This window comes from Hippoglossus stenolepis, chromosome 17 (genome assembly GCF_022539355.2).
Source record: "Hippoglossus stenolepis isolate QCI-W04-F060 chromosome 17, HSTE1.2, whole genome shotgun sequence".
NCBI lineage: Eukaryota > Metazoa > Chordata > Actinopteri > Pleuronectiformes > Pleuronectidae > Hippoglossus > Hippoglossus stenolepis.
In genome coordinates, this window is record NC_061499.1 from 19922970 (window position 1) to 20044865 (window position 121896).

General features: G+C 41.1%; 5 protein-coding genes across 6 annotated transcripts in view; 2 read left to right on the forward strand and 3 right to left on the reverse strand.

The window, feature by feature from the left end:
* The window catches only part of pdik1l (PDLIM1 interacting kinase 1 like), a 9824-nt gene extending 1041 nt beyond the window's left edge, over positions 1-8783 (reverse strand). The window contains exons 1-2 of one of the 2 annotated variants that reach the window (XM_035183112.2): positions 8654-8783; positions 6129-6424 (exon numbers count right to left, since the gene is read on the reverse strand). In XM_035183112.2, the coding sequence (XP_035039003.1) occupies positions 6129-6413 (285 nt within the window). In that variant the 5' untranslated portion in view covers positions 6414-6424; positions 8654-8783. Of the gene's footprint in view, positions 1-6128; positions 6425-8550 lie in introns of both variants that reach the window. The other variant, XM_035183113.2, reaches the window with a different exon arrangement.
* A 6934-nt stretch (positions 8784-15717) lies between these two features.
* On the reverse strand, positions 15718-26760 carry LOC118125145 (protein lin-28 homolog A). Its single transcript, XM_035183521.2, has 4 exons — positions 26751-26760; positions 25570-25712; positions 22644-22822; positions 15718-15961 (listed from the first exon to the last, which is right to left on the reverse strand). The coding sequence occupies exons 1-4, from the start codon at positions 26758-26760 to the stop codon at positions 15718-15720; spliced, it is 576 nt and encodes a 191-aa protein (XP_035039412.2).
* Positions 26761-33629: 6869 nt separating this feature from the next.
* Positions 33630-44720, forward strand: maneal (mannosidase endo-alpha like). The gene is made up of 4 exons (XM_035181953.2): positions 33630-34773; positions 35495-35604; positions 42159-42235; positions 43664-44720. Exons 1-4 carry the CDS (start codon positions 34269-34271, stop codon positions 44298-44300), a joined length of 1329 nt encoding a protein of 442 aa, XP_035037844.1. The 5' UTR covers positions 33630-34268; the 3' UTR covers positions 44301-44720.
* Positions 44721-53453: 8733 nt separating this feature from the next.
* sf3a3 (splicing factor 3a, subunit 3) lies at positions 53454-60168 on the reverse strand. The gene is made up of 17 exons (XM_035182799.2): positions 59897-60168; positions 59735-59782; positions 59093-59145; positions 58802-58907; positions 58642-58714; positions 57757-57848; positions 57576-57658; positions 56865-57003; positions 56689-56757; positions 56515-56582; positions 55500-55607; positions 55335-55404; positions 55055-55219; positions 54180-54290; positions 53958-54048; positions 53813-53868; positions 53454-53717 (listed from the first exon to the last, which is right to left on the reverse strand). Exons 1-17 carry the CDS (start codon positions 59990-59992, stop codon positions 53640-53642), a joined length of 1506 nt encoding a protein of 501 aa, XP_035038690.1. The 5' UTR covers positions 59993-60168; the 3' UTR covers positions 53454-53639.
* A 1557-nt stretch (positions 60169-61725) lies between these two features.
* Positions 61726-120958, forward strand: LOC118124728 (ubiquitin-conjugating enzyme E2 E2). The gene is made up of 6 exons (XM_035182800.2): positions 61726-61877; positions 64648-64845; positions 70750-70800; positions 107205-107337; positions 114385-114532; positions 120175-120958. Exons 2-6 carry the CDS (start codon positions 64655-64657, stop codon positions 120270-120272), a joined length of 621 nt encoding a protein of 206 aa, XP_035038691.1. The 5' UTR covers positions 61726-61877; positions 64648-64654; the 3' UTR covers positions 120273-120958.
* The last annotated feature ends 938 nt before the right edge of the window (positions 120959-121896 follow it).

The window sequence follows — 121896 nt, forward strand, 5'->3', positions numbered from 1 at the left end:
TGAATCCTCTACTGCAGCATTGTACTATGCAATGGAATTGACAGAAAATTAACTTGAAAGCACGTTGGTTGTAAAAGTTGATAAGAGATTATTTTGAATGCTTTATTTCTCAATTGATTTCCTTCAGATGTTAATGCTGATAAACAAACAAAATTAAAACTGTCCACATACACACAGAAATGAACTGTGATGGACCAGGGTTCACTTACACCAGCCAGTCACCACATGATCACAAGGGTTGATCAAAAACGTGGAAATTAAACTTTTGCTACCAGTGAAACCGAAACTGCAGAGACGTAAAGTGTAAGAATGTTGGTAGACAGAAGAAGACTGACAAGGAGCATGGTTTGCTATCCCCTCCGAGTATGATCTGCCTCCATTTGACGAGGAGTAAGGTGCTCCCCAAAAAATCCCAGTAGCATCACCAGCACATTAACAGAAAATGTATTCAATGCACACGTGTCTCTAGCAAAAATAAAAGCGGATATGATCCTGCTGAACACATGAGAAAAAGGATCTATACAGCCAAGAGTAAGCTGACAGCTTGTATTAACTCAACAGAAAGGGCTGAAACAAGCACAACCTAAAAAATGGTATCATGTTAGGTCTGTAATAACTTACACGTTCACTGATGCAGTGGAAAGCTCTACAGTACGAACAGAACAACTCACACCTGGAAAAGGCAGACTGCTGTGGCTTTGTATTCCTAACATGTCGTCTACCACCTTTCATTGTGGGCCATTTTTTAAGCTGCGTGAGAGGCCTCTCATCTTTTATCCCCTCCGCAGGAAGTGAGTTCATTTAATCTCCCTCTTTCACAGTGGACCACAAATCTGTGACGCGTCATCCATCTCACATTAAATTAAGATTAAATGGGATGTGATTGTGGAATTTGATCGATGGTGTTTTGGATGCAACACAGAAAAGCTACAGGTCTGTAAAACAATAAATTAAACTTGAAAATAAATATCTGGGAAAAGTTAGATTTTGCTCACAGCAAAAATCTGAAAATTGAAATAGCTGAAAAAATATATGAAGTTAACGTGACTTGTGAAATAAGTGAAAAGTTGAAGTTGAGGTAAAGTGTAAGTGCAGAGTGAAGTTGCTGAACAATAAAGAGTGGAAACATAATAGTGTGTGTAAACATTTAACAATTGGGAACACAGAACATACATGTAGGGGTGTGCGTTATATATCGAATATACTCAATGTTTCGTGGCTTTTTCCACGTGAGATGTATTGAATGACTATATCTCAACCATTGAGTATAAATGTACTTGTCAGATCAAAGAAGCGTTATCGTAAAGCCGGTAAGTGACTTTGTTGAAGAACAGTGGAAACAAACAGTGAAAATACAGAGTTTCTCTCTAGTTCACAGCTGCTCAATGATCAGAAGGTTGGTTTGTACCGAGCTGGAGTTATCGTGTCCTCCTCCACTCTCCTGCTGACCTGCTCTCACTCTAACTAATTAACAATCATCAGTTATTAGGACCTGATCAGTACAGGAAGTAACTTAGTGTTTGTTTGAATCACTCCCACTCTGTTCAGTGAGGTTTGCACACAATGCTATTTTTAAAAAATTGAATGACCTGTTGTTACAAACATGATCAAACAGAAAAAGGCACTTTAACTCATATGGTTTTGAAATATCTTTCTCAAGGATTCTTGTTGAATGCACTTTTTTGTTGCTTTGAGCTCAGTTTTTTTAAGGGTCTTTGAGAACTAGGCCACAGTAGGAAGGCCTACCTTAATTATTTGAGTATTTTAAAAGTGTGTGCAGCTGCCTGGTTCAAAATAAAACGTTTGCTAAATGTAACTTGATTGTGAATTTCCCCTTTTTGCATGCACATTAAAAAAATGAAATAATGAAAAGAGAAAGCGAGTCCAATCTGTCGTTCCCTTCTCACTTATAATTTACAGACTAAACTAATGCTCTGAATAAGTAGAGGACACCTGACCTGAGCCCAGGCTTGGTTCAGATAATAATTTGGAAATTATGTTTGGATTCCGGTCAGATGGTCACATCGGCCATAGAACATTAGATGTTTGTGTTAAAACAATCCACCTGTAGCTGAGAAAACACTGCCTTTTGACAGTCATGTACAAGGTGCCACAAGCTTGTGACCAGGGAAAAAACAAAGTGACAGAGTAACAATAACTGCATCAGGCTTGGGTCAGGGTCGGACATAAAAAAACAACAGTTGGGTTCAGGTCAGGCTTGGACAGAATTATGCAGCACTGTTAAGCAATTCCTTGTGGAAACTCTGCTGTGAAAAATGACTGCAGAGTGTTTGATAAGCCATTGGCAAAGGAATCCTCTACCCAGAAAGAATAGGTGCAAATTATCCCACAGTTTGTGCGGTCAGATAATTCTGCCCCATTATCATTTGCTCCTCTGTGAGCATGCACTGGAACGTTACAGAGCAATTACAAAAAAAGAGCTGGAATAAAGGGATTCTGGGAAAGTGTCCAATGCTAGCGCTGCAGAAAACGGAATGAATGGTTTGACAATAGCACCGCGTGTTGCTGAGAGACTATAATCAGGCACTGGCTGAGTGCCTGTGAGGCTGCAGGCAGGTTGGAGGGGGAGGGGTGCCTCTCCCACCTATCTGCACCCCCAACTCAAACCTGACAGTACATTTGTGAGACAGTGGGGAACATGGAGGCCATAGATAACACTAATCAACAAGAAACGTCTAGCTCTTCTCCTGATGCAAATCAGACAAGACACAAGTCTTTATCTCCAAATACTAATATTTGTGTTGATATTTAACCTTTCCAGTGTGTCTTCTACCTTTGGACTTGTTTGACTGAATCAAAATAACGGGCTTGAAAGGTGCCTCAGACCAGAGTCCGTGCCAACAGTCCGACCAAAAGAGTTGGTCAAAATGAGCCATGGGTTGATTGTCGTGTGAAAACACTTATAGTTCGGACTTTCGGCCCAATTGCAGGAAAGTTGTGACAGCATTAAACTATAGAAGAAGGGAAAAGATGCAGGATCACAGGATTGCTTGCAGTCTTCTCCTCAGACGATATAATGTCTGAACCACAAGGACATTCATTTTGCTGGTAGTAATGCCATGCTCATGTGTGGCAAGGAAATGAAATAAACTGGTTCATGTGTTTTCTCCATTCAAATCGTCTACAAACCGGTCAGTCAAGTACAGGTAGATGCAGCCCAATTAGATGATGATGACAGGACATACGTATTCATCAATAGTCTTTGGTCCGCTCCTTAAATTACAACGTAAAACCAAATCTAACCTCATGTAAACAAGGTAACAAAGACATGAACCTGTTCCAGACTTTCAGGTGTGAAAACACCCTCATAGTTTGCTGCGGAAGAGTCACTGCATTACAGGAAAAAAAAGATCATTGATCTCATTGCAGTATATCAAACTAACGATAATATTTCAGCAGTAAACGAAAAAACAAACAATAATTTGATAATCGAGACACAATAAGTGCATCATGATACACTGGGTAATCAAAGCAGACTTCCAATTCATTACATGAATTACAGTGTTAGGTCTTTACACACAATGGGCATTTTGATCATTTTATGAAAGTCAATATATTTTTTAAGGAAATGTTTTTGTCACGAGTGCTTTCATGACAACAAGATCATTATCACTGGATGATACTGAAGGTTGGTGATTGTTTTTTTCTGAGCTGGCACGAATCGATTCAAAACTTTTGAGTGTTGTAACTGTTGCAAATTCACATCTCTGCCAGTATTGAATGTGTTGATGTGAAATATTTGCAATTAGAGTATTTTTCTATTTGATGTGGTTTATTTGAGGTGTGTAAAGGCATTTAGTCTACTTTAAGACAGGGCAACATGTTACCAACCAACAAGTACCGTCTCCTCCCACTGAAACCTGTGACTTGAGGACAGGAATGTTTGTGGACACGCTGGCAGCAAACAATCATTTCACAGATGTTTACAAGATCTGACTTTGGGACGACTGTAATGTAAACAATGCCCTAATGTGGTACATTTAGGGACAGATCACCATCAGGACATCAGATTATCTGAAATTAAGGCTTACAGAACATTTTTGAGGGTTGGAGGGTTATTTTAATGTCTTGTTGAGCCACAGTTACTAGTGTCAGTGATGTCGGACATCAACTCACTGTTTCGTTTTTCTTTCAGTTCGGATGGTGTTAAACTTTTATCTGATATCATATCCTGGCATTCTGCTTGCGGTTTCTCTCCTGGCCTCGACAGACTGGTTGTCCCTCCTGAACCATTATGGCACCACACCTGCTCTGAATGTGTGTGTCACATGTTTTCTATTTGAAAATACATGACTGGCAGTGTGTCCAAGTATAAATTTATCAGCTAAAGAAGTAACCTATAGGCAAATGAGGTGTCAAGTACTAAGAACTTAAAAACGTCAAACTTATCTTGATAGAATGACACACAACAAACAATAGATCCATTAACAGTAAAGTAGCACAACGCAGAGGAAACACCCTCCTTATAGCTTTTGGTTAAACAATATGAAAAAAACATTTGTAACCTCAATTAGAATAAGCTCTTATCGACACAAACTCTTGGCATCTTCGTCTGCATTTCTGCATTCTTTGACTGGTGCTAGATTAGAAGCATTATACTTCCGAGTTTACATCACCCCAAATTATTGGAATTGTAGTTCTAAAACTTAGAGTGGGGCAGGGGAATGTCAAGCCCCGAGGCCAATTGTGAGATAGTTCATGAATGAAAAAAATATATTAAAAAAATTCTAATGACAGCAAGCCATTTTTTTCTCTGACAAAGAAAGGAACATCAAATAGTGAACATGTCCTTCAGGCTGATCCCTTCCAGCTGTAAACCTGTCTGCCTGGCTATGATCTGGGTTAACTCAACCAACACTGTATCTAGTTTGGTTCAACTTGGTTGCAGGAATGAAAAGGATCGGCCTTATCTTTACAGCTGGAAACATAATAAACTGGATGAATTGCAAGAACAAATGCTCTTGGATAAAGAGAACGCTCTTTTGCAGAGTTTATTGGTCAACACACAGCTTGCACAATACCACTTCTGACAATGTTACACAGGCAAGTTTTGTGGTGAGCAAGCTAATAGCTATGCTGGTGAAACCTCAACCAGAAGGAGAATTTGTGAAAGAGCCTTGTTGCTGCTGTGGCACTTCTAAAACCAGACAAAGTGAACTTGTTTCCAAAGTGTCAGTTTGTGTCAAAGAATCTTTGCTGAGTGGATATTTGATGTGGTACGAGACATTGAAAAAGAAACTGCAAGAAATTTCCAGATTTTGTCTCTGGCCCATGAGATGAAAAAACAGACATACCTAAGTTTTGTGCGTGCGAGAATTTCGAGGGAGGAACTACCGTTTCTTGTGAGCAAGACTGTGCATCAAGACTAACTGGCCCAAACTTTACAAAACATGCTGCAAGTATCATCATCATCATCACCATCATTACTACCATCAGACGCCAAAGAGAAGCAGTGCCAGCCCTTACATTAGACAGGTTAGTGTGATACATGTGTTTGGTCATTTCCCCCTCGAGGATGCCATTAAAACTGAACTGACCCTTGACTGGAAAAAGGTTTCCAACCGTAATTTGTAACATGATTATGGCCCAAATTGATTTTTTTACAAATATAAGAGTAAACATGACCATTAACATTAACTTTTTTCACAATGTAGTATAAACTATCATATAAGGCTCAGAATATCTCATCAAAATTGTGTTTATAGTCCTAAACACTTACACTCTCCTCTATCCATTAGAAAGGCAACGCAGCTGTTCCAGTGTTGTCAACTGACAATCAGCACAAAAATATTTTATATACTATTGACTTTTTTTCTTGGTCAATCAGATTAAAAAGAACCAAACAGAAAGAGACTTCCTTTTAAAATCCATGTGGAGATAATGAAATCCATTTATCATACATTCACAGGTAATTACCAAACCTATGCAAAACAAAGCTAACTGCAGCATCCACACACTCCGTCACTTGAGATGGGGGAAGGGGTGCAGATACCATTGCATGAATCAAGGTATCTTTGTTAGGCTTTCATAGGCACCTACATTCAACCATTCACCTTTAAGAACATCGAACAATACACTCGAACATATACACATATCTTTGTTCTCACCTCCAGGTAGAGCGGGGAGCTGGAACCATGGTTCATCCTCTGGGCCAGCTGGTCCCGCTGCAGGATACACTCCTCCAGGTGGATGACATTGGGGTGCTGGCTTTGGATGCTGCTTAGGGCCCAAAACTCCCGCAGAGCCAGCTCCACATTCTCTGGAGAGTGACAGCGGATCTTCTTCACCGCTACACGGGCCCCTGTGCGCTTCACTACTGCCTCATAGACCACGCCGTAACTGCCACGCCCCACCTCCTGGATCAGCTCGTACTTCGGCTGGCTGCTTACCATCCTAGTCCTCACTGTGGAGAGACAACATGGCTGTTAGTTTTTGCATTGTTTCGACTTCGGTTTGGTGGACTTTAAATCAAAGGATGATTTTACAAGACTCAGCAAGGCTTATTGTATTGTTTCATAGTTAGGATGCAGGAGGAACAATAACAGCGACACAAACAAGTGACAGAGAATTGCATTTAAAAAATTAAAAAATTCACACATCCTTTAACATAAAGAAAGCCTCTCGCCATTTGCTGGCATCAAACTCTTGTGACACCTCAAATCACTCTTATTGCCGTTATTTAGGCATCACTTCATTAGCAATCAGCCTCATGCCTTAAGTGGAATATGTCAGTGAGTTTATTTTCTCAGGGTCGATAATTGCCAATAATGATCTACTGGAGATTATCCAACATGATCTTGTTATTGCTCCCTCTTGTGGACTAGTAGATCATTATGTCATTATTCAAAATATATCCAAATATAAAGGCAGAGAAACAGCAGCTGTTGGGATCCCTCATCCACCTTTTCAGTATCGTTTGTCCAAGGTGACCACAACTATTAATACCGCTGGTAAATAAACATGAACTTACACATGCATACCTTTACCATGTATTTGAGTCACAATAATGACCACAATTTGACGCCAAGTTTCACAAACTGGTATCTGTGTCTAGGTCGTTATGTTGTTAATGTGTTTATGAATGTGTGTCCCTGTGTGTGTACATGTCAAACCAACACGCAATGCTTCCCTCATCTTCACAAAGGTTCACATTATTACATTCATCCCTATCCTTGATGTGTAGATAATGGGAAGCAATTTGCTGATAATTCAGGACAGCGATCGGTCAAACATGGTCATATAATTTAACGGTAAGCCGAGTACTGACATATTTATATCTATTCCTCCTTCTTTAATGATGTAGGGTTCTTGATTAAGTGTCAAAATTACAGGATATGGCGACATCCATCACTGCCAACCTTACAATAACCTCTTGAGCAACCTCTTTTTGTTACTTGAATTACTTGGAACGTGTGAATCACGGTAAACACTGGCTTATATGCAGGTTCCTCTTATGAACTTTGATATAAAATGAGTAAGTATTTTAAAATGTAGTAAATTGCACTATAATGTACACGGTAAGGTGTGAATTATTATCAAAGCTTTCTTTAACCAGTGTGATAGTGTAATGGATTACTACATGCACCTCTAGTAGCCTTTAGTTACAGGAGGGTTACAGGAGAGAGCACACCTGTCATACTGCAGTGACTGTCATTTAAACAATATACACAATGATGTTAAGATACACAACAGAGTTAAAATCTAATTTAAAAAAAATAAGATTATTACCAGGATATTTTGTTGTTTTAATCAATTTCTAGGTTATTTTCTCTAGTTAAGATTTTCGGTATTCGTGGAAAATGTGGAAGTATTGCTGACATTTTTTTTATTGATAAATTAGTTTTTATTGTCAATTGCCATTATTATTTTCTTTATGTTAATTAGTGAAGGGAGTTTTATTTCGAATCTACCATAAATAAAGTGACTTCTTTGCCATTTCTCATTAAGTATTTACAAGTGGAATAAATAGCTACAGCAGCAGAGTTTGTTATGAAACACAAGTTAACACAACAAAATCTGAATTGCGAATCTGCCATTGAACAAAGTGACAGTGTGAACTACCTGTGCCTGACTGATGATTAACTTCATTGTGAAGTGAAGACACTGGCAGGGCTGCAGGTGACAAACACACGCACACACGCGCAAACACACACACACACACACACACCGACGGTGAGCGTGCTAACAGGATAATTAGTCATCACTGGGCTGATTGGCTAACAGGCTAACAGCTAAGTGGCCTGGCCCCGTCAGCTCGCGGTGGAGTTGCTTCGCTAACGTTAGCTGCTGTTAACGTGATTAGCTAACGTTGGCTAATCACGTTAACAGCAGCTAACAAAGAGTCCAGCACGAGCCACACGCACGTCCGCCTCAAGCTAATATCATTCAAACCTGAGACACTTCACCTCGGTGGCCCTGCCGCTGGTGCGCGGAGCAGACACGCGTGTGTTAGGTAATGACAGTTTATTGTCCCGTGTGTGAGTGTGTGTGTGCGTGTGTGTCACCAAGAAATCCAAGCAAAACACCCACCTGCCAGCCCAGTGGACCAGCGGCCCCAGCGGCACACACAATGGTGTGACCGTGTGAGAGGCCGCGGGTCCGCCGCTGGAAGTTGACATGTTCTCAGTCTCACCTTAGGCTCGCTTGTCGGGGCTTCGTTTGTGTTCTCCCTCCCTCTCCCTGGCAGCCATTACCGCCGCACACGTCCTGCTCGCTCAGCCCGGGCAGGTTCACTCTCTCACTGGGAGGCTGCAGCGGCGGCCGGAGGACGAGGCTTCCGCTTCCACGTTTCAAAATAAGGTGCCTCTACCGCCAACTGGGACTGACTGTGGTGGACAGGTATCTGTCATGTGTCATATTCCAGTCATAATGTTTTCTGAACCTGTCAGTATCTGAGGATATGGACCTGATGTTTACATTAGACATTAGACAACAAGGCAATTCAAGGTGCTTTACATAAAAAATAAAGAGCATCATAGCAAATGGTAAAGGCAACTCAGACAATACAAAATGAAATTAAAAAGAGTTAAGTACAGAATACAAATATAAAAAGTGAAATCAACAGAATATACAAAATACATATATACTATGTATATACCTATAAACTATATCTAAACAAATCAACATGCCAATATATTGAATATCAAACATTCTTCACAAATGGCCTTTTAAAAGCTTTTAGGTCTTAATCATCCATTTAAGCTTAGTTAAGCCTAAACTGGTACGGTGACATATCTTAATATTTCAGTAATGTCGATAATGAATCAAAGTAATCACATTACTGCTTTTTACTTTGCTTCACTTTATTTCGCTTTACTGTCACTTACTTTACTGTAATGTTTTTTTCATTTGATCATTTCATCCCATTTATAGTTTTACTAAATGATGACAGGTCATTTGCTGTTGGTTGGCAATATCCAGTCAAACTCAACATCATTTCACACATGCCTTTTTTTCCCACTGATAACTTCTCACCAAATGTGACAGACTTATATTTTGAAGGACAATTACCCAACTTCCGGCCCTGCTCCAGGCTTAGTGTGAGTAGCTTCACATTGATCGTTCAGCTCTCCTCCCTCTCGAGCCGATCTGACACTCACAGGGACACAGGACACAATAACACCAACACCTGTACTAATCTTTGCTCTACAATAAAATGGCGCTGCAGTTATTCCAGGAACTTGAAATTAAAAAAAATATTGGTTGAGATAACAAAATAGAAGTGTGTTCTGTTTGGCCAGATAAACACAACTAAAAGAAATGTTGGTAAATCTCTTTTCTACATCTTCTGTGGTATTACTGTCTTTCTCTGGTATTTTGAAAGAGTTCAAATGAGGTGGTAATAACTCAAGGCTGAGAAGGTTTATTTTGATCATTTCTTATAACTGTGAAATATGTGTATTTATATATGTATTATTTCAGGTTTTTGCACATTTGCAACAGCTTATGTGCTTTTAGATAAAGATCATTGGAACAGTTTGATGGGATCCCCCCCATTTTTGTTGTTTATTTTAACGTAAATTTGATTATTTTAATCTAAAGTATTTCTTGAGGGGTCATACAAAGAACAATAGTCACAAACCTCCAATCAAATGTTGAGACTGAGCATGAAAGTAAAATATATAAATAAACTTAACTCAAGGTCCTCAGAAATTTCTAATTTGTATAATGTTCTTTACCAGTGGAGTTTGCCAACTTGTCATGGAGATAGCGTGAATGATCTAATGATAAGAATCTGAGTCTTTTTAGTGCCCATCTCTAATTTAATTGATTGAAGATTTCGTCAAATAAATTATCAATACGACACCACACTGGTTGCCAGAAGAAGACGTACACACATGTATGCTTCCAAAAATTATCTATATACTGAATACTACTTTTGCAGTTACTGGATAAAATAAGACTCAAAAGCCATCAGCATGAAGTGGAGGTACAAGAGACAAACACAAATCTTCTCGAGTGTTGATCATTTATTTGCAATTGTTTTGCAGCACAAATCATTCCGGTCGCAGGCATTCAGCAAAGTGAAACAATCGTCCATATGTAGTCATATTCTAAAGTACTTTCTGAGTGACATAAGGCTGCAGTGTGTTCAGTGCAACCCTGAGAACAGAGTAAAGATTCAACCTACTCCAACATTCTTTGTCTGCAATAACATCACCGGATTGACAAAAGGTAGAATATGCCTCCTGTTAAGTAAAATATGGGTGTTTGTTTGAAAGATGCTCTTTTGTAGCATCTACATGTCTCTTTTTCTTGGAAGGAAGCCCAGGCTTCATTCAAAAGTACCACTTTGGTCTTAAGTATGATGTCTCTTATTATTTTGGCTGTGACAATAGGCATAAAGATATCAAAAGCTTTTGGATGTGGCACATATCACGCTTAAAATAAACCGTTTTAACAAAGTAATAAATATTTTTAACAGAACACTAAGTTGAAAAAAATGTACAATACTTACAAAACTGTTTTTTTGGACATGCTGTTCTCAAATTGACCGTATTAAAACCAAACTCACACCTGAGGTAGACTGGTACACAGGAGAGACAGAAGACCACTTCTCACACATAAGAATCAATACAGCCAACACAAAACACGACTAATCACAGGAACTCCACTTGGATTGAAGCCTTATAAATGGTAGATTAGACCCCATTGTGCTGCAGCATAGGGAGCATTACGGTGAACTCAAGTACATAATAGATACTTAATGATGATCAATGCTGATGCTTTGAAACCTCCATTGTGCTCTGCTTTCAGCTGTCCCAGTTCCCTTTTCACATGAATATAACTAATCTATCACTCTACTTATTATCATGCAGACTCATCATGAACATTATATTAATACTGTGAAAAAGACAGTGAATATATACAATAAAAACAACATCATGATCACATTTAAAATATATTGCTATGTTCACTTTGACTTATAAATGAGGTGAATGGATAGTTGCAGTGTGTAGTCTGACTGACCAGTTATTGTGGTCTTACCATCGGAGTGAGGCTGTTCAAACATGTCAGCACAAATGTGTTTAGAAATCTCCAGATGACTTAAGGCTCTCCCAGAGAATTCCCAGAGTTCTCTTGGCTGTTTGCACACCTTCATGTATATAATCAACACAGTATTTGGTGCATTTCAGGGATTATTTTGCAATGAGTTGGTGTAAATAATTTCTGAGGGTGAAAAAAATTTCCCTCAACAGATTTAAAAAGGAATTAACATTGTCTGTATTATTTGTCCTCATATGAAATATTGAAAAGCACAAACTCTACCCTGAAATACAATGCGCATCATGCTGACAGATGTTTAGAGTGGATGGTTCCTTTTATATGAGGTCGCCCCAGCACTTGCACCTGCATTTGTTCTGATAACAACATAAAGATAGTACCTGGTTCATTTGGCAAACAGTGCCCTGGGTCTTCTAACTACCCAAGAAAGTACATTTCAAGTAATTGTCAGAAAACTTCTCCCTGAGTTCACAATGAAAACGCTAAATGAACTGAATGTAGGTTGATATCACTGTGAACATTATTTTACACACACAGATTTTACTTTACATTGGAATGTCAGCAAACAATTACACAGTAATAGAAATGTCAGAGTTTCCTGAAATCTATGTGACATGCCCGTGCTGAATCACAGCACGGGCCGAAACAAAACAATTTCAGCTCTGACATTATCACTCTGCTCTTGAGCTTAAACCAAACACAGAGAGACAGGTTTTTAACAGGTACAGGTACAGTTCTGATTAAATAGTTGATATAAAACAGATCGTATCGATGTACATTTAGCCCCTTCACCAAGACTAGTAGAGGCAAATCCAAAACAAAATCTATGCCTCAACTCATTCCTTCTCCTTTACCTGCAGCTTTCAAGTAAAAGAACTGAGAACGTCTGGTTTATGTGGAGAAATCCCTGATATATATATATGTGTTTAAAAACATTCTGTTTGGATTCAAACTGTTTTGCAGACAAAGCCTGTCTTTACAATCAACACTGGTCTTGCATATAAGTTTAAATTCTGAAATTGCAACTTGGTATTAAGACATATATTTCACCACTAGTTGAAAAACATAATTATTTTTCACGTGTGAGTGTGTAGTGAGAGAATGTTGTTTCTGAAACCTGGCATTTGAAAGCAGCTTGTAGCAACCCCATTGGAAAGTAGAGGTTATGGCACTTGTGTTGTTGTAACATTCATTTTTCACAATAAAACCTGATAACATTTCATAGTATTTGGAAGCTCAGGGCTTATTTTTCTCTTTACATTCACATGTAGGATTGTGTACCTGGGTTAGATATTTCTAGTTTCATCTCAAATCCCAATGAGGCCAAAGTAACTAAAGTTGATCTATAATAGTGTAACTATTGGAGCTATAGAGTCCATATGAGGGATCCTCTGTTTTACTCAGCATTTGTAAACAGAGATTTTATTACAGCTCTGAGTTCTTGAATTCTGATATAAGCTACACTCAATATCCACTTTATTAGGTATAATTACATACAATCCAATACAATCCCCTGCCATAAAGTCTAATTTCATAATGCCTATGATGGTCAGTTTGTGTTGACACTGTCATTAAGGTGTTAATTCCAGTATGTTGTAGCAATAATTATTGGTGGGGTTGTATGAAACTACTTTATAATCAGAGGTGTTTCTAGAATTCTAACACCCACACACATTTGAAAACTACATTAATTTCTTAGTGGGATTAATTCATTTAAATGAAGCAAATACAGTACAATTAATGATGGCTGTGTTCCAATGGAGCGTCCCATTAAGGCATGCCAACATCCAACCATGCACAACACCAGAGCCAAACACTTAAAGGGGCCATATGTACGTTTGCTGGCGATGGTTTTCTGAGAGCTTCAGCCATCATTTCATGTAATAGTAAAACAGGTTATAGAATAAACCTTTTTTGATGCTGTCCCATCCTGTCGTGCCAGGGCTAGCTGGTTAGCTAACTCCAGTAGCACAAAGAAGTGATAGAGACAGCTACCTTGCAAGTTCAGGAATGAAGCTGCAATGTTGCGGCTTGATTGGCAAGTAAGCAGCTGCCAATGCTAACTTAACCAGCAATAGCAAAACGGCCATATAGCTGCAAACCCATGTATAAGTCAAACCCATTGAACTTTAAACCACTCAGAACAACTTCCCTCACACCCTGTACGTATAATGTTTTGGAGGGTTGTCAACCAGTAAGACTTTTGTGTTGGCATTTTTGTGTAGAGGCTCAGTCAGCAGAGGCACGTATCATGTCCGATCAGTCCAAACATGGATGATGTGGCCGCTACACGACTGAATCAACAGCAGGTCTGATTGTTTCATTCCAAAGCTAAGACACTTATCTAAGTCAGAAAAAAAATGTAAAAACAACCACATCACATCGATACTCATGTGATGCCTCTTTTTGTTCCACTCAATAAATAAAACCTGAGGTAACAAGTGTTCCAGTGAAAAATCCCCCATATTCCCTGAATGACCGAGGTTTCATAGGCCGGCCTGGCTGTGCTCCTCCTCCTCCTCATGCCTCGGTGAGGTAGCTGATCCCTGAGAGCCTGGAGACGAGTGATGCTGCTGCTGCTGCTGCTGCTGCTGCTGCTGTGCTTTGACTGGACAGCTGGCCACCATGTGGGACACACTCTGGCAAAAGTGACACTTTTTGGGCTGAGGGGGCAACTGGCATTCTTTGGCATGATGGCCGGGTCCTCCACAGTTGTAGCATCTAAATTGACAGGAGAAGATGCAATTATTGCAATGTGGCGGTAGCGTTAGGTAAGTAAGCAAGCCGGTAATGTACTTTTCAAATGATCATTCACCAAAATGTGCCCAGCCCACATGCGCTAGAAGACACTACAAAAACAATTGTACGGGCAGAATCCTGGTAAAAACAGATACATCTTCATACATGTCAGAGTGTCACAACTATGTGACTGATTATTATTATTATTATTATTATTATTATTATTATTTATAATAATAAGATATTTGACATGTAGTTGATGTTGTTTTATTTAAACAGCCCATCTGCAGTGAAGTAGTTTCTACCACCAGGGGGCAGCAGACTCTGAGCTTTGAGTCAGTTCACTGACCATATCTGTCACCATTCATCCACATGTAGGGACCAAGTGGTTGGCAGCTGTGAGAGGCTTCAGCCAAATTGATCTCCCTCCCTCCAGGGACAGTGTAGGAGTTGCAATGACAACCATCTCCCTTTCCTGCCATTCAGGATACAAAGGTGAACCTTTGCTTTCAAGTTTTTTAGATTATTGACCATCTTGGAGAAAAACCTTATCAGAGGTAATTTAACTTTTTATTCAAAGCACAGTATTTTGTGTATTAAAACATGTCCTGGGGGGGATCATCAAATACGTGGGCAACATATGATACATTAACTCTGTAATACTAATTAAAATGTGTTTTTGTATGTTTCTGCCAACTTTTGAGTTTTGGATCTTTCACTCTTTTTTCATGTTTAGCATTCACACTGATGGTTTTTCAAAAAGACAGCTCTGTACATGATTTTGCGAATGAGAAAAATAAAATAGATATTTGTCTTACTGCACGTAAGAGGTTTATTTACTAGTTCTTTTGAAATCTAAGTCACAATGACAATTTTATGTATAACAACCTGCAATTTGTCTTTTTTTTTTCATAGCATTATCACTTTATGGAATTTGCAAAAGTGTGTTTACCCTTTTCTTTGCCACATACATTTTATTCCTTGTATTCCTTCAACGTGCCATGAGTCTAAAACACCAGTGTTTGTGGTCTTGTGTCAATGATATAATAATACATTATATTTTTTTATATTATGCTCTTTCTACCTTGCTTTTTATCTTAATTTAATTCTTGCATTGCTGATGTGACCTGTTTCATCTCGTCCAACACCCTTCCTTGTACTGTTAAAATTATGTTAACTTGCACATTACAAATAAATACTTGATACAAGCCTTTTACATTGAATGAGGTCTGTGTACACGCATGTGTTCTTGCATTCTGTTTGCTTTGTTTGAAGAACGTCTGACTGAAAGCTCGCAAATGATCAGATTTAGCAAAATATTGTGAGAAGACAATAATTATTATCACATCTTAAATGTTTAAATAAATATTTAAACTACGACAACAATAAATAAAACCTGAGGTAACAAGTGTTCCAGTGAAAAATCCCCATATTCCCTGAATGACCGAGGTTTCATAGGCCGGCCTGGCTGTGCTCCTCCTCCTCCTCATGCCTCGGTGAGGTAGCTGATCCCTGAGAGCCTGGAGACGAGTGATGCTGCTGCTGCTGCTGCTGCTGCTGCTGCTGCTGCTGCTGTGCTTTGACTGGACAGCTGGCCACCATGTGGGACACACTCTGGCAAAAGTGACACTTTTTGGGCTGAGGGGGCAACTGGCATTCTTTGGCATGATGGCCGGGTCCTCCACAGTTGTAGCATCTAAATTGACAGGAGAAGATGCAATTATTGCAATGTGGCGGTAGCGTTAGGTAAGTAAGCAAGCCGGTAATGTACTTTTCAAATGATCATTCACCAAAATGTGCCCAGCCCACATGCGCTTAGAAGACACTACAAAAACAAGTGTACGGGCAGAATCCTGGTAAAAAACAGATACATCTTCATACATGTCAGAGTGTCACAACTATGTGACTGATTATTATTATTATTATTATTATTTATAATAATAAGATATTTGACATGTAGTTGATGTTGTTTTATTTAAACAGCCCATCTGCAGTGAAGTAGGTTCTACCACCAGGGGGCAGCAGACTCTGAGCTTTGAGTCAGTTCACTGACCATATCTGTCACCATTCATCCACATGTAGGGACCAAGTGGTTGGCAGCTGTGAGAGGCTTCAGCCAAATTGATCTCCCTCCTCCAGGGACAGTGTAGGAGTTGCAATGACAACCATCTCCCTTTCCTGCCATTCAGGATACAAAGGTGAACCTTTGCTTTCAAGTTTTTTAGATTATTGACCATCTTGGAGAAAAACCTTATCAGAGGTAATTTAACTTTTTATTCAAAGCACAGTATTTTGTGTATTAAAACATGTCCTGGGGGGGATCGTCAAATGCTTGGGCGACATAGGATACATTAACTCTATAATACTAATTAAAATGTGTTTTTGTATGTTTCTGCCAACTTTTGAGTTTTGGATCTTTCACTCTTTTTTCATGTTTAGCATTCACACTGATGGTTTTTCAAAAAGACAGCTCTGTACATGATTTTGCGAATGAGAAAAATAAAATAGATATTTGTCTTACTGCACGTAAGAGGTTTATTTACTAGTTCTTTTGAAATCTAAGTCACAATGACAATTTTATGTATAACAACCTGCAATTTGTCTTTTTTTTTTCATAGCATTATCACTTTATGGAATTTGCAAAAGTGTGTTTACCCTTTTCTTTGCCACATACATTTTATTCCTTGTATTCCTTCAACGTGCCATGAGTCTAAAACACCAGTGTTTGTGGTCTTGTGTCAATGATATAATAATACATTATATTTTTTTATATTATGCTCTTTCTACCTTGCTTTTTATCTTAATTTAATTCTTGCATTGCTGATGTGACCTGTTTCATCTCGTCCAACACCCTTCCTTGTACTGTTAAAATTATGTTAACTTGCACATTACAAATAAATACTTGATACAAGCCTTTTACATTGAATGAGGTCTGTGTACACGCATGTGTTCTTGCATTCTGTTTGCTTTGTTTGAAGAACGTCTGACTGAAAGCTCGCAAATGATCAGATTTAGCAAAATATTGTGAGAAGACAATAATTATTATCACATCTTAAATGTTTAAATAAATATTTAAACTACGACAACAAGTATGAGGGCTACAATCGAATGTAAAATCATTAAACTGATGAGATTCAATGCAATGAATTGTGATCCATTGTTTCATGATGGCTGCATTCCATATGCCAGCTATGGCTGACGTCCACGTGACTGAGACATTTAATGAAACACAAACATATTAAACATGATTCATTTCTCACAACTGCTTTTTTAGCCATGACAAGTCAAAACCTTAAATTGCCATTCAGGTGGAATCTGTCATTTAAACAGAACAGCTTAACACTTTTAAAGAGGAATAAAAATAAAAATCAATAATAACTCAATGTGACCATATTGATATATGAACATACTACATACCTCCACTGAAAATCAGTAGACGATAACAGTGAATCCAACCCCAAATTTATGCATAAAGCATGAATTCTAAATTTCACAGAACAGTTGAGGCTCAAGTGTCTATGATTACAAACGCAGCAACTCCCCCTCCAGGCTGCTGTTTGTTGGTCTTTCAGGTTAATGGGTATTTCATCAGTAAATCTATGCACAGAAAGCTAACGATCAGCGAAATCCTGTGGGTGAATTCATTAGTGCAGGATTAATAAGGCAGGTGAGACTCCAGGACTGCTCTGTGTGACACAAAGAGACACCGGCCACTTAAACAGTGAGGCGAAAACCATTGATTTCATTGTTTACGGTCAATCTGGTTTTCTCCTGGCTCCGGCTTTTCCCCTTTGCTCTCCATCTGTGGTTGAACAAGTGAACAAGTGAAGGGAGCAGTGTAGTCAGCCCTGCCTGTCCACTCATATACAACACTTTTGCGAGACTTCTGGAGGATTCAATAATTCCATACTGAGACCTGCAGTATTGAGGGAGAGATGTTTGCAGCAATGCCAATCGCTCAATTAAAATATTTTCTTGTTTTTACTTAAATGGGAATATTATGAACAATGTGTCTGTGGTTTAAATAAATCGGATGGAGCCTGTTTTCGCAGCAAAGTGACTAGATGTTCTAAAAAAAAAAGATGTGGACCGTACATCACTGGCACAACTGAAAGAAGCCACTCCCTTCTTTCGAATCTCACTGGAGCCTGATCCTTACATCTGCATGGCTGATATGTATTTGCACTGCAGAGGTTAAGATTTGTTCAATCAGGTTCAATTTTTTTACTATGACCAATTACTTATCTATCTTCTTACTTATCAAGCAAGATTTGCCTTTTCCAGATTCAATAAATAGTTTTTTGAAATGAATTGGGGATTATGAATGATGAATTCAAAATGACAAAATGCAGAAAATTGCTTAAGTGTACATGGACTGAAGTATAAATACAATTTTCCAGGAAAACAACTGGCTGATATTAAATCAACAAATCCAGTGAAAAGACATGATCTCAAAACACACCTCACAAATATGAAGTAATTAAAAAGTACAGGTCAGAACTGTAGGTTTGAGCAAATGTTACACAAAGGTTTTGGGTAATAATACATTTTTAGTGTATTATTTCCAGGTTGGTGGGTCATTTGGTGCATCTACGACAGCAGTGTGTGTGTGTTTGAGTCAAACTACATGTTTATGTGAGTTTATGGTAAGGAAGGTTTGTGCAACAGTGGGACTCTTTCTAGTTTTTGGATGACTAGTGCCGTGTCCATTCTAAACCTGCCTGTTTGAAATGAGCTGTTCTCTTGTCCTGGGTTAAAGCTCCGGAGTGACATCACAATCATTCCTTTGTCATTAGTGAGTCCTCCTCAAACTGTTCTACAATATGCCGTCACTTTTTATTGTTTGTGTGCTGGACGTTGTGCGCAGAGCTTTTTGTAAACAGTCTATGGTGCAGAGTGAAGTTAGAGAACTTTGTGCTTATCCTACCTGGTTTATCTGCAATGGAGATTTTCAAGTCAATGTATGAATGGAATATAATAAGACACGTTCAACTCAGTCCTCAGGCTGAAGGCACACTGCCCCGCCCCCACTGACTGCTACAGAGCGCTGGTCGCCTGTTTAGTCAATTCACTTTAATATTAAATATATCACATTTCCAAATCACAAGAAATTCCATCCTGCATTTCCTTGGGCCATTTACAACACACATACCAAGTGTGAAGCCAATACGATGAACGGTTTCCCAGCTAACTACAGATACCAAATACAGACGTTTGTGTAATTAGTAGGTGGATGGAGCTTTCTCTGATGCAGGGTAAAACAATATATCAGGTGATGGTTGTTACTAGAATTTTTTGTTTGGGTCTTTTCATTAGTTATAAAAATGAAAAATGTAGAATATCATTATCTTCATTCTTTGAAGCAGTAGAATGGAAATCCAGGCTGAGTCCTGGATCATCTCACCACTAACCACCACTTCCTTCCTCTTGTTCTCCCAGCGCCCCCCCATCAGCGCTCAGTATTGATCAGCGTGGCCATGAGGGTGGCAGAGGGAGCTCCTTTGTTTCAGTACTCCTGTGACCTTTGAACCATGACCCCCGCTCGCTTACCGCCCTTCCTCCCACCCTTCCACTCTACCTCATTTGCACACCACATCCCATTGTTGCCATGGCAGGGGTGACCTCTGACCTCTCTCGGGCACCTACATCTGTCATCAATTAAACGGATAGGATCCTTTTCCTCCTCTAAAATACAGCATGTATGTTTGAGGGAAACAGGGGAACATGTGAATGCAATCAAATCCGCGGCGAGTATTTTAGGACAGGAAGCTCTGGGATTATTTTTATCATTGCTTAATTCCCATCATGATTAATGAAGCTGAACCTAATAAAAATGCTGTCAGCGATAATTACTTTGTCGGATCTTAATGGACTTCAACCAACAAATCCAACGCTTTTATTCTCTTGACTGCAACAATTCACGTTTGGAAAGCAGCGAGAGGAAGAAAGTCTGAACATCTGAATGCAATCAGATCCAGACAGGAAGATGTGGGACTACTTTTATCCCTGCCATCCATGATTCATATGGTCAAACCTAAGAGATGCTATCAAATTAATAGCCTCACAGGAACTTCCTAAACAAGCATCAAAGACAAAAAAAGAGTGATTGCAAATAAGTTGTATTTATTGCTTGTGATTTTTGTTTTGTAATCAAGAGACTAACGGATGAAGCTGCAGTGTGGGCTGCACGGAAGGCAAGAAATGAGCACTGGGGGTCGGAGAAGCCTGAAGCCTGAGATCAAACAGTCTATTGATCCAGATCAGCCTGCTTCTCCACAAAGAGCCAACACGTATAAAACTATATCTTCTGTTTGAGTGTCTTATTAGCTCCACAGCTAACTTTTATCCATGAGATGATGAACTGGCATCACCTGGAAACATTCATATTGGAACGCTGTAAAAACTTCTTATCACAAGTCCTGAAAGTTGGAGGTTTTCTCAAACTATGGAAAAAATCTTGTGTTACACAAAAACAAGCAAACATCAGTATTATTCTTCTCTTAGAAAGATGTTAAAAATGTCTTCAGTTCACTGCAGTTGTTTTTTTTTCACATTTAAGGTTTAACCCTGATCATATATTCAAATTATTGTTTCCCATAAAATTGATATGAGATATTTATCTGTTCAGTTTATTACATTAAATGATGCTACCTTCCCTGTATTTTCAATGGAAAATACTTAACATTTATTTTGGTAATTTAATGAACAGGATTTAAACTTTACCATTAAAGAGAACGGACTAACTTGTATCCTACAGCTACAGACAGTTAATAACACACCGTTGTGTTTTAAAGTGCAGGCAATGAGAATATTCATCTTTTGGATCAAAAAGTGTGTGAAACTCCATATCACGAAATCTGAAGCATAATGAGACATCCTTTGCTTTGTCCTGCCCCAACATCCTGCAGCACACTGCTTGTACGTCATATAAATAATGCAGAATGTCTCTGATTGCTATAAGGAATACTTAATGGAATGGTTGAGAAATAAGCTCATTCACTTTCTCCCAGATGGTGAGTAGAGAGGATTGCATGAAGTTGGGAGGTGGAGTCAGGACATGGTCAGTCTAGATTATCATTTAGACCACAAGCAGGGAGAAACTGTTTGCCTGTCTCATTCCAAAATTAAAATATAATTTTCTGATAGAGAAAACAGAAATGTAACAAAGGATCCTTTATGGCCTGAGACAAAGAAACATGCTGGATGTATTTCTTGTTGAACAAAGGCCTGGTGCTGTGGCTGTGTGCAGCCTCTGTAAAGGCCACACACGGTTTGATCCAGGGCTGCCCCGGGCAAAAGATGACCAACGTGAAAGAAACAAGGCCATATCTGTGATCGTGACTCTGAAACAGTGGTGGTATATTGTATTGTGAGAGAGGGTCCTTGTTGGGATCTTGTGACCAGTAATAGCCTGCAGCAAAATGATAGTGACAGTGTCAGAAACCAACCAATAGGAATGCAGCATGAAGAGATGGACTGAGCACCACATGTTTACTATAGTAGTGGCGCAGATGGATGACGCACGCTGATGACCTTTTTCTCGTAGGTTGATTTGCGTCATAGCATTAGTAGGTGTTGTCATTGTGTGTCTACATAAATCAGACATGATGTCGTACCCAAGTTTATTAGATCTATGGCGCACAATGGGCCTGGAGTAAACTTATACAATTGCTGAAAATGCACCTTAAATCTTATCACTAAGGTTTCCAGGTTTCGTACTTTCATGACTGTGCAGAAAATGAATTCTGTGCATATAGCTGAGTAGTGTCAGAAATATTTATTGTTTGTCAAGAAATAGTTCCAGCGCTCAGCTCTCCATTAAACTACAAATGATAATTTAGACGTTTCTGGTTTTAAACCAACTACTGGATTTTAATTATTGAGCATTGGATGTGATGGTGTATTTTTGAACTTAGGACAGAGCTTCACTGACTGTTCAGGTTCAGGTCAACTGCACAGAGGCCTTTCACAGAAGTGCTACACGGATGGACAGATGTTCACCAATAAATCATTCCAGCACAATTCCAACTGACCCAAATGAGCTGCTTCATATGACATTTTTCCAAGGACCATTCAGAGTGTTGACACAGCAGGTCCCATTCACCACTTCATACATCACTTCTATCCACGTCAAATCTCTATCACACATCCCATTCACACACTGCTAGCACAGACACCAGGGGTGAGTTGGAGTTCAGTCTCTTGCCCGAGGACCGTTGGACATGTGAGCTGAATGAGGCGCGGATCAAACCACTGACACTCTGATTAGTGGACGACACGCTCAGTCTCATAGGCCACAACTGCCTGAGAAGTGATTAAGTGCAAAAATGATGACCTGTCCCTTAAGTCCTATGTGGATGTGCTCAAACTGGACTTACCTGTCCCCTTTGGAGCGTCGTTTCTGGGCACTCTTTGGTCTTCTCTCACTGCCCAGGCATGGTGCCCCGTTGGGCCCAGTTACCCTGACAGACTCCAGTCCTTTAGATGATTTCTTAAAGGTGAACTCCACAGCCTCGCCCTCTCTGAGGCTGCGGAAGCCCTCCATGTGCAGTTTACTCTGTCAAGTAAAAAGAGGGATGGTTATTGGGAGGTTAGCGCAGAATGCCAGGATGGTGATATCAGAGACAAAGTGTACAGTTCGCTCTAATAAAGAAAATCAGCAAACCAGCAGGTTATTGGTTAGTTACAAAACATTGTGGGATTCGTGATGAAATTGTGTTCCAGTTTGACATGTTTTCACTTTTCCCTCTCAATCAAGCATGAAAACCTTTTTCTTGCATTTTCACTTATTGCCTTGAACAGCAGCTCGTTTGTTCTTTGCTTTCACTAAACTCACACTGATTTAAAGATTGAGAGTAAGCACACTTATATTTGGGGAGAACATTTAAATGATTTCTGCAGTTTAAAAAATCTGGAATTAACATTGAAAATTATTAATCAGCTGTTGTCCGGCTTTAGACTTCGCAACTAACACACATTTATGGAAGGATACACCATCACATAAGAAACAGAAAAGTCACTGCCAGTAGGACATTTTTGTGGGAATGAAAATAAAAATTTCCTGGAGAGAATTCTACAGCACATGATGAATGACATTTTCTTGCTTGGCGAGTCTGTTAAAAAGAAAAGAACTGGGCGCATGAGTGACGTTAAGTGACATGAACTTTCCACATCTGGCATTCTCGTAATCAAAACCACTTTATCTATCTATCTATCTATCTATCTATCTATCTATCTATCTATCTATCTATCTACTTTAACCCTAATAAGGTCAGTTAGCTATAATCTAATTACGATGTGCAGTATTCTGACCTCAACCACATTATGTAGACATGTATACATCTTTAATACATAATAACGTCCTTTTGAAGTTTTCACAGCCTTTTACGACATCAACATACGACAGTTACCAAACTACTTGACGGTGCATGCCCCGGGTTTAAGCGTGAACAAGATAACTGGAGCTATGACAAAGTCACATTTTGGGGGTGAGGGAGAAACCGTAGATATGCTACCATCGTTATGTCTTAAGAGAAATAGATATGATGACGTTTTTGAACGCGAAGGTAATATTGTTGGACATATGGTGTATTGGATGTAATGTTGATGTGTATGATAATCAGACTGTACTCTGTAACATGTAAACAGGAATATGAATGGAATATTCTATTGATATTATTGGTGTAAACATAGTCGATGACAACACAGCTCACCGTGTCACGTTTCATTAAACGCCTGCTGCCGGACCGACACCCACATCTCTCTGAAGCTCATATCATGCGAGGCATGCAGCCATTATTCTCTCTATTTCTTCACATGATTTACAGCTTCACCGGGGCAGAGAAACCTGAGGGAAGGTCTCTCCCACAAGGATCCACATGTGAGGTGGGACTGAGAGTCGGGGCTGGGTGGGCTCCCTGATGCTTTAATGACTTTATAACAGGAAGCAGGGCTGGATAGGGAGAGGAATGAGCCTTGTTATCTCTGCTTTAGCCTCTAACCCCTTTTCAAAAGAAACGTTTGAGCCCTGACCCCCGCTCCTCCATTCTGCACCTTTTAAGTTGCGTCTGTGAGTTGAACTGAGCGGACGAGTGGCAGCAGTGGTTTGGTGACGGTTGACATGAAAATGAAACACATCAATTGTCTTACATTCCTCTACCTTAGACAGATTATACCTAACTTAACCCCAGAGAGATTTTCCATTCAACCCTCACTCATGTGAGCTGTGACTTTCTTAAACAGTTTTGGTCACTTCTTTAACACACTGACTGAAAAAAACTTTACATAATGTTGTCAAATGTCAAGATTTAATTCTGCACTCTGAATTCTGAAAAGGAAGATCACATAAGGCAAATAGACATATTTTGTCTATACAAACTTTTTATCATGATGTTATTACAATTGTATGGATTTTTTTCTGTTCACACTTGAAGAGATCAATGTTTCTCTTCAATTGAAATTTGACTTTACATTGTATATAGACCTGCACATAAAATAGAATTCGAAATGAAATCCCTCATATTTACATGTTATAACTTTGTATTGCAACAGCAAATACCACGGAATACATCAAAAGCTAGAGATAAAACTTATAAATATATATGTTATGTTGTCAAAAACATTTATTCCTTGGGGGTGCATCAGTTTAGCAGTGACAACCATTAACAGTTTTCCTCCAATGTCATGAATTCATTTATAAATTTTCTGCAACACAAAAGATGATCCTGCACATACAGGACTGTGTGTTGAGTACAATATTAACAGGGTAAACCTGATGTGTAATGTGTAAATAGGAAGATGCTGCTGCCTGACAGTGGTACTTTGTCTCAGTCTTGTAGCTGATATGGGTCTGGAAAGGTTAAAGCATCCGTGTGATGTGAGGTTGTATGTAAGTGTCCGTGTGTGATGAACATACAAACGTGTGTCATGTCAAACCTCACCTTACTCAGCAAAACAGCTCGAGAAATTAAGTTGCGTAAAAGTGATCAACATTTTGTTAAAGAATATGCATTATTGGCTTTGTAAGAATGTACTGCATTTAGGATTCATCATGAAGCTGAAGCATCTCTAAACACTTCATCATGATCAAAAATCTGTAGAATAATAATCTAGAATCATCTGCTTGATGAGTTTTCCATGCTTTTACCTGTGTTCCACTCAGCTGGATTTGAAATCAAACTGATAAACTGTCAAATTGTAACTCAACACTCATTCAGATCCATCTTAGCAACTGCATCACATTCATTCCCTCCACATGTTTCCAAGCAGTGGGCGTCAAACATAAGAGCAGCAGCTTGGTCTCACCTGATGGACGAACACATCCAGCGGCTGCTCCAGAGCTGCTCCGTCCCTGCTCTCCATGGACAAGAAGCCGAAACCCATCCGCACGTTGAACCACTTACACACCCCGCTGCCCCGGGTCAGAGCCGCCTCCTCCTCCTCACACCCTCCTGCACAACACACACATGATATGATATGATATGATATGATATGATATGATATGATATGATATGAACACACAGATGCATCTGACTTACTGCGTAAAATATAATTTTAAAAATAAAAGCATGACAGGCCAGTACTGGAATATTGTTAATATCTAACATTAAATTATCAGATAGTTACCCTGTAGATACAGAGGAATTTGGTAGATGATATAGTAATATGGCGATTATTTTACTATGAATTAATCTACAGTTCTCTCGATAAATCAATGAACTGTGAAAATGTCCACAACCTACAAGTATTCCATCTATTACGAAGTAAAATGAAGAAACGAGCAAATATTATATAATGAGAATATGCTAAAACAGTCCAATGTGTGGCTTTTTTTTTATTAAAATAATTTAATTGATAGTTTTATTGGATAGTTTCTATTTTCTATTCATCAGAAGAGCACGCAGCATGTTATTGCTTCTACAGATGGAATATACGAACAATAAGAACATTCATCAATTAATAGTTTCAACACAAACAAATGTCAACAATGTGATACATTGGATTTATTTCATTAATGCATAAAGAGTAACTATTATACTATCCCCCTAAATATGTACGATGATAGAACATATCAACTAAGCTTCTTTTTTACGCATGGGAGCAGTTTGTTTCGTTTTGTTTCAGTGAAAAAAACAAGAGAGAGAGTTTGATTTTCTGACGACACTCAAAGTTTGACCTGTCACTATAAGTGATGGTTTAAAAGTCTCTACGCTCCTCTGACACCTCCGACACCTCCGGCATCTCCTGCATCTCCTGCAGCTCTACTCCATTGTCCCCTCAGCTAAAAGCAAAAGCTCTGCACACACTTTTTCTGAATAGACAACCACACATCAGCCCTTCAGAAAGAGAAAGAAAAGACAAAAGAAGAGGAAGAAGAGCCAATCCTTATCTCTCCTTCTCTCCTTCTCTCCTTCTCTCCTTCTCTCTCTCTTCCTATCCTTCTCCCTTCAGAGCATCTCCCCTGCAGCTCCCTCCTCTCCTCCTACCTTCTGCCATGGTCACCGGTCCCCTCCCGCACACACTGCTCCGGACCACAGGCGGTTACATGGACTCAGTTAACTTCATGCTGGTCAACCGTGCACGTTCTCTCCGTGTGTTTGCGTGCATGCGTGTGTGTGCAATCCTCCAGGAGAAAATGTGTTCCCCTGCCTCCTGCTCTCTCCTTCCACAATATTCACAAGCCCTCTGACCCTCCCACCTCCAGCAACCCCCACCCCAAACACACACACACACACACACACACACACACACACACACACACACACACACACACACACACACACACAGATCTCCACCTTTTCGGTCAAGTCCACGTGATTTCCAGTCTCAGATACGTCACACATGTCCAATAAGAAGGAACCAAAACAATGGACAAACTGACCAATCAGTAATTTGCATCCAATTGGCCTATGAGGAATAACACAGCGCCTTAAATTGTATTTTTAACAAATACATTTGAATGAATAAGAACATTTTAGAGCCCAAAATAAATCAAATACTAATAATTTGCACCATGACTGAATTATACATGGTCCTTTCATGTACAAATTCATAGTAACACAGTCATATTTAATATTTACTATTTAAAAATAAGACATGATCTGCAGAAAACTCATAAATCCTTATACTGGACTTACTTTCCATGAATGTATTCACAGTTTATTCCACATCTGGGCTGAATCCATGTACCTGAATAGTAATCTCTCAAAATGTCAGGATATTTATGTTGTAGATTTAGTTTCCGCAGGGTATTTTGTGTCAACCCTTTAACCCTTAATAAAACGTTAAAGGACATTTAAAAGGCTATGTTTCAGATTAATAGAGGGGATTTTCAAATTAAAATTGGATTTACCCATAGTTTTTCACAGGATTTAGTTTTTGCCTTTTCAAGTTAAGGGTAAAACCAACGTGTCAGTGGCCAACAAACTAAGAAATACTAAGTGTTTGGTTTAATTCTCAGTGTGTTGGTGGATTGCTGTCTTATAGTGACTGCTTCAATCTATCCCAAAATTCTGGATGATAACTTAAAATCTATCATTAGACAAATAATCAGTGATCGATGCTGCTGTATTGCGAACTAAGAGATTAAGTTTGGAGAGCAGCTGGTATCTCCCTCTTCTTTCAGACCCACATGGTGAATCATATCAGATCATGACGTTGAGGCCAACCTGGGCGCTTTGTCTGTACCGAGGTGAATGGTCTCATTAATGGATAATTAGTTGCTTTAAAGTTTGTTGCAGTTGCAGTTTATACTGCATTTTGCGTGTGTGTGTGTGTGTGTGTGTGTGTGTGTGTGTGTGTGTGTGTGTGTGTGTGTGTGTGTGTGTGTGTGTGGTGCTGCCTGATTAAGACCAAATGACTTGCTCCATTCATGCATTAGTCTTACAGCTTCCAGCCACATGCCCTGCTAAAGTCGCCATGGAAATCGAAAGGCCACCCTGAGGCGACCCGGGCCGCTCAAAGGAACAAAGCTTTGGCACGAGCGAGTTCAGCTGCATTCAACACACTCACACAGGCTGCTGCCTCACACTGACTGAAAAGATGCAGCTCAGAGAAAGACACACAGTGAGTCGTTAAACACTAAGTACTCTGTGTGTGTGTGTGTGTGTGTGTGTGTGTGTGTGTGTGTGTGTGTGTGTGTGTGTGTGTGTGTGTGTGTGTGTGTGTGTGTGTGTGTGTGTGTGTACGACAGTGTAGGATTTAAAAACACACTTTGGGAGTGCCTGGGCCCTTGTGTATTAATGCAGGACAAAATCAGCAGCGGCCGCACTGGGAGGCCTGTCAGCTCACCTTTCACCCCGCCTTTAGAGGGACATCAATCAATAAACCTGATCAATAACAAATCTATAATGGGCTGCCATGTTGTGACAGATATGCCTCCCACAACAAGCCCCTAGGTAGCACAGCCTGCTGCCGGCCACCTCAGGCCCGAACAGGCAACAATGACAGGTGGGAGTCTTCACTTTTACAGGAATATAACTAGATTTATTGGTATTTGCTCTTTGATTGGCTTTAGTATTAAGAGAAAATGAAAACAGATACATTTTTACCAGATGTTAACATGCAGGACTTTTTTTTAAAGCAGCAATGTCTCTGATGGCATATTCTTACAGAAAGCAGATTTAGATTTAGCCAATGAATCTTGAGGTTGTTTGTTTTGTCCCAGAGCAGCTGATCTGAACTAGATCAGTCATCTCTGAATGTGTTCACTCAGAGTTTTGAGCGTACCTGGTGAAAACAAATCCTAAATGATGCTATTCACCAAGTCCTTTATTAGTCCCCCAATGGGGAAATTTGCAATATTAAATAGTTTGAATCCAGTGGAAATAGAAATATTAATAAAAGAGTCACTACGTTATTAATTTTTATTCAACATGGTTCACTAGACCCATAGACTGTATATAAAGATGGACGACATCACAGCTCCCACTCAAATTAAGTTAATCTATCTTGATCGCCCCCTGTTGGCTAGCTGTATAAACCAACCTCCACCATTGTTTTCAAATGAGATCAAACTAATGTGAGAGCACATGTTAATTAGCCTAAATTTTTTCCAAAGATGGTTTCTGTCATTTTAGTTAGTCCTGATTATGATGTATGTTCCAGTGTTCATGTTTCTGGTTTGGTTTTAAGTAGTTTTTTGATTCTATGTAAACAGGAGGAAATATCATGATTGACAGCTGAGACTGACTCATGATTGGTCGGGTGTGTGTAGGACCTTGATACTGCAGCTCTACACCACCATCACTACTGCGCCGACTCTGGCTCCAAATTAGGTCACCAGCGTAAGATGGCAGCTCCTATATCTTCGATGTTTTGGATTCATGTTAGTACAGTGGAGGAAGTGGAGACATCCATCTTTATTTACAGTCTACGGCTTTAGCTTTGGTGGATGCGTGCGTTCCATTGAGTGACTTCTAGTTTGTTGTGTTATATGACTTCTCGTGTATACATATGTGGTGTATATGCATCCCTGTATACATGTGTGTATGTGTGTTAATATATCCTGTTTGAAATGTTTATGTTTGAAAAGTATAAGGTCAAAGGGTCGTGCATATAAACACATGAATGAGAGGTTGTTGCTGTCTAACTAGCACAATCAAAAATGACGGGAAGAAGCAAACAAACAGTTTCAGCACCAAGAACAGCTCCTGTAACACAAGGCGTCCCTCTGAGCAGCTCTCAGCAGAGCACGTATCTCCACCAAGGTCCAACAGTCCGCTTCAGTTCAATCAAACTGCTAATTGCACACACTCATAAATATCCGTCGCCCACATATGTCCGATTCTTTTCATCAAGGTCCATGAATTATCTTTGGCCACTGAGTGTAAATGTAAAAAAAAAACACTGTCTCACAATAATAAAGTTTTTTTTTTTTTCTTCTTTGGTCTATGTCCCGTCCTTCAGCCATTTCGTGGAAACCTGAACGGTAGTTTTTGGGTTATCCTGCTGACAAACAACCAAACAAACAGTACAGTGGACAGGGGCAAGGATTACACTGTGCCGCAGTTTGAGACAGTTTATAAATACCCATTGGGTTGAAATATTTAATAATAAAATCAGTGAGTTCATGTCGTATATACAAAAAACGGTATAAATATATATATGTTTATGTATATGTATAACAAAATGTAGTCTATTATTATAAAATTTCCCTCAAACCTTCACATAATACATGTTTAGTCATTTAAATATTTGATATATTTCTATATCCTCTTTTACAATATGTTAGTTGTAGAAATGTTTATATATCCAGTAAATGTTATGTTTGTTATGTTGTGTTTATGATGAGGCAATGTCTCTGGATGAAACAGTCACCTATGTGGGTGATACAATTGTTTTTTTGGGGATTTTTTTTTTCTACATTTTTCCAAATATCATATTCTTAACTTTCATTTTTATCTTAATTTGTTGTTAAAACACACGCTATGCTTGTACTGTTTTGCCTCTCAACATGTTACCTTGGGTTGTCACTCGATAAAAACTGAATCTAAAGCTGGAAATGACCTATTTACCAAACTATTTATATTTATGCAAAAACATCCAAAACAAAACAATGTCTGCTGTCCTGTGTAATTTATTCCATTGGAGATACACAGACTCCATCTTCAGGCGACACATGGTCGTGCAGTGTTCACACTCACAAAAACGACTCTACTCTTTACATTCAGAGTACAGGGACAAACATTCATGCTCATAATAAATGCACCATAAAGAGAGGAAAGGATGGACATTGATGATAGGTTACCCTGGAAACTTGATTCAGGATTTATAGGCTGTGTCATGGCTGAGTCAAGACAGAGGAATAACACCGCTGAGTCATAGAGGATATAACCTTAACGGGCTCTTTCTCCTACAGAGTATCCAGGAAGTCAAGCAGAACCGATACCTGAACTGTCCACATCCACCAGCACAGGGTTAGAGTTAGGGAAACCATGTAGAGATCCACAGTGACATAAAGTGGAAGTTAAATATTAAAAATATTATTTCAGTCACTGAGTCAGCATGTAACCATGAAAATGTATTATTAATTTGTTAAGAGTATTATCTAAGTGATTGTTGTTACACTGATTAGACTGATGATTATATATATGTAGGAATAAATCCAAATGATGTTTGAAATAAAAAGTTAAAAAAAAGTTTTAAAAATCATTTCAATTCAGCTGTTTACTGGTAAAAGAGGAAGTGAAAGCACTTTGGACACTGAGGAAAAGTGAAGTACCTGAATTAAAATGGAGTGTTTTGATTGGTTCATACGATCCCTGCCCAATTTGTGACTGGAAATGATCTGATGTATATGTTACGTCTCTTCCCCTGTTAATAGGATTTTTTGGATAGTCTCTCCTGACTCTTGTTGAGGGTGAAGGGCAGAGGATGTTGACTTTGTTAAGCCCTTTGAGACAAATTGTGATTTTTGAATATGGGCTATACAAATACAATTTGATTGATTGATATTTCCTAATAAAGAGGTAAAATTAACATAAAATGATCTAATGTAGGATATCCATGAAGGGCTGGCAAAAAAAACCCATCAGAAGTGATTCTCGCTGCATGGGGACACTACATCACTTCAATTACGAACCCTAACAAGAGCAACTCTACTGGAAACAAATCGACATGCCGGCAGTGCAGCTTTAAGCCCCAACTGAAGACAGCGGCACAGCTTTGAGCCCAGCTGTATGACAGAGGGAACAGATGGAGACTCCCTGATAGGCCAGAGGGTCTCAGTGAAGTTATCCATCCTCTTTGACTTCCTACAACATCTGGAGCGGTTGATGATCATGATTTTTGGACTTTTCCTGCCTTTAATCTTATCTCTCAAACTCCAAGTAGCTTATAGGTTGTAAGTACAATGATGACCATCTATGAAATGGACAGATTATATTGATTATTGAAATAACCGTTGTATTCTTTCATGTATAACATTTTAAACTTTATTACTGCTTTTGTTTTCTTCCGATACGACTCAATAAGGCACATTAGTTGTATTTAAGGTGACGATTTCCTATTTGTTTGTGTGTGTGTCCAGTCTTATTGTGTCAAAAGGTTTCATTAAACTGCCTCAGTGATATAAAATTAAAGATAAGAAGGAAACAGTTTTAAGCTGGATAGATCTCCTTCACCTCAGCCTATTAGTTATATGATTATAGCCTTGTTCAGGTGTTCAGTTGGCAGGGTAAAGGCATGAGGGCTGAGCACTGGAGTAACACTCCGGTGACTCCCACTAGTGACTCCAGTGACTCCCACTAGGTGTCACCTCAAGCATGCATTCTGTGAGACCACCCACGAGTCAAAGAACAATAGGATGATTGGTGAATATTGCAAAGAGGCATCATATACAAAAACAAATATTGTAGCAAATGGACGTTTTTGGTATCGCACACAAACACCAATTTCAGATAAATCACACTCTAATTCATTTTTTATTTTAAGAATGGTTGTGTGGAGCAGAAACTCTGACACATTAGGGGTTTAGCGCTTACTAGACCCGTCTAAAACAATACAAAAAACAAGGTTTCAGGTATTTTATGGTAATTTTAAGACTTTTGCACAAGAGAATCTTGAGTTTCCTTTCCATTGAGTCCCGTTGTTTACGACTTCAAGTAGCCATACTACACCCAATTCATTTCCTCATTAGTCTGGTTAAATATAGATAAGGTTAAATAAACGGGTTACTGCAAACTGCATCATCCTTTAAGCAATAACATGTTTAGAGCAGAGGGGAAATGACGAAACATCCAAAAAGCGACAGTTTAAAAAGTCCCTGAATGTCACAGAGGAGATGGAAGCAATAAAACAGACATCAAGTTCTCAGTCTTTATCAAATGACAGTTAGGTGTACTATCTGTGTCTTAATGTGGCAGCAAACTACAGCTAACCCTAACCCTAACTAACTACAGTTAACTAAATAACTAAAATACAGCTGAGTTATATTTTCAAAAAAAAGGTGAAGGCTGTATGAGAGGTGATTAGTGCCACATTGAATGGGAGGGAAGAGATACATATTTAAAGAAAAACCTTTAGGCAAAGAAAGATTTATTTGTATAGAACATTTTATATTTTAATCAATAAGAAATTCAAATTACTTTACATAAAAATCAACACATAAAAAATATATTCGTATATACATCACCCATCTTCCTGCATTGACGCTGATGAAAATACTGAGAATATTTGCTTTTGAGCGCTGTCATCAAATTGTGTGAATATTCATAGGTTTAATCATGATTATGAATTACTTATATTCGTCGACAGTAGACTAATATTCCTCCAAATTCTTAATAATGATTGAATTCCCACAGACAGACATCGAGGGTCCACCTCTCGCTTCTCTGTGGCTTTAATCGCCCCTCATACATCTCTTTCCGGTGGACGGGGTTAATCCCACCTCCCTCCTGCCATCGGCACAGACACAAATGTTTCATTCTTTGCTCTGGTCTGAACATCCAGAAAAAAACTGTGTCTCTCTAATCCACCACTGTGTCTGGCGACAGATCCAGAGACAGGTGTGATGAGGTTCGGGTGAGAGGAGGAGAAAGAGGAGGAGGAGGAGAAGGAGAGGAGAGGAGAACAGGCGCTGATTGGATGGGAAACAAAGGTAACCACACTTGGTTTGTTCCAGCTTTGACAGAAACCTCTGAGCAGCTGACAGAGACATGGGGGAACTGTTGAGCGACGTGTCACTTCCCCTCTGAAGACAAGCGATGGAGAGGAAATCTAATCCGACATGAGCGTCATGGCTGCGCGCGGGCGACCAGGGGGAGATTTCGCGTGGCAGCGACACGGAGCAGGAAGCCCTCGGGTCGTGGGGATGGAAGTGATGTGAGATCCCTTTAGTTGTCGTGTGTCTCACGCAGACTCCATTACGCACCAGCGCTTTCCTCTCTTCTACCTGCTCGATGCTGAAAGACGATCCGTGCGCTCGTGGGCTGTAATTAGGACGAAGCCGCATCACTCCTCCCGCCGGCTGCTGTCGCGGCTCCGCAGCACCACGGACAGCGACCATGACGCGCCTCCGCAGGAAGGCTCTCGTCGCGCTCTTCCTCTTCACGCTCTTCATCTTCGGCACCATGATGGGGCTCCGGACGCTCAAACCCAGCGACGGCTTCTCGGACATGGCCCCCGGCATGGACCTCATCGTGGAGCGGTCCGACAGGCGGCGGCTGGACGTGAAAGACGTGGCTGCCTCGCCGGGCCAGTTCCACATGGGCAGCAGCGACACGAAGGTGGTCTTCAGCAAGTCCGACCGAGACTACAGCATATTCTACGATGTGCACATATTCTACTACCTGTGGTACGGCTCCCCCAGCATGGACAACAAGTACATCCACTGGGATCATGTGCTGGTGCCACACTGGGACCCCAAGATCGCAGCCAGTCACGCTCAGGGAAGGCACACGCCACCAGAGGACGTCGCCTCAAGTTTCTACCCTGAGCTGGGACCCTACAGCTCCAGGGACCCGACGGTGCTGGAGTCACACATGGCCCAGATAGAAGCGGCTGCAGCAGGTAACAGTTTTGGCAACGCTGGCTCTGCATGTTTGGCTTGTTGTGGTGTGTGTTGACACCACAGGGTTGACATCCTCCCATGGCTGTAAGCAAAACTTTTGAGATCCTGGACTAGAATGTTGATATTGCACTAAAATGCAAAACCTTTACTGACATCATCTCTGCGGGGACTGAGATTGAGGGAAATGACATATTATTTTATAACTATCTTCAAACATCACAATTATGCACCAAAGAGTTTGGTAGTAATTACTACAGCCTAATATGTACAGTGTCATTTGATTGAATGAATCAGATACGGATGGCGTTTATTTAGTCTCAAACTGCTGTCTCACCCATAACACAAATGAATATTGCATTAACAACATGTAACAGCTTTTTGTGTTAACAGCAGTGGTAAATATGATATGACGTTTGGGAGAATGGGTGTTAACAACCTTGGTCTTCCAGTATCTGTAATAAACAGTAATTGTATGCTTAGAAAGAACGGGATAACTTCACTTGTCATTTTTAAGTTGGAGTACAACTACATTTTGTAGAATTAATACGTAAATATAAAGTAAACATAACTTAACTCTGACAGTTGTATTTGATTACCTCGTGGTTTGAGACAATGTTCTAAGTTCTACCAGGTTGGGATGGAAAGAAAGGGTCAATGGCGATATGTGAAAATAAATATGCCTCTGGATGTCCTCCCCTCCTCTCCATGCCGGTGTTGTAGGGGTGTTGGTGTTGTCCTGGTATCCTCCTGGGGTGGCAGACGACCACGGGGAGCCCACGGAGGACCTGGTTCCCGCTGTCATGGACGCTGCCCACAGGCACAGCATCAAGGTAACTGGTGAGACAACCGGTATGTTTTTTTCCTTTCTGATGATTTACTGAATGAGTGAATGGCTTGCCGGTGACAATGAATTGTGTGGTAGAACAAGACAAAGCTGAAAATGTTCATATATTCAGCACAGAAATAAGAAAGCTACTATGATATAATTCATGTTGGTTGTAATATAATATAAATATGTGTCTAAAAGTCCTAATCTGACATACAACTAACATGTCATTGGTAGGTCACATGCTCATTTTGAACAGTGCCAATAAAAAAATGAAAATATCAATGTTTATTTGACAAAAAGTCAAGCTTAATTGTGCCCAGACTGGGCCAGTGTACGCTTTGAGGACAGCCTGATACAACCAGTAAAGTGAGTATAATGAAGATAAAACGACAAATAAGTGAATCTAGAATGAATTGAAACAACTATGAATCCATGTTATTACAGATTAATATTGGATATTAGTTCCATCCTCGAAGAGATACAAAGAGTAACTTGAAACATCGTGTTGAATCAAATATAATCATAATATAAAAATCACAGCTTTTTATAAAATTCACCAATATACATTTATAATAAATCCATTTTATTTTTACCTTCCTAGTGAAGTACACATTACTAAAGACCTTTGAACAAATTATATTTGTATTGTTCTTCATATTAAACTGAAGCTTTTCTAAAGGAATTCTCAGACACGTACTGTAGGTGAGAGCAATAGCAAGAACATAGAAGCCTTGTTACATAGTGATGAATGCTGTGTTTGTTAATGTTGCCCCAATGCGTTTCTTGTCTTTAATATCTCTCTGTTTAAGAGGTGCTTCTCGCCTTGCCCACTAGTTAATAGTTAGTTGGCTGGTCAATAAACTACTGCAGCTGGAAGCTATTCGCCAATAAGTCACAACAAGCTAGCAGGCTTACAAATTTACTGTCAGTTACCAGTAGGGGTCGTAATATACTTGTGTACTTGTACTTGTACATGTACTTGTGTACATGTACACAAAATGGCTGCTTCGCGTATCCTGCGTCCGTTTGGTGCGTAGGTTGTGCATGTCCTCAGAAATTACTGCAACACATACACAAGATGCAATACCCACATAGAGGTCGGGGCAGTGTGGAGTCCCACGTCCCACGTCGTCAGGGGCACGTCATCAGAGACAGAAATGGTGGAGCCGGATTGGCAGAGAAAGAGAAGTAAACCTTTTCACAATGTGTCTGATTCAGGGTTCTGACATATCACCCTTCGCTTTTTCTGTCTTGATCTTATCATTAGCCAAATGTTGATCTCTTCAAGTGTCGCCATCTTTGTGTTTACCGCTTGCACGTCCGGAAGTAGCAGAAAGATCGGTCAAAGATCAGTCAAAGATCATAAGGCACATTGCTCTACAATCTTGAGTCTGACTTCTGTGGTCTGCCCTCTACAGGAATTCTACAGTAACACGTGAAGTACCCAAGCAAGTACGTGAACACTAATGTTCATGATGCAGCCGGTTGCTGAAGCGTACACTTGGTTAAACAACAAGTATATCGTGGGCCTAAGCTAACTGTTAGCCCACTGTCAGTTAGCAAACTACAAAGTTAATTAAAGAAACATATCTGTTCAATATTAAGGGGCATGTAGCCCCATCTGTCTTAAGAAACAGTTTAGAATTTAAGATTGTTGGAGCCTCTGTACCATTGATATTCCATAACTGTGAGAAACCCAGCGCCTCTTTTATGGAGCAGTTTGTATTCAATCAAAGCAGAGTGGGTGTCCTTCCTTTTAACTTCAACCGATTTTTGAGAAATTTGATAAAAGAAAATAGTAATTCATATATTTCTCTCCACTACTCATGAAAATCAAGGACTTTCTTTGTCAAGATAAACAGCTGGTGGCACAAAATCCCCAGTTACATGCCATCAAAATATTGCAGAAGTGGACACAGTCCTGCAGAGAAAACAGATCTGCTAGTGCACAACCACACCTTATTTTAAGACACACGAGTAAATATGCAATTTAAACATCATGAGTGCTCTTTCTGGAACTAGAAAAGAGACTCGGATCATGCACTGCCTTGCACCAGGTCTAAGATAAGGCCTAGATGTGTGTCAAGCCCTTAATTCAAAACACAAAGTCGTGCAGCTGCATTGCCTTCTGGTCGACTGAGACTACTGACGATCAAGAAATGCGTCCCTGTTTCAATGTTGATGCTCTGACCTGAAAACCTGACATTTAAAGTTGTATGGGCATTGCAGAGAGATGCAAATGTTGTGCTATCAGACTCATTCTAACTGAGCCAAAGACTTAGAGTGCTTTAGGGTAGATTTTCCCTTTCAGTGCACAATTCCATCTCACAAAGTCGTTTGTCCTTAAACACTGAGGGGTTTCAGATACCACGGAGCCATAAGATGCTGAAGGTGCTCCAGACAGGGGCAGCAAAACAAGCTGAGCACAGGCCGTAGATTCAGCATCGACAGGACAGAGGAGCTTTCCGTCACTCTACTTTCACGCTCCTTATAAGGAAGTCTTAAACTGAGAACTGGGTCTCTCTGTGTGTCTCAGTCAGACTTACACAACAGTGTGTATCTCACAGCTGACCTGAGGGCTAATGCTCCAGTGTTTCAGTGCACCAGAGCCACCGCTGACAAAATGCAGGCTGAAGTCTGTGTGTATGAGCAGTCATGTGTGTGTCTACCCTTTCTCTGCAAGTGTCATACATGTATACCTTCAGACATCACATCATTGGGTATCGGGATTTTGACACAGGAGGAGTTCCTCTGTCAAGATTCAAAAGTGGGTTGAGGTGTAAGGATTGAACATCCTTGTGAACTGCATCTAAAGCAGGCCACTGGTGTCAGAGAAATCGGTCAGCACATCACAGATGACAGACAGGAGGACACGGGCTGATCTATAATCCCCTCCAGCCCCCCCACCCTCACTAATTAAACATGGATTGACCCCGTTTGCTCAGTGAAAAGCAAACAAACTTTAAACTTTAGTAGAGCAGAGAAGATCTACGTTCTAATGACAAAATCCATCATTGTGACAACAGAAAGCCTCTCACTATAACAAGGTAACAAGGAATCTCTTTGGTTTTAATGATGTTACGCCTTTAATAAAACCTATTCGCCCATAGATGAGATTTCAACATATACAAAGTAATGGGCCTTTCTAGCTTTGTCAATCCACTAGATGTGCTTTTACTGAAAACACGTGTCTGTCATTACCACCAAGTCCTGTGATAATTACCTTATTTACCATGTTCTGACCTCACCCACCATGTCTCTTACAACCATCTGGAGTTGTCCCAGTGTGATCTATATCCACCATCAATCCTAAATGAGCAATGGTTGGATCCTTTAGCACAACAGATATCAATGGAAAAAGCATCAGTGCTACAAAGAAACCAGTTCCAAGAGTTCAATAAAGTCTACTCAACAATCCTCAAATCTCTCCTATTGCCGGTGAGTTAATGCTACAACATTTATGTGAAAAGTAAAGTAATGTAAGCATTTAACTGGGGAGGAAGGAAGAGAAAAAAAAAGCAAAGCAGAGAAGAAAAAGAGAAAAAAAGAACGAAATGGAAAAATGTATGCAAGTGGAGGTATGTATATAAATGAATGAACAGAACAAAATACCACACCCATCCTGTAAAGCCCCATGAATGCATACAAACAGATTCTACTTATTTTTACCTCTTTTAATTTTTTCATTTGTCTTGTTTGTTTGTCTTTATATTATATTTTATATTATTTGTTTTCTGTTTATTTTATTATTATCATTTTTATTACTCTGAGATTGTGTCATAGTCTGGATGGACAGAAACAGGCACCATTGCTTCCTTATGGGTCTCATCAGTCACAATGTTTTCTCTCCTGATTCGTCATGCTCTCTTTTTTTCCCCAAAGATGGTTTCTATCATTTTATGTGGTTCTCATCACACTGATGTAAGTTCAGGGTTTGATTTTTTTCTCTTAGATGTTTGGTTTCAAAGTTATTTGATGCTATAAAAACAGGGTCATGATTGACAGCTGAGAGTGACTCACAATTGGTTGGGCGGTTGTACTGGTGCGGGGGGGGGGTCTGACCAAAAAAACACTTTTCATCTGCATCCATCTCCGGCTTATTCGGCCAAACGGGAACAGATTGAACCGCATCTTACCTCACTGGTGTTTCATAATTTCCAACAAGTAGTCGAGGCGGCTGACAAGCCCGAGCCCTGGCGCCAAATGCTGCCACGTCGTCATGGAAACTGTTTATGAAGACCTTGCAGCCTCTTTTGAAAGATAGAGTGGGCGTTGAGCTTTCAGTGTTTGTGGCTCTACAGCTCTGTCGATGCTTTACTGTGCTGCAGGAGACCTTTCCTCTCTCTGTGACTGAAGAAAACAAGCATACAATATTTTCCTACAGCTTTTTCATGGATGACAATGGCCATCCATCCCCCAACTCTCCAGTCCTGTGAGAGAACATAACGCTGTTCTCGATGAAGTCTTTGTCACACCACCAGTTTTATTGACTTTGTCATGGATAGGAACTAAAATTCCCTCTGGATCACTCAGCATATGTTCTTTTAATTTTTCTGTTCTGCTGAGAGTCGGCTAAAACCGGATTTCTGAGACACTCTGAGTCAGTGGAAAAGATCCCAACTCCTCTGAAAGTGTTGACAGATGAGATAAGAATACGGGACACGGCTGCAGGGATGGTGAGCATCTGCTTCACTTGCTCCCTGCTCCACCGCCCTCTCACCTACATTCTCCAGAAATCCTCAGTATCCTGCAGGCTGCACTTGGCCCCTCACTGCCCTTCTGTCTCTTTGCATTATACCACAGGAGAAAGACACAGTTTGCCTGCCTGTCTGTGTGCATGCAAGAATCTAAGGCACACTCCGTCTGTCTTTATCAAATTCACAATTTAAATACTCCCCATGCAATATTCTCAATTTAAAATAATATATCTAACTGTGTAATTCCAACCTTGCACAATGTTAAAACAATTTTGCTTTTTGTGCAGTGCAGTTGGAGAAATACTTCCCCCCCTTAGATCTTACTGTGGTGCACAGCTCTTACTATAGGTACTGTATATGAACTCGACCAGTCAGGGCCACACTCTCATATGCTTGACTCAGCCTGACGTGACTCAGATGATACCATCTCTCATACATTCTCTGTACCTGCTGCACTTCTTGTACAAACCTAACTGCTGCCTGTGTGTTGAAGAATAACAACAAGTCGAACAGCAGACTCAGCGTATGTTAGCCTTTATGAATTTCATCTCACTGTCATGTCTTATTTATGTTACAATATAAATATGATGTAGATTTTGTTTATTTCTAGTAAAAAAAAGAATACACACAAAGCAACAACACAATTATCACAATGTAACTTACAACTTAATATTTTGTAGAATAATGGAGTGTTTTACTAACATCCATATTTTCTGTTATTAAGCCGTGTACTCAAGGTCCAAATGGTGCACAATAGGGATTAACATTTTTCACATATTCACTCTATCCTGGGAATTTGACTTATTTTTAATGTTTAGCTTTATATACTGTTAAAAATCCATTGTTAAGCCTACAGTTTAAACAACACTTAATACAACAAGTAGAAATATGTATAGCCTATGGGGTCCCAGCCTGTGCAATTTAGTGTATTATTTGATCATATTATTGAAAAAAGAAGGCAAAAAAAGGCCATTCATGTTAATAGACTGAATGAACGTAACAAACTCCACATTCAGATTGAACTTGGCCAAAGTCGCGAGAATGACGATGGAGATTATGACCACCTTCCTCCAGTACTGCTCAGGGATAGATGCATTTCACCACAGTGTAATGAAAATCCATCATATGCTGCCGTCCCTGCCAGTATTGCATGTAGGGACTAATTTGGATTAAATAGGAATTCAGTGTTCTCGCATGCTGAGATTCCAAATGTGGCAGCAAAGCACCTAAAGGACCTAAATAGCATTTGCTATTTAAAAACAGTGTGGGCCCTGGATGGGAAAAAGACAACTGTGCCGGTCTGAATCTACGTCTTCTTAGCTTGCACCGCTTTGGGCTGGGTGTAAAATAAGGTCCTGTGTGTCGGCGGAGGATTTGTATTGGCTTCTTTTTAAACTAGTATAGACTGGTCCTGAATGGGAGCAGATCTGTCCTCTGTCTTATATCTTGATCTCAATGCTTTTTGGATCTGGTTCCAGCCAAAGATAACTCCTCACTCAAACCTGTGACGGCACACTGGTGTTTACAATGAGCACGACACTGTCACAATGTGGAGCAGTTTGACGTTTGAGAACAAAAACATGGATCCACTGCGGAACAAGTACCTCCAGAATCAACACTTCACTCAACACTGATCCACAAACAGCGTGGTGAATTTACTAGAGTTGTTCACAGACTAATTAAATATTCCCTTCATACTGGCTGTCCATCAAAACAAATAATATTCTAGGATAATGAGGAGCAAGATTTGAATTTAAAATTCAATGCATAACCTATTTATTTTTCAGCTCTTTGTGTATTAATGTTCTGCTTTATGGCCTTTAACTCAATATCCATGTTTGAATGTATCTTTTTCCAGGTGGCCTTTCACATACAGCCATACAAAGGACGGACGGACCAGAGCATGCATGACAACATCAAATACATCACTGACAAGTAAGCTGTGTTTTTCTGTATCCACTGTCCTCTGTGCTCGATTTGATGCCTTTCCTTCACCAGAGGGTCGAAGCTCTGCCTGCTGTCTCAGTGGCCACTCACATCAAAAGTGTAGTGATGTGGTGAAACATGACGCCTGATAAGGGAAGAGGAGGAACAGGTAGTTAAATATAGATGTCTCCCTTGTGATCCTGCTGTAATGGATCGGCGGATATCTTCTGCTCTGACTTCAAGCAGCCTGGTTGTGTGTCAAAGGGAACTTGTCTCTTTGTCCATCGATATAAATAATTTCAAAGTTCTCTTTTTTTTTTTTTTACTGTAACCCAACTGATGTATAAAAGATAACGGCTTTAAGAGAGAGGCGTGGAGATCAGTTTGGAGGTTAACCATGAAACATTTCATCTAATACCATATTCGTCAGTGGACTGAAGAAGAACAAAGCGTCTCTGATGCCGTGTTTACAATGACACAGGACAGTTAAATCAGAGCTTGAGTTCTGATGTCTGGGCTTTATATTGCCGCCAGTATGTTGGGAAACCTGCTGTGTTGACTGTCCATATGATGTTAAGCAAACATTGGAGAAAGAGAAAGACACAATAATTTAAGTAAAGCGTGAAATTTCTGAATTTATGACACAAAGTCAACCTGTGACATTTTAGGTGTATCAAACGTGTTGCGGCCTCAATAGACCAGAGTCAATATGATCAATGGCTTCTATAGACCTCTTATCTGGTTGTAGCACTGACCCTTGATTCGAGGTTTTCCATTACGAGCATGTGAACCACACTACATGACTGACTGGCGCAGGGTCACCGGGAGAAACTGATGAGTCATCCTACAACAGGATGACACATGATGGAGGAGAGGTCAAAGTATACAGAGATCGGCTCGGGCAATATTTCTCTGTCCAAACCCATCCGAGCTAGAGAGAAAACCGAACCTGATGCAGTGAACATAAGCTGCACTGAGTTTGTGTTTCAATGTCCCCCGCATGCAGAGTAATTGGTTGATTTCCCTGGTCACAGACATGTGCTGTAAAAATCGGAATCTGCAACATGTCTGTGAGTCTCTTTAATCGCACATAGTTCAAACATAGAAATTGCAAAACTCGTCATCAGCGATTGGCAAATCAGGCTGAAAATCGTGTAGTGTGAACTAGGCTTAACTTGCAGTCTTGTATTGCAGTTGGTATCTGTGTAGTCAAACAGATTCAGACCTTAAAGCCGCACTAATCAATATATTTATCTGAACATTCAAATAACTGACTAATGCGAAAGGTGCGGCTCAAAATTACAAATTTGCAGAGTCCTAGTGTTGTACTATGTGTTGGTTTTCTAATCTCATCAACTTTTCCTATATGATCTGCACAGTATCAAAATGTATGCAGAGAAAGCTGGAACATTAAGTCCTCTCTTGTTTTTCCTGCAGGTATGGACAACATGGCGCCTTCTACAGATTCCGGTCCAGCACAGGTCGGGTCCTGCCTCTGTTTTATGTCTACGACTCCTACCTGACGCCGCCAGAGTCCTGGGCAGAGCTCCTGACAGCCAAGGGCTCCCACAGCATCAGGGGCACACCTTACGATGGCATTTTCGTGGCCCTCATCGTCGAGGAGCGCCACAAACATGACATCCTGGCCAGTGGCTTCGATGGCATATACACCTACTTTGCCTCCAACGGCTTCTCCTTTGGTTCGTCCCACCAGAACTGGAAAGCCATCAAGGCCTTCTGCGATGGAAACAATCTGCTGTTCATCCCCAGTGTCGGCCCAGGGTACGTAGACACCGCTGTTCGGCCATGGAACAACCATAACACCAGGAACCGGGTGAATGGGCGATACTACGAGACATCCCTGCAAGCAGCTCTGTCTGTCAGACCAGAAATTGTCACCATTACTTCCTTCAATCAATGGCATGAAGGAACGCAGATAGAGAAGGCTGTGCCCAAGAAAACAGTGACCCGTTTGTACCTAGACTACCAACCCAACCAGTCTGACCACTACTTGGAGCTTACACGTCAGTGGGCCGAGAACTTTAACAAGGAGAAAGACAAGTGGTTGATGTGAACGTGGTTTTATTTCCCTGGTAGATGTGCCGGGGGGGGATCGGAAATGACAAGACGTCAGCTCTCACTGTAGAAAAACAACTTTACATTGGTACATCTTCCTGTTTTTCTCCACTTCAGAACACCACTGATGAGCTTTCCCCCAAATATCCACTCTGCCCACATTGTTTTTAATCACTAACATTTTTGTAAAGGTAAATAAGTTCACTGGTTTGTTGAATCGACAAGGTCACAGCGAAAGGGAATCATCCTTTTGAGGATAACAAATCAGTATGTGTTGTGACATCAAGAAAGTGTGGCTATGTACAGTAACTCTGCTCTTTTGGGTTTTGGTTTTTATTTTCTTATGATAGGAGACTGTTCTTGTCCTATGAATTCCTGTATTTCCTTGAGGACAAATTAAAATGTGTCTGTTTACCAATGGAGAATCATTGTTTGATGTAAAGTGGTAGCAAATGTAATTGATGCAATAGAAGCTACTGAGTTGTAAGCAAAAATGTATGTGGTTTTAACAGTGGTACTTTAGTCAATTCCCTATAGGGGCCTGTGGCTCATTGTGGTTGAGCTGCTGTCTCCTGGGTGGAAACCCTGATTGTGTCAGAGATTTCCCCAGAGTACAACATATGTCAAATTAAATACGTGGAAGGAGATCCAACAAACCAACCTCTGATGGGAGCAGCTGAAAGACAAAAACAGTTCTAGTCAATTCCCTCTGACACTACTGATAAAATAATACACTTAATAGGTACCTAAAATGGGCTGTGCAGAAAAGATGGGATGACAGAGCTGTGCCTGACCAAGAAGCTTACAAGTTTACATCAGCATTTATTTGTCTGTTAGTTAACAGGTGGTATGAGTCAGGAAAGAACCAATTTAATGTTGGTGCTGATCTGGATCAGGGGGCAGATCCAGTAATTTTTTTAATTCTTTAATATTATGAGATTTTTCAAAATTGTCGTTGATTTTTTTCTCTCTCTCTCTCTCTCTCTCTATATATATATATATATATATATATATACACATATAAATATAAAATTCAAGGTTAGAGTGCACACCTCCGCCAAGCAATTGCACACACTATATATCAGTCCGCTGGTGACTTTATCACATTAAGTTGCTGAGAGCTTTAAATTCAACACTTCTAAGCACAAGGCAGAAAATAAGGTTATTTTAGAGCCTGACCCAGGAAGCTGCCTCCATCTCACTGGGACTCCCCCTGTGTCTGTGGGTCCACAACAGCCTGTACCTGTCGGAGACATCTTCACCAAGCAAAAAGGATTGAGTTGAGGTAGTGGAATGATTTTACCGCTGAGATTGGAAGCACTAAAAGAGAAGAAATAAACGGCTCAGTGACTAACAAGGAATAAAAATCACCACTGGAAGAATCTCCTTCTCATTTCAGAGGGTAGCTCTAAATGAGACAAAGGTAGAAGCGCCTCCAAGTGGCTCCCTGTGTTAAATAACGTGCGCACTAGGGATCCCAGTGCATTTCTTCTTTTCTTATACTTTTTGGTTTATTTTACGTGACACAGTGCAGTTATTGACCGACCAACTTCTGAAAACAAAAGTTACAGAGGTCATCAGTGAACATGTCTGACTTATGCCCGGGCCACACCGCAGAACAGCTGCGGAACGGTTTGCTTTTCATTTCCATGTTAACAGATTAGAGCAGCCACACCGGATGAGGTTCAGCTGAGGTTCAGGTGCAGAAGCCACGCTGCTCTTCTGGAGAACAACTTATCCAGATGGACTAAACCTAAGAGTTCACCTAAGATACCCATGATGATCTCATAAAGGTAGGATAAGCCATATTAATTCAATACACCTTTTGTCAAATTCTGCTAATATCTCCTCCCAGTCAGCTGTATGTTCTGAATGTGCGCTGGGAAAAAATCTGATTTAAATACAAGCGCTGACTCTGTATTTGCAGATGCTGCACTACCCAAACATCACAACGCCTGTTCCAGCCAGTCGGCAACATGGGTATTCATGCTCATGCACAGACTGGGAGCAGAGAGGGGGCAGTGGGTGATAAACAATAAATGCTAATGGTGCACTAATCCTCTTTCTTTCTTTTATTAAAACAAGGAAACATCCACCTGTTACATCTCAAACAAGATCATGAAATTATTCCTCTGTCTTCTACTATCAAGGGATGGGAGGAGGAGGAGCTGAAAATAGAACGGAACAACTACTGTTATCAGGTGGCTAGATCCAATATGTTGAAATCAGTGGAGCTTCTGAAGGAGCAATGAAGGGACGGGTGTATTTGTTTTCATTCCCCAGAATCAATAAGTCCACCTTTAATGACTGTGTACATACAAGTAAACTATGGTTAGTGCAGCTGGTCCAAGTTGGAAGTAAACCTGTGATATGTGACAGGGAGATTGGGTGTAAATTTGTTTTTTAGAGAGCTCATTCCCGAACAAAGATGAATGCAGTTTAGTTTATTGGAATGACCAAGTAAAGTTGAGTGGAGGATGATGGTCAGGCTGGAGGGATGAGACAGTTTGGTGGCCTGTAATGAGGGTTGAGCATGAATGGACAAATAAAAGGTCAAATGGGGATTAATGGTGAGCCAGGTGGTGCAGGTGGTGTCGCTGCGAGAAAGCCAGGTGCTGAGGCTCAGGGTGGGGGCACATTTTAATGAGGCTTCACACAGCTTTATCGTTCCTCATGTAGTTCCTGTAATTAGAAAGAATGAAGACCAGAGGCAGAAAGTGGGTTTGGAAAGGAGCTTTGCAGCAACTGAGACAAAGGGAAAGAGGTTTGACACATGCACAGAAAATCAGCTTCCTAAAGCTGCTTTCAGACGTGCACTGAACTCTGCTGCTCCTTCGTATATTTTCTCCGGAGGAGGTGCATGTGTGAACGTAAATGTCAGAGTGAGGCGTTCAGCAGTTTCTTCAGACTTTCTCCACCTGGCCCCCGAGTATAATGTCCATAGAAATCCAAGAGAAATCCATGTGTGAACACAGCAGGGGATCCCCTGACGCAAAAAAGAAAAGAAAAATCTCCCGGTGAAAATGTGGCGACTCACACGTAGAAGACACAGATGAATGTGTCAAGAGAGTTTGAGGTGATAAGAGCTGGCGACGATGTCAGTGTGTTATCAAGAAAATCATGTGATCTCTGCAGCTGAGTTAATACGTCAGTTCCTGCCTTTGCCTGCCGCACCCCCGGCTTCTCCACCTCTCGCCTGAGAAATGCAGAGGATTTGTTGCTGTTGTGAAGGCGTCTGTGCAGAGAACCTCCCGCTGTGTTGTGCATTCATGAAAGGCAAACTCTGTGTCAGCTCCACAGCCAATTCTCCGGATTTTACCCGCAGGCCATGTCTGAAAACGGCTTACTGTAAACATAGGCGGTTTTCAGACATGCACTGAACTCCGGATAATCTCCTGGCATTACCATTCATGTCTGAAATTTGCTACACAGTAATAGTGTGTCGACTGTGTTGGTTTCCCAGTTTAGAGGTGGTGCTGTTCATATGAAGCAAAAACACATACCTGTCAATCTCTATTAAGACTGATTTGTTGTTTCTCGGTTTAGTTAGATTCTCAAGTATTCGTGTTACTAATAAAACCTTGTATTTTGGGGTATTGTTCCCAGGACTGCGTTAGCTGTAATTTCAAGCATCTCATGCAAGTATTTTGCTGAAATTAAATAAATGATAAGGCGAATTTCAAGAGATTACATAAACTTTCCCAAGCTTGTTTGGTGGTTGACACTGCCATAACACTTGCACATTTCAAGCAGTGCTCGTCAGAACTTGCCATTTTAAATCCATAAACCCACGGAGCAGCTTTCAGTGTGCAGACTTGACTTTGGTTATCTTACAAGGGCCAGCATGTGGCTGTGTAATTTACCAGTGAGACCTGGGTAAGTGCATGTATGTCAGGAGCTTGGAAGTGGAACACATCAAGCATGGTGACCCAACCAGCGGCAGAGTGGTCCGAGTGGTCCGGCTGGTCCTCATGTGAATGAGAAATCACTGGAGCCAAGCAGATCCCCCAAGACACTCTAATACCACACTTTGCTGGCTCTGCCCCCGTAAAGCCTGTGCCCATGGGAGTCACGTTAGTACCAGGCTACCGGCAGCTCTTTTACAAATGTCAGGCCTCGGAGCACCTAATAACTGTTGGTTTCTTCAACAGCAAAGCACAGAGAAGTTCTCTCAGAATATTCCTTTCAGCCTCTGCAATAGAATTCAGACTTCTTCACAGGATAATATATTTTGATCACTTCTACAAGTACTACTGATAATTTGTGGTTGATCAGTCAGTCAAACAATCAATCAAGACAAAAATATCACAGACGACTTGATGGATTACCACGGAGTTTGATATAGACATTCATGGTCCCCAGAGGATGATAAGTACTGACTTTGAATGAATGTTAACTTCTGTTTTGCGCCACCATCAGGTCAAACTGTTCACTACTTTGGTTTATGCCTATGGTTTATACCCAGCTTCAGATGTAAGCAAACATTAGCGTGCTTTTACATTTAAACCACAGACTGTATATAAAGACTGACAATGCTTCTCCACTTCCTCCCACGATCCAGAAATGAAGATGAAATATCCTGCATACAGGTGCTGCCATCTTGCACTGATGATATCATTTGGACCCAGAGTCAGTGCAGTAGTGATCGGGGGGGTGGAGATGTGGTGTTGAGGTCCCACCAATGGGTCCCACCAATACATGCGCACATCCAATCCTGAGTCAGTTTTAGCTGTCAATCATGTTTCATCAAACAACAATTTAAAATCAAACTTAGATAACAGAAGACAAATTTGAGAAAAATGTGTATTTAGACTTTTTATTTTGGCCAGCACATCTGCTAACATGGAGTAGGCCGGGTTTATAACCTATGGGGCAACCAGCCAAAAGAGGGAAATCAAAATACTTCACTTTTGAGGAGCTGCTGTGCCGTATATATCTTTATATACAGTCATATGAACTTTAAGCTTGTTTCTAACTACAGCCCAACAGTATCACTTGTGTAACTGTACATTCTAGACATGTTTTAATCTTCCACTGTTACATTTACTGACCTGTTACACATACCAACAAAATTGTGCAATGGGCATATTATCAGAATGAAGAAGGTAAGTGAAGAGCAAAGACTGTGAGGAGGCTGGATTTTTGCCTAAATATAAAAGTAACAGTATCACATTAAAATATAATCTGTGTCTGGGTCAGAATCACAAAAAAATAAGATAAGTTAACATAGGTTATGTTATGGACGTTTTCTAGAAGCTGGTGAAAGGAGAACTCAGGCAGCAGATGATGTCTTATGCAGAAGATTTCAATGTAGACTTGATGCATCAAGGAGACCAGAAGGTGCAACAATATACAAACGTCAACAGAGTAACATGAGAAATATTCCCCCCCGGACTCTGAAGATGTCTCCCACAGCATCCCCATATATCTCCCTCTACTTGCGTCACCCATTCTAACAGCACATCCATGAAAGGCTAGAATTGCTGTCACTCTCTATGTTACATGTAGGTGTTCGCATCCTATTGGATAGTTAAGACTAAAGTGTTCATTCCTAAATCACATTGTGTCCTTACGTCTTGTCACTGGTGAAATACGCAAAAGAGTTAAAGTTGGTGAGAGTTGAAGTTGGTGCCTCTCTGTCTGGAGCATCTGAGTTAGATATGAAAGTCCCTGAGCGTAGACACTACAATGAACTGTTGGTTGGCGTTTTATCTATAACCTGACCTTGGGCACTGCTCGGAGAGACAAGGGAGTATCTGTGGAACTAAACAGGCACTATTCTCCTGTACAGATATAATATACATAATATATAGTGGCATATGTGTGAGGATGGTCAAAAAATCCTCAACAGGTTACAAATCTTTTGTTTATGTCAAAACTGCCATATTTTAAAGGTATAGAATTAACTTTCATGCTTAGGTTGAGATCAGTATTTGTCCAGCTGCAGCAGTAACAAAGGGAGAACTGCTCAGACTGTGGCGAGCTGCAGAGTGAAGGAAATGCTGCTCACGTCGACAACAGGATCAATATCTGTCAGACACATTGTGAACAAGAAAATCACCGACAGGCGAGGGAGGAGTGGTTTTACCATTAGATAGTGATGTAGGGACAAGATAATGATTGGTATGACAACTGAATTCATAACAAGTATGTTAATCTCATCACAACTTTAGTAAGGCGAGATTGATAGAGCATTATTTCCTCTGTAACTTCCATGCCAGGGTTTTAAAATGAGTAACAATAGCCTAAGTAGTTTGTTTCTCTGACTGCTACTGACATGGGATGTATGAGATACTTATTGTCATCACCATATTAATACTAAACACATTTATGAGGCTGTTTTCTCTTCAGATGTGAAAAAATGTGATTTGAGCCCCTTTTTATATGATACCGTGTGTGTGTGTGTGTGTTTGTGTAAAGGATATTATGATAATTTCAAAAATAATATTGTTACTTTTTTATTACAGCATTAAAAGTTGTAAAACATAGGCTTCATAGTAAATGACAAATCATTTTTCTACACTAAATTATATTTGCAATCTGGTCTTTCCTCCTGACCCAGAGCCATTGGCTGCAGCGTTCTGCTGTCCATCATGTTTCTTTTACTGTCAAGTGCAGGGCTTCTTTGAGCAGCCGGATGGTGGCTGTTGCATAGAAAACCCTGCAGCATCCTCCACTGGGGAACTACTGCTTTCCAGCCATGTTTTTCTGCCTAAGATGCCATCTCTGTATACCGCTGCCTCTTCCTCTTAATTAACAGCATCTTCCCAGGGTACAGTCAGACTACACGCAGGATGTTGGACCCGAGTGGAAGGTCTGGATTCAGTGTGGTGGTGACAAGTCAGATCCTTTATTATACTTCATTCACCAGAGCTCTAATGTAGTTTTATAATTTCACCGCAGACACCTTGACTTGTGATAGTAAGAAGAACACAGAGGTTACTAATTACATTACCAATGGTTTACAAATATTTTCTGCTGAGTTGTAGTGCAGTAGAAATCAAATTGAAATTGCCAACTAAAATAAAGTTGAATAAACCTAAAACCTAATTCAAGTGTAGTACTTGAGTACACGTACATAGTTACCTTCCACCACTGAAATTGATCAAATTTCAATATTTTCATGTTGAAATTCAGCCAACAGGCTAATGATTGGATACTGTTTATTTTTATTAATCATGGAAAGAGCAAACATGCAAATAAGTGTATTGGAAAGGATTTTTATGATGGTTGTCATTACACTGATATTGATACACTGATGGTGGAAAATGCTAATAAGAGCATCTGCGATCACAATGGGTTGCACATATAATTACAGCAGAGCAGTTGTTTGATTAAAAGTATATGAGGGTCATAATCCATCAGGAAGTTTATCACCAGGGCCTTGTCGTCTGTTTTCTCATAACCTCATAGTTCATGTTAGAACTGTACCTACACTGCAGAGTCTCTCCACCTGAGCACAGTCGAGTCCATCCCACAGGTTTTCACCAGAGAATCGTGGTGTGGCAGCACCATCTGCAGGCCTGGATTGGTCGTAAAGAACTAAGGATTCAGCGTGACCACAGGTATAGATTTTGAGCAGATACAGTATTCTGTATTTCCTCAGGATTTGTTGCACCTCATTCTAAGGGACTAGTGCAGCGCCCGTTGTAATCCTGCCTGTTTGGAATGAGCTGTTTGTTTGGCCTGTGGTAATGCCCTGAATTATTCTGTAGCATTGGTAATGCATAATTTATAACATAACAGGCCTTAAATATACTATAATAACTTTCAACGCTCAACATGGGCTGGCTCCTACTTACATTTCACAGCTCTTGACTCCCTACAAACCCAAACTCAACCTGAGATCTGCCACCTGTCCCTGTTAGTTGCCCCTAGGTCAAGGCTGGCTACTCAAGATGACTGTGGTTTCTCTGTCAGGGCCCCGAGGCTCTGGAGCTCCCTGCCTGCCTAGACTCGCCAACTCACAACCTGTCTTTAAACCACTGCTCAAAACATGTTTTTACAGGAAAGCATTTTTAACATGCGATTTGTAATTCAGGTTGTTTTAACTCCTTTATTCCCTTTTTCTTACTTGTTTTAAACCAATTTTATGTAGTTTCTTAAATATCACAGCTTTTGACTCTGCTGCCTATGAGTATTTAGCTTAGTTTCAAAAAGGCATAGAGGTAATGACGTCTGATCCACTGAGCGGGCCACATGGCTTTCATAGCACTGCCATACAAACCAGAAACCAGTCAGATGTAGCCTCAGCGAACCCTCAGGTTCGGCTTTTAACGCTATTGGGATTAAAAGGCTGAAACTCCTGATGACGCCAAAGTACAATTAAAGAGTATTATTATTATTTTCATTATATGCAGTTGTATGTGTTGGTATTTCAATGGGCCTCTTGTTCACTACGAAGCCATCAAGTGTGTGTAGTTATAAATCATAATTATTATGAAATATAAGTTGGAAAATTCTAAGACAAAAGTATGTGTGTAGGACAAACAGAGTCCTTACCCAGACATTTCTTAAGTAAAAGGGTCGCATGTAGTCTGTATGATTACATACACCAATATGGTATGTGTCCATACAAACTGTTTATGATTTGGAATACGTCTCCTACAGTTAAGGTGAATAGAATTAAATGTGTGGTGCTCACAGTGCAAAACAACAGAATGCAACAAAACAAAATCAGAGAGGAAATGTGGTTCCTCGTTTTTTTCTGAGAATCTCCATCCGTCTTTCTTTGTCAGTCCTTTGATTACCTCAATAACCTCTCAATAAATCTACTGCGGTAAGCAAGGAATCAAAGAGGAGAGGGAGGGGTGGGTATTTCTTCTGGAACCTCCTCTTTAGTTATCTGATTGTTCTCTCACAGCAAGGTTCTTGTCTCCCAGAGAGGGTCATGAATGTGTGCGTCCGGTCTATTTTACATGATGAAAGCTGTGAACTAGTCTGGCACCTCAGCTTTGTTTTCTTATAGTATCATCTTACTGCATCTTAACACTATTTAACTCAGAATGGTCCGAGATCCAAAGTGTTCTCAGTAGATAATGAGTCAACGGCAACAATAAATCAGGTGCACTCTCTGCTCGGTCACTGTAACGTCTGAGCAACACTGATAAAATACCTGATTCAGTAGCAAAGTAAACACTGACAAACAGTATGTGATAAAGTACTGAGTTTATTATAATAGTCAACGGTTGCCACATTACAAAGTTATCAAATGGAGGAATGAAGGATGGGACACAAGTCTGTAAAACAACATTAGTACTTACAAATAAAAACAAATCCATGGTAAAAAGTCACGCACATTATAGAGGATGCTCCCTTTGATTCCCTCTGTGCTTCTCTACAACAAGCCTTGTCTCTTCAGATCCTCGTAGGTCTTCTTGTTCACCACATTTCCAATTGAGTCCTCGTACTCTTCCTGAAGGCAGAGAATAAAAACACAAATAAAGGAATATTAAAAGGTCACCGTCACTGAGAGACATTACTTCTCAATCAGCTGTGCAGACTCCTCACCTCTGTGTCTGGCTGCCACCGCTCCAATGCCTTCTGGGACTTCAGTTTCGCCCACACTGTTGAAGAAACAAAACATGAAATGCTTATTTAAAGAAACTACCAAATTACTGCAAACAGCCAGATGTTGTTGATTCTGCATTCTTACGAGAGACGGCGTCCTCGATCTGAGTGACGTTGGCGAAGTGAGCGGTGTTGGGGATCCCGAGACAGCGCATACCATGAGCGTGCCTCCACTCCTACAGAACGCAACACAAAATATACTTCAGTTTCACACTCTAACGTCTGATACCACACACTCTGTACCATGTCTCCTTTTGTTTTTACTGAATCTTATCACACTCCGTAACATCGAGACAAAACAACGTACCGCAAAGTGTCTCTGGAAGGCTTTGGGTCCTCTGTAGGTGTAGTTTCCACAGATCTCACAGTTGTAGTTGATGTTCAGCCCGTGGAGTTTATAGAGCCAGTATGGAATTGGCTGGAGAGAAGAAAACAGTCAGCACTCATATACAGTAGCTTAAGTTAAGACATGGAAGTCATGACTGAATTTCAAGATTTAGCAGTGAAAGTTCAACTGACGTTGGGAACCATCCAGCCAGCATGGGACAGTCAACTCAAAATAAACTGATTTAAACATGAACAACAAGAATGATTACTAATAATATGACTAAATCTGGATTTTACTTCCTAGTAATGACAACTTTAGAGCCCGACCCATTTATCAGTTAGCTGATGAATAGCCTCAATTGGATTTCTATTTAAAGGGGTAACGACATCTTAGAAATGCCCAATTAATTAGCGTTTCAGATAATGGAGCGACATTGAATCAGCGTTTCACTGATAAAAATAATGAAAAAGATTCAGAGGCTCAGTGGGAGGGAAACATATTTGAGGTTGAGGAATCGTGGTGAGACATTTCTTTTTTATAAACATCTTTCAGCTTTTCAGAAACCCTCTAGTTTTAGGTTGTTGTTTTCAAACAACGGTTAGCTTTTAGAGTGCGTTTTTTTCAGGTCCTTAGATCTTAATGGGTTATATTAGTTTATTCTCACAGCTTATTAGCTGTCTTATTCCATAAAACTTTATCTTGGAGATCTTGTCATATTAGATTAAGAGACTAGGAGAAGCAGGAATGTCAGTTCAGCTTCTACAGTCCACCAGCTCCACTCATGAGGCTTCATGTTTGTTTAAAGACGTGATCAAGGATGTTGGACTTGTTATTTAGTGCAATCAAAATCTCACCTTGCCGTCCCAGCCCAGCGGCAGGTTCTTAGGGTTGTAGATGATTTCATTGTCATCGTCTTCGCTCTCGCTCTCACTGAGCTGCTCTTCCTCCTCTTCCTCTCGCTCCTCGCCGGTCCTGGCCTGCTTCCTCTGCACGTTCTCGTGAGTCAGCTGCCTCTGCTCCTGTAACCACACACACGACATATGTCACATCTGAGTCCATACTGTCTAAGATTAGCTCTGCAACACTTTCGAATGAATTCCAGAGCAGAGTTGATCTGAGGATATATTCACTCACCCCGAGGATCTCCACATATTCGTATACTTGAGCCTCCAGGAAGGCGATCTCCTTGTTTCGCTCTGTGTCTCTGCAGAAGTGATGGATGCAAATTGTGATGGATTATATAATAAACTGCATCATGAGTCAGTGTCAGCGCTTCACTGAGTCTCTGCGCCTACTTACTTTTTGGGCCCTTTGGCTTTGGGATTCTTAGCGAACAGTGATGGGTCCAGTGATTCCAGGGATTTGCCTTTAGTGCTGAACAGTCTCTGAGCTCTCTCCTCCAGAGTTCTGCACAACACACACATTGACACATCAAGCAAGTTACACTGTCCTGCGTGTTCTCTGTGCCGCCTCCACCTGTTACCAGTGAGGATGATGAAGTGATAGATGTGTTATCAACAGTTATTGCGGGGGTGTAAGGACCGGGAGGGGAGATGCACCAGAGCCAGTGGGCCGTTTGGCAGCTTCCAGGCTGTGTGTTGGTGTCGGCTCGTACCTGGACTATCCCTTTTTGGAGGGAGACTGGTTATCGTGTTGGTTTTTACCAATAAGTATCTCTCCCCCTCTCTCTCTATCTCTCATATTCTGCAGGTATCTCTGCCTGCAGAGATGCAGGATCCAGATATGATACTACTCAACAACAAATATTATATTTTTTGACGATACATTTCACACTTATTATTTTCATTATAACAACCAGTGTGTCAGAAATTAAAATGACGGCAAGGTTACACTGTTTCTGAATGTAGCTTCGCCAGTTGCAGATTTAGACAGGTGGTGCTGTATATAGCTGTAACAACTACTGGCTGCCATGTTAAAGACTCAATGATCATGTGATAAAGAGCTTTAGATTTAAAAATCAGTTTAGAGATCTTTTATAATGAATTTCTTAGGCACAAACGGGGGAATAAATAATGTCAAAAACAAACAAAAAAAACCACAGCATCGGCCTTGTATTTCAGTTGGAGTGCACCACTACAAGAACCAGACAGAGAGCATGGGGGACAATGCAGAACACGTCACAGTGGCTTCATGTTTTGTTATGTTCCTACAGTGAAAATTGCCTCCAGTAAAGCTACCATGTCAGAACTGTGGCTATTTGCTAAGTTAATTCTACATGGACTCATAGTGTGCAGGTTTTTCATTACTGATGCTTTAATGTTACAGTGTTTCTAAATGTAAACTACATGCTCACCCTCCACACTTCAGTCCCAGCGCCATGAGAGCAGACTTCAATCTGTCCAGACCCAAAGAGGCTAACTCCTGTGGGACGGAATATGACAAATATACATCAGCAGAGGCAGGAGAGACCAAACTTTGTAATAATATCCGGTGATAAATCATCTTAAGTGTCATTAGTTTTTCTTACCTCCCAAGAAGAAAAGGCTGAAAGGTCCAGATGAGCTCCAGCGTGTGTCATGGCACTACTTGTCTCTTTCTATCATCCAGAGAAGCAGATGAAGAAACAAACATCAGGTCAGACAAGGTGAATAAATAAAAACCTGAGCCGTCCTCACAAACGAAGAAGCAGTCAGTGGAACTTACAGGCCAGCCTGGGAAGGTCCCATTCTCCCACTTCTTCTCAAAGTCCAACAGCACTTTGCCGTACAGCTCGTTCTGGTCCAGCAAGGGTTTGACCCTGTCTGTGTAGTCCTGCAGGTATTCCAGCAGCATCTCTAGATACCTGCACACAAAAATTAAATGTTTAAATTTGATAAAATTTTCCCAAAGTTGGTTTGTGTCAGTTAAGGTAGTTCTTATCACACTGATGTATGTTCAACTGTCCATGTTTCTGAGGAGTTTGGTTTCAATTAGAAATGGAAATGTCATGATTGACAGCTGAGTCTGACTCGTGATTGGTTGAGAGCATGAATCGACTCCAGGATCACTAATGCGCTGATTCTGGCTCCAAGACATCAAATGTGCAACATGACAGCGCCTGGATCAGAGATACCCTGGTTTAATTTTTGTACAAAAAGGAGGAAATGAAGACACGTGGTCCATCTTTACAGTCAGGCAGTGGTCTCAACAGCTGGATTCCATGTTGCTGTTGAGGCTGTGGTCTCAACAGCTGGATTCCATGTTGCTGTTGCCTAGCAGGGGAGTTCACACAACTCAACCACCTGGACCCAAGGCACACCATGTATACCACTACCCACATAACCACAAGCTCACTAGTTCCATTTTAAGGCAACAATATTTTCCACTCCGACATCAGCGGTCACTTCTGATGGGAATAAAACATGATGAACCTACTTTTTGTATTCAGCATTTTTTCTGTCCTTGGGGATGTCAAAGAGCTGGTCGAACGCAGACAGGTACGCGATATACTCGGGTTTCTGCACAAAAACACAGCAGAGGCATCGGATTTAACAAACAAAGAAAAGTTTAGATAGGAGATGAAGAGTTAAATGATGCAGATTTAAACAATCATGACCTCAGCTCCCTTCAAGTTGATGTACTTCAAGTAGCAGTCGTGGAGATCGAGGTAACGGCCGTATCCTTCCTCGTCTGTGAACTCCACCAGGTCTGTGGAAGATAAACAATTCCCCTCAATCGTCATCATCTGTTACAGAACTGCAATATTAACTAGTTTACTGTAAACTAGGACTGTTCAAATGATGGTCACCTAACCTGCTACAGAGCTACTATCTAAAGCTGTTTTCAGACAAGAATCCCAGGTAAAATTCTGAGAATTGGCTACTGATTTTACCAGCAGTCTGACTAACATCTAACTTTAAACACACGTACACGCGCGCGCACACACACTTTCTTTTTGTTGTTAATATCCTGTTCAATTACAGTTATCTTTGTGGTTGTTACTATTATTATTAGTCTGTGTATAAGTTTGTTGTACAACGTTATAGTCATATCTGCCTATAAAGCTTTGTTGACTTGAACATATAACTTGTTTTTGATCACATTGCTATTACGTCGCGCAAAATTCAAGTGCTCAGTTATCCTTTACATAAACCGGACGACCACACAAGAATGTTCTGATTTGCCGCGGTGGCCAGGAGGGATAAACACAGGCTACCTACAGTACCAGAATAAGGTAACGTTAGTGTCCATAAAATCTAGCCAGCAGCACTTGGGTGCTAACTTTAGCATCTGTGCACTGCCTGCAACCGGCCGATCTCATTTTCTCCCATGTAACTGTGTTTCCTCTCAAACTACAGTATCGCCTAAAGGAATATTAATGATACATCACTGTGTCTAACTGCTTCACACTCCTTTCTTGAAAAGAGACGGTTTTGGTTAAAGTTGTGTTAAGAACCAGAACCTACTACAATAACTTTATTATCAGTGAATCTAGTCTTACTCTGAGCCTCCTCGCTGGGGTTGTCTCTGGCCTTCATCAGCTCTTCAAACTCTACGGACATGGGAATGGAAATCTACAAGAAATACACACAACAACGTTGTTAATATTCAGCTTCTAAAAATTCACAGAGCACAATTCACTACTCACAGAGGTGACCTACCTCATTCGGATGCTTTCTGTGAAACTCCTTTATCTGTTTCAGTCTGTTGTAGAACTCTGCAAACTCATTTGGTCCTGAGATGGCAGCCAGCTCATCCTTCCTCATTCTGTCAAAATAAATTAAATGGAACATGAAATTGGACCAAAGGGAAAGAAAAAAAAAAGCGATTGTGAAAAGGTTCAGACAACACAACAGATACCGTGTTTCACAGATCAAAATCATGATACTAGAGGGAACCTTTATACACACGGGACTTTTAATTAGACCAGGTTAATCAAAGAGAAGACTTACCCATCTTTATCTTCGTAGGAGTCTCTGAGATTTGAGCTCACTTCCATAAACCTCTGTCAAAAGATTAACACACTCTCAGATTGTCTTCATTTTCATACTGAATGTTAACAGTGGCCATAACACACTTAATGGAGTCACACAGGTTTGTTTTCCTGAGTTTCACCCTCCCACATCACAGTTTCATTTAACAAAGGTTTAACTTCAGATCACTTTGTGTCTCAGTACTTTGCTGTACACAGCGCACAAAAAAAGTGTATTATTATTTAAACGATTTACACAGGGGTTAATCAAACAGACATGGACATTTCACTTCAGCTGTTTGGTGGATCACTTGCATGACGAATATTCCAGTAGTCTACAAATGCGTACAAAGTTTACAGTGAAATACTTTAAAGCATACTTGTGATCTTACGATGAAAGGTGCATGTAAGTGGTCGCTTTTACAGAGGAGATTCCTGGTGGCACACTCTTCTAGTAGCTACATTATCACTTGATAAGCAGTTTTATCAATATCATGATACTGGGTACTCATTTAAACGTTTGCATTTAAGTTGTAAACTAAGAGAAGGCTACCTCTCTAACTTGTAGCCAGGGCTAGCGTTAGCCAGTCGGTATTTAATACAAATCAAAACTCTTGCTTACATCCAACATGGCTCTTGTTCGATGGTCCGAGTTGATCTGTTCCCGCAGCTGCAACGAAAAGAAAACATGAGCTCTTTAAAACTTTCATGTAGTTTGCATCTCTTGTGTTTGCAGTGTTGGGTTAGCATTCGCGCTAAAGCTAGCATAAATCGCTCATCTTACCGTGGACTTCTTATGTAACATTTCTTTAGTTTTAGCATCCATTAACCTCTCCTTCTCCTCGTGGTAGCGACGCTGCTGCTCTAAAATAGTCTCCATTGTCTCAGAGAGTGTCGGACCTTTATTTCGGAGTAAAACAGGCCCACTGACCGACTGCTAGAGAAATGAAAGAAAGTAGCCGCTGCCGTGTGAGCTACGTTTATTTTCAATGGCGCATGCTAGGAAGCTAGCGTCCGTCAACGTACTCGGCGTAGGGAAACATGGACCACGAGAAAATAGGTTCCGCAGCTTGGTCGGAAAACAGACCGGGGACAAATAAAGACAACGGAAATTAGAAAATGTCAATTAATTTGTTTACCATTATTTATTTGCTCGAGACAATTAAATAATAACGGAATTTGAGGAATTCAACTTAGACATTTATAAATACTCGATTGTGATCTTGATGTGTTTACTGATCGTTAACAAGCCCCAGTGCTTTGAGTTGATTGGGTAATGGGGTCAACATCTGCCCGCGCCCTGCACAGCTGCGTGTCACCAGAGCTCAGACATGATCAGCTCCATGTGAACCGGACAACATTAGAACTGGAGCAGGCTGCCTCTGGACTCTGAATGCACACTTCCCGGATGAGGCGGGTTGACAAGCTGCATGATCTCCCTCTCATTTCCACTTCCTTTGTAGTCTGCTATCATCAAAGGCTGCCGCGACGCTCTGCGCGCACTCGCCTGGGAGCGCGCACGGCGGAGGTCTGCCTGGTCAAGTTTCTGTAACGAAGAGAGAACCGGAAGTTGGATTTCTCGACTTAAGAATAAAATACTTTGCTCGCTTAGTTTGGTTTAAAAATACCAAAGTGGGGTTGTGTGGTGTGATCATTTTTTTGTATCGTGGCAAAAATGCAGGGAAAGAAATTTGTTCAAGAATCACTTCCCTCTTGATTGCAAGTAATTTTTGATTCCGTGAGAATCAAATAGACAAAGTGTGCCTAAGCTGAATGCAAATGTTGTGCTTTGGCTCTTTTTTCTACAAGAAAAAGACTGAGCTATAACTAACAAATGATCGAGGAGAGCAGTGTAAATTGATTAAAATGTTCTATTTAAACTGTCGGATTAGTTAACAGTTGTTGCTCCATTTAGATAAAAACGGCCACTATATTAATCATTATTTCATGTTTGCGTATGCAATGGTATTTGGTGATCTGGTTCCCCATACAAAAAACAAGTGTGTTGTTTGTTGAGGATAAAGTAAAATTTGTGATCATGTTACAACAGGTCTACAATGTAACAACATAAGCTATTAAGAAAACAGCATTCGAAAGATATAGACTTTATATGTTATGATATTAAAATGAGCAGATAACATATGCTTTTTCCATCGTGCAAATAGCTGTGCAAATATGTACATTATAAAAACTATGTCAGGCGGAGCTAGGATTTTTCTAAATCAGGGGACATGAAGGGGCCACAATTTACATTTGTCCTACATCCATGCACAATTCCTGATTCAGTAACGTGCACAATAGTAGCCCAAAGATATTAATTCCCTACAGTCATTACCCCGGTCAAACTGAACCACTGGTCCCCCGATATCCTGTAAACCTGTCTTCCACTGTGTATAGTAAATTCCAAAATTACAAAGCTATTGGAAAATGTTTTTAAGACTATACCTGAGACTGTTGGACTGAAAGTGCCTCACCAGTCAAAACTGTGTGTACTTTGTATCCCTCTAAGACTCATGTTTCTGCTCCAAAAAAAGAAACTCTCTCGGGCTTTTATTTGTACCAGCTACAACCGGAAACGGCCCCTGTAGCCTGGTGTAGCCTGACGGCCGCGGCTCGGCGCACATTCTCCGGCAGCAGCAGCAGTCAGTGAAGGCAGCGGACACGGGGAGCAGCGGACGGCCAGTGTAGCGGATTACTGAACAAACTGTGGACATCTAACACTTTTTCATTTCTCCTGCCGCTGTGCGTCCTGCCCGCTTACAGAGGTGAGCCGCCCGCCGTCTTCTGCTCCACATGAGCGCAAGTCTGCCAACGGAATAAAAGGTGTATTACGTTATCTTTGTAGAGGGAGGGGGCGGTGGTGGTTGGTTGGGGAAGACAGAGCGAGAGTGGGGGGGGAGAGAGGAGGGAGGGGGTGTATCTATTCTGTCTTTTGTGCGGGAGCCGATTTTGCGGTGGTCACCGAGAGCTCCGCTTGTGCTCCGGCTGGGTGTCGGGTTGTTCTCACAAAGACGTGCCCTGTTAACTGTTGTTGATAAGACCGCAAGAAGAACATGGGACCGGGGGCTCCTCGACAGCTTACACCCCCCACCACCACCACCACCACCTCGACGCGTGCCTTTTCTGCTCCGGTCCGAATCCTAACAGCGCTCCTCCCCGAACTCCTTCCAAATATCAGTGATTTTAGACCCTTTCTCTTGCAGACACGTTGTTACGCACTTTACAGCAATACCATCAAAGGCTTTTCACATCATTAGCTGCCACCGTTTAATTCGGTGAACACCCACTGCACCAAACTGCACTCAAATTCAGGCGAATTGAAACTTCCCGTTCAGAGCTGCCAGATATACTCTAAACATAGCACAAACCTTCCTCACTTAAATGGGTGAGTTTAACTAATAGTGCGAAATGAAAAAGTTTAAATGTATTTATTTATCTATTTACCCACAAAAGACTGAAGTGAAATAAAGAATGTTTGTCTTCAAGCAAGCAGCATTTTGCTAATTGCCCAGCAATAACGGAATTTGACAAAATATTCTCCTCACATAACAATGTGGGGACTCTCCCTCTGTGGGGTGGGATATTCTATCAGGTCTGCTCACTAACACAAAGACTCTTTTACTGAGGTTGGTAGTTGTGGTTGAGGTGTTTTTGACGGTTTCACACCTGAAGGGGTAATAAAACACACATTTGCCCCATCTCTGGAGGCAGGAGCCCAGGGCGACACAGTATACTGCTGTGTACACCTGACACCCGGAGACGCATCGTTTCGCACACAGTAATCATTTTCTAGTTTTATTGACTTTGATTATTGACCTTTACAGTACAAGTCACATTCACCCATTTACAAACATGTATGCATTTGTCTATCACACGTCATTTACGCACAGCTGACACAGCCGTCGGGGGCAATTTAGGATTCAATGTCTTGCCCAAGGACACTTCAGCTTGTGGACTGGAGCCGGGGGATTGAACCACCTTCCCCTGCTTAGTGGACAATCCGCTTCCTTCTAAGTCACAGCGGCCCAGCGCACCATGAGAGGGACTCCATTCCCCAGAACACACGGGAGTCCTAACCTTTGGAATGATGCCCCATGTGTGCTATCCTAACCCACATAATCCCCCCCCAATTATCCCCCATATCAACTCACCACCAAATGCAGTTAATTGCATCAGATAGCGCTCATGCAGTGGCTGTTAGTCAATAGTCAGAGGCAGAGTGAGCTTGCCAAAGCCGCTGTCATGTTTATCGAACAGTCTGTCCTCACTTCTGCCCAATTTCATATTCATCTCCGTGAAAACGCCCTCACATTTGCTCAACTGTGTCGTCCATTAATCATACGGCCGGACCTGGCATTGTAAATATAGGCCTTCACCTTGAGGTCCACGTGCACACACGCACACACACATGCACAGAGAGAGAGAGAGGGAGACAGAGATGGGGGTATTGATGACCTTCTTTCTGTCTTACATCATTGAGACTTATGACAAACAGATGCTCAACTCAGGTGATGCTGAGGATGGGCAGTAAAAGGTCTGGGGTCTGTGTTTAACATATTACTCAGTACCTCTATAGGTATCCCTGTGGAGCGGCCACTAATGACGGCTTTCATCATTGATTCATCAGTAGTTTATTTTCTGCATTTATGAGTTATTCATCGTGTGGTTCGTAAAATATCAGCTAACGGTGTATTATGCCCCTTAGAAGCTCGAGAGCCCCTGGTGAATTTTATTCTATCAACAATAGGTCTCGTTTGTTTGACCGAAACTAAGGGATATTCGGATTTGATCTCTTAAAACATGAAGAAACCAGAAAATGTTGGATTTTGACAGGCTGGAACCAGGGAATATCTAGTATTCATTTCCTGATCATGGATTAATTGTCAGATTGCCACATCCCAGAACCTCAGTTTAGCAAATCTCCTTTTTTTCCTCTCAGATCGCACAAAGGTGCAGAGAGTCGACTCATTATTGTGCAAATATTCTCTTTTCTTTTGTGAAAACGTGCCCTATTTTTGAATCGATGTGTGTCTTGCCATGTGAGGTTTTTAGCTCTGGGAAATTGTATTTGGTATCTTTTATATACATTAGTGTTTATAAATCAGAGCATGATTCTCTTTGTCAACAAAATAAGCTGCAGTATAATTCTTAATAATATAATCAGCCCTTAGTTTGTTGAATACATGTTCATCCTCCTTATGAAAAACTATACACAACTGATTTGCTACAGTATTAGCAGATGGGGTGATGACATTACCAACACACAAACAAAGACTGATTTAATATAGATTTATGCAGTAAAAAAATGTGGGAAAAGCAATACAGAGATTATTAATGGCTTATTAATGACAGCAGTAAGTTAAAATCATGTCAGGGCATTAACATCATCCCTTTTGATTACAGTGGATTCTGTAAGAATTGCAGAAGGTGTGAGAATGGACCCATCCTGATGATGGACTCATCCCTCTGATGAGACGCTCAAAAACCTTTTTTCTTTCCACCGCATGTGCTCTTACGCTGCCTGTGTGTTTGCAGTGTCAGCATGTCCAGTGAGGTGCAGCCGAGGCCGGACGACAGCCCCAACACCAGTGGGGGAAGCTCGGACGCTGAGCAGAGGGAGGCGGCTCCTCCGGAACAGGCGGGCCCCGAGCAGCGGGACCAGACCCAGCCCAAAAAGAAGGAGGCCAAAATCTCCAGCAAGACCGCTGCCAAGCTCTCCACCAGCGCCAAGAGGTAAAGTCGCTGCTCTGGTCATCTTTTACTCTGCGCTCTCTGCTGCCTGCTCGGCCCCAATCGCTTTGTTTCGCCGCTCACCTGCGATTTGCTTATTCTGTCATTATGTGTTTCAGTCCTCGCTGCTGTGCTGAGTATCAGTGGGAACAGTGAGCATTTAACGTGATTTTCTGTGCTTGTACAGACAAATTATGACTCTAGTTCTTTCTCATTTAAGTTATTTATGAACCAAAAATACAGAATATTCCCCCTTCCCTCAATTACTCATAGCAGATTTGCCAGGGAAGAAGAACATTTCTCGGTTTGTGCACTTTCACTTTGTACTGTTTGTAACAGTGTGTAACATGCACAGTGTACACCCTCCTATGTAATGTATGTGCATCTTACTATCTTGATAATGTCCTTTTTAAAATACGTGTGAAATAGTGCATGATTGACTACAGAGCAAGATTTTTTGGTCACATGTGCTTGTCAGATGGAGGTCATTGACATGATTTGTATGATGTGTTATTAAACCACCAGGGATGTCTGTAGTTTTTCCAACCAGCCACACTTGAAGGCCTTCACAGAGATGGGGGCGAGGTATCGTTTCTCATTATAACTGAGCACATTCTCAGTGTGTCTCTCCTGGAACCGTTTTATAATGAAGGGAAAAAGAGAGAGCGTGAGAGAGAAGTTCAAAACCTGTTCTCCTTTCTCATCTCTGCACTGCTGACTGCATGAAATATTTCATCATGTTGGTTTTTTTTGAAAGTTACAGAAATGGTTGGTCTCAGCTCCTCATTTAATGTTGGAAAGGTGACTGGGTGGGGAGGGGGTTTCCAAAGCTACTTGACCATCAGACAAGCAGTTGTAACAGTGTATACTGGCACCGCAGCAGATACTTAGAACTTACTTGTGCCAAAGGTCAGTTCTGTCAGGACAATTTGGCTCTGTTCAGACTTGGTATTAACATATCACCATCCTGAGAGAGTTATGTTTGTCTGTTCACACCTGATATTAAAATGTGTCCTGGATTTGTCTCCCGTGATTGGATCTCACTTCCTCGTCTATATGCAAATAATCACCTACATTATTTGTGTTCCCGAAGATCAAATTATGTTTTTAGCCAGTCTGGCCGTCGTTTTAAGTGCAAATGACACAATCATTTGCGCTGTTTACACCATTTGTGTCATTTGTGAGAGATACAAAATTGGCATCTATCACTTTGTGTTTAATCGCTTGGAAAGTGTGCGTTGGGTTTGTTGTGAACACAGCATAAAGGCCAGACTATGTTGAAACAGACAAATTGTCCAATGTGTCATCTGACTACGTTTGTAACTGCTCCACACAGCCACAATCAGGAAAAGAAAAGTGCTCGTTTGTATGATGTGTTATCTGGCCAAAGGTCTGCTGTTATACAAATTGTTCAGATGTCCACGCTTTCAGAAAATCTTTTCTAGCAGGCGTTCTTAGTGCTGTACTGGTTTATAAACATGATAAGTAGTAGGTAGTAGTTTATATGTTGAAAGAAAAGAGTCTGAGACAGGTCAACCAAGGGTAGTCGTAATGAAAGCATTTTCCTTGCTGTGATTTAAGTTGACTCATCAGCCCAGTATACACTATTAGCTGCATTTCTTTTTTTTTTTTACACAAATGACTTCATTTTAAGCTTTATTGTTACACCAAAGCTATTTTCATTAGACAGAACAATTTGTTTTTACCGTTAATAGTACAGGAGTAAGGACACGCAACACTGATTTATTGAATTTCACCAGCCTCTGAAAGGACCATAATAGCAAACAAAGGCTCACTTTAACAGAAAAACATAGCGCTGCAGAAGTGTCTACATAAATCTGTTACAGTAATTTGAATCAAAGCATGAGATGAGTTCTCTCTCCAGACTGCAGCAACCTGAGGGTGTTAACATTCAGTGCCCAGGCATTGAAGTGGTAAAACAAGAAAGAGCTATCGTCATGAAAAAAAAGAAACTTGAACACAGCAGTTGAGGTGGCTGCTTGCCATCCCCTGTGGCTGACACGTCAATAGCAATGTATTGCAATATTGCCGTTATTGCGACTGCTAGAAGTCAGACCTCCCCTGTTTCCAACACCTTTGTGAAGGGAGTGATTGTTGGAAACAGACCCCCCTCCCCCCCTCAATTCTTATATTGGATCATTCGAGAGAGTTTCGAGAGTTTTGAGACCCTGTTCTACCACATGACAAGCATTAATTGAGGCATATAGACTTTATGGGTTATGTAAAAAACAAATGCCCTTATTTTCCCATCACACTGGGAATATTTGCACAGTTTATTTTAATGGTGTAAAACTATATCCCAACACTACATTTGCCATCATATAGCTAAGTTCTGCGATGACTTTTTTATGTCACAAACTTGCTGGCTCCTATAGGAACACTTTAGAGAAAGACTCTTTATTTGCTCTTGCAAACATTCTGCTCCCGGTATTTCTCCTCTGGCACAAAGGATGTGATGCCTGCGCTTAAACCTCCAGCCACATCTGACAGCAACGACTTCTTATCACCAGAGATGGCTACAACATTAAAGAATAAGGACCTCCAGGGTTACCATTTTATAGGAGGGTTGACAGGCATAGTTGTTATTTAGCTGTTCTCTGTGCTAGTTCATGTTATAAATCACTGGCTGCTACACAAGCCGAAGCTTGTGCATTCCATTATAAAAGATTTGCTCAGATGATATTGACTTATTTTTTGAGGCATGCAGAATGTAATAGTTTGGTGCTTGCAGTGTCTCGAGGGATTATCAAATGCAATGAGCTGTGGAACATTTGAAAAAGTAAGTGTTTGGTTAAAGAGGCCGTGCAGGAGCAGGATGAAGCCACAGTATAAGCAGGGCTTTTCCTGTTGGATTCCCAAGGCCTCATTCATTGCAGAACTCTCCCTAACAGGTCCCCAGCTTCAGCTGTCAAAATGTGCCACCTCAGGAAATATTGCAGATAAAATTACACAGCAAGCATTCATGCTGAGAATGACTCCATAACTGTGGAGATTGTATTACAGGCTCTTTGCAAATATATGTCTTTTTTTCCCTCCTCTCTCCCCAGTGAGTCGTGTGCAGTCATAGCAGCACAGAGGAGATTTTAAAGGAAAATCCATGGACACTCATGAAGTGTGGTAATTGACTATTTGCACATTCATTTCTTTAGCTGATTTTCTATTGTTACAGGGATTTTTTACATTTCCCAGAAGCAGTTTAGTTCCTGTTGTAAACCTGCCGGTTTGCTCGGTCTGTGGTGATGCTGGTTACAGCTTTTTTTATGTGAAGCTGTAATAGTGACCTGCAGTAATAAAGCCGCAGCAATAAAGACCTGCTGCTGGACTCAGTCCACAGACGCCTGAAGCTGCACCACCACTGCTGCACAAAGAGCTGTTCACCTGTTTAGTCAAAGTACGGTGAAGCTGGACTCGCTCTGCGCAGAACCCAGAACTGGAGAATCAGTTGTTATTGCCTTTGTCGTAAATGCCCCCATTGTTTTGAACATGCTGTTGTCGTGATCAACAACATCACTTATGTTAATGAGTTCAACCGCCACTGCTACAGAGCACTGGTCATCTGTTTATTCAAATATTGAAAGTATTGCACGTACACAATAATGACACCAAATTCAACACTGGACGTCATGGGTCCTGAACAAAACATGCCAAGTGTGAAGCTAATGATCGATTCTAGTGATATCTTTTACATTCACTTAAGGACACACTGAGCTTTCTGGAATTTAGAGAGATTAGATAGATACAGACAAATCTGTCACACACTTTGTTCACAAGACAACATATATATTTAACACAATATGCCTACAGTGAGTGAACCATGAAGCAGTTGCAATGTTGGACAAGGGGACATTGTGTCCATCCATTTTTCGAGTTTCTGAGAACAGATCCCATAACCACTCCAGGTTGTGATTGACCAGCTCTGCGGAGATGAGAAAGCATGTGGTTACTGTTGTTATACTGATCTCTGTCTCATGATTCTTTTTTTTTGTTACCTCTGCTGAAGAGGTTATGTTTCTGTCTGCGTTTGTTTGTCTGCCTGTTAGTTTGCAGGATTACACAAACAGATTACCATGAAACCTGGTGGATGGGTGTGGTGTGGTTCAGGGAAGAACCTATTAAAGTTTGGTGCCAATCTAGGAATTATTTTTTACTGCAACATTGCGAGACACTGAGAATAGATCATGGATCTTGTTTGAAAAAATCTGGCATATTTAGGGGACTGATTTTTATGAGTGTTTGCAAGTTGGTGCAGATCCAAATACAAATCTAGATCTATTAGATTTAAATGTGGTTTCATAAGGGGACTCTTGGGCCTTGGTGGAGGTATGAGCTTTACTGGGTGACCTCCTGGTTCCAGATGAAGTGGTATTGGTTCCATAATACATCAATTGTTTTTATTCTTTTGTTGCTGTTAATTGTACATCAGAAACATGTACAAGAAAATTAGGTTCTCCAGCTCTACAAATTTGTACAAGGATGGTTCCATCCGCATGCCTGTGGTTCCCAGGGAAACAGATGGTAATTAAGATCTTATAGTACCTTCATCTCAAAATGAGAAACCGTGAAAATCTGAAGCTAATTATTCTGTAATATGGAGTGAGTTTGTTCCTCTAATGTTCATGCTATAACTGTGTTCACATTGCCTTGATACTTAAACTCCTCCTGCAGACACATTCAGTGCATTTTTTCCCTCAGTGTAAATAGCATTTCAACACATTTGCAGTAAGAGTTTAGTGTAATGTCAGTAAGCATCACATTGCTGTCGCAAAACCGTTCATTGCCACGTCGATGCAGAAACAATACATCATGTCATTCCTTCTCCCTCTCTCTCGCAATAGCAAATGTTTTTTTATGAGCCCGCTAACAAACAGCTGAGTGAACAGACTGCAGGATCAATAAGAGTAGTCAATTATTTCCTTTTTTCCTTCTTTCTTATTATTGCATCCTTGAGCATTTTGAGTTATAGCAGGGAACTGTGAAAATAAGACACAAAGGGAATAGAAGGGGGGGGTAAATGGGAATAAAAGAAAATCTCTCAAGGTCTTTCTCAGCACAGAATATGCCGTGTTTGATCTTGTGTCCTTGCCAACTTGGCAATTTGGATTCTGGAGTCCAGACTTATACCAAGGGCCTTTTAGTACCTACTCTGAGCTCTTGATCCCACCTTGTGATCTTCATCAGTAGATAGAGTTTGCCCAGTTCCTCTTCAGCAAACCGACGTGGACGACCAGCCCCTGAAGGGCTCAGAAACCTGGAAAGTTGCACATCAAAAACCGCCATCACTCCATTTCTGCCCCTCATTTGTGAACAAGACCCGGACATTTAAGCTTAAACATGAAATGCATCAGAGGTGCTGGAGGATGACAGCAGCATTTAAAGCTGATTGGCTGATAGTGAAGTACACCACCTGGCTACAGGATCCTTGTAGGCAAATCACTGGCAAAGTAATGTAATGAATTGAATTAAAGAATGTCTTTTCTATTCATCAAACCTTTTTTTAATGTGCTCAGTGTGGAAAAACAGCCAACATCTTCCTGATAGCATGATGGCTGAGACAGCACGGTGATCAGCAGCAAAATTAATTTACCCTGATATATCAGATACGATTCCGTTATCCGACATGGCCTTTTGACATCAATATCAATTTATGCTCACGTGGGATAGAAAATGGCAAATACTCAGCCACGCATCCCCGTGTTGATCTTGTGTGACAGGACTTATTCCCGTGTTCAGTCACAGGGCTGTGGAGCTCATTAGAAAATCAATGAGGTATTCTGTGTGCACACTCGCAGATTGATTTTACAGTCAGGATTTATACAACTGTGTTGTGTTTTGTGTGCGTGTGTGTTTGAAAGAGTGACTATAACATAGATCTTCATCTCGTTTCAGAATCCAGAAGGAGCTAGCAGAGATAACCTTGGACCCACCACCAAATTGCAGGTAGGAGCCTGTTGATTGTGGGTTTTTAAAAAGACCATGTGCTCTGACACCCGAGGCACTTGTGTGTGTGTGTGTTTGTGTGCGTGTGAGCTGTGTGAATGGATTGTGCCGGCTGAGTGAGTCACATGAATGGCGCAGGTAGATCACTGTGCTGTGTTTGCACCGCTGTGTGCTCAGGCTGAAGCATAATGAATGGCCCCTGTAAGCAGTCTGAGACATGAAAAAAGGGTGAGAAAATAAAATAAATAAATACCTGTGCGATTGACCTGATTGGCAGTGTTTACTGTTGTGATCGCTGTAGCAACAGTGTTGTGTTAGCTCACACTCCCTGAGGATGGGAAAGGCCCTCCATTGTGGCTTGACTGGTTTGCATGCTTTATTTTGCTGGCGAGTCGGAGCATGGTGAAAGACAGGGGTGCCTCCTGCCAATCAAGATTTGAGTAATGGCCTTCATTGTGTGGGGCTTTCTGTTGGGTCACCGTTTGTCATCCTCCTTAAACCAAAGACTTTTGGGAGCAGTGTTGGGAGTGCGAGGAGGAGGAGGAGGGGAGGGGTCGCAGGCAGCGAGCAGTAAGTTACCAGAGTTCAGACATTTCCTGCAGGGCTGAGAAAGCAGGGAGACTCAGTGATGCATGAAAGCTCTCAGGCAGAGCAGCTGGGTTTTTAGTCACTCCAAACAGTTACCCAATCCAGGGATTTACTGATCCAGCATTTTTCTCTTCCAACACCAACCCTGATGCTTCAACTCAGTGCTTTACAGCTCAAATTTAAAATCTGCCAAAGTTATTGGAATCCGTCTTTTTGTCCACCATCGTTTTAGGGTTTTGCTAATTTTAATTATATTGTTCTAGACTGGGGAAGCACAGTGGTGATTTCCATGTCTCGACTGGGGTCTTTTTGTGTGGAGTTTGCATGTTCTCTACATGTCTGCGTGGGCTTTCTGTGGGTACTCACGATTCCTCCCACAGTACATGCAGATTGGGATCAGGTTAGTTGGAGAATCTTGAACATTGGGTGTAGGTGTGAATGTGAGTGTGATTGGTTGTTTCTGTCTGATCGTTTGTCCTGTGATACTCTAGCGACCTGTCCAGGGTGTACCCCGTCTCTTGGCCAATGTTAGCTAGGATTGGCTCCAGCTTTCCCTGTGACCCTCAAAGGATAAGCAGTACAGATAATGGATGGATGGATGGCCAAGACTGTCGAGACAGATTCTTTTGTTATAGTAACTCGGTTATATTTGTACCATATCCAGGCCCGAGAGCAGATGCCTCTCCAATACATGCCCCATGCACAGGCTGTCTATTCATGTGATAGACACATCTTACAAACACAAAGCACTGAGCTGCTCTGATGAATGGTGATGCATGCAGATGCTCATTGTCCTCTGGGTGTCCACAAAGAATGGCTCAGGCAGAAGGTATGGTATTTAATCAGTGTCTGGACATCACGCGCACATAAACACTATGCTCATGCACGTAATACGATCCTACAGAACAGTATCACATGCACGAGTGAGAGAGCATTCTGCTCTGTGTGCACAAATGAAGTCTCTTGAGCAGGGGACTGTGATGAGGGTGGGCTTGACCCTCCCTACGCGCTCGCCTGCTCAACATGCATTCAGCCCCTTTTGAAGCTTTGGCAGGGACAGGGACTGATGTCTGCTGTTATGATTGGTCTCTTTCTGGCCTGGAGAGAAGCCAGAATCCACGCAACAGAGGCAAAACTGAAAGAAAACCATAACAATACAGATATCTCAGGATATAAAAGAAGAGCCACATGCGTAGAATACACAGACAAAAATCTCAACTTGTAAAGACGAGATAAGAGAGCTTTTGTTGATAAGGGCTGACGCCAGTGTCGATATACTGTGCACAAAAATATGTGGTTTCCACCGCTGCATTTATACATCATGTTCAGTCTCTTGCATGCTCTAGGTGGCACCCCTGTGAACACTCTGAATATTTTGCCCTAGTTGTGAATGTATCTGACCGGGACAATCTCTTGCTCTTCTTCATATTTGAATGGACAATGTCGTGTGGACATTTTCCGGAGTTCATGTCCGAAAATAGCTTAGGTGACAGCTCTGGATGATCCATAGTGACATTTTCACTATAGTCACCATATATTTTTGGATATTGTAAATCGAAATCACATTATGTATACCTGGAATGGTTTTCCATTTTGAATACGTGATATTAACATTATGACCGGTAACAACTGGACCGCAGACACATTATTTGAGAAATCCAGCATGCTGCTTCAGTCTGTGCTAAAGGGAGAGCTGGCATGGCGGGACAGGAGCCGGAACTGGTGTGTGTTATACATCACACCTGTGATTCCATAAAGCTGGCCGTCTGTCTGAAAGAACGCACTGGGGCAGAGTTATTATGATGGCTTTGCTTGTTCCAGTGTAATCAAGCAAAGGCAGCATATAGAGTGGTCTTCCTAACAGCAATGTAGACCCTATCGATCATTTCTGTATGGGGTTTTAATGAGACATCCACTGTTCTAAGTTTCTCTTCCAACATTAGGATTTGGAAACTCACACTGCTTAACAATCTGACGCCAGGCATGTTGGCTAATAAATCAGTATTATGAGCTGGATTGCTGTGGCTCTGAACATTGAGTCAGTTAATGATGTTTCTGAAGGAACTGTATTTAATATGGAGTGCCTCTCTCGGTTTTCTTACTCCAGTTACTCAAAGGTCATCATTAAGATGATGTTACTTTTTCCCTCTCCTTTATCGACTTTAACTAAGCATTTAATGAGGTCTGACATTACTTTCTCCGTACTGTGTTTCAAAAGACCTTAACAACGAGAAATGTGGAACATTTCTATTTGAGAAAACCAGTATAATCACCTCTGGCTCCTTTTGTAAAGGCCTACCATTGCCTTTACTTTGAAACTTGCACTAATTGCAAAGCACATAAAGGAGGTGATGATTAACACATTAAAACGACCTCACTGCTGCAGATGAAGAGTGTAGAGCAGGGGAACTACATTTAATTTGGATGTGGAGCGTCATGTCAGGGCCAAGGTCAGTCAGGGGACGAATCCAGCACATCCAGCAGATAACAACTGTGAATTCCAACTAATCACAGTTTTACACAAACCTGAGATGGACTCATGCATTTAATAAAGAAATGAACCCACAGTTAGCCGCAAGCCTGAACAACCCCTAAGGGATCTACACCAACATTTTTTGGGTGATTTGTTTTTCTTCATCTGTTGTAATTCTTGACAAATGGTCAACCCTTGCTGGTTTAGTATGTTAACTCATCAAATGGACTCATTATTTTGACAGGCATAAAAAAGCCATTTCACCTTTTGAAAAGTTTCTATCAAAAACTTTCACAATAAAACCATTAATCTGCCACAGCTGCTTGAAGTGTAATTAAACAGCCACTATTTTTATGAAGGGACTATCTGTCACAGTCGGAGAGATCTCTCCAGCACCTGTCGGCTGTTTGTCGGCCCTCTAATATCAAACACAGCGCTAAACCTGCTGAAGCAAGCCATTATGTTTCCTGACAAGTGGACCAAACAGCAGAGGGGGGAAAAAGAAATTTCACGGGCAGACACTTGTATAGAAAATGACATTTTTGTGTTTTTCCTTGAAGAATGTCTGCAGTGAAAAGGAGTCCTCGTGACGAATGGATTGAGCTCGGCTGCAGTCGGGAAACCTCAGTCATAAGTGAAAAATTAGGCTCAAGCCGTTGGAGCATTTTTCAGGGGGAGTCAGACACATAAGCCACCGGAGGCGTGGTGCTGCTTGAAATGTAGATTCCAGCATTCGTATGCCCCTTGGGGTATTTGCCCCACTCTTTAACAGCTCCCAATTCCCCCAGAAGGCTGTCACATCCCCGGTGTTTGATTTAGTCTACGCGTTTCACCACAACAATTCCGTTTCAGCCTGTTCTTTTGTGTGAAAAGCGAAGCACAATTGCACATTGTGGATCTTAAAAAACCCTTCTGTCGAGATGAATTCCCTCCAACGGTACTGTACCTCCTCACACACAGTGTCTGTTTGAACAAAAGGCTCCACATCTCCCCAGCCCTTTCTTCACCTACTAATTGATCTGACAGTGTTAAATAGGCTGCGTTCGCAGAAAGACATCAGATGTGAGGGGTTATGAACGGACGCTGTGATGCAGCTCATTACCCCACAGGCTTTTTTTTTTTCTCCCGCCAGAATAAAGCACAGCTCATGATCACAGCAGCTCCAGCAAACATCCTCTTTGGCTCATTTTGTACATTCCCTTCCTCAGTAGCTCAGTAGCGTGAATGGTACTGTAATCCCTCTCGGGAGTGAGAGAATAAGAAAACACCTTTAACTTTTACCGAGACTGCATGCCTTGTTTAGCTTTGGCTTCACTTTAAACAGACTTAGTGGAATTTTTTTGGAGCCATATGAGGGAATATTTTTCATCATTCTTTTTAATCATCTTTGTCACACTGCCAGAGAATAATTAATTGAATGTGACCAGCACTCTGGCAGGGTATGGAAATAGCCCCCACACCAGACATATTATATTAGCCCATTGCTTGGTGGCCTTCCTGTGTGTGTGCGTGCGTGCGTGCGTGCGTAGGTGTGTATGTGTGTGCCTTTTCCATAATTACCATATCCTTTCATGATAGTCCTGGCAGCATTTTGATAAGAATCCCCCATCGGCTGAGGGGAAAACAATGTGTGGATTCCAAGAGGAGAATTGGCCTCTCTCTCTTTCTCTCCCTCTCCCTCTCTCTCTCTCTCTCCTTAATCCCAGTAAAACTGTGTGTGTTCCAGGGGAATAACTTCCCAGTGAATATCTGTATCATCTAAACACTGAAATTAAGAAGGCAGAAGTGTCAGTGCAGAATGGGTTGGAATGAGGGAAAAGTAGATTGATCCGTGACTACCAGTCTGTAGATAGGATTGCCTCAAACAAAACTTTCATTGTCATCTGAATTCAAGTGCTGAGAGGAGGCAGATGCTGATGCCAGCGTGATTCTACATTTTCATCCATCATGTGGCAACAAACAAGTGATTAGCAATGAGCTGGAGCTTTGCACTGGAGTAAACTAATGTGTACTTAATTTCATGCTATTATCCAAAGCTGAAAAAAACCCAAAGAAATACGTTCAGCAGTATTACCATGGGATCACACAGGATCAAATCTATTCAGCTGACACTGCTCTTATACTAAATAACATAAGCAAGTCAATGACTGATGGATGATAGGTCTCCCTTCCACCCTCTGCACAAATGTGAAACCAAAGTATCCAGGATATGGGTTCTGTCATCCCGCGCTGGAGACGTCATTCGGAGCAGTAGTCTGCACAGTAGTGATCATGGAGTGGACATTGAGGTCTTGCTGATACATGCACTTGACCTAATTACAAATCAGTCTCAGCAGGGGACAGCTTACCTTTTTTATATATCAAATAAATGATTTAAACTACGTTTATCATAAAATATACACTACCTAAGATGACAGCCCGATATCAGCTGGGATTGGCTCCATCCCCCCGCGCCACTCAATGGATATGTGTTGCTGATGGATGGATAGTGTAATTTGACTCTTTCAAGCTTGGACTATGTCCCATCTACTAGGGGGTCGGGGTTCATGATCTATACTGCATTGACAGGTACATAAAAACCTGAAGTTAATCTAAATTTGTTGGTCATTCAGCTCAATTTGGTTTTTAAAAGCACAGATTTATCCCAGTGTGTTCCACGACTGTGTAGGTGTATGACAGGGTTCCTTAAAGAGTCACCAATCCTCAAAGAATTTCATTACTCTGCTGTTCAGTCTGTAAGTGAAGCAAAATGTTTTTAATGCTGCCTCAGAGATGAGCACAACATAGGATAAGAGTAACATTTGAATACAATTAAACATAATATAATATGTCTGCAGCTAAGGATTATTCTCATTACAGATTGGTCATCCAATTATTTTCAGTCATTTGGTTTATGAAAGATTTGAAAAACGTTTCCAAATTAATTCTTAAGTCTAGTCTTGTCTAGCAAACAGTTCAGCTTTTCATATTGCTGTAACGTACGAAATCATGAAAAATAAATACATAGTTTTGAAATTAAACATTAATGTGATGTGAATATATGAGGTATTTCACACTGCAAACAGCATTTAATTAATGACAGTTATCATGGCTGTCATCTGTTAATAGCAATAACCACATGATGAAATGCTTGTATCATGCATCGAATGGGAAATGATGCAAGAAAAGAGAAGCTAAGTTTGGTTTCACTCCGCTGCAGCCATTACATAAACAACAGTCGCTTAAATACTAGTAATCTCACTTAAGTGAGCCATGAAATCGAGGAAATACATTTTCATTATGTTGTCAGTCGTAACCTTTCTCTGGTGTTGAGGAGGATGATTATCAAAAGCATGTAATATGCAAACTGCTATGTGGAAAACATTTTAAATCAGTAATTGTCACCTTTTATAGGTGGTGTTTAATATTAAGATTTTAAACAAGAGTCACATATGCATATGGGAATGTACTGCATGTTGTGTCGGTATGTCAGGGAAAAGGTTTTTCATCTGAGCTGTGGAGGCACACTGTGTTCTTACCAGTGACTCATCTCATATGTCTCTCTCAGAACTGTGTGTTTGGTGTGAACCATCAGTCTCTGAGCAGCTGTTACAGCTGTGAGGACAGTAATACATCAAAGTCATAAGCAGGAGTCCTGTATCGGCACCATCAAAGGGGTTTGAGTGTCCTAACACTGCCACAAGACGACATTTAAAGATGTCAGTTAAATGTGCACTATGAATTACATTCCTCGCACTTTGCCCACAGTAGTCTCTCAGTGATTGACAGGGGGACAATTAGTGGAGGATGTTATTGCCTACAGAGCTATATGCTGTCTGTCAGCTCTTTTCCAGCTGTAATAAACTAATAGAAGTGGAGCTTTTACTACACAGAGGATAAATCCAAAAGCCAACAACACTATGAACAGTGTCCTACTGTAAAAAGTGCACTTTATGTTCTTGGGCATAAAAGACAATTAGAGGTTGATGGGTTTTATTAACTTGAATTGTTAGCATTGTCACCAACAAATGTGGCTCAGCAAAACTGCGATAGTTCTGATAACTTAGACTAATTAAACTCACTATCTGAGATAAATGACGAAGGGAGAAAGTTTAGCTAACCTGGTGTTTGTGTGATCAAGTTTAAATTATTAAGTTACTGCTAATGGATTGTTTAAAAAGGTCATGGATTTAAGATGTTTAGTAACATTGTTAGCTTGATCGCATCTTCCCAGAATACATTGCATTAAGCTTAGAATTCAGCACAAATCCCTTCTTTCCTAATATGACAGAAGAGGTTGGTTCTCTCTGCTCCAAACAAAGTCAACACAAACCATGATGAAGATACAGTAAATCAGACGCTTCCTGCAGCACTTGAATCATGTGGAAGATATGGAAGAAGACAGCTGTACAAATAGCAAAAGCTGTCATGTGTCATTTGCCATGCTCATTTATAAACTGAAAATTTCAAGTGCACAGCACCCAGGTTTCAGTTTAACTATCGAATTAATGAACAAAAGTAAAAGTTCTGAGTTGCAAACTTCGAATATATTACCTTAATTTAACAAAATGAATTAGGCTTAACAGCCAAACCTCGAAGTTTGATCATTACAACAGCACAGAGTCAAAAGAGAAAAAAACAATCCAACCACAGGCTGCTCTATCAAACACCATTCAAGCAGCTTTTAAAGTGTGGATCTCGCAGATTAAGTGGCATTGTTAGCCTCTAGCACATTGGAATGACTTCTGACTGAAGCTGTTAAAATGAGCTGAGTGTAACTAACATTGTCGTGATTGAGGTTTAATCAGACTTCCCTGAGAAGCAGGACTTATCCTTGCAAACACAATCCATTCAGTAAACAGTCAAATACAATTTAACCCAAAATCCAGTCAGAAACATACATCCCATCATGAAGACATCTGGGGTTTCACTGCTCCAATAATTTCCCTCAGGTTCTGATTCAAATACGTCGTCACACATTATATGTCGGGTCTCCTTTTACCGTGCTGGAGGGGGGGGGGGCTTATTTAGTAAAAACACAATTACAGTAAAAGTCAATACTTTTTGAAAGAGTTCAGATATATCGGACTGATTGTATTAATTAGGAAAAATTTGCCATGTGCAGTAATGTAGAAAATTGATGAGGTTATACATTGAGATGCATTAAGATGCTTTGAATGGTTGACAGGTGAATGGTAATGGAATTGTGAGGCAAGTGAAGATTCCCACCTGTAGCCTTACTGAGCCTTTAGTTTTTTACCCGATTAGCTTCCGACATTTAAAGACTTAAATAGTAAACCCGAAGTCTTTGTTTATAAGCCACACAGAAGTGTGTCGACACTTTTGAAAGAGAATGCATCTTTACACCTCAAACACAAGCCGACATTTTTCAAGAGCTGCTCGGTCACATACTTGACAGAGGCTTCTTGTCTTTGGACCCGTCCCTTGTGTATGTGGGAAGTGGTCTGGCTGTAGTTCAGGTCTGCAGTCCGACTCTGCAGCAGCATCCCTGCATGCTACTGTAGCTGTAGTTCTGTCTTGTCAGATAAAAGGGAGGAAGGCTGGTTTGTTATTAGGAAACATCCTGCAGTGAAGCAGCCGTCTGGTGGGCACACCTGCTGTTCCGCCAGCAACTCACCGCTCGCACTGAAAGTCGCCTCTTTTGTTCACACGAGCAGCGAGAGAAAGGAAATGGAATGGAATCACAACAACAAATAGAATATGTTGAAAATGTTGAAATCCAACCGACGTGATTTCAGTGAGATGCAAAATGAGCTGGGGCACTGTTTGCTTTACAGTGCAGAGCCTGTGGTTCCCCGGTGATGAGGGTGGTTCTTAATAATGACAACAGCAGGCTGCTACATGATAACAATGCATTGTGACATGATGAAATGAGACGTCTCTGTTTCTCTGCTTCCTTGTCACTGATCTTTATCACACTTCAGACTCAGAATAGCAGAAACATTTCTGTCTTGCCGCCATGCTGTCAGAGGTGCCGTCCTCATTTGAGCTCAAGGTTACACCCTCTGTGTTGCCTTCGAGGACACCTGCCCGTCACCCTCCACGGTGTAATGTAGAGTTACTGTTGTAGTCGTTACTGTTTCCTTTGAAACGGCGCACTTCACTCGATAGCCATACTGTCAAAGAAAACGATATTTCACTGACGACCAAATCACATTTTCCTCAATAAAATGTCAGTGACAACTTATTCATGTCATTTTTTATAAACTGAAGAGCTTCTACAAATTAAACCATGAGGTCAAAAGTATGTGGGCAAGTTAATACCTATGCTTACATTAGTGTTCTTACTTATGTCTCACTATCCGGTTGATTTAACTCATGTAATGGGATCAATGTACTTGTTTTGCCTAGAGCAGGCATAAAACTACGTTCACTTCATTGAACTGGTCTTGTGTTCCTGTAGAGAAGAAGAGCTCAGCGACTCACACGTTCCTCACTTTGGCTGAGGGTTAAGGGCAGAGGATGTTCCACCTTGTTGAGCACTAAGAGGCAAATTATGATATTTTTAATATGACCCATACAAATAACACTTGATTGATTGAACATCCAGCATTGGGAAGATAGCGTGTTGATGTGGCGGAGCCTCCCAGCGTGAGTTAAGTTGTGTTCTAAGACACAATAGATGTTATTTGGCACATACCAGTAGTATTACAGTTCTTTTCAATATGATAGATGCAGGCGTTGTAATCTTGGTACCATGTGTGAAGTTAATTAAGATGTGTGTGGAAAAACCAATTGGTTTCTACCAATATGAATTAATAAGAATTGAGCAATTCCCACGACTCACTCTGGACACTTTTGTGAAATCCCAGTTTATTACAGTATGGTACTGAAGGGTTTTGCCTAGTCTGAATATTTCTAGATTTTTTTAGACTGAGAAAACACAACTACCCAGTTAAGTCATCCAAATACAACAAACTATGTTTAATGTTGAATTTACAAGTAGATATAAAGTAAACATAACTTAAGACTAATACATCTATTTACTAACTTTTTAGTTAGATCAACTATAGCCCTCTCATCCTCTCCCCTGTTTTACTGAATGTATTTTCCCAGTTTGGTGTCAAGGAATTTGACTGGCCTGCACAGAGCCCCGACCTCACCCCCCTCCCCTCCTCTGGCTTTTGGATAAACTGGAACACCGGCTGCGAGCCAGGTCTCTTCACCCAACATCAGTGTTGGGTCTGACTAATGCTCCTGTGGCTTAATGGGAGCAAATCCCTCCGGCCGGCTTCCAACATCTGGTGGAAAGACTGAAACTGAACGGAGGAGGAAGAGGAGGAGCAGCAGAATAGTTTTCACATGACATGTTACTAATCACAAATAGGTCAGGTGCAGACAATACTTATGGCCCCTACAGTGTAGCGCAGACTCTCTAAGATAATTTATATATCAACTCAATAGGCCCTAAAGGAAAAAGAGTGTGTTCTGCTCTGAAGCTCTAATAAACACAGTCGATAATTCAGTTGTACTTTCACAGTCTCGTTAGCACCAACTCATGATGTTATTTTTCCTGATCAGTTGTGCAGCCGGAGAGATTTGTGAATTCATCTTTTTTAGAAAAAGCTACCAAACAATAGTGTATTATGTGTTAATCACTAGCCCAACTCTATTTTACTTTCTCAGTAGATTGGGGTTCAGTAACATTATAGCATGTGTCTGTTTATTTAGTCCAAATAGTTTCAAATCTTATTCATATCAGGTGCTATCAATGTTTCGCAATGTATCAGTTTATTTTGTTGTTCGTAAATGTTCTCTTCTATCCAACACACATCATCTGGATCAGCCCTATCACATCATCCGGATCAGCCCTATCACATCATCCCAAATGTATCACAGTCTGTCACAGTGTCCCAATTCAGGGGCCACCTCCTTTTGTGAGCCGTGTAGACTGCAAAGGCCGAACTGAAATGAGACGGTCTGGTACAGAGGATTTCCATGAGCTGCATCGCCAGCTTGTCCCGCCCTTATTGCTGTTGCCAGGCAACAGAGCAGCAGTTAGACACGACGAGAAAGTTTTAATGCCCCTTGGTTTTCTAACAGGGGAGCTGTTCAGTTGAGTTGAAGCCTGATACTCAAGGCATTGGCTTGTTGTTTGTCGGTGCCATTATCTCTTTGAAAAACAGTTAGTCACCAAAGCACAATGAATCTTGGGATAGATTGAGCCGAGAAGGATCCACACATTGGAGCCTGGGAAGGAGCCTTCAAAATGGGACAGCCTGATCGCATCCCTATGATGCAATCAGTCTTTAAATACATCATCTGAAGGATGCAGTCATTAAATTGAGACACCTTGTGTCTTGTCTCACTTATTATGTCTCTTCTCACTTAATAATAAAAATGTTAATGGAATCTGGTGCTTTCAATGTATCCTGCTGACTAAAGTTCTCAATAATTAATGCAGCATGCAGCAACGGCACATTAATTAATGTTTCCAACTTGTTGCTGGAACCTGAAAACAAGATTAGCAGCAGAACATTTGAAATGCTGCTGCAATAGATGTCACCCATAAAAATAACAGGTGTAGCCTCCTATTTCTTTGCACCCCTTATTTTACTCCATCTGCCGGCTCCAAATTCCGGAAAAGACTCTAGGAGATGGATAATTTCTCATGAGAGGAGTTGCCGTTTTTCTTCCTGAGCAACAAAAGCCCACAGTCAACCGTTCATGGCTGTATAGAGGTGTTACTGACTGAGTGTTATTTCTCTCTCCTCACAAATACGGTGTGAGGCTGCAGATAGCAGCCTCCACAGGCCACTGCAAAAGTTAAGTGGTTCAGTGTCATTGTTAAATTAATTGCAGCTAATATAATTTGCTATTAATTTGTTTTTTTAAGTGGCAAATGGGATGATCCTGGTAATATAAACTAATACATTTTGGAGAATGATCTCAATGTGTTTTATATCACATACTTTGCCTGTAACAAAAATGGAAGAAAGATAGAAAAGTTAAAATTAGGCGTTTTTCCAACCTGTAATTGCTCTCCAAGTTTTGGAACCAATCCCTAAATCTGAGTAACGGACATGCAGTGTTGTCTGGTCAGCAAAACCTAGACCAAACAAGTCACAGAAGTTTCACTATGAGTAATCACTGGTGCTGTGTGTGCCAGGTAGTCGTGTATCACAGAAGCGACAGTTTGGGGTCTAAAAAACGTGACCTTAAAGAAAATCATTATCAGTAGTTGGGACGATGTAACTGGGACAGCAAGTGAAATGAAGTGGAGTCCACGAACAGCGTTGACTCTCATGACCTGTATCTTGGCCACAAAATGGTTTAGTAGTACCGAGCATGTAATTTTACTGAAGATTTCTGGATATATGGAATGCAGCTGTCCCTGTTTGAACGTGAGGGAGCCTTAACTGCAGCTGTCTGATTCATTCCAGTGACTCCAGCAGGGGTTGTGTGGTTGTAGGTCTAATGGAACATTTACTACAGGAAGTGGCTGCTTAGGGCCAATTTGTTCTCCTGTAAAAGATCTGAACACGGTGCTGAACTGACAGATCAGTGCAGAATTGTGCACAGTGGTGTCTGCAACACAGGGACAAATCATTTTCCTTCATCCTCACAGTTTAGGGAGCCTGTCTTTTTTAAATTCCAAACACAATTTCATTTGTATTTATATATACATTTTGTTTTCTCTATTTTTTTATTCTTGTCAGGTGTCCATGTCATGCTGCTGAGTCAGACAGATCTGTGCTGATGTGTTTGTGGCCAGCTGATGTTATGTTTCAACTTGTATCTTAAAGTTGAAATAAATCAAAGCTAGAATCAAATCCAGTCTAGTCAATCATCAGTTTCAATAAAGAAATGAACGAACTGTTCCTGATACAGATCCATAACAGGCAGTGTTTCTAAGTCCTGTATCACCAGATCATGTAAGGCCATTACTTTCCCTTTTCTGGTCAGGTGAAGTTAAAACCTGTGCTTTAATTATTCTATCAAACTGTACTGAATTTAATCTATGATCTGTCACGGGGAATATACCACTTTTTTTTTAACTGTTACACTATTGTTATATTATAATCCCTAAGCTATTTTTTAAGATTTTTGTTTTGTTGGTCTGGCTGTCTGATATTAAGCATGATTATGCAAAAACTACTGGATGGATTACCATGAAAAGCGGTGGAATGATGCGTTATCGGTCAGGGAGGAACCCATTAAATTTGGGGCTGGATCAAAATAAATTGGCAGATCCAGGAAAACTTTCTCTGCAGCATTTCCCACAGAATTGGACAATAACAATTTTATGAATGATAGCTGTGTGCAAGCATGCAGCTAATAGCTCTGCACACAGTTATACAATGCAGTAACAGAGCAAAGCACCAAGTTTGAGATTGTTTATGTTAATATGAGAAGTGTAAACCTTTCTTTGGTACATTGTGAAACTCTGGCAGGACAAATCAGAATATGCCATCTGGATAATTAATGGGAAACAGTGCTTGGTCGAGGTGAGGCCTTGGCACTCTCAGAGTACCCTTCAAGTTCAATGAGCATCAATGTTGAACTGGAATATGGACATACAGTGTGTCTTTCTCTGTTTGCTGCATCAACATGTGGAACTCCTTACCCTACAGCACTCAAACTGCATGACCGTGACCATTTCAAACTCAATTTGTAACAGAGGGAAGAGTCTTAGAGTCAGGAACAATCCGCTGCTTGTATTGTACTCTGCATGTTTTAAAGGCCGGTCCTCTGATGAACGTTCAATGTGATCGATCAATCACCTACTGAGCCCAACCGCTGTCGTCTAGTTACTTGATAGTTAAAACAGTCTCCTCATTTATTAAACATGGATCCTTTGATGAGTGTTGTAACACCATTGCTTGTGTTCTCTGCCTTTGTCAGATGTCCCATAAAATAATTTACGGTGATATTCAGTGCTGAAATAAAAATGTTCTATTTTATTATGATTAGATCAACAAAAAAATCCACCCGCAGCTATTTTGACAATTGCTTAACAATGTCATTACATTTTTTAGTCCAGCTCTTAAATTGTGATGATTTGCCGAGATCCCTTATCACATTCTTACCTGTAAGACATCTGATTTTCTCTACAACCATGTTTGTTTTGTTTTTGTTTTGTTTTTTTCATTCTTGCATCTGTTGCGTGTTGGAAGCACAATTATAAGTGGCGTTATATATATATATATATATATATATATATATATATCAAGCCAATCGTTTTGTTGCAGCGACAGTGCACAGTGGTTTTGACTGATATGGGGGCAGATTTTTTAAAACCCATAGAAGACAAAATATTTTGCAAAATAAAAACTTGTTTGATGCATCTACTTTATTTATTCAAAGACCAGGTGAAAACTCATTTGTTCAAACACTGGTGGGATGAGCTCAAGGCATCGCATCACGGCGCTCTGGACTGAGCCATGGATAACGTTGGTGCCATGAAACCCTCCATGTGCTCAGTAGATGAAAAACCTGTTAGTTTGAGGCAAAGTCACCACATTTTATAATGTTATTTATCAGATTTGATGGTGCTATAAATGACAGAGTTTATGTCCTGACCAGTGAAAGTACAGTATTAGCTCTCTCCCCATTCAGTAAGATAGAAGCCTCATCTTGTTAGCCTGAAATATCTGCATTGCCAAGATGGCTGCCAAGTGGCGAGACTTGCCTAAAGGACTTTGGTGTAAATCTCCTTTATTCCGATCATGTTGCTGCTATTCTACTGCTATTTTCCCCTCGTCTGCTTCTGCTCCTCCTTCCTCATTCATTTAATCCCTTCTCTTGTCTGCAGTTAGCTACAGCTGACTAAGCCTGTCTCCGCAGTGCTGTGTGCGTGTGTGTGTGTGTGAATGAGGTCATCAGTGTGTATATCAGCGATGCACATCATGTCTCTGTGTTGGATGAATGATTAGCCTCTCATTAAATATGCTATCCTGGTCTGTAGCTGAAGGACTGCAGTATCCTCCTCCAGAGCGGCTCAGTCTCGACAGAAAGCCATAAAGGCAGTTACACATCCTCTCTATCCATACACACGCACACCCTCACACACACACAATTCACACATACAGTAAATGTACCACTTCCTCTCCTGTGCCTCAGGAAACTTCCTTCATGTTGGAGACACACTTTCACTTCCTGAGCATTACCCGTTAGGACTGCACTGATACATCCAGCAGTTACTGGCCTGTTATGAAACCTTTCATCAAAGACATGGGATCTTGCAGACGTGTTATCCACCTGTGATGTGATGGCCTCTCCCGAACTCCAGCTACATTACAACACATTCATTGAATTGTCAGGTAGCCTTTCTTTGATATGAATCCTCTTTTCTTCTTTTATCAGTCTGGGTTTTAAGTGGGCAGCTGTAGTTCCTCAGGTTGTTTCACAGGCTTGTATCCACTGAAATAATAAAACTCAGACTGAGTGCAACTGTTTGAAGCGTTCTGCTGTGTTTAATGTTCAAGTTAAATTATTCATATATCAAGTATCAGTATCAGCTTACAAAAACCCACTGTGGTTTATACAATACTCAGTAATGAGTTCACCCAAAGTGTAGGTTATTTGATCTTATGAACCCAGCTGAGGCAGTCTGTGTAAAAACACACTCTGATTCCAAGTGAAGACAGCTCAGAACACACTCATACACACACACACTCACACATCATAAACACACACTCTTAAGTCCATTAAGTCCATGCATCTACTTTGATAACAAACTTCACATCTCTCACAGTAAATTTCATGTTTTCTTCTAATCAAAAATAATTAGTTTGCCAAATTGTAAATGTAGTGCATTGAATTAAATGCATTAAGTACAGTTAATACAGCCATAAAACTAACTAGAGTAAATTCACAGGATATTTTTGGTTTGAGTTCAACCTAGTGAGGTTTACACATGAATTAATGTGTTTAAGCAATGACAAGTGTCTCACAGACTTACCATATGACTTACCATGACCAAGACTTACTGACAGTACGTCTTAGCAATACTTGAAATCTGTCATCCATGTCGCAATCACTGCTGGAAGTTGAGAACGCATGTGGGTGTCTACGACATTATTTCTAAAGGTTTTCTAAAAGTCTTTAAGTAGCTCCAGACGTAAACATAGCAACAATGATGTTTTATAACTAAAACATATTAGTGCGGACTGATCGTGGAGTATGATTACAACAAGACTGCTTGATATACACTATACCTACTCACATAATCTACAATTACTGACAATAACTGCTCAATTCATTTACTTTCCATTATGCCACAAACGGTTTATTCTTATCACTGTTGTAAATACTGTTATTTTGCTGATGTTCTCAGTTACACGTGGCATCTATTGCACTTCTGTCCGTCCTTGGAGAGGGATCCCTCACATCTGGCTCTCTCTGAGGTTTCTACCTTCTTTTTACCCTGTTAAAAGGTTTTTTTAGGGGGTTAAGTGCAGAGGATGTCACACAAATATATACAAATCAATTTATTGATTGATTGATTGATTAATTGATTGATTGACATAGCTTAAGGTAGTCTATGTCACCTATCGGAGATGAATGAACTGTCACTCCAAAATAATTAACCCATATTATATGGAAATGAGGCTTTGTTTACCTGATGGAGAGAGAACATGGATTAATGATGAAAGAGAGGAGAGAGAAGAAAGGAGACAAGGAGAGGAGGAGAGAATAGAAGAAGGAACAAGAAAAACAGGCAATATAGATGGATACAAACCAGATTGGTTTGTTATTACACGATTCAAGCCTTGGTCACACACAAAAACACAAATACTGTTTTTAAACAAATCCAGATTTGTTAAAGCCTCTAGATGCCCTGTAACATCCCATCTCCACCTGAACCATCATGCTGCAAACTTTAATGTGAGCACTTATACATCAGCTCTTGTTGTCTTTAAAAGAGCCGCTGAGTTGTGTCTAACAGCTGCAGTCCCCTTGTCATCGCAGAGATAAAACCAGCCATGGACAGACAGGAACAGTCCACCGTGTCTCTTTATCTGCCCGCTTTGTTACGGCTTAACTCAACCAACCAGTTGTGAGAGAGGGGAGATAAGGTGAAGTCGGGCTGCTCTGACAACAGTTGTCATGCATACCTGAGGCTGATACTGCTGCAGAAGAGCGCAGCCTCAGGAAAGCCTGGCAGAAACACGACACAGCCTGAAGTGTCGCTGACTGGTGTGTTCCTCTTTTCCTTGTACGTGTATAAGCTCAGTTATTGATGCCTTACAAACAAGTGCATCACTGCTTTTCAGGTTCCATTAGCACTAAATATATCAGGTTTGATATAAGTAGATTATTTTGATTGACTTAATTCACATGCCCCCATGTACTCTAGCCTACTCTAACTGCTTTTTAATCCAGCTCCAGATGCAGAGTGGTAAATCACTACATTTTGCGTGCATTAAAACCAGCATTAACATGTTTTTTTTCCTGATCAGCTGCAGTAAGAATGTTAACCCAGGCACCATCTTAAAAAGCATCTAAATCTGAGCATTGAAAATAAAAACTCCTGAAACCTGAGGGTTTTCTGAAAAATCATTGCCTTTGTCACAGACTGGATATGAATTCTTTACAACCTAATAAAGTTGATGAGCATTAAAGCAAAGGCAATGATGACCAATAAAAGCCCAAAGGTTTACGCTCTGAGTTACTTTTTATTTCATGTTCATTCTTTCTGAAGGAACGATTCTAGTGACCCTGTAGCGCTACATCATCAGACAGGTTGATCTTTACCTCTGGCTTGTGGTGATCCTGACTTTTACTCACTGACATCCTCCTCCTCCCTGTCCTCAAATATGTCTCTTACCCTGATCCTTGGCTCAGCAGACATGTCAATGTCTGTGTTTGAGGCCATTGCTCTTCTTTCTGCAGCTAAGCAACCAGCGTGAATGGTCCTGTCATGTGTTTTTTTATTACTATTATTCTGATACGGAGCTAAAACACTCAATGGAGCGTGTTTTTGTTTTTCGAAATGCAATTTTAAAATGAAGACGTGGATGGAGCCTGAATCTTTTTAAGCTGCTGCACATCAGTGTCGCTCCCCTTGTTCAGGTTATCAGCATTTGTCCGAATGCAGAAATGTACAGGCCAAGGCAGCAGAACAAAATACATTTCCCATAATGCATTCTGCCTTCCTGACATGACTTTTAGCAAATAGTGATGCACTGTTAAAATGTGGGTCATCTCTAAAGGGAGACGCATGCGTGGGTTGCATCCAGTCTTAATGGGATAATATCAATCTCTCACCACAAGTTTGTAAGACAGGCTATCTGTTATTTTGTAGTCTCCTAAAGCCTGAACCAAGATCATGGCAATTACGTCACAGAAGAGAGGACCCAGAAAAGAAATGCCACCTGTTTTCATTCATAAAGTTGTATTTAACCATAGACCGCACATAAAGAAGGACGACATAAAGATTACTAAAAGTGAAGCCAAAACGACTCGATCGCCCCCTGGTGACAGTCTGAAGTACAAGCCATTAACCCTGCCTCTTCCGTGTTGGTAGATGGGACATGGACCCCAAAAAAAAAAGCCAATAGATTTTCCCTCAAAGATGGTTTCTGTAATTTTGGGTAGTTCTTATCACATTTAAAGAGTTTAAATACGTAAGTTAAAGTGTTAAATTTTCCAGTAAGTTTGGTTTCAATTACTTATTTAATGCTTGTTTTCCATCTTCTGATAGATCAATTTAACAGTTGTTTTGTGTTTGATTTGAATTGAGTTTAACTTAGTGAATGAATCGGAGAAGGTTGCCAACATTGATTTCCACTGTGAAGCATTTACCATTAGATAGTTTAAAAAAAACCAAGAGTTAAAAGACAAAGTGAGACATTCCTTTTAAAGTCTTCAGCTGTGGGAAGGCTTTGGACTCTCACCATGAATCTGTTTTCTTTAACTGATTCTGGGTCTGTTGGGCTGCTCCCATGGTGCTCCCACAGATCCCACTTGGGTTTCTCTTGTTTATTTTCCATTTCTCAAATCCAGCCAGTGCTTCACTAAACTGCAGTGTTGCTGAATCAATAGTGCAGTGAGAGCCAGGCTGCACCCACACACTCCACTGTAGCATACACTTCACAACCGCCTTTAAATCCAACCATAAAGTGTTTCAGTCAGCAGACGGCAAGCGTGGGAATGATGATTTTTTTTTTTATCACTTTATGTTCCAAATCATCCCTTCTCTTTGCGTCTCAGGCAGCTCTAATCCCTCTCCGCTGCCTGTCTGAAAGGTATCTGGAGCTCATATCACCAGTCACCATAGAGTATTTCCATTTACTCAGACTTCTCTACTGTCCTCACCAAACACACGTCCGCCCCTTGATAAGATTAATTAACAGCTCAGTGCAAAAACAGTTGGAGTTTCAATCCGTAGCTGCCGCCGACTGTAGGTCACCTGCATGCCAGATGCAGCGATATGGAGCCTGTGGGAGCCATTCACACTCCTCGCCTTCCCGTTCTGCTGCCATCACTGCAGTGGCAAGGCCCCAAGCTGCCATTAATCAGAGAGGGTGTTACGTAGGAGGCCACAGGGGGAAGTGGCAAATTTCCCGTACTTCGCAGGATCATCCTCCGCACAGTAAATCTCTGGTTAATTGTCTCCATGCATGCCTCAGTTGGTTTTCCAGCTGATGTTGCGGCGCTCGCTGTTGAATTCTTAATGTGCCCTTTTGCGGTCCGCTTTCAACCGCTATCACCTTCAAGCCTCAGCCCTCAATGGGGGTTGTCTCCCATTTTATTTTCAAGGCTGTTCAACAAAGGGGAAAAAAGCATTAATGCTGTTTTATAGACCAGTTTAAATTGCTGCTGTGTGGTTTCCTTTCTTTTCCCCGAGTGTCTGCTATCCTGTGAGGATGAGTGACTCTCCCTCTGCAGGGGTGCTGGGTTAGCTCGTACCCGAGGGCTCATATGTAGGTAAACACTGAAATCTTGGCAACAGGACAAATGGTTCTGACACAGAGCGACGCTACGGTGAGATTCCATTACTGTTTTGGCAGGGGGCTTAGAGAGTCGGGCTGACTTCCTGGCCACCACACACACAGAGGATCAGCTTCCTGCTCTGACTTTTGATTTCATTCAGGTGACGAATCCCCTGCAGTGTGAAGGTGATATACCATGTTTTAACATACAGCATATCATCATTCTGATATTGCTTTGATAGTGAACTGTCTTTATCTTAGTTCATTATATTTATTAAGTAATGAAAAGTCGGTGCGCGTAGAAATTGAATATAATATATAATAAAAGTATACATACATCTTGCTCCATATTCTATATATACTTCTTGCTCCAAGTATAAAAGTATACTAAAATAATATTAATATTAACAGATGATAATAAAGGGAAAATCCAGGACATGACTATTAAGTCATTTCCAACTTACAACACTGTGATGCATGCCATTAATAAAGCTGCTTTCAGACATCCAGACATTCTCCGGAGGGGCTGAATGTCAGAACGCAAAAGATCTGTGTGAGAGCCTCCGGACTTTCTCTGGAGTTTCTTCTGCCAGCCCCTGAGTAAAAACTGTTGGATGGTGTAGACAGCCAGTGAGAAAGAAAAGCCCTTCCTGCATTTTGGTGTGTTTTAGTCCACGCAGTAAAAGCTACCTATCCCTGACTAGTCACAGCCAAATTATTATTAGACTGATTTAAGAGTGAACATTCACTTTGTTATGTTTTGTAACCAATATGTGGAACAACATATACACTTGACCATATATAAGTTACTGCAGGAAATTCCATTACATCATATTTTTTAAACATGATTTAAGGGCTTCTGATATTAGGTTGCTAAATTCTTGGACATATTGAGGTGTATAATGTACAGTGTGAGTCTGGGGCATTGCAACATTTGCCTCACATGACATTGTGGTCATGGTGGTTATATATCTCTTGGCCAATTATATGTCATACATCGTCAGCGTTACGTGTATGCAGCTTTCACTAGAGGTGAAGAAAAAAAAAAAAATTTTAAAACCTCTACCTGGACAGAATTTATCAGGCATCTCAGAATTGCCTCCACAGTTTGTCACAGCCTGATTCTGTGCTGCTGCAAGTCATTATTTTCGAATGTATTCGGCCAAAATCTGCATAATGACAGCAGCTGTAGGTGGGTTTTCCCTCCAATTGTTTTTCTGTGCATTTTCAATTTTCAAAAAAGTGGAAACACAGGAAATTTGAAAACAAATCTCAACGTATTATTCTATCAACAGAAACAAAATGTAGCAAAGTGCAATAGAAACAGACTCTGTGAATAAATCATGATGTAGATGAAGCGCTCCACTGAGGAGACTGGAAATAGCAGCAGATGAAAACATCAGACGTTGATAATGCTGTTCTTTCATCATGTTTTCTACATTGATTTTCAGCTCCTTTAATTGCTCCTTCGTCTTCTGCAGAAGCTTTGATTGCACCTGACTGGAGTAATATGACCACCAGCTGTTTATCTCGATCAGCAGTGGATTGAAATGGGAATTTCTCAAAGATCGGTTGAAAATGTGTTCTACGTTTGGATGGAAACCTGCCTATTTAAGATGACTGAGCACAGACGGACCTTTCACAGGTATCTGAGAGACCTCTGTTGAAGGATTGGTGAAAAACAAGGGCTGTTGATCTAGGTTTTGAACTCCATCACAGACGCAGCCTGTGAAAACTGAGAGTACCCGGCTCCCACATGCAGGTCAGCCGCTAAATATTGTGCTAGCATTGTGGCTCCTCCTGTCTTTTTTGAATAGAGTCATTGTGGGACATCTATATGAGGTAGACCTATAAATCCTTTAAAAAAGGGCTGTATAACCCTGAAACAACGTGTTCCTCTCACATGGAGCTCAAAGCGGCATCTGTGCAGGATGGTGAGGGAGACCAGGAGTGAATTATAGATGGACTAAATGTTTCTGGGTGTGAGTGATTGCAGTCTATGGGAGTGCACGGAGTGACATATAATCAATGTTCAGAGTGCAACCTAATCAATGTTGCCATGATGATTGTGGGGAGGGCACTGAGGGATTGTTTTATTTGGTTAGCCTGAGAGGTCACCCTGTGTTTCCCCCCCCACCTCTCTTCTTCACATCAACCTTGTCCTGCTTTGTTTTATAATACTGATGTCATAGTGCTGCAATTTCTTGACAGCGTTGGGTTGGCTCACCCGGACAAGTCAAGGTGTTTCTTTTTCCTTTTTTTCACAGCAACTTGGCAATTTTTCCTCAGACATTTAATTTAGTCCCTGCAGAGAATATGTGAATTTCGGTGAGAGCGGCCCCGCCATCAGCTCCGCATACGATAATGAGAGAATGCCTAACAAGTAGCTCAGGACATTCAGTCACAATAGCGAGCTGAGTTGGCAGGTCTCTGTGACCTTGGTGTGTGTGTGTGTGTGTGTGTGTGTGTGGGTGTGGGTGTGGGTGTGTGCCTCCTGAGGACGATATAATAGCAGAGTCAGGACTTGCGGAGATGCCAGAGGGAGGAACTCAGATACATTATTGAAACGTTATTCGACTTCATCGAAGACTTCATCTGGCAGTGAGGAAGAAGTCTGTGATTGCAAGGCATCAAAAGTATATTACAGTATGAACACGTAGCAAGTGTGGGTCGGCTAATGTAATCAGAGGATGGCGTAAAGCACAGAATCCAAATGAAGTGGAGGCGTGTCGGGGGAGTTAAAGTACTGGGTCAATTTCAAATTTTATAGTTTCATAGTGTCATAGTTCAGCTCATTGAGTTTTCTCTTTTCTCAAAAATCGTTTCATAAACCTCTTTTCAATTCCTGATGTATTAAACCCAACGCTCACCTGCTCAATCCCATGTGGTCTGGTTACTATGGTTACCTAATCTTGATCTTGCATATTTATATAAATTCCTTTGGAAGATCACTTCCCATACAGTTCCTAAAATTGATACATGAACCAGGTAAATGTAAGATTAGTTTGGCTTAAAATGACAGAAGTATTATTATCACTCAGTTGTGTAGATGGTTCACAGCAGTAAGTCTCCTTGTTGTCTCTCAGTGCAGTTGTTTGGTTTTTATGGATGAGTTTGATTGACAGCTCTCACAACATCCCAAATGAATTGAACTAAGTTGGCGAATGCCGCCGAATTAATTTGAGCTGCAATGGCCCAGTAACCTTCAAGCCTCAATCTAACTGGACTGGAAAGTTTCACCTTTGTCTTTCTTTGCTCCCTCTCCGCTCGTCTGTGCTATACGCATAAGCTGTCAATCACTTCACAGGTAGAAATGTCACCACAGACGTTTTCTGCAGCATTTTGAACAACCTTCTGCCACAAACATTTCATGCGGAGTACATGTTAACATTTTGAACTCACTGGTGCATCTAGCACATCAGGGATTGAGCTGCAAGCAAGAGTCTGTGAACCCTGATGTATATATGACACCCGGTTTAATGCGCTAATGTGGCAAGACGGCGAGGTGAGACAGTGCCTCAGTTTTCAGTGCATTTGTGATGTTTAACATGATGCACCAGGGGAAAATCTAAAAAGCAAATTCCTCTACTGGCAATGGGAAAGGAATAAATCTCCTTTTTTAGAGGGTTTATCGTGTTTAAAAACCTGCTAATTTGTGTGCTTACGATTTTTTGGCTTAATTCAGGCTTTAGTGGACCATGAGTCGAGATGGTTTCATTAAGTTTTAAATGTCCAAGAATGAAACTGCTCACTCCGATGTTTTTTGGCCCTTTCTAAGCATCATGTTGCACATCATATTATAGCCTTCTAAGAAGTGTGACAACAATTTTAACTTCACTTGATTGAAAATTCCAGGTTCAAGCCTGAGTGAGGTTGCAAAACACACCTTTGTTTGCTTTGTTTGGAACATGTAAAATGGAAGGGGCCCTCTTCCACTTTTCCCACCTTCAAAACCAGTACTGCTGACTGGGTAAACAGTTGTACTACTGTATGTCGCCTGTGTCTCTGGACAGAGTAGTGTAAATAATAACTCGGATGTGGCCTTGAGGAGAGAGTAATAAGAGAAAGACAATAATATCTCCATGGACTCTACAAGGCCAGTATTGTATTCACCTGAAAGTAAAGAAAGCTGCTGGTGCTAGCACTGCTACTGTCAGCCACACTCAGCAAAACAACTGACATAAGCTGTGTACTGCAAAGGCTAAAGAGAAATTATATGGTCTGATCTATGTCAGATTTCCATGATCGGCATCACCAGCTTGTTTATCCCTTGCTGCCGTCACCAAGCTAAAGCGCTACAGCTGGACATGACAACAAATTGCTTTTGTTTTTGTTTTTTAACATGTGTACTACAAGCTGTTTGGTTGAGTTAAAGCTTATACACATTTAAGTGCAAGCAACGGACATCTGGTCGCTTGCCAATGCCATTACCTCCTTTGAAAAACGGTTTGTCATCGAAGCGCAATAAATCATGGGATAGTTTGGCCTGAGAAGGATCCACCCATTGGAGCTCAATTCTGAATGTTTATTGTATTTTCTTTATACAAGACCAGTCAACTGCTCTGAACGGAAATTGTCTATTTAATCGACAGGGGAATTAGTCTTTAGTAACATCCATAGTAGAAAATCACCCCTCAGTGTCTTGGGGTTCTTCACACAGACAAACAGTGGATTTTAATAGTCTGATGTTCCGACAAGACTGAGCAAAGAACAGAGCCGTAGACACTGACACTATATTCAGTTTCGGGTGTTGAGTTAATATACATATAAATTGGATATGGAAGGCAGTTACTAGATGTGTGTTCTGGGTTCAAATGACTTGATCTCTGTGTTTTATATGCAAGATGAAAAACTGACTTTTATTAGAGCAGCCAATTCTCTAACTTACTGCGTACTGCAAATAGATGTCTCATGATTGGCCGATAAAGATCCTGTTCAGCAACACAGCCTGTGTATGTATACATAGTAAAAGTTGAGAAAAGACTTTGTCCCTATTAACATCGAAAGAGTTAACCAAGTGAATAAGCTCTTAAAGGTCACATTAACTCTTAGCTCCATTGCTTAGCTCCATGGCTGTCAGTATAATTAATGACATTTAATTGGAATTTGAAATATGTTGCAAAGTTTGCATTCAATGTCATAAGATCACAACAATATGAGATGGTAGCATCACAGAATATGAAGTTGTCTTTAATTTTTACATCAGTCATTGATTTATTATACTGTAATCCTATGAATCAAACATTTGAACCAGTCTGAGACTTCATGGGTCTCGTGACCTTCTATGTTTGCTGTTGTTACTCATCTCATCCCAGTTTGGGCTTTTGGCCTGAGCCCCACATTTTTAATAAAGACCCTGCTCTGTGGATGGGTGGGTCAGAGGTTTTATAGAGTAGGTGTGGGGGGCTGTGGATCAGGAGAGCGGGTCGTCCACGAACCAGAAGGTCAGTGGTTTGATCCCTAGCTCCTCCATTTCTATTTGCCAAAAACGTGCATTGTGTTAGGATTGGTTGGAGCTTGACCAAAGGTCAGCATTTGCTCAGCCTCTACTGCGTTGAATATGATCAAAATGTGCCCCTTTAGATCTTATATAGACAAGGTAGTTTTAGAGATTGTGCTGTGATAGAGCAAATGAATGTAATGATTGACAATTTTTTTTTAAATTATTATTTAATATGTTAAGAAGATAATCTAATTATTGGCCCCATGTGGGTGATGTACCTCACAGCCATGGTTTAATAAAGGTCATATGTCGAACCTAAGTAGCTGTGGCAATGGCTTAATATATCAGGTCACAACCTCCTGCACAAAATACACTGGAGTGTCAGGTATCATTTTGTCTGAACTCTGAGAACAAGCTGCATTTGTGTTCGGAGAGTTTCCTGTCGCTCCTCGACATCTCCAGAATTAATTAAATTGTAAGAGCTCTTACCTTGAGCGCTGTCGCAACATTTTCAGTCAAAGTGTTTATTGCTTGTAGCATGAAGCCAGAGCAGGTGGAGGTAGCACCGGAGGCATTGCGGAGTTAATTCCAAACAGAGGCTTCACCTCTCTGCAGCTCACTGGTGTGATGCCAATGTTGGATTTTGTTACGTTTCAACAAGATGAGACACTCCCGACTGCCCATGCACGAACACACACCGCTACAACCACACACACCAGCAGCAAATCTTCATACTGTCACCATGCCCTTTATTTATTTTTTGAAGAGGAAGAAAGAACTTTGACTTGAGACCTTCTACTAAAGATGAAAGAGGCCTTTTAGATAAGCGAGTGTTTTTCTTTCCTGGGAAAGGAACATCTCACTGGCACTGGTCTGATTTTCTGAAGACCGCAACTGAGGCCGTGAGAAATGCCCTGAAATTCTCTCAGGATTGATTTGTTTCATAACTTGTTACATGAGAAGATTTCATTTGAACTAGAGTTATCAGATATTTTCACAGGGCAAAGGGCTCTGCCTTATATCATCAGCTGTATGATTCCTTTGCTTTTTACACATCAAAGCTAATGAGTGGAGTGCTGTCTAACAAGGACACTCGATATAAAATACAATTTTATCTATCCCTCTACATCATGAAGTGCCCTTGGCAGTTGTAGTAAATGTCAGAACTGAAAAACTTAGTGTTAGTTCAGAAACCTGTGAGAAAACTCAGTTTCTCATCCCAGTGAGATTTGATTGATGTTACAGGCTGCTGAATGAACACTGGATATGACTTGTAGACAGAAGCAGCAGTCAGTGTGCAGCCGCCCGCCAGAGTTAGCTGATGTCACTACAGGCGTACTGTAGCATGATTCACTCCAAACTCAATGTAATTAAGCAAGATGATGAATTTTTCATCTAAGGAAAATCATAAATAAAATGGATATTGATTTAACTCATTAGTTAATTTGTGTCGATTAAGTGATATTTCATTGCCTTCGTCTTTGGGTCTTTACTAAGTGACACACTGTTAAGCGCTTTGAGTGGTCATAAAAGTGCTATATATATAAAAAAAAAAACATTTGTTGTTTTTTTACTCTTCACTCTGTATTTTCTCATTTCCACTCTTGAAGCCGTTTTATTGGCTGCACTCTCTCACAGCTGGAGGACAGTTAATGAATTACCATTTCTACTCTGTAATGGCAGCCATTAACGGCTGCAGCAACTGCAAAGGTTATCATAAACACATTTTCCTCCCTTTAGTGGCAGAGCGTGTGAGAGGAAGAAGGAGAGATGACTCACATCCAACTGTATCATTTGCTTAAATTGCCACTGTGGATTCAGTGTAATGTGCTGCATGGGAGTGATGCCAACTAGTTATTGAGAAAGTCCACACATCGGTGTAGATGAGTGGAATAGTGTTTTGATTTAGCACTGCAAGAGCTTACACGTGAAGAATTAAGACGTCTCCACCATGACCATGATATAACAGATGATATTTAACATTTCATCCACATACTGACATAGAAAAATAAGAGACTAAGGTAAGGTGGTCCTTCCCATCATGTGCAATTTTTTCTGGACTAGGGCGAGGTATTTCTAGGGATGTTTTGAGTTTGAGAATTCAAATTAAATATGCGGTTTTCAATGTCTGAATAGAATAAGTCAAAATGAGACTTTAATATAAAGACATTGTATATCATAAATCCAATCTTAAGATATTTCAGTACTTCGTGCAGTGGACTTATCTTCACAAGGTTTGTCTTCCTCAGATTGAAAAGTGCTTAAGCAGTTGACCAGAACTATTTTTGACCATGAGGACTTTTGAGGTGCCTTCATATGTGAGCTTGATTTGACACGTGCCAGCCAATCAGAGAGAGGCCTTTTCAGTGGCAGATGTCCAATTACAGGATAATGAGCATCTTCCTTTCATCTTTATGTCTGTTCTTCACTTCTTCACCTAACTATCTTGTCACGTTTGCACTTTAACATGTTCACATTATTCAGACTGCGGCTTGTGTGAAAGAGCCATCGGTCTGTCAGATTGTTTCATTAAGATAAGACAGGAGGTAACTGAGTTGGGAATGATGAGCTTTTCCCATGACTGCACTGTCAGCGCTCACCATCAAAGCAAATCATGTACAAAGCCTGAATGGCCTAATTCATTTCCAACTGCTCTATATTGATGAAAATCTCACTTCTTATTTGAGGCATCATTAGAACAAGCAAACGAGGAGTGTATTAGATTTGATGTCTGCCCATGAGCTGTCACTAATATTTAGGAGGTAATCTGTGTCTTGATTCTTCTTATATGATCTTGTCGTCTAATTTAATCGCTTAATGTCTGTTGATTTGTCCCTGAAGGACCTATCTGGAGATTATGAGCCATAAACAAAGATAAATGTGTGAGGTCATGCATTTGCTCTTCATGTTTTATCCATCAGCATCAGCAGTTGTGAATTGAGCTTTGCTGTTGTGTCCGCTTGTACTATTGTTGTTGTTCCCATGGAAATTCCTCTTGCAGCACAAAATGCACACACACAGTCACGGCAAGGATGTAATGTTGCTAGGCAACACTTTCAAGACAATGGGGAAGTGCAATTGGTTTAGTGCTGATTCAAAGGTTATAGGGTGTCTGAGTTACACCAGGCTTGACCTTCCTTCAATCAGCCCGTCTGCTGCCTGTTCATGTCACCTCTGCTCTCAATGAACTTGTGCATTGTCAGTGTGTGGCTGAACAGAGTGAAAAGGGACATTGTCTGCACAGGTCAACACTAAGTCTCCCCAGCTGAGGCAACAAAGGATTCAAAAGAGCCTTTATTTCAAGGAAGCATTTCCCCTCTTTCCGGAGCCTTGTTACGCTGGGTAACTTCCCCCGAGACCTTGAGCCTGCCCTTCATTAAGAGCAGTCATGATGATGCTGGTTTGTGTTCACTAATGAGGCTTTACAATCCTGTTAACCAGAAACTCTAGAGATTGTGCCTTAATATAATAATACCGGCTATAACAAGTTGATGGTTGTCAAATATCTGCAAACTGCTGAGTTTTCCTTGATGAGATGTTATCTTAGGAAGCTCAAGATTTGCAGTTGTGATGTATAAGAGCAACTGCAAAGGTGCTTACACAGTTCACTCGGATGCCAAATATAGGTTGGGGGGTTCAACGAACATTCAGGACTAAAAGGCTCCAGACCCTTAAAAAAATAATGTAACAGACAGAGTGTTGTCAAACCACTTTTAAAAGAGAAACGTTCCGAAATGGCCACATTCAAAAGCAGAGTAAAAAGCCTGTCGTCGTAGCCCCCACCTGACTGCATCACAAAGTGCCTGTCTGACAAACAGTGTCTTTTATGTAACTTTGTTTTCATGAATTGTTTAAATATGGATATTGGGGGAACACTTTTGGACAGTCTGATCTCAAAGGCATCCATGATGTTGTCCCTCCATCAACAAGACCCATTTCTGCGTAACATGGGAATGCGTGTGACATTGTCAGATTCAAAATGACTGTTGTTAGATCTAACGAAAACTTAAATTAAAGCTTGATGAGGCCCTAAGATCATGACAAGCCATATGAGGGGAGCTTGATTGAGAAATTATAATAAACTGTATCCCACAGCTAAAACTTGGATGGATATATCAAAGGTCCACTGGCCCACCAATGCTGCAGGATTCATTTCTGTTCTGCCAATAGCCAGTCCGACCAAGACATACAGGTCAATTTGTCTCTGACAGAGAAATTAGTGAGTCAGTCAGTTCGAAGAACATTTGTATGTGTTCTCGAGAGCAGCTACCAATCTGGGAATTTCTTTGGAGGACTTGTTGCACTCATTGTTTTATCAGGTCATTGACATCCAGAGATGAACTTTGAGCACAGCAGCGAGACGTGATATGTGAGTGCTGTGCAATAAGTAAGATTGCATTTCTGCAAGGCTTTGCACTGGTAGCTCACATTCGACTGGAGGTGGTGGTGGTGGTGGTGGTAGCTGTTGATGAAAAGTCATTAAAGTCCTCAGAAAAACAGGCGTTTTAACCTCTTCAATCTCATGACATAACAGGAAAAATGTAATCTGCTGAAAAGATTCTGTTGTTTGATCAAAACTTGGTCAGTTATACCCGCAGACTCATAGTTGATCCGTGGGTCGAGTGGGTAGGGTCATAAAAATTTACATTTGATTAATAGTGGATGGGTTCAGGTGGGTAAAATAGGCATCATACATCATTAATGTGTCAAATATTAATTACATTCTCTAAAATGTAAACAGCAAAGAAAGAGAATCTTGTGCATTCCTGCAACGAGCGGAGATTCTCGACTGGAGATAATTTACAGAGTTACCTTGTGACAGCCCCCCTCTCTCTCTCTTTGAGACTCCGGCAGTCACACCTCACCAAAATGACACTACACTGTTGTACGGTGCACACAAAATTACAAAAAAACATAATATGCGTCCATACTGCTCGTGTGGTGTCATCCAAGTGTCCAAAAGCGCCAACATTCATATTTGAATCGAAATCGCGTCATTTACACTGTGTTGTAAGCCTAATGTTCTTGTTCATGCGGGTGCTGGTCTCTAAATTGGAGGAAATAATTCCATTAGGTGGGTGATGAGCGGATGAGCCAGGCATACGTGCAGATTCGGATGTCGTCAGGGCCGATCCAAGCATCTCTAAAGGAGTGTAAGTAGATAGTAATGCTGCTGGTCAGGTTTCATCCCCTGCTGTCCTCTTCCCTTTGGTCCTGTCTTTTACTGCAGAGGCTGAGTTAGGATTTGGGCCAATTACAGGTAATCCTGGGCTGCTTTACTAACACATTTTTTAAAAAAGGACCAAACTCTGTCAGATTGATTTACAGCGCAGATTGAATTGTTCACACATTGACAAATACACAATTAAAGTACAGGACTCTAACATCTATTAACTTCTGAATAAAAGGACTGAACTCCCTCATTCGTGCCGGTGACAATCTCTCCACTCGTCTGCTGTCTGTGAGCTCCAGTTCTTTATTTACCTGTTATGTTTGTAAGAGTTTTGTGTGGTGAAGCCTCTCTGTACTCTCCCCGGTGAGTCACTGACATTTGCGCAGTGACCTTGAGCGTAGAAACATGGCTGAGGTGCTTGTACAATAATAACCGTCTGTTAGTGGGCTAGATGTTGAGGTGTCAGCCGAGCCGAACACACTGTGAGCAAACATACAGAGAGCCATGTTAGATTTGTTTCACAACCAGGAGAACAAAGAATCTTTGAAAGTTCTGGTTTAGACAATTGACATTGGAAGAACTTGAAGAAATACATATTGTTTGAACAGCAAACACAAACCTTCTTTGTTGGATTACTTTTATTCCTGTTCTTGGGCATACATATATCTATATATATAGGTGATAGATGTAAGACAGGCCTTTATGGCAAATTTTGGATTTGTGAATTCCAGCTTTATAAATAGAATTGAGTTGATTGAAAGGTCAGTGTTTAAAGAGTTCATATGAAGAAATTAAATATGATTATCATATTGATGTTTTCATTAGTGTATAATCACCTGAAAATAGAAATTTACTTTAGCTTGGAAGAAGCTCTTTACTTCTAGGTTGATAACATATCCTCTTCTACTGAGTCCATCATGTTGCACTGTTTCTGCTGTAACCCAGAACAGACACACTAAAGAAAGGATCTCCAACCTGAAGGCCACCAAAGGTTCCCCTACATGATTGGAAGGAGATGGTGAGGAAAGGGGTATTCACATGTTAGGATCATATTTCTTTAGTTTGCAACAAAAGAAGTGCTTTGGAATTAAAAAGGTTCCAAATAAAATTGTTGAACAAAATAAGTAACCTTTATTTGTCAAGTATATAATATAATAAGAAATAGGCCTCTCCATGTGGACATTTTATATACACTTAGTTTTCATTATATAGCATTTGCTACATCATCTGAATATGAAATGACCTGTATGTGGATTTGGGATCTTGGTCATATCACAAAGCCCTAACTAGAACAATGAAAACTAACATTATTAGGGGAGGGGGGTCACATGTGCAGCCATTCATGAATACCTCCCCTAAGTCCCTCCCAACCCTCCAGCCTAAACTGTTAATGTATGTGACTTGACAGAGATGGACAGCCTGTCTGTCACTCAGCCTCATTAGCTGAATTGATTAGCTAACGCTATTATCGATACGCCCACAGGGCAAAATGATAAATGATGCAACTGTGGGTGCAGAAGTCACTGAGCCACTGCTTATACTGAAGAGACTGCTGCTCTAAAAACAGGTGTAATGGTTTTATCGGTTGTTGAAGAGCACATACACTGGTTTACAACAACATTGATGAACATGTTTATTTACATATCAGGGAGGTTAGATCCAACCACAAGTCGTCAAGCGAGAAGCATGTGGAGATGGATTCTGATTCCAAATTTGTATGTCAGGGATGAACTCAATTCAAAAGATTTGCACAGATTTACAGTTGCCTTCAAGCTCATCATCCACTTCTATCAAGCCAATTTTCCCATGAAATGGTGCCATTTAAAAGCTGGTGTGACTGAGCCTTTGAAAGTCAGATGACAGGTTGATGCTGACGTACTGAAATGTATATTTTTATCTGATGTTTGATTCGATCCCTCACAGTTGCTATCAAAGAATTTTGAAAGATACACCGTCCCTGAGTGGGATGTTGGATAGTCGAAAACTATACTTTTGCAGACTAAACTAAAGCAAAACAGTAGAAGCTCTCAGGCAACCAATTAGCATTTTACATGCATAAAATATAAAACGGATTTCAATTTAGCCCTAGATGCACGACTACTAACTATTAAGCACAGTGTAAATGTCTTTTGAGGACAAAATGCTTCTGGCTGTCTAGGAAATGTTCATGGATTTTTAACCTTTTTGCAAAAAAATAAATAAAAAACCTTCCTCGAAGGAGTTTTTAAATGAATAAATTAGCGCTGTGCAGTGCTGAGGGGACCATCCTCTTTGTGCCGTGCTTGTTTTTGGCTGTAGACTCAACATTTCTTTCTCCAGTGGTCAGTTTAAGGGTGTATAATGAATTCACTCTTGCAAGGGAGCTAGAAGATGCAGAAACAGCCATGTCTTAATTATACTGCTCCTCTAGTGGGGCACTCTTACTGCTCCAGGCTCATTATTAGTGGCTTACAGTGTGGAAATTGACACCGTGGGAAATAGCCAGGTCCATCTTCGCCATTCAGTCTTCATTATTAAAAGCACTCTTTTTTTTTCTCCAGTATGTGTTTTGAAGCACATCCCAGATTCTACGAGATAAGTCCCCAGCAACTGAAAATAAAGACAACCTTGGATAAATAAGAGAGCGTACCCTGAGGTGAAACTCGGAGGTCTGTGTCCTCTATCATTCTGACAGGCCTCGGCAGAAATATAAGTAAAAACACAGAGCCCTTCTCTACCCACTGTTAGAGTGGGTTGCACCAGGCTGCAGGAACAAAAAAGCTGGCGGTACGGGCCATGAATATTTCCAGATGCTGCAGAGTTAACTGTGGGAATTCAAGCGGAGAGAAAAATCAGCAGTTGGCTGGCCTTAAGAGGCCTAGAGGATGATGTGAAACATTGACATTGCAATAGGATTTGACTAATAATGGGTTTCTCAAAGCCGACACTGGTAGTTTGTGGATTGAGCCCACCAAGAGGTACTCTCTTGTGCTCATACTCATTAAATTTAACCAGGCTCATGTAACAAAGTTGACGTAGTGGGTGGTTCACATAGGGCACATTAAACACAATTGAGGAGATTATAAAAGCATTATTTTATTTTAATGAAAAGCTGCGTGTGCATGTAGAAAAGCCTGTAAAATACCAGTAATGAATCACTCAACACTGATTATGGATGGAGATCGTTATATATACATTTATATAAGGGTGCACAGCATCTGATGGTTGCAATGCTTGAAGAAGTTTCCGACTGTGGTGGTTTTGTACGCACTTACAAAAAAAACTTCTTGTTGTTTGACTAACCCTAAACCTAACGCAAAACTATAACTTAAGGTAGCCAAGAGTAAACAAAGTGGTCAAAAAGGCATTTAAGCACATGATTAGGCAAATAATAACGTGAAATAATAAACCATCATTTACCAAATCTATATTCAAAATCCAGATAAATAAAATAAAATAAAGAGGCTATAATAAAACCACTAACAAAGGCAAATACAAACTTTACAGGGCTATTAGATTCCATGAATTCAAACTAATAATGGTATGGCTGTAACAATGGATGTGTGGGAGTGTGTGTATGTATATGGCTGCAGGCCCAAAATCACTAAATCTGCCTACTGCACCCATAACTTATTTATCAGCCCATGTTTTTATTATTTAGTTAACTGTGTGGGCTCCAGGCTGCTTACTGGGGCAACAACAGATGAACGACATGCTGGGCAGTTGAAAACTGTGCATTGTATGCAATGGACTATTTCCAGATGTTTCCGCCGGTGGCTTGCTCATCCGTCCCTAACTGCATAACACAAGTTGTACTTGTAGCAATGAGGTACAGAAGTTCTTCTTCTGTAACATGGAGTAGAACAGTTTGTGTTGGGTTAGAAACATGTGGCTTTAAAGCCTCAGGTGAGGTGTTGTTTATCGCGTGTTATATTGTGTGTGTTTGTAGAAAGTGAGTGACTCTCATGATGCAGGATTCACCCTGGTCTACGCTGTCATAATGCTGAACACAGACTGGCTTAACATTACCAGTATGTCAGAGGTTTCTATAGTGGGAGGCAGACCTCTCCAGGGGGGACTCTTAACCGTTTCAGAAGAAGATCAGTGAATGGGAGTAAAAAGATATGACATTAATTATTGAATTATATAGTTTTGAGGAATGTTACAGTTTTTCATCACTTTGCTTAGTCAGAAATAAATATCTTCATACGCTGCTTTTTATGTATACTGTGTCGACTGAATTCAAACTGTCAAGTTAGTAATATTAGGCTGTCTTTGCTTTTGCTTGTTGCGCATCCGTGATCAAATAAAATAACATGCGGAAAAGCATCGAAAGATTTAGCAAATCTAAGCAAGTCCAGTGCATGATGGAGTTTTTGTTTTCCTTGTATTCATAACCACAGCCCTAGAATCAACACTAAAGTTGTCCACACTTATATTTAGTTCTCCTTCTTCTTAAGATTTGACTTCTGAATTCAAACTTGAAAATCCAAAATCAGAGCATTTCAGGGGAAAAAAAATGTTTCTCCAGGCAGAGAAAGTCCGCAGAAATTCCAGATTCTCTCACTCTGACATTTTCGTTCCTCACATACCATTTGGAGAATCTGCAGAGGATCCCCGGAGTCCAGTGCATGTTTGAATGCAGCTAAATAGGTTGTGGTCCAGTACTGTGGTGGTGGTAGAAGCAGATTAAACATTTTCAAATGTATTCTTTGATGGTAAGAATGTCATCAGCTGCTAGAGACTTTTTTTCCCAACATTTTGGAAAATGTTGTAAAGTCGTGCTTTAAATATTCTGGTGTAGTGCCACCGTGGAGAGAGCTGCTGATAAAAGTAAGACCAATATCTGCACCACATTGTGGTTTAACTAAATCTGACAGCTGTTGGCCTTGAAAAGCAGTTTGACACACAAACAAAGATTTCCCCACCGAGTCACATCAGGCCACTGCATCACACCCAGCACAGGGATTTATTGGCTCTCTTGTCCCCCTGTCAGACCCTGCACACTATCATTCTCCGAGCTATTTTTATCCATCCAGGAGAACATGTTGGCATCCTTTCCCTATCCTCCCATAATTCCTCCCTGTGTCCAAACACACGCTGACAAGAAAAAGGTCTGCAGTGGCCCGGTGCTTTACAACAGGCTGCCGTTTCACATGAACAGCTCCACTCACACTCTCATCTTGCATTTATGTGCCTTGCACATGCTCTCACTTACTTACTTACTCTCTTTCTCTGCCCCCCGCCCCCTCCGCTCTCTCTCTCTCTCTCTCTCTCTCTCTCTGGCTTTCCCAGTGTGTGTAAATGATGAAAGTAAAAGTAATACATGAAACCGACAGGGGCATCTGGCCTAATTCCAGTAGAAAATGGAATTGGATTAGTGCCTCTATACTTGCAGCTGGGTTGTTGTGTGTGTGTCTGTGCGGGCGTGTGTGCGTGCGTGCGTGCGTGTGTGTGTGTCGGGTGAGAATCAAGGCAACAACAGAGCTCGGCAGCAGCCAGCTGCCCGACAGTGAAGCACAGAGCTGCTGCTGCTGCTCAACACCTTTCTGTGCGTGCGTGCACGTGCATGTGTGTGACAGATCAGTCATCTGCATGACACTGCTCATCCTCATCATTTCTCCTGGCTTTCAGATGCAGCCTTTGTTAAATGCACTGTAGCCGTGTTGCTTAATCTTCTGATGAAGATAAGAACAAGTTAAATGGCAGCTTTGTGTGGCTGATAATCACACACTTTATTCAGTCACTCCCTTGCGGCTGCACAGAGAATTAAGTTACACAATTACAGCAAACTTCACTCTCTAAATGCCTGCTGGTGGATTTAATTTCTCCCCCTCTTCCCTCTGTGCTTTATTTTCACAAATGCAGTGCTGGTCCTAAAGGAGACAACATTTACGAGTGGAGGTCGACCATCCTGGGCCCTCCAGGCTCCGTGTACGAGGGAGGAGTGTTTTTCCTGGATATTGCCTTCACACCAGACTACCCCTTCAAACCACCCAAGGTGAGTGTTGCCCTGCAGCTATGCCCCCCTCCCCCAACTCCTTCAGCCAGAGCTTTGAACAATGCCACCACTGTCCCAGCAGGATGTCAGCTTTTCACCTTGTTGTCCAACAACTGTGACATTTGTAAGACTTGTTCAACGGCAGCACGTTTACAAAGTAATGGTGGCAGCAGCACAAAGAAGCGAAGCGCACGCGTGACAAATGATAGGACTGTGGTTATTCTATATTTTCTTATTGTCAACAAATCCTATACAAAACTAAACTAATCATTCTTTAGGTTGCCTGTCAATGCTCTAACTTTCCTACCTTGTCCGTGACACTCAGACTCCTACTGAAACTATTATGCCTCGTTTACAAGTGGGTATACGTAGGTCTTTTAAATGCAGGTAAACCGTTTAACATTTTCCACTGCCAGCACTGAGGGGAAACTGAGAAGCTTTCCAACCTCAATGTCTTGCCAGTGTGGCAACTTGCACCACAATAAGAGAAAAATTGCTATTGCATTTTGTTCCCATGTGTATAACACTATTACTATGCAAACGTTCAAAGCTATTGATGCCAATGCCTGGTTCAATGCGCGTCATTATGTTGTGCAGGAAAAGGTGCAGCATTAGCTTCTCGACTGCCAAAATAAAGAAGAAAATAGCGCATTCACCCGGCTGCTTCCATCAGTGCCGATCGAAGCCGATGAAAACCTGTGTCCATTGGAGAGTCATTTGAGCCGGGGGGGAATGCCGATTGAATTTATAGTCATTGCAGACAAAAGCCAGTTATTTTGATCAGTAGAAATGGGTCTTAAATTTCATCCATGTAAGCAATGATGAAAAAAATGAAATGAACCTCTTGAAACCAAACTAAAACATTTAAAAAAAGAAAATTGAAGAAATGCTGACCTATTCTGCTAATGACCAACGTTTCAGATTTGTTTTCAGTTTCTACCAGTAATGTCAGCTATGAAAAGAGTAACTGACTCATGAATGGAACATATCCACAGTCTCACTAAACATGAACAAACAACCAACCGGCAAAAGCAGAGAGGAGTTTTCATGAAAACAAGCAGGTTAGCAACATCAACATTTATAAAAACTGGAGATGATCTTAAAATATCATTACCATGGACTGCTGCCTGTATTTTAATGAACAACCGAGTGAGCCACTGAATTATCAGTTCCTCTGCTGTGGGGAACACAGTTAGCTTCGATAACGCCAAGAAAACAGGGCGGCAGAGAAAGATGTAGTTGGAGGAAATGGTGCATTAGGTACTATTTTCAGCCGCGGATGAATGCACATTTGGTTTTCTGGCATATTACTAGCAGCATTAGCACTGTGTGTGCGTATTTGTGTGTGAGTGTGATTGAGTCAAAATAAACTACAGCACCCAGTGCAACAGTGTGGGCTCCTTCATGAGTTAGAATAGATATTGGACAACACTGGAGCTCTATGGCCACGTTTTCAATACACACAGTATTGTTGTCAGTAGGATAAAAGAAAGTGTTGGTTTTGATCGTTTGACAGGAAGAACAATATAGGAGATTACCAGCCTTATCCTTTATCTGCTTCTTGTTATTGTGTCTCTTCCTGTTATGCATGCTGCCGGCATTCAGCAGCATTTGGCTCCCCTCCAGTGCAGCTGTGGGTTTGCGGGTATGTGTGTGTTTGTGTGTGTTCAGCTGACGCAAGTGTGTGTCAGAATTGACACGGTAGACTGGCTGACAGCGGTTGCCACCTCCCCTCAGTTTGAGTGGTACCTCTGATTTTGCCCTGGGTTTTGGTTTACACTTCTATAAATACTCTTTGTCTAACCTCTGTCAGCTATTTAGAGAAGTGTGTTGAAAAAGTCAACAGAAAAAAAGGTAAACAGGATAAATGTGGCACATTTATCCTGTTTTTAATATGCAGCGTTCAGTATGGAGAAGCATGAATCCCGGTTGAGAAATAGAAGAAGCAGCAATGGTAAAAAGTTGCTTATGATGCTCTCTGTGCAGAGCTTGTCCTGAGGGTGATGCCGCCGTCAGATGGTCACCACAAATATTAGGATGCGACCTCTGTGCACGCGTGAATATTTACAATAATTGAACAAAAATCCAACCATCTGATTTTGAGATATTAGGGGACATTTTGATGTGACTGTGGTGTTAAAGAAAGTTAATGCTGTCTAAGTAGCTGGTCTCCTGCAGGTGCCTCATGCAGTCTGTTGTGTTGTCACTTCTCTCTCATCTTCTCACACATTCAGCCACGAAGGCTACATCCACACAACTATATTTTCATTTGAAAACACATCAACTCAGCTGCAGATACACCTGGCATCCATACTCTGGAGTTTTACAGGCGCCAAAACAAAGAAATGTGGAAATGCTGCTGGCCCTGTTTTAGTTTGAAAACGCCCTATTCAAACAAAGACGTAGTAGTTGGCAAATGTGTTTACGGTAATACTGACACACTGAGTGAGGCTGGGTTTATTTTATTACATGCTGAAAAGAGTTGGTAGGAAAACCTTTCAATATTTCTCAGAGGTGGAAAGGAGTCATGGTGGCATCATCAGTATCAGATTTCAGGCACCAGCATGGAAAAGTAGAGGCTCAGTACAAATGAGACGTACAATTACAATTAGTTTGGAGGAAAAACAAGCTTCTTATTTAACTTCTTAACTTTGATTGGATTCCTCAATATTGACTCTCCTACAAAATGCTTGAAAAACACTGAATATTGTTTTTGTTATTGAACAGAATGGATTGGGAATTGTGTTAGAGCCTTGCGTATTTGATCTGCAGAGTGGTGTGGAACAAGACTCCCAAAAAGAAACAGTCTTCTCCTCATTCCCTCTTGACTGGCTGCGACGGCCTCATTCCTGGCCGCCTTTGCTGACTGGGGGTGGGTGGGGAGCGGGCCAGAGCTCGTCTAAACTCCTGGCCCTCCTGCTGCCTTGTTTTTCCAGTCTGGCTGTGAGCCGTGCCATCCAGCAGCTCCACCGGCTCACAGCCACCAATCTGACAGCTGCAGCTGCTCACTGCGCTGCCTCACACACTAATGTTAGGGCGATAAAGCCTGTTAAGGCCGACACTGATACTCTTAGATAAAGGTAGAGCGTGGCAAGGGCACTGCTTCAGTATTTGTATTTTGGTCCAACATTAGTCTGTTACAGGACCTATTGTTGGGTCTTCTCACCATTATTGTAGATGGAGGTCGACCATAATATCCTCATGGCTTTAAAGTGTATCGTGCGTCACACTTCATCTGCCTCTGCATGATTTCATTATCATTTTCAAACCTCTGCCACGAGGAGTGAGGCTTCGACTTGTCAGCTTGATCAGCTATTTAGTACATTCGCTCCTTTAGAACATTCCATCTTGCCACATTTAAAATACGTACTTTTCTCAAGGACCTAAAATGTTTCTGCAGTCTGTTGATTGCAGGTATTTGCACCATGGTCGAAAGACCAGGGGAGATTAGGCAAATTAACCTGCTGTGGTATGAGCAACTGATGGCAGAATACCATACAAAAACACTACAACAACAGTTAACATGAAGGAGATTCACTTTGGGCTTCTGTTTATCATAAACAGAGTAAGAAAAAGGGCACCAGTAACAAAGCAGTTATCAAAACAACAGAACAAGCTTAAAATAGTAAGGAAAGAGATTTTACGAGCTATTACGAATTTTGGCCAGCTGAAAGGAGTACTTCAACAATCATCTACAGCACTGCAAGCCCCACCCCAAAGGTTCCTGTACCCTCATAAAGTTCTACCTCCGACAAGCAGGGCCTTTTTGGGGGATTAAAAGATTTACCACTGGACTTGATTGAGACCGTGGTCCTGCAAAGGTTCCTATTTCCTGGGGGAAATTTGTGCGTTGGAAACACACCTTTAGAGTGGGAGCCATGAAGCCAGAAAAAACCCATGCAGATAGTTATTCGCAGAGAAAAGCACCAGAGGGCCGGCCGGCAGGTTTGAACAGACAACCTTCCTGTGTGTGTGTGTGTGTGTGTGTGTGTCAGCCTTTGATAGACTGGCAACCGGTCCAGGGTTTACCCTGCCTCTCGCCCAATGTCAGCTGGGACGGGCTCCAATTAAAAGATTTCCGTAGATTACTCGGTTAACTCTGAGGTTGGCTAATGTGAGAGTATATTCATGTGAGACGATAGAAAATCAACTGTAAAAATCCTGCCTAGACCACTTATGCCCAGATAGCTGCATCATCTCAGGTTGTATTGGGAAGATTTTCAAATCAGTGACAGTGGTGATGAGTTTCTTTGAAAAAGGTTTTGGAAAAATATGGTTTCAGTGTAAAAGATAATTTTTGGATGGATCCTTCCACAGTGGTCCTCGTCAATCTGCCATGAACATTTGTGAAAATAATTTCTTAATCTACCAAGGTGATCCAGGTTTATAATATGCACACATTTTTATGAAACATCTCCCTTTCTGGTAAAGAGTCCAAATGGTTTGCGGAGATCCAGTTAATTTAGGTATTATTAGAGAAACTTTAAAGGGAGACTGAATTAATATTTTCAGACATGACCTGTGGATAAACTCCAGAGAATTTGATCCGGACTATTTGTCTTTCACAAATGCACAACGCACCGGGGGGTTTTCCCCACAGACGCATGCACAACAGCAACAAATACTCCACATTATTCAGCCGAGGGGGGGAGCAGCCGGGTGCAGCAGACAGAGGCAGGAAGTAACATATTAACGTATTCGGCTGCAGAGATCACATGATTTTATTTACAGCACATCATCGGCTCTAAAAACCAAAAAAGAGCACTGTGACGTTTTTAGAATTTTGGCATCAACTTGGTAACGGAGTATGGGCTCCTGTGACTTCCTTAGTGCCCACACTGATAGCTGTTTGGGAAAATACACAGACTCTCCCTGTGTTGTTTTCACCCATTGCAGGCAAGAGGGTATTGACGGAGCTCTAATATATTCATTGTTCACCACAGTACCTGCCCAGCATCAAACAACAGACAGAGGTAGTTGGAGACCACCTGGTGAACATCATGGAGCATTTAGCAAAAGAATTTGTTGAGGTGATGGTGACCAAAAAAGCTCAAAGTAGAGACAGCATTGGATATATTTATACATATTATTATATATATTTTTACACCTATATATAGATATATCTTGGAGAGAGAAGCCTCTTAGAATTTCATTGTACCTGAGTATGATGACAATAAAGATCTTGAATCATGAATCTTGACTTTATAGGGTGCACAGAAAAGTGAAAGCCAGTGTTGATTCATTTCTGGTGATTGTGTTAATAGGCAATCATTCACACGTTAGCCATATCAGCTAAGTTGTGGAGGTCTACTTCCAAGTGGGTTCACTAGTAGAGCACATACCTCTGTCAAGGCCCAACAGTCCCCTTCAATTCAATCAAGCTGCACCGAATGCCACACACTCATAGTGAAGATGTTGAAAAACAATGTTAAAGAACATTAGAAAGGATTCCTGGATCCACTCCCTGATCTGGATCCACACCATAATTTAATGAGTTCTTCCCTTGACTCATACCACATCCCCCCCCACCAGGTTTCATGGTAATCTGTTCACTTGTCATGTGATCTTGCATATAAAACAAACAAACCTAACCTTAATCTAACCTCCTTGGCGGAGGTAAAAAAGACGAATGTATCTTTGAGCAATGAGAGTTTGGTCTGTCCATCTAACAATTCAACTCTGAAATACTGACATCAGTGACCCATTTTCTCTAGTGCCATCATCAGACCTGAGCACATATATTCTCTACAGAGGATTGAAACTGTTTCATTCTGGACACACTGTGATGCTGATGAAAACGAATGGCCCTGTTGCCATGCCGTTTGCTTTGGATATTCATATTTAATTTGAATTTTCTCGGAAACACAAATCTGCAAATCAGAATGAGAGCGGCTGAGATACAATTGAGTGTGTAGGTTGTGTTAAGAGTCTGAGGGATGACACTATAATACAGAGGGGGTGTAGGATTAGACCCATCGCTTTTGTTATGCGGAGGCAACATCATAATCTATTAGCGTCAGCCATGATGAGATTACAGCCTGTTAATGAGACCGCACGAGCTAGGCGGGGATCTGTTTCATGGCCGCTGGGCCGGTTGCATTAGCATGCCACTGCTAACCAAACTCGGCGCAGTAGACGACATCATCAGACGCAAGACCTGTCCTCAACCAGTCACGATCAATCCCCACGCTCACCTTTTCCTGTCACATCTCCCTTAATCCTCACATGCAATGGAAAGCGTCCTATTCGCTCGTTTGTCTGTCTATCACGAGTCAGCCACCGTCCCTTTCCGTCACGCCAGCGTGCCTCGGCTCCGCTCGCATGTGAGGGTTGTTTGTTTCTCATAAGAAGGAGATTTGAAGGGAGGGATGGATAGTTAATGAGAGAAGATAGAGGAGGGAGGTAGGGGGGAACGAGAGCAGACTGCAGCCACGGAGCAGGCAGAAAAGGGAAACAGAGCATGTCTGGGCTGCCAGTCCTGGTCAGCATCATCGATCTTAAAGAAAGACTGAGGTCAAAGGTCCCTTCTTAATGATGTTGTGCTCCTTGTGCTGATATTGGGCTCTGCTTAGTGCTGAAGGCTGTCCTCACTTCACTGTTGACTAAAGACGATCCTCAGGGACTGGCAGGATCACCTTGGTTCTGTATGGATCGACTACAAAGTGTGTGTCTCTGGCTTAGTGAGAGCAGCAGCTGTGGTTAATCTCAGTCAATGATTGTATGCACTGTATTGACCTGTGCATTTCAGTGTCCTTGTATAAAGGCAGATGATGCATACCGCCGCCACGGCTGCATGTTTGAATGTGTTGTTTTACAAAGAGAAAATGTTCAAAATGTCCATCTGCTTTTTCATACTGTGGTGGAAACTCGTAAGATGTGTGGACAGTTGAAATCATCATGTTTTTACGTGAACAATGGATCAAGTGACTAACATGAAGGGTGGAGCTTGTAGCTCTTCAGTTCCCCTCAGCTTTACTTCGCCTTTTAGCATGTTACAGCTCATTGTTTGGGTTTTAAAAAGCTGTTTCCCCACTGTGTTATCTCCAGGTGACGTTCCGCACCAGGATCTACCACTGTAACATCAACAGTCAGGGGGTGATCTGTCTGGACATCCTGAAGGACAACTGGAGTCCTGCCCTCACCATCTCCAAGGTCCTGCTGTCCATCTGCTCCCTGCTCACTGACTGCAACCCTGGTGAGAGCTGCAACACACACACACACACACACACACACACACACACACACACACACACACACACACACACACACACACACACACACACACACACACACACACACACACACACACACACACACACACACTTCTCCTTGTCACAGCTCTCCCCAGCTTTAGCTGCGACAGGTTGACTGACATGTCCATTCTGTGTGAATGATGTATTCAGAAGTGTGTCCCTGTGAGGTTTAAAGCAGGCTCTGTGTAGTGCAGCGGGATCCTCAGAGGTTAGACAGGCTTGTTGCAGTGATAGAAACTCTGCTGGTTGAATCTTCAGCCCTTTCAACAGGATCTGTTGACTTAATTTGCTGTGTCAACATATCTTTCGACTGCAATTGAATGAGCAGGAAAGGCCCTGACTCAATGAATCAATTCCTGTTCCACACAGTTCAAGTGGAGGACCTTATTCAAGAGCGCCTGAGTTAAGACGGCGAAAAATTTCTTTTGTTCGTCTTTTGTAGTCTTGATGCAGTTAATCATACAAATGGGGGAAGCAGTCAGTTCTTGAAACCATTTGTGGTCTTACAGTCTGTTGTGTAAAATGAAAAAAGTGTGAAAATGAAGAGATGCCTGAGCTGCAGTTTCTCAAGAGGAGGTGCATGTGCGAACATAAACGTCCGAGTGAGAGCCTCCTGAGTTTCTGCGGACTTTCTCCGCCCCCCCTTGTATTAAGTCTGCTCAAAGTCCACAAAAGTCTATGTGAGAACACAGCTGGAGATCCCCCACTGGATTCACAGCGTGCGAGTTGGGCGATGATTTCTCTTCTAACACGTGGCAGACACAAAAATGAAAAAAAACTAATAGAAAACAAATACCAAGAGTTTGTGGTGATAAGAGCCGGAACTCGGTGTCGATGTGCTGTAGACAAAACACGTGAAGTCCGCAGCGGAATTAATACGTTACATCCTGCCTCTTTCTGCTGCACCTCCCCTCACGAGCAGAAAATATCCTGCTGCGTTGTGCATGTGTTAAAGGAAAACTGCGGAGAAAGTCCGGACTCAATTCTCCGGCGTTCCTCTGCAGGACATGTCTGAAAACGGCTCTACTCTGACTACCTTCACATATCCAGCGAAAGTGACTGAAGGTTTCAGCCCCTGCTGATTACATGGAAAGAGGATTCCACTGATTGATTAATACTGAGGCTTTTACACAGCAACAGATATCACTCTTCTCTTCAGTAACCACTGCTGCGCTTAGTGTGAATGTGTGGAATGAGAAGCAGAAATAACGATTGTAGCATATTCATACCATTTGTATTTGCCCTCTTGAAATATTGGGTCGTAAAGCACGAGCCGAGACTCGCCTGCTCCGTTCATTACAGTCCACTCAATATATATCGGGGAGCGGCTGGCTAAACACAATCCTGTAAACAGCTGACACCATTCACTGAGACGTCAACATTTTTAAAGCTAATTAGATCCATTATGGCCCAGTTTACCAGCAGTGCAAAGACCACAGCTGGAGGAACAGGGAATTCAATCTGTCTTTTATTGACCAGTTAAACATGGGTCCACTGGGCCTCAGGTACGAATACTGTTAATGTCTCTTGATATAAAGTATTACAGTGAGCAAGCAGAGGTGATAAAAGCATCAATACCAATGTGTGGGGGGAAGGGAAGGAACAGGAAAGAGTGTGCCAGAGCAGAAGAGAGAGAAAGGTAAGAAAAGAGGCCAGGAGAATGGCAGGTGATTTCACATGTCAATAGCAGGGAATGAGCAGGGGGAGTAGTGCTGATAGTGAAGACCTCTGATGATAGCTTGTGTCCTCTCTGCGGGGATTGCTCTTTGATAAATGTAGCAGCGGAGATTCTTCCTCCGTGGGCGAAAATGAGAATAGCTTTTCCTCCACCTCCTCAGCGCTTTCAGATGTTGCGGAAATTCCTTTTAAGTATGATACAAAAAAAGACCTGATCATCACCCCATTCCTGCCAAAAAAGAAAAATCCCCATTACCCCCGCCTCCCCGTTACCCACACACCCCCACACCCTGTGCTTCTTTCTGCCGCTTGCCTCATCAAAATCTGTCAGCTCGCTACACGTCTCATCGCTTCATTTTTTTTTTTTTACCCTGCTTCAAATGTTGAACGTGGTCGCTGGATCTGAACTACCCTAAAAATATCTCTCCTTCCCTCTCCACCTCCGCCCGTCTGACGACTGCCTCTCCCGTGCAGGCGGATATCATTGGCATGTAGCTCATTAATGCGGGGGGGGGGGAGTGGATGGAATGACAGTTAATCAACCCTCCCACAGCTGCCGTTCCTGTCGTCATCCCACACTGAACACCAGCATCACGGCCCCTCAAGCTGGTTTCTACCTGCGGCTTTCTTGCAGCTCATTGGGGCTAAGCCACATGCCATGTCGAAGCGTGTCCGGGGCTCAACTCCATCCCTGTCGCATGTCTTCCCTTTTTCTCCCCGTTTTTTTCTAGCTCAACTTCTGTAGAAAATCCAAAAAAGAAAATGTAATGCTTTTTTTTTTTTCAAACCCTGAGGGATTCCTCCTCATTGAATTCTGCTGCTGTTGTCTGGGTTAGCTCATATATCTGGCTGATATGAGGACAGTCTTTTATATTAAAGGTGTCTGCTTTTTGCTCCTCAGTAGCTTCAGGGTGTCAAAGCCGTAGTAGAACCTGCCTCACCCTGCCTTTAAAGGAGGCTTGAATATCTGGACTGACATCAGATTATGTGAGATAAAAACTGTTTGGCTTCTGTGTAATTACCAAAGTGATTGAAAAATGTGTCCTTATGTGTTAGAGAAAAGACTGAAGTTAATTCTGAACAGGTCTGATCTGGGTTCACTGTCTTTGTGGAATCTGTAAAAGTAGCTTTTTTCCATGAATGGTAAAATGAAGTTGAGACTTGACAGCTTTTTAAAATCTAAATCCAGTGTAGAATCCTTCATCAGACCTAATAGAGTGTTGAAGTCATGAGGTTAGATACTATGTGCTTCCATTCTACAGAGAATCAAAACAAGTCTGGTTGTCTCCAAGATGTTACTTATCAAAGGACATTTTGTATCAAGTCGCAATGTCCTTTCTTGTACGACAAAGGGACTTCTGAGACTGAAAGCTAGGGTTGGTGATCCTGGAAAAGCTAGAAGGATAAGGCTACACTTTGAAAAAATGCAACAGATACATCCCACCGCCTCCCCATCGGCCCTATATATCAAATCTACACCAGCTTTTTTCTTTTTTTCTTTAATAAACTTTATTTATTGATGGCTATCAGGACAAAAAGAGGATTTCAACCAAAAAGATAAAAGGTGTTTGAGAAACAAATTCAAAACGTCCATCCACCTGTTTTTGTGCATGGAAATGGACTCTTATACCTCCTACACAAGAACTGTGTCGAACAGTATTGAGAGGGTTTATAGATTTGAGCCACTGAAGAATAGTTGAGTGATCAAAACAACTCCGATGTTGTCAGAGGATTGACACAACGTATTTCAGAGAGTCGTGACAATGGAAGCAGGTGATTGCAACTACACGTCTGAAAAGATATGGTGCCAGTTTACACAGTCGAGAAAAGAGTAACGAGAGTCATGACTAATGACAGGTATCGTTATCTGGATATGAAATGTCAGCACAGCCTTACTTTAAATGGGTAACAGTCTCCTCAAATACATTTATGGTGTTGAACAAAGTAAGTAGTTGGGTTTTGGGGCAGGTAGAGTGGGACGTTCACCAATCGCAGGGGTCAGTGATTAAACTTCCAGCTCATCCAGTCAGCATGTCAAAGTGTCCTTGGGGAAGACACTGAACCTTAAACTGCTCCCTAACGGCTGTGCCCCCAGCGTGGGATTGAAATGCATGACTGACGGGCAAAGGGCTCGATATGGAAGTGCTGCATAATGAGTGAAAGGCAACTGTGATGTAAAGCAAAGTGGCTATTAAGACTGGCAAGGATAAAATAATACAATCCTGACATAATGAGTAAAATAACTGGAGAAAATTCAGAAGAAAATCAAGTAAACGTCTTTACTGAAGTCAGATGCTTCCAGCCACACCAGCATGATATGTAGGGAACCATTCAACCGTCATCAAATATGGGTATACGCCTGTAAAAGCCCCTCATCATTGAAACTCTAGCAGGGACTAGTGCGGAGGGGGTGTTTGTGCTGTATGCTCAGCCAAGCTTATCACACTGCTCCGTCAGCAGGCCAGGCCCCACAGGAGACAGACCGAAAGCCAAGCAAGAGTGGACGAGAGGCTCCGGGAATTTGTTTCTCTCTCTGTCACCTCGCTGAGAAATTGACCAGCGGCACAACGAACTGAGCAGCAGCACGATCAATAGAGGAGCCGGAGGGAATTCATGATGGTGGCTGTTGACCAATCGGACGTGTGCAGTGTATCAACAGACGTGAAGGCACAGGGCGAATGCTGCTGCTGCTGCTGCCAGCCCATCGCAATCACCTCAGATTTATAACAGCATGCGCATTTTACTTTACCGTCAATAAAGGTGCTGTACGTCATGGGATACAAGCTTCGCTTCAGACCACAGGAATGATAGAGCCCCATTTGCCTGACTTATGGCTTTTCTGTGGTTTTCACCGGTTGTAATACAACTCCCCATGCATGCTGAGGAGCTGAGGTGGCCGGCTGCAGGTGTCTGCCACTTTAGAGTTTGGTAAATTTGATGTCAAACAGCTGCATGGCTGCTTGTGTAAACCTTAAAACAACCTTTGATTGTAACGTGTTAAATAAAAAAGAAGACACCTTGTAGAATGTTAGGTTAGTATCAAAACCTCTCAATTACTGAAGTAGTTGATTAGACTAGTTTAAAATTTAAAGGTGCCCTCTTGTTTTTTACACTAATAGTTAGAATCAGTGTTTCTTACCAAAACAAAAAGAGGTGAGTTTGATGTGTAACAAACCCATTCATTTCCTTATAAAGATTTTTTTTTTTTGCTCTTTCTTAACTGCCTTTTTGCGGTTACAATATTTTTTCATTTCTTGGCACATAACCACCAACAAGTCCATAAAGTTGTTAGCATCCACGCAGACCATCAGTCAGACCCCCTAGTTTTAGCTCAAGTTGTGTGCGTAGCTGCAAGTGGCATGCGATGCTGTTCTCTCCTGCTATGACCTGTCTTTCTCTCTTTAGTCTGTGTAGCTGTCAGTCGGAATCTGTTGCGCATGAGAGCGATGTTCCTCCTCGTGCACGTGCACCCTCGCTGCCGACATAGTTTGATTGAATTCTGTGGGAAACGCTGCAGGGAAAGTGAAACAAACTTCCTGTATCCACCAATTTATTCGTATCTACACCAGAATTTAATGACCTGACCCATGCTGCAACCTTTCAACAAGTTTTGTGTTTATCAGTCCTGAAGCTTTTGCATGATCCTGCTAACTAACAGACAAACAAACAAAACGAAAATTGAACCTAAAATAAAATATTCCTGTTTGCCATAGTCGTGGTTCAAAATTAAGACTAGTACAATATTGAGCTTGCGAGAAAAACATCACCCAACACCACTGCTTGTTATCCACCATGTTGGGCTCATTGTATATGACTGATAATCCAGGAGCTGGTTTAAAACAGACGATTTAACGCTGCAACACTTGTTGTTTGTTGTCTCATTGAGTTCCCTTCTCTTGTGTTACAGCCGACCCTCTGGTGGGAAGCATCGCCACACAGTACCTGACCAACAGAGCTGAGCACGACAGGATAGCCAAACAGTGGACCAAACGCTACGCCACATAGATCATCTCAACTGCACCAGGACCCCTCCACCCCACCCCACACACACACACACACACACACACACACACACACACACACTTCTGACACCTCCCCTCCTCTGAAATCTATGGAAGCACACCCGCCCCTGTCATCCACCCTGCCCCCCGTCCCTGAGAAACGAACTGTTATTTGTTCCATGCTGACTTGAAAAGCTTCTTTTTTATACAAAGAGTCTATTGGGATTGTATTTTCCAATACACTGAATGTTGATATGGTCATGAAAAGCTTTAATACTGTTATTGTTCTTGTTGATGTTGTTGTTCTTATTGTTATTGCATTGTGTATAACATTGTTGCCACCCTTGTCATCTTCTCTATCTAAAAGAGCGTGTGTATTCTTCCCATTTCATGTGATGGTTTCATGTAAAAATGATCATACAGAGTGAGTTTGTTTAGTTTGTTTCCCTCCAGTGGTTTTACAGCTCATGGTTAATATTAGTGCATGGCATCAGGATATGTGTTCCTACAGTGGACATGTGGTCATGGTATTATTTCTGTCCCGCAGAGTTCAGAGTTCTGGCATGGAGTGAGCCCATCACTGTGTATGATGATAGTGGTAGTTTGCTGTACATTTAATGCCTTGTAAGAATACATACTCATTGAATACTCAATTAAACACTGGCTGTAATGTGACAGATCCTGTCTCAATCTGTTGCTTCAATATGTGTGTTTGTGTGTGTGTGTGTGTGTGTGTGTGGTCCAGATATTTCTCATGTTAAGGTTAGGTTGGACCTAAATGTGTCTACACAGTCACATTATACGGGCTGTTCTTACTTATGGGGACAAAAAGCAAGTCCACATAGCGTAATTCATTACATTTTAGGTGACGACATGTTTTAAGGTTCCAGTTAGGTATGCAATTGGGCATGGTTCATTTTAGGGATAAGGTTTTCATTAGGCTGTCCACATGTGTCTACATGTGTGCACGCCCGGACCACTTCCTGTTAGAAATAGGTCATCATGGGCTCACCACAGAAAGCAGAATGATTAGCTGAAGTAAGGTTAAGGTTTGTCTTCCTTAAAAAGAAAATGATGTGATTTTGATATATTTATTTCATATTCATTTGAATTCTTGCCAGTTGGACATGCAGTGCAGGAGTCATATAAATGGTACCTAAGTAGTAATGAAAACTCAAACACTGATGATATATTTTTCCCATTGACTCATCTAGTTGTAAGCAGAATCAGTTTCCTTGCCTTTGTAAAACTCCGCCCTGATCAGACCTGGTATTAACATCAGTCCTGAGACATCCAATCACAAGTCGGCGTTAATTAAGACCCAGCAGAAACAGAAGTAGGTTTCAGGCGAATAGGTGAATATAAAAAAGTTGTGTTTCCATGACTTCAGAGGACATTACATTGCCTTATCTCAACCTAAAACTACTGCTTTCCTAACCCTTAACCTTACATGTCTTCACCTTAAAATGTAATGATTTACCTCCTGAGGATAAGGAAGATAAGACCCCATAAGTAGGTCCCCACAGGGATATTTATTAATATGTCAAATGTAAGTAAGTTTGAAAATGATCATTTAAAACTGTGCAGATGCATCACAAATCTTTTTAAAGCCCTCTGAGTCAGAATGA

Bases quoted from the DNA above. Each gene is read 5' to 3' on its own strand.
- LOC118124728 (XM_035182800.2), top strand. From the start codon at position 64,655: ATGTCCAGTGAGGTGCAGCCGAGGCCGGACGACAGCCCCAACACCAGT. The intron at 64,846-70,749 runs GTAAAGTCGCTG...ATCTCGTTTCAG, and splicing joins CTCTCCACCAGCGCCAAGAG to AATCCAGAAGGAGCTAGCAG. The intron at 114,533-120,174 runs GTGAGAGCTGCA...CTTGTGTTACAG, and splicing joins GCTCACTGACTGCAACCCTG to CCGACCCTCTGGTGGGAAGC.
- maneal (XM_035181953.2), top strand. From the start codon at position 34,269: ATGACGCGCCTCCGCAGGAAGGCTCTCGTCGCGCTCTTCCTCTTCACG. The intron at 35,605-42,158 runs GTAACTGGTGAG...ATCTTTTTCCAG, and splicing joins CCCACAGGCACAGCATCAAG to GTGGCCTTTCACATACAGCC. The intron at 42,236-43,663 runs GTAAGCTGTGTT...TTTTTCCTGCAG, and splicing joins ATCAAATACATCACTGACAA to GTATGGACAACATGGCGCCT.
- LOC118125145 (XM_035183521.2), bottom strand. The intron at 22,823-25,569 runs GTGAGACCAAGC...TTTACTTGACAG, and splicing joins TGGATGTGTTCGTCCATCAG to AGTAAACTGCACATGGAGGG. The intron at 15,962-22,643 runs GTAAGTCCAGTT...CTGTCAATTTAG, and splicing joins CGACGCTCCAAAGGGGACAG to ATGCTACAACTGTGGAGGAC.
- sf3a3 (XM_035182799.2), bottom strand. From the start codon at position 59,992: ATGGAGACTATTTTAGAGCAGCAGCGTCGCTACCACGAGGAGAAGGAG. The intron at 59,146-59,734 runs GTAAGCAAGAGT...ATCTTTTGACAG, and splicing joins GAACAAGAGCCATGTTGGAT to AGGTTTATGGAAGTGAGCTC. The intron at 57,659-57,756 runs GTCATGATTGTT...GTTTTTGTGCAG, and splicing joins TCAACTTGAAGGGAGCTGAG to AAACCCGAGTATATCGCGTA.